Raw genomic sequence first — 144,179 nt, 5'->3', positions numbered from 1 at the left:
CACACCTCTTAGCCCTCGTGGGCTCCCTTCCGAGTGTGTCCTGGGGTCTCCTGGGGTTGGAAGTTGAGCCAGCAGCCACGTTTTTCCATGGGCCCCATTATGTTCTTTACCATTTTATAGCATTTCAGAGAGCATCTTCCAAATACTCCCTACTCTCATCCCCAAAAGTGTAAAGCTTTGGAAATAAAACTTAGCTTTTCTTTCCTAACCCATTCGTGGATGGAATGAATAAATTGGCTAAGAGAAATAGCAGAATTATAGAAATAACTCAATATTCTTTAAAATGGACAGTGGTGGCAATGCTAGTGAGCCCTATAAGTGACAAAATTAATTTGTTTCTGGAAAAAAACCCAAAATGTTTCACATCTCTGCCCTTTTACTTCCCGTTAAGTTCTCTACTTTTCAGTATTTTTCCAGGTCTTTTGATTTCATTAAAGAGAATGCCTCTGGTTGACCCTAAGGTCGTTAAGCCCTCCCTTTGGGATAGGAACACCACTAGGGAACAAGAGGCAGCTAATGTTTAAAGTCAAATCCTGACCCACAAATTAGGAAGATTTGCTGTAACTAAGAGAGTGACTAGGTTCAGAGTATAGGTAGTATAAGTTTAAAATGTGATTTTGAAAAAAAAATCGGGAATTGACTTATAATAAAAAAAAATTTTCACGAAATTAATTTTATGAGTTGGGTTGACATGGAAAATTTCCCTGCTGGCCTGGATGGCTGGGAATCACATGCCAGGTTGGCATCTGCAGCTTAGCTTCTAGACCGTCCCATACTGGGAGAGCACCTGAGTGAAGATGTGGCAGGTGGAGAAAGCACTTTGGAGCTCCTGAGTGACAGCCAAAAGCCAGGATGCCAGTTTGGCAGGAGAGCCGCCGGGTGCTGCGTCTTGGGCCTGAGCATTCCTCTCAAGAACAGGTAGATCATAAATGTTTATTTCCCACTTTGATAGCAAATGAGCACTTAAGTGTTATGTGCATTTAATCAGTTGAGTACTTATCTGATAATAGACACCTAATATAAGCAGGGCAATTCAACATGGATTTACATTTGATCAAAATCCTGAAATAATTTTCTTCTCATTATGTGCAAGCCTCTTCCTCAGCTTTTCGTATTATCTCTTAAAAAGGTAATCAGAATTAGAAGATAAAATAAAACAGTTAACTTTTTTTAGAAATACTGAATCGAAAGACTGATTAATTTGCTTAATGGCCAGACCTTTGTTTCCAGCCAAAAGCAGCTTTTTGCTTTACCAAACCTAATGAGTTAAGAATCTCTTCCGAGAGAAATGGGGTGAGCTGGTTCTGTCCTCGCACCCCCTTCTCTCCGTGCGTGTGTGTGTGCAAGTACACACACACGCGCACAGAGGACAAAAGGCACAGGGACAAGGAAGGAGGTCCAGAGACCAGGAGTATCCTAAGGTTCTTACATGTAACAGTCTTCCATCAGTTGTTTTACCTAAATGATTATTTGGTTTAACAAGCTCTCCTTAGACTGTCAATTGTACTTACGTCCCTTACTCAAGACGCTTCTCCCTCATATGTTTAACAATTACTCTAATCATTAAGCCTCGCAGTGACCTCACTGAGCTTCCTTTGGGCATTTTGATTCTTGGTGGGCGGGTAAGCGGGCGGAGCAACCAGGGTGGGAGTATTTAGACTGCGAAGTGGCAGCATTAAGCCTTCTAGGAGTCTTGAGATCTGGGAAGGACAACTGAAGATGTGATAGAAGAGGAGGCAGACGAGCAACAAGCATGCTCCTCCTGCTCCTGCACACTGGCCGTTCCCTCCCAGGGGCGCTTGTCCTCACCTCTCGCCCTTCGCTCCCGGTCAGCCCTGGCCCTGCTGGGCCTTGTGGAGGCTGGGAAGGACCGCGGAGTTGAGGGAGGTAGGGCTGGTTCACCTGGACAGAGAATTACGGGATGTAAAGGAGGGCCACCAGGCGCCTCATTGAACCCAGTCTGTTTTCCCAACTCACCGCTATTCCTTTTTGCCTCTGAGTTACTGCCCTTTCATTTATTCCCACTGTTTCATTCATACATAGATGGGCATAGTTTTTTGTCTCCTGCCTCATTGAATCCATCTCCTGGTTTAAAGTGCTTAAAAGAAAGAAAAAAAATGTACCCCTCCCTACCACCCCCCAAAATATCCTGTATCTTATTCCTTTCCTGCCAAACTTATTAAAAGAATACATAAGCTGTATCATCTCTTCTTCAGCACATACTTACTCCTGAAGTGGGAGTTTTTAGTCTGTGTTCTGTGGTTCCCTGCAGGGTCCATGGATAGAATTTGGGCACTTCGTGATGTTGGATAGGAAAAAAATTGTATCTTTACATTAATATCCTCTAATTGAAATTTAGCTTTTCTGTCAATTACGAATTAAGCAACAAGTCCAATTTTAATAACAGCCTATATGCCTTTGTCACCCATAGCAATCATAAAAGTTTCCCTATCACGTTCCAGTTGAGGGAAATACCCTGAAATAGCATTTTTACTTTTAATTACTTCCAAATCATGGTAGTTGTTAGATCTGCTGCTACATTTTGTTATTTTAATGTGTTAATAAAAGGCATGTATTTCACTATCACATTTTTACATATTTTGATGACTGTATTTTAATATAATTGGCTTCTTTGCAATGCAACCTATGTTTTCATTTTATCCACTTAAAAGCATTGCTTTGAAAAGAGGCCTCTAGCCTTCATTAGACTGAGGAAGGGTCTCTGACACAAAAACTTGGTCCAGAGCGGCTGCCTGTTCGTTCTGCCTGCCTTCATCTCACTGAAATAGCTCCCCCGTGGCCACCAGTAACCTCTATCCTGTGTCCCCGTCTCAGCCAGTCTGCAGTACAAATTCAAATGTGTCTGTATCATTTGATGCCATCAATTATTTTTTATTACTCCTTCCTCTTCTGTCTTTAGTATCAAATCCTTACTGGACCCACCGGCTCATCTTAGAAAATATCTCGCATATGTTTCTTTTTTCCTGCGTAAGTTTAGACCCCAGCCACCTTTTGCTCGGACTGTTACATCATCGCTTCCTAACAAGTCTTCTTTGAGTTTCTTGCCCCCTCAAAACTAATACAGCTGGAATTACCATCTAAAATGTAGTTAGACACACGTCATTGACATTCTCAGGCACCTTCAGGGGTTCCCCATCACCCTCTAAAGTGTGGGCAGAAACACTCCATTCCCTTTTCCAAAACCCTCTGGTGCTTACCCAGTACCGAAGTTGGAGCTCTGGTATGGCATTCAAGACTCTCCATGACCCAGCCGCCACCTGACTTTCTAGCCTCCTCTACAGCAGTATTAACCACACAGTGTTCTGCGTGTTTCATCATCTCTCATGCCTCTGGGCGGAAATCCTTTCTTTCCCTACCGTGCCCCAACCCCCGTCTTCCCCTACCATGGACATATACACCACAGTATATATAGGATTATGTCATTGTCGTCACTGTGTACTCAGCTTATTTGTCACTTCTCAGAACCTTCTCAAAGCTGAGCCAGTGTCTGTCTTTTCGATTCTATGATATATCTGTATCAATAGTGTTAATTTTGACAGACCCTGTATCATACAGATGTTCGTTCATCTTGTTTCCTTTGTAAATTTATATTCTGTAGGGTAGCAACTATATTCATGTTTGTACCCTCTCTCATCGTCTTCACTTAGAATTACCCCTTTCTCATTGTAGACATTCAGATACTTCTTGAGCAAATACATGAATTCACTGAATGCTGGCTTAACCCCTCATCCAGCTTGATTGCGTCATCACGGACCACGCTGCTGTTGTCCTGTCTTGCATCGGAGTGTTTCTTTTAAAATGTGTTAGTTGTACCACTAACTGAAAGTTGATCAACTAGCTGAAATCTATTAAAAAATGCCATAGAAACTAAGTTACTCTGTATTTAATGATACTACTATTAATGATACTACTATCAAGAAAATAAATTCTTAAGTCATAGGAATTTTTTTTACATAAAAGATTTGATAAGTAACAGAGAAAACTTTTATGGCTTTAATTTTTCACTAGTTAAAAACTTACAGATCCTAGAAGAAAGCTAACTCTGAAAAGTGTAGCAATTTATTACTTTAGGAAAATTCTGTGACTAGAAATTAAAATGTTAAAGAAACTATGAGAGAGGTAGGAGGTGATGGCTGATCTTTGTCTATAGCCATTTATTTTTAAATAATTTTTCACAACCTACCACCTTTATTGTTAAACTGAAAGAAATGTTTTCTCATTTTCTACAAGAATATCTATGTTTCCTTTCAGATGCCTGTTATAATTTATTCTAATTATACCTCCCGCATCCCTTCACTCCTACCCACTATCAAATCAATATATTTCTTCTAAATTACTGGTTCCTGACCATTTTTATACTCATGTTTCTGACTGAGCTTTCTACCATTATCTTCTTTTTTTTAATACTTTCCTCCAGTTTTATTGAGACCTACGGCACTGAATAAGATTGAGATGTACAGCATAAAGATTTGACTTAAACACATCATGAAATGATTATCACAGTGTTTAGTGAACACCCTCATCTTACACAGATACAAAATTAAAGAACTAGAATATTTTTCCTTGTGATGAGAACTCAGAATTTACTCTTCATAACCTTCATATATAACATACAGCAGCGTTAATTATCTTTATAATGTTGTACATTACATCCCTAGTACCTATTTATCTTATAATTGGAAGTTTGTGCCTTTTGACTGCCTTCATCCAGTCCCTCCTCCCCCTACCCCCTGCCTCTAATAACCACAAATCTGATCTCTTTTTCTGTTTTTTTGTTTATTTTTTGAAGTATATTGACCTACAACACTGTGTTAGTTCCTGTTACACGACATTGTGATTTGTGACTTCTATACATTTCAGAATGATTGCCACAGTAAGTCTAGTTACAGTGTGTCACCAAACAAAGGTACTACATAGTTATTGATACCATTGCCTTCTAATTATCCTTATTAGCTAGAGTATTCCATGACACTTAAATCTTCAGTAGTTTTTCTTACAAAAAAACGAGAGGGATGTTTGGCTTTTCCAAACTAAATCTTATTCCCTTTTCCCTCTGAGAAACATTGTTCCAAATAATTTTATGAATTTAACAAAATTAATATTGTAAGATCATGAACAAAAGCATAGCACAGGGCGTTTGAACTCCGTGTCGTCTGAGTTCTTGGTCCTACAAACACGTGATGAGACGAGCTGGTGAGACACAGTTGTAAGCTTCGCCTACATAATATTCTTTCTTGTCTGTTAGTACAGGGGGAACCTTAGAATTGTACTCATGAGAACAGAAAACAATGAAAATCAGGTTTTCTATTTTTTTGTACTGCAATTTCACTTTTAGTATAAACTTTTAAGGTAATACTTAACATCGACTGTATGCCAAGCACTGTTCTAAGTTATTATGTATATTAACTCTTTTCATCTTTATAGCAGCCTGTGCTATTGGTGGTGGTGGTGTCTCCATTTTATGGTTGAAGAAACTGAGACACAGAGCCCTGATGTAATTTGTCCAGGATATTTGGGTGCTTTTTGGAAGAGGGCATAATATAGGGTTGATTTTTATGTCTGTAAGTTATGAGGTCTCCCTCTTGCCCGTCCCCTTTTCTTTGGACCCCATGCTAGAGTAAACTCTACCCTGGAATTTACAGTAAGGGGTCAGGGACACATTTCAGAATACAAGTAAATCAGATCTCTAGGAATAATGGTGCTTATATAGGAACAGAACACATGGCCCAGTCTAGTCTAGCTCCCTGTGGTACATGGGACAATTGGTTTGTCACAGAGAAAAAGTTTAGAAGGAATACCATATCCTTTTTCTAACATCAGCAGAACAGTGGTGCCCAAATGTGGCAAAGCAAATAAGGTAAAGAAAATGACCAGCCAATCTTATGGTTGTTGATATAAAAATTCATGGGGAAATATCAGCATATATAATCCTCCCAAAATGTAATTATGTTTCTACATTAGGAAATCTATTAATATTGTTCACAATATCAGTACCTGAAAGAAACAATTACATAATCATCTTAATATATCATTTTAATGCAATCCACATTCCTGATTTTTTTCCCTACATCTTTTATGTAGGAGGAAAGCATTTCTGTAAATGACTTTTTAAAGGCTATATATAGTGTGGTGTGTGTATGTATAGCTGTATATAAACACTTAGTTACATATGGCTAACACTTACTGAGTGCTTACTGTGTGCTGTTCCAAGTGTTGAGTATTTTATATTTATTCATTAAATTTCAAAACAACCATTTATATATGTGCACATATAATAATGTAAAAGGTGAGGAAACTGAAGCATGGGGAGGTAGATTTGCACAACGTGATGTTTCTGTATTTTGTATCTGTATGTGCGTGTACAGCCTAACCAGCAGTCAGTGTAATTGCGTAATGAGACACTGAAGACATTCCCATTAATATCAAGAACAACATAAAATAACCATTGTTATGCAATATTCCAATATGATTAGACAACAGTATGGAGCAAGAGATACAAAAATTGGTAAGGAAGAGGCAATCTGATGATTTTACATTATTATGCCTCAGAGCCTCAATGAAACATGAATAGAAACATTAAGAGTTTACAGAGATCCTAGTTCACTAAAGTTTTACGTGAAAGAATAAATATAAGAAGAATTTTTTTAGACACCAACAATAGTTGGAAAATGTAATGGAGGAAGGAAAATAAAACCTCCATTCACAGCAGCGGGAACGAAAGCCAAACATTTTAAGACAAGTTTAAAAAAATTTATAAGCCTTCTACAAAGAAATCTAGGGAACAGTATTGAAAGAGGAAATTCAATAAATTGTTCTTGATTAAGCCATGTAACAAATCAGCAGTGCTTTTTAAGCAAGTTTTACTACAACACAGTCTCCATCAGACTCCCAACAAGTTTTGGTTAAAACTTGTCAAAACAGTTCTTAAGTGTCTGGAAGCACATACATGCAAAAGTAGCCAGGATGAAAATATGAAAATGACGAGGGAAAAATGTAATGATGGAAGAAATCCACATTTCTTAATATATGAAACAGGCACAAAAATAGAAGATTGATGGAACACAACTGGAAATGTGGACGTAAGCCCAAGTTTATAAGACATTAGTATAAAATACAGTCCTGTTACTCCGTCTACTCAAAATCCTCCAGAAATTTCCCATCTCACAATAAAAGCCATGTCCTCACTGTGACCTACCTCCTTTCTACTCAGAGTAGGGTCTGTCGACCAACAGCAACAGCTGTGCTGTGTGCTGGTTACAATGCAGAATCTCAGACCCCCCCACCAGGTTTCCTGAATCAGAATCTTCAAGATTCTCATATGACTCGAATGCTGTGTGCAGTACTGAGCAGCACTCCCCTTCAAAGCTCTACAAGACATGGCTTCTCTTGACCTTACCTTTCTGACCTTGTCTGCTGATTTCTCCCCTTGGACACTTGCCACCAGTTATACTGGCCACCTTGTTGTCATCTCAAGACTTTGTACTTAACCGTCTTCCTGTTACACATTTGCTTGCACTTCATTTAGGTATCTGCACAAATCCCACCTTATCAGAGAAGCCTTCCCTGACTAAAAGTTTCTTCACAGCAGGTACCACCACCTGACATGTGTTTATTATTTAGGTTCTCCCTCTGCCCCGCCCCACACTACACTGTGAGCTTGGTGAGAGACAGCACTGGCTTCGTTCTTGCTGTATCCTCAGCGCCTGGCACCTAGGAGGTGTCCATTTGTTGAATGAAATTGGCATTAAAAATTATAGGTAAAATCTCTAAGAGTTTGAAGAGAGGATGAAGTTACAGTCAATCTTGTTTCTCCCTGAACAGTTTACCCTTGGATATCGCAGGCGTTTAGGGGCACTGACCCTCTGTGCAGTCAAAACATCTGACTATAATTTCATGGTCACCCCTCCGGATCCAGGGTTCCACATCCTCAGATTCAGCCAACCGAGAATCATGTGGTACCGTGTGCATCTACTGAAAAACTCCACACCCAAGTGGACCTATGCAGTTCAAACCCAGTGCTGTTCAAGGCTCAGCTGTAGTTATGTTCTGTAAATATGCTACAAATACTGAATCATTGCTCCTGGAGGAAATACAGGATTCGGTTCCTCTGAGCCTTCGGTCAAAACTTTCCATGGACTGATGCATACATAACCTTGTTGTACATGTGTAGCTGTTTAGAGATGCTTTATTAAATATATACTGTTGATTCATTAATATTGAGCTCACAGCCAACAGCATTATAACTCATGTCTGAACAAAGCTTACCTAACACACACATTTTCTCCGTAAGGCACACCACAGCCTTCTTGCACTCAGGAGGAGTAGGTGGCACTTCAGCACTAGGCTTGGGGGCCATTTAAACATTAAATTCACCAGTGAAAAGCACAAAAATGCAAAAAACAGAGCGCCAACTAGTCCTTTTTAGGACACTTGTTTGCATTATGAGAGCTTTGTTCGGCCTCGGCAGGAATGTGTGCCTCGGGCACCTAGCTCTTTCCCCTGTCTGCACACGCACGTGTCCGTGGGAACAGCTGGAAAGCGCCAGGAGTATTAATTTGGAGCTACAGATAAATTTTAGTGAGTAGGCAGATTTTAAGTACAGTGTCCACAAATGAGGACCAACTGTACATCATTCTTCCAATAAATATTTACTGTGATTCTACTATGTGCCCTGCTCCCAGAATTACTTACCCCTCAGACATTTATCAAGACCTATCCATGTGCCAGGCCCTGTGCAAGACCCACATAATCCAAAGACAAGTTTTAACAGTGTTCCAGGAAAGGTTTCAAGGCAGAGTTGGGGTTTTAGCTGTATCTTCAATAGTAATAGGTAAGATTTTACCATGTGAAGCTGTCGAGAAAGATGTTTTAGAAGAAGGAAACTTTAACTCAGCATTCTTAAACTTGGCTACACGTTAGAATCATTTGGCCTATGGCCAGGCTTCACACAGACCAAAAAAAATTAATAAATAAAATAAAATAAACGTCTCTAGGGATAGGACTCTGACACCAATTTGGAATCTCCCCGGCTGATTCCAATGTGCAACCAAATTGAGAGAACCCCTGCTTTAAATCCTCGTGTTGGGCTGGAGCATAGGTTATGTGAAGGGAAGTAAAGAACAAACAAACCTGGGAAAGAGATTTTGGCCCCAGACACTGAAATGCTATTCTGTATTTAGCACGCATTTATTAAGTGCCTGTTGTTTACAAGGCACTCTGCTTGATGCTGGAGATGCAGCAGAAAACAAAACACAAGAGTCCCTGGCCTGTTAGGAGTTTACAGTCAAATTGTGTTGGCAGCTGGTTAGTGTGATTCACCGTCTCAATTTAACTTATAGTATATGATGATTTGCATTTTGAAAGAGTCTTGTCCTGAATGCTCAGAATTCTAAATTTAATATCTAAGTTACTGTTTCACTCTCTGTCATAAATAGAACTTTCTAAAGAAAAATCGTGCGGTGAATTTCTGTGCTGATTTCACTGAGCTTGTTCTAACACAGCCATTCATTTTGTTGGCCTCCCAAAGCTTTCCAGTTTCTTGCACACCAGGACAGCTGTCTAAAATCAGTAGTATGCCATAATTAAAAACCAGTCGTATGAGGACTGTTGGAAGTCCTAACTGAAGTATTTTATTTTCCCAGCTTGTAGGAGTTGATATATAAGGAACAATTTTCTGTCTTGATTACGTATTAATAATTTATATCAAAGTTACAATTAACAAAGAACTTTCTGTTGGATCATAGTTGGTGTGCAGTTCCTTTTAAATCATTTGCAGTCTACCGTGTTTTATTTTGTCCGGAACTCCTTTACATGTAGTGTACTGTTATACGCTGTCTTGGAGACCAAGAACAGAGGGAATCCAAAGATGGAGCCCTCTTTTCATTCCGATACAATTTATTAGCTTGCATCTGTCCATTTCACTTTTAAACAGTGCTTTTGGTCAAGCAGTTTTGAATTCATTTGCTAAGTAGTTATTTAACACCTAAAGAACAAGACATGTGGCATCTTCAGGTGGTACCCGCAGCCCGAGATAAAATGCTGTGCACAGGAGCACACGCAGGTGGAGAGAAGGGGGCCGCCGTAGGGAGTGGGCGGCGCAGTGCAGCGGCATCGGGACAGATGGGTTGAGTTCTGACTAGGCTTGGAGAATGATGTAAATATCATTATTGTCAGAGATAAAATGCCGCTTAACTACCATCCAGTATGTTGGAATTCAGAGACTGTCTCCTATTTTTTTTTATATAAAAGTACACATTTTTGGCTAGCTTTTCCTCGGTTTCAGTTACACTTGATATAACTATGTTTTGTTACTGTGGATGGTATCATGTGCTTTCTCCTCTTAAAAACACACACGTCCTTTTTCCCTCAGGAGTTTTCTTTCTCCTGCTTCCCTACACATTAGCTGCTTTAGCAACTTAGTGTGTCAGTGTTTTGGATGTAATCTGTATTCCCTGAGCCTTTCTAAATGTCCTCATTCCTTGAGTATTTACAGTCTTCATAGGAATTGAAGATCATCTTTTTAAAGACTTGTTTATTTGAATTTTTAAATACTTAATGGGAAGCTAGTCATGGGGAAATATTTGAAGTCTTAGGAATTGGGTTATATTGTCACCTGAAGTGACTGTATAAAAGTTTCTTTGTTTTTAGACCACTGGGAAGAAACACTATTTTTGTGGATTACTTAGTATTTGTCTCCGAACCCTAAAGATAACTAAGGGTTATCTGCTCTTAATGAGATGGCCCTGAAATGTTTTCATAATCAAATCCTAAGAATTTTGACTTTGAGAAGCATACTCTTCTTTGTTAGAAAATTGTTTCTCTTTTTTAACTTTATCCCTTCATATGTATTTTTAAAGTGGTCTGTTTGGAGTTCATTCATGTATGTAAGTCTTTTTATCACCTTTTTTTCCCCTAATAGTTCTTTATAACTAAACTCACTGTTGAATGTTGTTTGAGGGGGTCTTTTTCCTGCCTTAGTTTTAAACCAATTGAGAAATAGACAAAGGAGCCAAGGAGATGGACATCAAAATAGCAGCTCTTTTTTTTTTTTTTTTTTTGATAAGCTACTGCAGAGCATGACTTAAGGGCACACATAAAGGGTTTAGTAACACTGAACCCCCAATCAGAAAGACTTAACCAGCCAATCTCAGGCAGTGCTGGAGAGCAAACCAGTGAAGCGCCGTCGGCGCCGGGGCAGATCGCAAGAGAGACGCGCAGAGGAGGGGGCTGCACTCCGCTTACACAGCTCGTCTTCCCAGACTCGCCCGTCAGACAGTCATCCTCGAGTGAGGAGGAAGAGGCCAGAGTGTTCCTCCAAGGGGCGCCACTGTAGCTGGGAAGCTGAAGCCAGAGGAGACTGCGGGAAAAGGCCTCTCCTCCCTGAGAGACCCAAGCTCACTCAATTCCACAGCTGCCCTGAACGTTGAAAGCAGCCCTAACGGAAGAACCAGGGCTACAGGAACTTTACCAATCACTGTGGGCTCTTTGATGAACTCACCGTGCACACAGAGAAAGAAAAAGTAGCCGGGAGCGTTCCGGTCGTATGAGTGCCTGCGTTCAGACCGGCAGGGGCCTGTCATTTCCCTGCTCCTCCTTTTCCCTCAGATGCCTTCTGGAGACCCGCACACTGCCACCTGCCGTATAGGTTTTGTCTGTGCGGATCATGGAAGAGGAAATGGTTCTGCCCTCAAGAAGCTTACAGCTTGGCTCATATACAGTTGCTGTGTTGTGCAGTACAGACTGCTCATGTTATAGAAATTCAGAGGAGTTGGAAATCAGTAAGAACTGGACTACTCCAAGAAGATTCTCTGGGAAAAACAAGCCTTGAGCTGGGCTTAGAACGACAAATGTGGTCTGGGTAGGTGAGGCCATGCAAGAGGACGCTCAGGCGAAGGGACAGTTGTTTGAGCATCTGGGGCTTTCCTTTTGCTGTTTCTTCCCCCTAAGAGAAGTGAGAAAGAAGATTACAGGACCAGAGGGGCCCAGGTTGTAGAAAGAGTCTTGAAACCAAAGCAGAGGACCAGAGACGTAACCTACTGCTAAGATTTTTTTTTTTTTAAGCCGAAGAGTGGTGTCCCTGAAAATCACTTTGGCAGGGATGTACTTGAGAGTATTCAATTTATCTCAGGGAAGGAGATAAATTAAGAAACGAAAGTCATCTAAGCCCAAGGAAATGAAATCCATTAAAGCTCTCATGCCCATCTGATTTACTAAGTATAATTACTCTCAGAGGTTAGAGTTAGTGACTGATTGGTTTTGCTCCATTCTTCTACACCATGTGTATAAATTAGGTTTTTGGCTGGTGGGTTAGTTGGTAGGTGGGCTTTTTTTTTTCTTTTTAATTCTCAAAAGTAATACGAGTTTTTGGTTAAAATTTTAACCTTTCAACCTTGTGGGAGCAATTGGGGAAATTTGACTTAATAATCTTACTTCTAAGGTGCTATCGTTGGGATCGAAAGAGATTGTACATTGAAGGAGAACAAATCCACGTTAGGAGAAAGGTACAAGGACGGCAGCTGGGATCACCACCGACAAAGAGAATTGATTTCCAAACACCAGCATTGCAGCCCAGGTGTTTCGCGTGCATACCTGAGAAAACAGTTGAAGATTCCAGTGTCAGAAACGCCCTTGACAGTGACGGAGCTCAGCATTCTCCCCAGACCACACTGGCTTGTTTTCTTCTGTCACGACTGCACCCTGTGCTCGTTCACTGCAGTGACCCTGACAGCCCAGCACAGCTGTTGGCATCTTCTCTGCAGCGGGAAGTGGACCAGGGCCCTGTGACTAAGAAAGGCAGCCGAGGGCCTCTTTCCACCTACAGATGTTTTAATGTGCTTAACGTTATCCAATACTAGCAACCAAGATGGTCTAAATACCACAGCAGGATCTGATTAGCTTTTTCAGATCACTGCCTTTATTTGCTGTTTGCGAAGAAGCTTAATCCAGTGCTAGGGATCAGGCAACCTGCTGAGCTCTCGGGGAGTTTTCTCTTATGCTTTGTGTTCACGGTGGCCGGAATATTCCTCCTCCTCCTGAATTAAAGCTATAAAGTAGTCACTATAGTCGCAAAGGGGTAAAGAGAAGAAAGCAAGCCCCAAGGGGAAGAGAGACTGTCTATTCACACTAAAGAGTGTCCTTTTTATATACAAAGGGAAACGGTTTTAATGTAAATTCATAAATATTGACCTCACGGTCTCCTGTCAGTACAGCTCATGTTTTATTAGGTCTTAGTTGTCACTACTTTGCATGAATATATGTTATATTTTTCATCTTTTTAATCTTATTTAGTCAAATTCAGTTTTACCAGAAGTACCTTTACTATAACCATTCTAGTGACCGTGGTTTATCTTTTTTCTCTTTTCAGACTTGATGGTACATTTTCACTCATGAAATTTCAAAAAAAAGAGAAAAAAGTACCACCACACCACCAAAAAAAAAAAGAAAAAAAGGATCAATTCTGACTTTCTTGTGTGGTGTTCATATGCTTACCCAAGACATAAAATTTGAACTCTGTGTAATTCATATTATAATTTGCAATAAACTATATTAGAAATGCTTTATTTTGATCTTTAATAGGCTTATGAAATTAGACCATGGGATTAACTGTTACTAAAACATTACTGTAACCCTTGGCAGAAAAATAACAGTTCTTGCTTTAGACATTAATTTGGCATTCAGAATCTAATAGTTACATTTAGTTTTAAAATATTTTCACGGATTTTAAATTTTTCTAACATTTTTGGAATGACATAGTTTCATAGAATATTAATTAAGCTCTTTTGAGGAAAAATATAGACAAATGGTGATCTACAACACCATACTTTATATTTTAGTTTTCTTTCTGGAAACAGCAACGATTTTTTGGCATTTTATTAGGCATAAGGAACGTTTTCAGTGAGGTAATTGAAAATTTTTTAACCATATAGATTTTCCTCTGATTTTGTAGAGGTCTCACAGTAGGGAAATGGCCAAGAGTCCCAACCAATATTAACTTTTTTCCAGGTATTCACAAATGGTCCTAATTGTGAGAAGCATCCGTGGTTGTGTGTGACAAAAGAGGTGATTTAGAATGTTGGGGACGCTTTAACCAAATTTTATACCCTTAAGAGTTCATGATTATATAATGGGCAAGCCTAGGTTCTGCATAAATCAGCCTATATCAGAAAATTGTGTTTTAAGAGGAGCTCTTTGCCATCACTCTTTTAATTTGCACTGGAATGGGAAGGGATGCCCGTGGGGGGGGTTCTCTACATCACGTAAGTAGGTGGTAGAGTAGCTCTGGATTTCCTTTTTCTTTAGTAGGGAAGTAGTCTCACAACACCTGATGGTTTTTAAATTTTGATTGAATTTTTTCATAATTAGAGGCCGCTTAAGATACTAATTTATGCAAGTGTCAGAAGCTAGTAAGTACTCCATTATAGCATTATAAATACTGCAGTCTGGAACTTTGCAATAAATTAGGGGTAACAAGCCTCCTCACTGACGGGGCTGATTTTTGTATACTTCATAGCCTTCAAAAATATTATAGTGTCTCTTCTTTGTAAAGTTAACTTGTTCCTGAACTGAAATTTGAGTATTACATTTTATAAATTTTATGAAATACAAATAATTTTAGCAGGCTTCATATCATGTTGTATATTAAAACATAAAAAATAAAAAGATTTTGCTTTTATTTGATTACACGATTAACTAGTATCCATAATAAAATAACGTTACACTGCTATTTGTCGTATGTAAGGTGGGTCGTTCTGGTGATTTTATGTTGAAGTTAAATAGTTTTGTCTAAATACAGAGTTTCAGTGACTCATTTGGCACAAAGTTGGACCAAACTTGTTTTCTCTCCCTATGCTGTACTTTTGATGAACTTTTAAAAAATCAATTCTGTTTGTAGGCTCTTAAACCTTTTTCTCTTGCAATCTTATTTTCATCTCTTTTTTTTCATTTTATTGTCGTGCAACAAATCAGCCAATACTTACAAATATCTTAGATTTCCCAGTGTTTCCAGGGACATAGTTTTACTGTAACCTCTGTCTCATTTCACCAGCAACTCATTTACTAAAGAAACGGGGTTTTGCTGCCGTAGCTAATTGCTACTTTTGACACACCTCGTTTTCTTTATTTCTCAGAAACAAAAAGCTAATAGACCAGAGTGTAGCCTCAACTTTTTGGAAACATGCAACTTTTACTACTTTAAAATATAATTGGTTTCTTTGTTTCCTGCATCAAAAACACAAGGAGGAGAAGCCGAAGTCTGCCCAAGCCAGGTGTTTCTTGTTGGCAGGCTGCTCCCTAATGACTCTGCTCTCAAAGAGCAGCTGCCTACTAGTCGGCTTTGTATGGCCCATTGTTGCCTCACACCCCTCGTTAATACACATGCCGCCCCGGGCGGACCCGACAATGACATCAACTTGCTTATCTTAGAAACCTGCGAACCTGACGCAGGCTGCTGAGGTTGCCTTGCATCTGCCTGGCCCACTAATTGTGAGCTCGCTGGCCTGGGATTGGCTGTGATTCCACTCGGTAATAGGTTAAGCAAAGACACTGCCATTCCATCTGTTCAACCATTCAATGTGCTTCTTGCCCGCCTGCAAGTCTGCAGCTGAAATTGTGTTAAGGAGTTACTGCTGAAGCTGCTACAGAAACCAATGTCTTTGTATTTTCCTGCTAACGTGAGTATATGTGCTACTTAATGCCTTGGAAGTTAAACTTTGCTAAATACTCAGCGTATTAATTTAAGCTCTGTAAAGGATAGACCGCACCTCAAGTGAAAGCCTGCAAATCATTACATACTGCCAAAATCCCAGAAAATGTAATTCTTTCTGTAAAAATATGTCTGTGAAGCAGTTTTTTTTAACATTTCTATATTCTGGAGTTATATAAATATTACAGCTTCATGAACATTTGCATGGCATGTAATCATTTGGGACTTAAAGATACGTTACAACAGGTTCTGATATTTTGATAAACAGTGAATTTAGATTTTATCTTCATGTCACATTCTTAGGTTTCTTAAGGTGTCACTGTCAGACCTGGATGCTGTAAAATGAGTCAGATTTGATAGATTTTTCCATTGTCTTAAAAATCGAGCTTGTGATGGATTGATGATGTAGATGTTTCAAATAGCTTGTTTTAATTATGATGGTTAAGCATTCAGTTACTTCGTCAGCAGTTTCAATATTCGTGTACAGTTTCCAATTTCTTCTCCCCCTACATTATTTTTCCCCTTGCATTTGTTTCACATATTAGATGGAAGATGTCACTCCGAGAACTATTGCTTTCAAGAGTTCTATAATGGGGAAGGGAGGAGGAGACAAAGACTTTCATCTATCAGTTGGGAGGGAAAGAAAGCGCATAAAGGGTTAAAAAGAGGTTTTCATTTCTACCACATGCCCTATTGTGTGAACATATGCATAAGTCTATTGAAAGTTTTCAGAAGATGGGCAGGCCACCAGTTGCTGGTCTCCTGCAGTTCCAGGAGACATCTGTTGCCCCAGAGCATTAACCAATCTGTTCAAAGGGACATCCTTCTTTTGTTAGCTGGAGGGATGCAGACAACAGCACCCTGAAATACAATGGTAATTAAATACGCAGAGACTACAGCAGTGGGTATTTATTACATATTCATTATTTTATTTTCATTGTTCTCATACTGTTACCATTTGGGTAACAACCAGAACCCACTTTATGGCATTGTAACTTGACATTTGCAAACACAAACAAACTGATTTAACAAGTTTATGGTCTAATATTCCTGATTAATATGATGTTCCTTAGAGTATTAAAAAAAAATTTTTTTTTACTGGATTTGAGATGAAGGATTATCCAAGTCATCTAATGAGAACTTTCAGAAAATATGCTTATTAAATCAAGGAATGTGTGTATATACAACATGTTTCTAGTAAATAGCCATTATATCCTAAACTTGCTGTTAGCTAGTATAAAGCTTCTTTTTGGCAATTAAAATAATTAGTTACGCTTTACCATCTACAATATCAGTGTGAAAATTTAGTTCTTTTCCAACATATAGTATTATTTGATTTTTAATTTATTAGGCCTTCAGTAAGAAAAGTTATTTTAGTTTCCAGTACAATATCTGGAGGAAATCTACAGCTTTATAAGTGTAGAAATCTGTTTTCAGACCATTATATGTGTGCCCAATCTCTATTGTGTTCATGAATATAGTATGTAAAGGCCAGTTAGGTCCCTGATATAAAACTTAAAAGTTAAGCCATATTTCTTGGAGTTTTTTGATAACTGTGGGAGTATAAACACTGACCTACTTTATGCTGCTTCTTTATAAAATGAGGTAAATTTTATAAATAATAAATATAAATTAATTTATAATATAAATTACTCTTATTAGTTATAGCCGATTGATTTAAGGATGATTTATATGCGTTTGCAGTTGAGTAAGTGGCAAAACTTAAGTCTAATAAATGGTTTAGAAATGAAGGAGAAAAGTGTTTTCTCCCTTGCCTGTAAAAGTAAATTTTGTGATGTTATTGGAGTCTTTGTTATCTTTTTCAAAATTATATCGATCATTTTTAAGGCACTGAACAAAAATAAAAGTCATATACCATTCTTTGTCATAAGATTTCTTGTAATAATGCATTGTAAGTTTACACATTACGTTACATTAAGTAGTAGCCTATGAAAATATTTTTATCAATTTTTAAATCTTAAGACTGGCATTTAATTTTTTATTGGTTGGTTTCAAAATGTTGCCAAATTCTTTTTTAGTGCTATAGGAAGTCAGGGCAGTCTTGTACTAGTTACAAGTAGATAAGGCAGCGTTTTAGAGACTAAAGTTTTAAAAACCAGATCTTCACCACTTGGGTCAATAAAAGTAAGTTATTTCAAATTTGTATTATGTAATGGAGAAAACATATGCAGCTTACAGCCTGGTAATTGGACTCATTTGTCTACGCACTATTTCATATTTAATCAAATGATTTACAGGAACTAAAAATTATTTAACTGCTTGTTTAGTACAAGATGACACTGGATAACTTTCTCTGTGGTAACCAATGAAATCTGGAAGATAAAGAGAGGCCTGTCAGTGTGGAAAAAAAAGTTCAACCAGAATATTTTAAAAGTTATTTTGCCTAACAGAATTAGGTGTTAATTTTTTTAAGTAGTGTAGATCATGCTTACACTTACATTTAATGTTAAAAATCTTGTTAGCCCACCTGGAAGCTTTTTATTTAAATAATATATATAAATTATATGAATCACCACAAGTTAAATGTGTGTGGTAGTTACTAAATATATTTGAATACAAATGCTAGCTTATCTGATTTAATATTATAAAAAGCAAGCAACTGATAACCTCATTTTTTCTATTTAATCATTTTAGCCATATAATAAAATTACATAGGAAAGTAGATTTACGCAGAGTCACCTGCACTTTTTTATGTTAGACTGAAAGTGATACAGGAAGATTTAAATACTTTTTTAGGGTGGATAATTTTCAGTTTAAAAACTTTATAGTGTCTGGCTTTGCCTCTTTGAAAAATGTGAAAATTAAAAATAATTCACTTATTCTGTAAACATAACATTTCATTCTAATGTTCCCCACTGGCTGTATTTTTCATAAAATATTCATCTTGTTTGAAACAGTCCAAAGGAAAAATACTGCAGCCCAATATTAAAATAATATTTCCTAGTTCAGTTCAGGGAGTTGGTCAGTGAGTCATTCATTATCTTGAAGAATTATCTCACAACAGCACTTATGCAAAACCCAAACTTTTCAGGGGAGATCAAAAATGTTGCCCATTAAATGCACTTCCTGCAGTCAGAGCAGATTGTGGGGTTTACAGAACAATGATGTCGGAGCTTCCAGATTGGTTTGGCAGCTGCATTGTTCTCGGAGGGTAAACCAGACGCACTTAAGTCCCAGTCTCTTTTATAGGCTTTTGTTCATACCAAATTATTCTTTCACTGCGCTAGCATTCATGATGGCACGTTAACAGAGTGCCGCTTAGCAACCAGCTCTGGTTGCCAGGCAGCCCAGCTTCCAATAGGTTTTCCTTGTTTAAGATACTTTTGGTGGGAGCCCTACGAAGACCACAGTGCAGATTTTTCTTTTAACTGTATCGTTTTATTAGGATGCTGTTGTGATTTGTTACTTGCTTCATGATGTCAGTATATTACAGTAGTTAATAAATCACTGAGTGTGAAGATTTGCTTTCAAAATCCCTTCCTTTAATTCTAAATAATTGGGCTCATGCATATCCATTTTAATAGAAAAAAAATTGAAACAGATACAGCTTCATAATGGAGCAGATGGATATAGAGATCTTCTAAGGAATATTTCTTTTTATCAGTTTTGCAGTCAGGAACCAGGAGAGGGTGATGTTTCTTTAAAACTAATGAATGCTATATTAGTAGAACAGTGATATTGTTTAGAGTTATCTGTCTTCTCAAGGGATAAAACCGGAAGAAACTCCTGGAGGAGTGTGTAGGAGTTCTTCACTGAAGGAATTTTAAGTGTATTGTTATCAAGCTAAGGATTCTCAAATATTCTCTTCTCTAGTGTTTACCGTAGTTTATATAATTTATTTCATTATGTAGAAATGCTTCACTCTTTAATAAGTTCACGAAATGCATTCAAATGTGTGGCTTCTTAGAAAATCACTCTGCGTTTTCTCTTAACATTTAAATAGCTCCTTTCTAGTGTAAGTAAAATGTTGAAGAGCTGCAGAATAAAATGTTTTTCCAATTTTCTTTTTTAGTTTATTTAAATAGGTGTTTTATGACAGTCTCAAATTCAGCCACCACCGGCTTACTAATGCTACCCATGGATGGAGCACTGGCATTGCCTTAACAAGTAAACTACTGATGTGCATGTGGTCCTGACAATGAAGCACGAGAGAAAATCATTTTATTTTGCTAGCCTGTTCCTGACAGAGAAATAACAGTTATTCTCAGCAGACTTTAAGGAAGATGGTAAAACAGCAAGAGCATTTTAAACAGTAAAAGCATTCCTGTAAGGGAAAAGTAGAAGAAAAGATGACTTTTTAACCAGGCGCAGGCAATGGTTAGCTAATGAGTTCAGAAATATTTTCTGCCATAAAATTCAAGAAATTAAGATACCATTTATTCAGTGTACTTAATTATTTGCTGCTAATTTTGTGTGAAATTGGCCATTTCTATGCTTTTTATAAATACGCACAGAATAAAAAGAGCTTTTTCCCCTGAAATGAAAAAGACGGTTGTATTCCTGGCACTTAATAAGGGTAGCACGATGCTGAGAATTGTGTTCAGTTACTGTATTCAATGTTCACAAAATAAAGATCATTGGGGCAAAACTATTCATCTCTTAAGTGGAATGTAATTCACCCTGTAATTATTTTAATTCTTTGCTGGCTGTTGTAGAATATGTATTCTTTCATCACAGTACCTAAATTAATTTTGAAAGTCTTCAGATTGTTGTGAAGATTGATCCAAATTAACAATAACTTTTAAATTATAAAAACTTAAGGTCTTCCTTGCCATATGACTTTCTCTTTAAAAGAACTTTTGCAACTTTCTATGAAATCTTTTAGAGGAAATGTACATAACCTGTCATAGCATGTCTAAAACGTGCTTTTTTTAAATAATATTTGTGTGTCACTCTAGAAACGTGGGCCTTTCTAACTGTGGGAAAATCTTTCCCATCAAGATTGAGAAGCCACAGGGGCAGCAGAAAGGGCATGGGTTTTGGAGTCGGGCAAAACGGAGTGAAAAACCCCATTCCTCTGCTTGTTCACTCTGTTGCCTTGGAGGGATATTTGGCCTTTCTGGTTCCTAACTTCGTCATCTAAAAAATTGGGCATGATACTGTTTGGAAGGGTGTTAACGAAGGATGAGAGGATGCAGATGAAACACAAAGTTGATAACTCGGTGGTTTGGCAATTCTCTCCCAACTTCTTTATTGACACAGAAACGAACCAGTCAGTATGGGATTCTAAGTATTCTACTTTTTTTTCCTCTAGGAATACGGGGTGCTTTGCATTCAAGAATATAGAAAAAACAGCAAAGTGGAGTCAAGTACACATAACAGCTTCATGGGCTTGAAGGATCACCCGGGGCATGACCTCGACCACCTTCATGTGGACAGCACTGACCCCCGTGTAAGTGCATCTGTACCTTGGTCAATGGTAGAAAAACCAACAATGGATAAAGTTCATTCTGGGAAGGAAGAAAAAGAGGTGTCTGAAGAGAATGTGAGCTCTGGTGACTCTGAAGAAAGCACCAACTCCGATAATGAGTCAGAACCGGTGAGCAGCGCCCCAGCAGAGCCATGCTCGCTAACCAAGACCCACAGACAGCTGTGTCGGTCTCCCTGCCTGGAGCCTCACATCCTCAAACGCAGTGACGTTTTGCAAGACTTTAAACCCGAGGAGTCCCAGGCGACATCCAAGGAGGCGAGGAAGCCCCCTGATGTGGTGCGAGAATACCAAACGAAACTGGAGTTTGCACTGAAGTTAGGTTACTCTGAAGAACAGGTTCAGCTCGTGCTGAACAAACTCGGTACCGACGCTTTAATCAATGACATTTTGGGGGAACTTGTCAAACTCGGAAACAAAAGTGAGGCTGAACAAACGGTTAGTACAGTCACCAGTCTGATGCGGGAAACGTCTTCCCTGGAATCCCAGCGGTCGGAATCTCCAATGCAAGAGGTGGCAGCAGATGACGGGGAGAACCTGAGACCGATAGTCATCGACGGCAGCAACGTGGCAATGAGGTAAGTGGAGAAACCTTCGCTGATCACCGCCCAACGGTCTTTAAAACTTACCTTCTCATTTTGTGACTCTGCTAGCAGTCATTAAAGCCAAGGTGGTTCTGCATCCCAGCGTTGGCTTCCACGTTTCTGATTGTGTCTCTCTTAGTTCTCTGTCTCTCTATTCCAGGGCGGTTGGCCATTCTCTCTCCGTTTGTCCCTAAATGAGGACCCCCCTTTTCCCTAGATAGGTCTCTTTTTCTCGCTCATCTAACTAGGTTGCTGGGATATAAAAATTAGCACATGTTCTGGCTTAGTGGTAAACGCTAGTTTTAACTGAAGAACTTGAGCATCATCATACTCAACAATTTTGGAATCTGGTGAGATCAACAGTGTATTTCTACACGAAGTCACATAACCATCGAGGAGGAATCCCAGTTTTCTTAGAAAATTATTTTTATTGATTTGGGAACAAATCAAAGCTATAATTTCAGAGAACTTCAGCTATAATTTCCATTTAAGAAATGTAATTCAAAATTAGTTTTTTTAGGAACTGGGAGAAAAAACAAACAAAAACAAAACTCCCAATGAGCTTTTTTTGTTTTTAATGAATTTTGATGGCTTAAGATGTAAAGTGCATCTACATTCAATTAGTGTATAGCTAACTGCCCACAGTGTTTAGAATCCTGTGGGGATATAAAGGTATATAGGCATCAGTTCTTTCAGAAAGCTTAGAATTTCTTAATATATTGTTTCTCAAGGTGATCTGAGGATAACTACCAAAGAGTCATCTGGGGAACTTGTTCTAACAAGTGTGCATTCTAGAACAGTGCTGTTCAATGGAATTATAATGTGAGGCACATATGTCATTTAAAATTTTCTGGTACCCACATTAAAAATTAAAAGAAACAGGTGAAATTTAACGTGAATCATGTATTTTATTTAGGCTAATAGAGCCAAACTATTACTCCAGTGTATGTTCAATAAAAGAAATTGTTAATGAGAGATTTTTGCATTATTTCTGTCATATTAAGTCTTAAAATTGGGTATCTTACCTTTAGAGCACATCTCAGTTCAGAAGAGCCACACTACAGGTGCCCAATAGCCGCCTGTAGCGATTGGCTACATATTGGAGAGTGTAGTTCTAGACACCTACCAAGCCCACACATAGACCTACCACTGCCCAGATCAAGGTGTAGCCCAGACATCTCCTTTTGTAACAGATACACCTGCTGATAGTGATGCATTACTGAAATGTAATTTTTTAATAGAAATGTAGTCAGTTTACAATGTTGCATCAATTTCTGGTGTACAGCATAATGTTTCAGTCACACATATACATATATATATATTCCTTTTCATATTCTTTTTCATTATAGGTTACTATAAGATATTGAAAATAGTTCCCCATGTTATACAGTAGAAACTTATTGTTTATCTGCTTTATCTAAAGTAGTTATTATCTGCAAACCTTGAACTCCAGTTTATCTCTTCCCATCCCCTTAACTGCCTGGAAACTGTAAGTTTGTTCTCTATGCCTACAAGTCTGTTTCTGTTTTGTAAATAAGTTTAGTGATATCATATGGTATTTTTCTTTCTCTTTCTGGCTTACTTCACTTAGTATGATGATCTCCAGGTCCATCCGTGTTGCTGCAAATGGCATTATTTTATTCTTTTTTTATGGCTGAGTAGTATTCCTGTGTGTGTGTGTGTGTGTGTGTGTGTGTGTGTGTGTGTGTGTGTGTGTGTCTGTCTATCTTCTTTATCCAGTCATCTGTTGATGGACATCCAGGTTGCATCCATGTCTTGGCTATTGTAAATAGTGCTGCTAGGAACACTGGGGTTTGTACATCTTTTTGAATTAGAGTTCCCCCCAGATATAGGTGCATACTGAAATTTAAGAACCACTGTTTTTTAGTAGGTGATACCAAGTATTTCTGCACAGGGTATGAGAAGGGCCAACTTGTCATCCTCAAAATAATACTGCTTCCACCTAAAAAGGTTATCCTTTCGTTTATAAGCAAATGAGACTTGCAGTATTTAAATTACTTATCCAAGGTAAAAAACATAATTCAAACCCAAATATGTCTGACTTCACTTTTCATCATATAATGAAAGGTAAAATCAAGTTGAAAAGGTTGAAGGCAGTTATTCCAAGGCCTTGAATGCCAAGTTAGAGAATTTAAACTTGGCTCTAATCCAAAGGCAACTGAAGATTTTTGAGGGGAGAAATGTCAAGAGTAGAGTTGTGCCTTAAACTAATAATCTAGCCATGATTAGGAGGTCGGAGATCAATTTGAACGCAAACAACTCTTTTTAACAGAGTAGAAAGAGCCTTGAGTGTCATAGAGGTATGCAGTATACATACTGCCTTGAGAAGTCCTTCCATAAAATAACCTCTCCCTTGTCTAATCTTTCCCAAACTTGGTCATGAAATGATTATTTTCTTATGATAATCTACAACCAGTGAGCAGTTACCTTAGCAGAGGGACAATACGTCAAGCCAAAACACCATGGAATTGCCAAGCGAGAGAGTAATGAAGGAAGGTAATAGGTCCTGGCAGAACACTGAAGACCGGAGCCACATACCAGAGATACCAGAGGGGTTCTCAGAAATACATCTTCCAGGGCCCAGCTCTTGGAAACATGGCACAACCCAAGTTACTATACAGTATTTTTCAAGTGCAAAGGTATTTCTGATGCACAGCCAGTGTTGAGGACCATTCAACATGAAAAGTGTGGATTAGAAGAAAGTGGTGATCCAGGAAAAGAGTCGTGTGAAAAATACCAGTCTTAGAAAAAATGTTCAGCACTAGAAAAACCGAGAGGCGTACAGATGCCATAGACTCAAGGAAGAGGAGGCTCTCAGGAGAGTAGCACTGAAAAGCCCCAAGGGCGTGACGGCCGGGAAGCTGCGTGGTGTTAGAGACAGAAGCCCAGCTACAATATGTCAAGCAATGAAGGAACAGAGCTAGACTGTTATCCTAGGAAGCTGACAGGAGGAAGGGCAGAAGGAGGAGGCAGAAGAGTTAGGAAGGGGTTTATTAGTTTTATGTTTAAGAATGGAACTGTATTCGCTGAGGGGGGATGGGAGCGTGTCTCCGCAACCACAATGTGGGAGTTTAATTTTTGAAGGAGGAGACATGAAAGATACAAGTGGAGAATTGGGCATTGGAGGTAAATAGACTTTTGGGTGGGCAGAAGCAGACCTTGGAGGGGAAAAAACAGCATGAGATTTATAAAACTTAGGGCCCATAGAAATGAATTGTTTTAAATGGCTATCATTTAGATAAAGGATGTCACAGTTGGATCAACTCACATGACTGCAGCCTGGTTCCCAGGGGCAATGAAAAGTACCTGGATAACTGAAAATTTGCATAAAACTCCCAACTTACTCCTCATAGTGAGGTACAAAAAAAATGGCATGATTAAGGCATTTCAAACAACCTATTATATGTAATTATTAAAAACAAACTTCTACCCCTGCACCATTTTGTCCCCATCCTGTTTCTTTTGCTGTAAAGATGGGACAGTATAGATTTGGTTCCTCCCTCCAGCACGTATTTTAATCTGACTCGTGAACCGAGAGGCTTCAGACATGTCAGGAGAGAAGCTGACAGGAGATTTTTATTATAGCAGCATTGTACTGTCAGTCACCATGAAATGTGCCACGTCCATATCTTTGAAAGTGTCAGAACTCATGAAAATTCATAGTAAACTTTTACATTCTGCCATTTATGAGAGCTACATAAAGTTAAAAAGTCATTTAGAAATACATAACTACTTCAAATTCAGAATCTTAATTAAACAAAAATGCAGAGAGATTGTGCCCATTTCCTGTTGCATAAAATATAACTAGCATGCTTTTACTTTTTTAAATTAATGCCCTACTCATGGTACTTTAGCAAACCTGTTATATAATAAATGTGTACACATTATAATGAGAAATATGAAAGTGAGTTAAGAATACTGTTAAAATACTGTTAAAATACTGTTTTATTTCCTTTCTGATTTCTCAGGCAGCTGTATTCCACATATAAGATGAATATATTTCAGTTGCATTGAAATGCTAGCCCGTGGAACTGAAACGAACAATTCTTTAGGTGTAAACTAAAAGTAAAAAAGAAAGGCATTTTTATTAAAATTACCAAACTAGACTTAAAAAAATTAGCTCTCTACACACTGCCTTTGTGATTCTGAGTAAGTTGTTTAAACTCTCCAATCTCTGTTTTCAGAATTGCAAGGAACTCTTGTCTCGCAGGCTTGTTACTAGAGTTAAAGATAATTAATACCAAATGCCTGGCATGTAATAGGTGCTCAGGAACTTAGTTATTACGTTAAAGAGCTAGCACCTGTATTTTAATCTAGAGCATAATGACTAATGTAATGAAAACTTAGTTGTCCCAGGTTTTTCTTATTCAACACTTAGACAGCAATTTAGCAGTCTGTCTTATTCTTTTGACCTATTTCATACTTTATATTTTAATTCTTTAGGTTTATTTCATTAGTGATTTTCAGTGATGTTTCAAAAAGGAGTTTCATAAAGGAAACGTGTGCTCTTAGATCTGGATGACTCCAAAATTGCCCAGGGACAAGCCGTATGACCGTGATATACAGTGTAGTTCCCCAAATTGCAGGGATCCTGTGTTGCCTTGCAGGGGAGCATGCTTCTACTTTCAGCTTATTAAAATCCTCTTAAAAATGTGCCACATTGATAGACGTTCTGGGTAAGTTTGCAGAATAAGCCATTCACCCAAAATTGACAAATACCTAGACTGTAGTCTAGCATAACTTGTGAGAGCTACTTCATTGCTAGTTACAGGAGCAAAGCGGACATAAGGATTCAAAAATAGAAAGGGGATAAACTAAGTTTAGAGAAAGCCCTAAACTTTTGCATATAAAATATTAAGCATTCAAAAAGAACTTGGTTTGTGAATATGAAACAGAATGAGATTTATATTTAGTGGAACTGGACTAACATATAAAAAGCTGCAGTTAATTTTGATTCTTAAAGCAAAAACAAAATAAAACAAAAAACCTCTCAGTAATTCAGCAAATTTGTCACTCAGCAAATAAGCCTGTTTCCTTGATAGGGCAAATATTGCTAATATAGATATACCAGGCAATGTGTACTCCACATATAGACACAGAAATAAAGCATAATTAATATTTATCATGTTTCTGAAATGAAATTCTCATGAAATCATCATTTTTATTTCTTCTAAGTAGCTTTACAATTCTTCAAAATCTGTAATTCCAATAAACCTGAGGTAGTTCAGCAGTGGAGTGTAGAATTAGTTTCTGTCCACATTTATCTGACAGTTTACATTCATTTTTCCTCAAGCGAGTCCAGAGTTTTAATTTACCTGTGGTTTTAGGTTCAGATGACTTGTCCTGCCGTTAACAACGTTCAGTCTTGTGAGCCAGCGGGGTGGGAGCGTTAAGTTGGAGGCCGGTGCTCTTTGATTCCTGAAAGTCCTCGATTTCTTCAGTCAGCTTCCATGGTCTAGTCAACGGACTTCGTTAAAATTGTATCTCCATATTCTATTTGAGCTTCTGCCAAATGTATGAAAGAAGAGTGGTGAAAAAGAAAAAACCCATCACTACCTCTACACCACGCTGTGGCACAAATTCTCCTGTCCTGTGGGATGCAAGCAGGGGCTTCCCTTTTTGATACAAACTATTGAAACTCGTCCCCGCCCCCACTCCCTCATTGCAGGTCCTCCGTCTGGGTCAGTAAACCTGGGTTTCTGGTTTTAGATCAGATCTCCTGACTGGTGGGTAGGCCTTATTTGTGCTTGTTTGTCCAGAGTATTAGGACAAATATTTCCTTTGCTAAACATCTCCAGTGGGGCACTTTTGGCCAAAAGGATCCATGCGTGTATCGCCTCTATGTTAGTGACAGGGAACCACCGAAAGAATTTAAGCAAGGAAAAAGTGACATACCAGATTTGCCCTCAAGAAAGTTCCCTCTGCAGAGGAATTTAGGGAAGGATTTGGGCACTAAGGCTGTGGACTCCTACTCATATTTGAAAATATATGCAAACGTTAAATTGTGGACAACTCCTGGGAAAAAAAAACTAAAAATGTCATTGCTTCTGTATACCAGTCTAATGGCAGAGAATACAGAATGGCTTGAGCCCTACCCCCACCAAAAAGGCTCGTGTTGGGAACTAGCTGGTGTTCGTATAAATCTGAATCTTGACTGCCATGTAGAAAGGCCTTCCAGGTAAATCATTGCAGTCATTCTCTTAAAGCTTGAACAGAAATCAGATACAGATTCTTAGAGTCGGAATGTGAATGGAAAAATGCCCAAGTTGTGGTAACTGTTCTTTATATCAAGAAGAGTGGGCTGAGCCCATATATTTATAAAATACAGGCAGAATTCAGCAGTCTGTGTAAATGGGGTTTCTGCTTCTGATTGACCTTTTTAAAGGCACAGAGGCTTTCATGTTTCTAATCTGGTTTGTGAAGGTACATGGACTTGAGACTCTCTCCAGTGTGAATCTGAGTGTTGAAGGCATCTTGCCTGGACTCCAAACCTGCCGTCAGTTGTCTGGTGGTTTGCTGTCTTGTTTCCTGTTCACCATTTTAGTACAGCCATGTCTTACAGGGAATAAAATCTTCCTGCATACTTGGCCCAAGTGTTAGGTTTTGACTGCAGGTGTGAGACGACAGCTTGCCAGAGTTCGTTCAAATTTGGTTTCGGCTTTTAACAAAAACGTATCAAAATTATGTGCTGTGGACCTGCATGGACCTGCATGGTTACCACTGGCCACATGTCCCTGCTGAGCTCTTGAAATGTGTCTAATCCAAATTGAGATATTCTGTGAATGTAAAATACATACCGTATTTTGAAAACTTAGTACAAAAAATACGTGAAATATATCAGTAACTTTTACGCTGATTATGTGTTTTTAATGATCGTTTTTGGTACATTGAGTTAAATGAGATACCACTAAAATTAGTTTCACCTGCTTTTTACTTTTTAAAATGTGCTCTCCTAGGTCATTTAAAATTACGTGCATAATTCACATTATACTTCTATTGGATAGCCTCTCAGTGAAAGGTTTTTTAAGTCCCAACTTAGTAGGGGCTTAACATTAATTAAAGGACAGTGTAATTTGCCCCAGACGAGTGTTGTAGATACTACTTATAGGTTAGTTGGCAGTGTCCCATTTCTCTTACTGTTTTAAAGAAAACCCTTAGATACTATGAAAAGAATCAGAGAATGAGAATTCATTTCTTCCTGTTGTTTAATTGTATCAGCTTGGAGTCTGACAAAGACAGATGCTAGCTGTGTTCCACTGTGTCTCTTTATGACCCAAGTGTGTACTTCTGCTTGTCACCAGGTGTGAATTTTAATAGACCAGTGGTCAGTAAACTTTTCTGTTATCTCAAATGTGCTTATTTAAACCCTAACCTAGGAAATATGTACTCCAATTACATATGAATGAAGTTAATTATAGATCACCTAACTAGTGTTACCAGTTGTAAGAAATGGGAAATTGACCCAATTATAAGAAATAGGGAAAAAGTGATCCGAGTCTATATTTTCTACTTTTGTTAACACAAAAGGTATTTTTACACCTACTTAACAGATATGTTCTTTTCAATATCTTTAGACTAAAGACCCATTTAGAAATAAACTAGATAAATGTGCTTCCTGTTATTAATTTTGGCTTCAAATTATGGACCTTTATTATAAGGTCAGGAAACCTTTCTCCTTTCTTTTTCCCTCACCCTTTCCCATTTTCAGAACTCTCTTGGCCACACTGCTATTGTGTCCATACCAACTGGAGAGTAACAGTAAACTATATCATGTTAAGACTTCCATTATGACTTTGGTATTGAAATTTGCATTGTCCTGAGTCAGTGATTTTTTGCTTTTATTTTCCTTGAAAGCAGTACAATCATGCAAATCATGCAAGGAAATTTAAAACAGTATTTAAAACCAACGAGAGCATAGTGTTGTTTGAATTGGAGGGTACAGATCGGGGCTGTTTTGTCCCACTTAAAAATTCCCTTCCTTGCTCCCTGGAAAGGCCTCTGAGCCTCTGAGAGTGGATTTCTCTTTGGAACACAACTTGATAAACGTTGATTCAGTTATCTGTGACAAGGGGGCATAGACTTAGTTTTCGGGGTATATTGCATGCTGACCACTAGCTTTGGGTTCAGAGTGATCTTGTGTAGTGGGAAAGAGATCTGGGGTTAAAAGTTGAGTAGCTATAACAGTGACAAAATAAGCATGAATTAATCATTATGAGCCTTCAGTATAAAAGAAAAAGTTCTAGATGCCCATGAGTCAGCACGTGGAATTATAGGTTCTCAAATACAATATGAAGGTTTTTTTTATTGAAATATAGTCAGTTTCCAGTGTGTCCATTTCTGGTGTACAGCACGATACTTCAGTCATAAAGGAACATACATATATTTGTTTTCATGTTCTTTTTCACCATAAGTTACTATAAGATGTTGAAGTTTAATTAGACTGCACTGATGGGAAGTGAAATATTGTTACTTCTATATTGAAGACAATACCCAGCCGCGCTCCTCTCTCCCTGCTTAAGAAACATGGGACGGATGTAAGAGAATTTCTTCTTAACAGTCATTAAACACTGGAAATGCATTAGTATTTAAAAGCATTCTTTAAAAGTAAAAATCTATGTTTATATATCTATGTTATATATATTATATATATAACATATATATAATATATATGTTATATATTATAACATGGTTTATGTACAATGAGGCCTAACAAATGAAAAAAATAAATAAGTCATCAAGTATCTGAAGGGCACTTGGGTATATTAATCATTTCATGTTCAATAAATATTTATTATTATGTAAATATAATTAAATTAACTGTATCTGAACTTGAAGGACTTTGGTACTACGTATTCACATACGATGTTCTAGTTTAAAAGGGTACTTTTTACTCATATTTTTCATTGTAGTCACTTCACTGACAAACTTGTGTCATCATACATAGCTTGATATAATGACCCATTAAAGTCACAGAAATTCTGTAATCATACTTGAATCTCCCAGTGGAGGATGTGTTCTTGATTTAAATAGAAGGTGGCATATGGGAGGTTATAAAAAAGCCATGGATTGTTTTGTTGAGTCCCCTGATGATCTTGGTCTCTTTTTGGTTTCTTTTAAAAACTAAAACTGTTTAGTGATCTCCACACATCAAACACATTGATCTAAAAATCACAGTTTACTATCAACGGTGAGATTAAAGCTATCAAAGACATTGGTTTCATTTTCATTCCAAAGCAAGCTTTTTTCCATTTTCTAAAAATTAGGACCAAAGGGACACGAGAAGGTAGAGGAGCTAGTATTTGCTGACACCTTCTGTGTGCCAGGCCTTGTGCTCGGTGCCCTGGGGCTGGTACCTTGTTCGGTTCTCACAGCCCTGAAGCGTAGATGGGACTGTCTCCCTTTTAATTGTGAGAAAATTGGAGGTTCAGAGTAAGTAACTTGCCAAGGTCACACAGAGAGGGACTAAAGAAAATCCATAAACTCACGTCTAATTCCAGCTGCTGCGCTGTTCCCGCTGTGTGGGCGTACTCAGGAGGAGCCTGCTTAGCAGTGTGCTGCTGGTGCTGCTGGTGCTGGTGGTGGCGGCACCTGTGCTCTTAACACTCATTGCTGTTAACAGTGCTAAACGTGCCGTTCATTCTAGGTCTGGTTTTTACAGTTAGATTTTAGATGACTTATGGAAAAACATTTTAAGAATAGCTTTCCTGAGGGGGAGGGGATAGCTCAAGTGGTGGAGCGCATGCTTAGCACGCACAGGGACCTGGGTGCAATCCCCGGTACCTCTACTGAAAAACCAGATAAATAAATAAGCCTGATTACTTGCCCCCTGCAAAAAAAAAAAAATGCTAAAAAGAAAAAATGAATAGCTTTCCTTTGATCATAGAAGGGATATTCTTACTACACAAATTTTAGACAATAAGAAAATAAAAATTACCTATGATTTCCAAGGTTCTTGACAAGCATTATAAGTAATATGTTAATTCAAAGCAAGTACTCAACCTGGAACAAAATCATATTTGAGGAAATGAGATCACTGGAAGAAGACTCCTTATTTCTTCCTTTTTTTTTTTTTTAATGCCATGAAAAAGAATCAAAAAGAAGCAGTCTCCTCTAGCAGATGCCTGTTTCCCTTCTCAGGTTTCTCCATGTGTTTTGACTGCTGCTCATGTCTACTATGGGAAGATAACAGTTATAATTCTAAAGTAACCTTTCCTGTCCTGTGGTTACCCTGGTCAATGATGTGTGTATATTTATAATTTAACACCGTATCATACATGAAATTGTACTTCCTAGATGTGGCAGGTGGAATGGTTCGCCCATTGTCCTCTTTTGGGTCCTGTATTGAGTCAAACTACATTAAAATATGTGGTTCCCTGAATTTTTCTGTCCATTACAAACCACACATTTGTAATCTATTGACCATCACAGTGACTAAGTAAATTAATGGCACATAATAAACAAGTGTAGCTCAGTTCTCCAGTGGGACGTGGATATGGTGGTGTTAAAAGATACGGCAAACATCCTATTAGTTTGAGTGCTTATGGAATTGCCCTTTGTCAAAGGATGGTAGAATCATTGGGCTTTTCAAATTTGTGACAGCGGTATATATGAATAAATTAAAGATAATCCCATTAGATACGAGACAGACTGAATTTACAGAGTAATGAAAAGTTATGATGGTGAAAGTCTTACGAAGAGTATGTTGGTCAGGATAATTTGTGTTCGTCGTAGCTCCCCTTGGCTTCCAATTTCTAGTTCACTAGAAGTTGCATGTGTGTGAAACTCTGAGTGGGAGTCCCTGGATAGAAGTAATATGGCTGCAGTTACCCTAGTCCGGACCCTAGTAGCCCTTTTCACAGCTTGGTCTGTGATTAATTTCATCGCATTGTCTTGGGTAAGCACAACAATGAACACGGAAACCTGTTGGGGAAGTTGCAGTGACATAAATCAGCAGTCAGTTTCCCATGTGGCATGTCGGTTGCCACTGAGATTAGAAAACCTCTCATTCAAAATCTGACCCAGATCCTGGCAGACCCAGCGCATATTTACTCTCAGTGTAGGTAAAGATTGGCCCAGGTGCCTTCTCTCCCAGGAGCTCCAAACATCCTCTACCTGGGGTGCAGATGATCGTAGCCCTTAGTTTATACAGAAGGTCTCTTCCCAGCAGATTGACAGCATTAAGAGATGAGGGAGTGGCATGTTCCTCCCACTTGAGGACCTGTTTGCTCAGGAACATCAGAGGAGAAAGATGAGAAAGGTTGTCCAGAGATGCTCACAACTTGTGTGTTTTTCTGGATGCAGGTGAAGCAAGAAAGCTCCGAAGAAATCACAGAGCACAGGGTTTCGTATCTACAAGAAAGTATAGGAGAAGACTAAGGCAGGAAAAAGAAACATAAAAGGCTTTTCTTTTCCCAGCCCTGAGGCCCCCCTTGTAGGTCAGTTTTGCTCATCAGTCTGCACCATTTGCCGGTTCTTTCCTGTCTGAGTTCCTGGGGTGGGGGCGGGGTGGGAGGCCTCCTGATGGGGGTGGTGAAGCCTCACAGGCTGCGTCCTCGGCACCTTCCTCAGCCTCTTGCAGCGTCGCTCTTCCCAGCGTCCTGTCTTTTCACAGCAGCAACGCACTGACTCTGCACCAGCACGCCCTGCCTTGTTTGTTGGCAGCCCCTGAAAAGCGCTCCCTTTGTGAATAACCCTAGGCAGGTAGCGCTACAGTCTTGAGTTTCTTTTTGCCTTCGCCCTTCTCCATGTTTTCCCCCAAACTGGATTACTGTGGCCAGTACCTGAGAAACTGCCTATCCTTTGTCATACAGATGCCTTTTCTCCTGCTGGTGCTTGAATTCCAGCAACAAGGCTACCACGAAAGTGGAGAGGATTAGGGGTCTGCTCTGATCCACCCCTAAGTCCATCGATCCCCATTAACTTAGAAGAGGGCTCCATGAACCGCTGGTGGAAGTCACCGGGGGACGCAGGCAGCAGCGTCTCCCAGGCCACCTTTTGGAGAAAGACTTCAGTCTGCCATCAGGACACGCATCCGAGGATGGAGGGGCAGCCTGAGTTGCTGCAGGAGGTGCCTGGGGCCACGGTGCTCCCTCGTGAGGGGGTGACCATTTGCCCCCATCAAGCCTTTTCGGTTAGTCAGGCAGTCATCCAAGGCACCACTCCAGGCAGCAGGCAGTGCCCATCTGCACACACAGGGCTGTAAACTGAAAAATGCTGTAGAAAACCTTGGCACATTTTTTGCAGATCTTTTCAGGGCACTGGAAATAACTCTTAAGACGAGTATCAGCCAGAGGAAAGGGCTGTGGTAGTCTTGACCACATCTGATCCAGCCAGCAGCACTGGATAACTTCTGAAAGGCATCTGAGTCCCTGGAACTCCAGAGGGAGGGCTGACTTTCCTCAGTAAGTTGGTTGGACGGCACTGTAGTTTCAGGCTCATTTTGCTGGTTAGTAGCCTGACTCCTTTGGGTTCCCCTTCCTTCCGAGTTATCAGGGCAGCCACTTGCCAACCTGATGCCTTAATCCCAGAACAGCCTCTCATCCAAATTTTCAGACTCCCAGTTCCTTCCCCTGAGTCATTTCTGCTTCCCTCACTGTGTTTTGCATGTTGAGTGTTACGGGGCTTCTCGGAGGTGGAATCCATATCAGATCATTCAGAGAACGTGGCAATTCGCCCTCTTCCAAAGGGAAGTTATCCCCAGGTCCTAAAGCCATTGGGGCCCATCTATCCAGAAGTCGTTGCCTCCCTCGAGGTCCCACTTTGAGGCAAAGAAGGGTGAAGGGGAATCGGAGGGGCCATAGCAGAGAAGGGTTGAGAACCTGGAGAAAGAAGAAAGGCACATTCAGTTTCTTAAACTCTTCCTTCCGTGTTTTAATTCATTCTGTATGGCTGTCAGTTCATTCCTTCATCTGTCTCCTGAGATCCAGAGATACCAGTAGTCCTTTTCTAAAAATCTGTAGTAAGTATACCAGTTTGTCTACTTCAAATGAGCCTTCCTCTGGCCACTGCAAAGCAGAATTTTTATAAACGTGCCTATTCCAAACATGACAGTAAAATCAGCCTTTTAAAAGAGACCTGCTGGCAGGCTCCTTGTATTTTTCTTCATTAAAGCCAACATTGAATCACATGCAACCTCCAAGTCTGCGTTACCCATTTTGCTCAATAGTAACTCCGAATTTGCAGTGAGAGTTTGGCATTTTCCCTGGGAACCCAACCCCACTCAGCCAAAGGACACTTTTAGCAAACACTCAAGGTCTCCTACATAATCAGCAGTGGCCACAAATCTGCTAACAAATTCACCAGCAGCAGGACTCACTTGAGGTATAACGTCCTTATTGCCAAATTGTTGAAATAAAAAAGAAATTAAGGCCCAGAGGAACATGCCAGTTCATAAATATAGAATTAGCTATTTTTACTACTGAGGGGAAAAAGCCCTAAATGCATGCAGATACAGCCCGTAAGTGGCCACAGAATTATAATGAGTTTTCTTCTCTATTATGTGGAATTAAGGCTTCAGTTTATAAACACCATCCTGCGTTTTTAGAAAACACTCAGCAGACAGTTAATTCGCACCAATAGCGACATTGTGCTCACTCTGATATCCTGTTTTTCGTAATTTTTTTTTTAAATCAGGCTGACTCTGTTCTTATAATTCTGTATCAGAGCCTCCTACAGTTATGTAGGACCTTATGTCCGGCCCAGCACACACGATTAGTCACATCCTTCCACACACCCCAGTAAGGTTAGGTCAGGGGCAGGCTCCCGCAGCCCTCTCCCAGTCTTGGGCTGCCCCACCTGCACTCTGGAGCCACCCGGTAGTTGTCCGCTCAGGCTGTTGCTGTTCCTAGGGGTGATTCTGGGCCTTGGCAGCTGGCAGGGACTTCCAAGACTTACAGCGGCCATGCCAGGGATTTCCTTGTTGTCAGTTCATTTCTTTGGCCTGATCAGGAGAGAACTGGCTGGGAAAGTATCGGAGACACAGGGACCAACCCCACACATCCCCACTTGCCTGACTGCCTTCCCCCACACCCCACAGAAGAGAAGACGTTCCCCTTCTCCTTTGCGAGATCTGAGGCTGGGCCAACTGCTAATTGCTTTAAATCTGACTTCAGGTAACTATGGGGTTTGACGATACCTGGATGTGGAATTACTATATTTTAGAGAAAGCACACCTTCGACTTTAGTATTGCCAAACTGCCCTCCTGGCAACTCATACCAGCTTACACTCCCGCCTGTGATGGATGAGTTCCTGCTCTCTCACTTCCTTGGCAACATCTGGTGTTTGCAGTCTTTATTTTTTTCCAGTCTGATGGGTGTGAAGTGGTGTCTCACTTTGGCTTTAATTTGCATTTCTTCTGTTGAGCATCTTTTCATATGTTTGTTGGTCATTTGGGTTTCCTCTTTTGTGAATTCACTGTTCGTATCTATTGCCTTAAAAAGAAAAAACTGGTTACCCTTCTCAAGATACAGGAATGCTTTATGTATCCTGAGTCCCAGTCTTTTCATCCGTCCTGTATGGTGCAAATGGCTTCTTCCAGTCTGCGGCATTTTTATTTTGTTTATGGAGTCTTTACGTGCTCAAAGGCGTCCTTCTTTTCCTTGATTGTATGCTATTGTGTTTTCCTTCAGAGTTACTTCCCTCTCCTGCTGTGAACGTCTCCTGTAACGTCTTCTGAATGTTTTACGATATTTTCAAAGTTAAATCTTTGCTCTGTACACAATTGGTTTTGTGTAGGTTATGAGATTTTAAAAATTCAGTTTTATTTTTTTCCACATAAATAACCAATTGCCCTAGTACCATTTCTTAAATGGCCCATCTTTTCTTCATCGATTTATGGTATCACTTATCATTTATACACAAGTGTGTGTGTGATCTTAGGCTCATCACATTTCTGTTTTTTAACCTTTGCCTGTACCTGACTGGATTTCTGTCGTTCCATACTAAAGTACTGGGAGCTAATTGGGAGATTCCTCCTTCCTTGTTCTTCAGAATTGCTTCACTATCCGCGGCTTTTTGCTTTTCCATATTAATTTCAGGATCAGCTTCTCAAGTTCCATAGAAAACCCTCTGAGGATTTTTATTGGGACTTCAGTGCATGTACAGATTAGAGAATTGCCACCTTCATAAACTGAGTCTTAACCACCCACAAAGATGGCGTGTTTTTCCTTCCGTTTAGGCCTCCTCTTGTGCCCTTTAATACAGGTTTTCAGTTTTCATTTTCTCTATACAACTTCTGCAATATCTTTTCTTCTTTAGATTTGTTGGGGTTTTGTTACTATAACAAATGGGATCTTTTTTTAAACACCTTTACTGTGATGTGGTTCCTGTACAGCAAACTACGTGGGATCATTTTCAAAACTAAAAGTTTTAATTGGCTTGCTGGTATATATCAGCACTACTTTTTTAATAGCATGTTGTCTGTATGACACAGACTTCTGATGTCAGTGGGAATCTGCTTTGTGGCCTAGTACACAGCTGGTTTTCTAACTGTTCCATGTATTCTTGGAAAGATTTTCTCCTTCCTAATTTGGTGTGGAGCTTTGTGTATGTCCACTAGATCAGCTTGTAATTGATTATTCAGTTATATATATTCTTACTAAATGTTTTCTGCTCCCCCTGCCAAACAGTTGGATTGTGGACTTGTTCATTTCTTCTGTTAATCCTGTGATCTTTTGCATCACTCACATGGACACTGGGTTCACCGTTACTACAGCTTCCTTGTGAATTATTCCCTTTTTACTATTATGTAATACCTTTTTATCCCTAGTAATGTTTTTCCTTATAATATCTTTTTTTCTGATAGTAATAGAGCTTTGCCAGTTTTCTTTTGGTTTATGGTATGACTAAGGTAGCCATTAAGGATGCGTTTAGTTTCAAGTAACAGAAAACTTGACGACAGTTTCTTAAATGTTGGAGGCAGGGTTTTTTCCCCTCAAATAACAAGATGAGAGATTGATGTGGGTCCGTGAAAGTTCGTATGTTTCTGTTTGCCGCTCGCAATGTGGCCCTTCTCCCCAGGAGGTTATGTGGGATGGCGCTAGGGCTGTGGGCGGAGGGGAAGGAGCAGATTCTGAGAACAACCTTTCTTGTCGGTGTTGCATATGGTACAATTCCTGTGTTAGCATCTGTGGGATCCGTGTCCCGGGATTGTAAGTGGTTTGCTGTTTACACAGCTTACATTTCATGAAAGTTCTTTAATTAGAAGATAGAATCTTCTATTTCTACAGTAAAATATGATGGTTACTTTTACCAAATGAAGTCACCTGGAAGAAAATGCTAATGCGGTCCTCTCTTTAAAGCCAGAAGCAATTAAACGCTCAAGTGTCAGTTAACAAAATGCCATTGGTGACTAGCAGAGCATAATACCCTTAGATTTTCAAAGCATTAATGCAAAATAAAAATAGTTAGGTCTTAGCAGGTTGGGTTTTGCATTTAGGAATAGTTAGCCTACTTATCCTGGCAAGAGATGATAACTATCATTTTCTGTAGTTTTTCCGAAGACTGATGAAATTTCACTATTTTCCGTGAAACCTAACATCACTCTGTGTCATTTGCTGGGATATTATCGAGGCTATGAGGTAACTCTTCTTACCTAGAAAATGTAACTCAGGCTCCCCTTTCCCTTATCCTTTTCTCTGAAGCTTCCAGTGCATCTAATTTTACCTCTAACCTTGTCCCGGACCAATAGGACAGCTCTGTGGAGCATGAACAGTGTCTGTGGTTTGCATTCATAGCCTTCAGCATCAACAATGCAAGCTGGTCTATTTCTGTTTTGGCCTTCAGATATGATTAGCCATGTTTAGATGGTTCTGGTGCTTCCCATGGGACCCCTCGAACAATATATTAATATACCTAATGCTTGATTTGTGCTAAAAGTTAACAGAGCAGTTACTTACCTTATTCCATTCAGCCCTCCTTAGTCCCAAGAAATAAAGATGTTTCCTTTTTATATAAGAATGGGGCCTTCAGAGCTCAAACTGTTAAATAATGTATTGCATTCAAAGCAAGAGACTGTTTCTTTAAAAACATTAGAATTAGGGTAAGTGTTACTTTGAATTATTCGGTTAAAGTGCTCAAGTCCAGAGGCTGGTGCTAGATGAAAACTGAGTGGCTACACCATTAGTTGGGCATTGTTTTTTAGGCACTAAAACTGCTGATCCAATGTTGAATACCCTTTTGTCATCATTAATCCTTGTCCAACACAATATTGCTAAACCAGGTGTCTTTTCATGGAAGGACATGGAAAGTATTCCTTGTATGAGATTAAGCATTGAGTTTCCCCTTTGAGAGCGCGTGTGTACGTTGTTTCACGTTGGCCACCTGACAGCTGTTGTGCGTTACCTAAGCTTGGATTGAAATATATGCATAAGAACTCTTGAGAATGAAAAGTTTTGAGAAACTCGTATTTCAGTGTTTTTAGAGATTTTTTTTCTATATAACTTTTACATATAAATATATATTTTTTTATTGAAGTGTAGTCAGTTTACAATGCTGTGTCAATTTCTGATGTACAGCACAGTGCTTCAGCCTTACATGAACATACATATATTCGTTTTCATATTCTTTTTCACCATGGGTTTCTACAAGATACTGAATATAGTATATGATTTTTTTTACCTTTAGCTGGAATTGCTCCTGCTGGGGCTGACGCTTCTTTCCCCTATTCTCTTGAAAAGAGCTTGCATCTTAACTAGTTAACCTTAGCAGCTTCACATTTGAAAGCTCATTTTCCTTTATTCTCCACACAATAATCATCCCAATTTTCTTTTTCTTTTTTCTCACAGATTTGTCCACTGCTCAGTTATCTTCATCCTTCCCTGAGCCATGAAACCCCATCTTCAATTTGAATTTCTTATCCCTGTTTTAATTATCTTAATGTTTCTGTTTACAGATTTGAATTAATGGAGTTGAATTTGGGTTTTGTTGTGTTTTAAGTGCTCTAAAATTATCTTTCAGCCATGGAAACAAAGAAGTGTTTTCCTGCCGAGGAATAAAATTGGCGGTGGATTGGTTTTTGGAAAGAGGCCACAAAGATGTTACAGTCTTCGTTCCTGCTTGGAGAAAGGAGCAGTCCCGGCCCGACGCTCTCATTACAGGTGAGCCTGTTACCTCCCGTGGGGACCCCTGCAGGTGTCTCCTTGAATAATATGTTTACCCATTTCTGTCTACTCAGCCTGTGTGACTGCCACGTTCTCCTGGGTGGGAAGTAAAAGTTGTTTTTGAGTTTAAAAACTGTTTATGTTAACTAATAAGCAAGTAATCCTTTCTATGTATGCCAGTTTTTTGTTTGTTTGTTTGTTTTTACGTGGAGACTTCAAGCTTTGTAAAAATTCTGACCTTTAGAGACATGCTGGGCGTCAGGAGACCTAGATTCAAATCCTGGCTGTGCCAGGTACTAGCCGTGGCACTTTGAGCGACACACTTGACCCTTTTTGGACTCCCATTTTCTCACTTCCTGTAGGAAGTTCGACTAGGTGACAATCAGATGCTGGCCACTGCAGATCAGAAAAGACCTGTGAGACCCTGGGGGTATGCTGTCTGGTGTCAAGTAGAAGGAAACGACTCGATTCCAGTAAAGTCCCTGTATTTCGCATTATCTTGTCATCTTGAAATGTGTGAGCGTCAGACAAAGATGTTCCCTGTCACTGTTCATTATTGTTGCTGAACACTTTGCACAAGTTTCTCAGTCCGTATCTAGCCCATCCCCCAACACTCTCCACCTCCAGCATTAACGAAAGCTGAGGAACCTGTGTGACGAAAACGCTTTTCAAATCAAAAACACATGGAGAGACCACCCAGCATGTACTTGAAGGGAAGATTATTTTAAGACTTTATTTTTATCTATAATTGTTAAATTAGCATAAGAATCCATAGACAAGTTATGGTGCGGCTCAGAGCCCTGGAATCAGACTCTAGCCTGTATAAACTGTGAAGTGGGAGAGGTGGGCTTAAGTCTGTCAGTAGTTCCAAGACATTGGATAACTTTGGAAAAAATATACGTATTTAGATCCTTATTTCACACCATATAGCAATAAATTCCAGGTGATTGAAGAATTAATTGTCAAATCTCTAGTAGAGATTATTTTTAGTTTTCGGCTAAGAAAGGTCTTTCTAAATTTAAAAATTTAGAAGAAATTACAAAGAGATTGATTTAATTGGATCAAACGTCTGTATTTTGGGACTTTTTTCAGGAAGACATTTTTTTTATTTGCCTAAGAAAAAATACAGTAAATTAAAAAGTCCATGTTCCTAACATATAAAGATCTCTCACACACTGATAAAACAGTAACATGGTAATAAGAACAGACAGCTCGCAGAAGAGTGTGAGTACCAAATAAGAGAAAACAAAAAAATGTTCAGCCTCATTAGTAATTATATAAATGCAAATTTAAACAATTTATTTTTCAGCCGTGAAATTAGCAGAGATTTAAAAAACCTGGTAATACTCAGTGCCCCGAGGGAATTACTCCCACACTTCCGTGCAAACAGAAATCATGACAGCCTTTCTGGAAAACGGTTTGGTCTTGAAATGTTAATACTTGGGTCTACTAGTTCCCCTTCTGGGAATACTTCCCCAAAAAATAGACGGAAATACAGGCAAAGATTTATGACCACAATGACACTCAGTGTAATGTAACTCACAATAGAGAAAAAAATGGAAAGAAACCATGCATCCATTAGAAGAGTGGCTCCATAAATTAGTATGTCTCTCTGTGTATAGGATACGCAGTATTAGAATATTTAGGCGGAGTTTTTAATGGTCTCAGGATGTGCTCTTTTACACAAAAGGCAGGCTTTACTATTGTGTGTGTGTGTGCAAAAATATACATACATACCTACGTGGACATCGAACGTCTCAGCAACAGAAGGAAGTAAGTGCTTAATAAACGGTTAGAAGAAAATATGCCAGAATATCGTCAGCAGTTGCCTCTGGGTCGTGGCTTTACAACGTCTTGTTTCTCCTTACTTCTTAGTACTTTTTCTTACTTGGCAAGTTTTTTACAGGAAACTTGGAATACAGCAATAATCGGGAGATAGATAAACTGAAAAAGAAGAAAACAATATTGAAACATGTAAATGATTAGAAAGCTTCCGGCGCATGAAAGGAATGCGGGATCAAGAAAAAGGAGAAGCGGGGCACTCCGTGCGAGGCGTGGCTGAGCTTCAGCTGTAAAGCCGGCCTGCCTGCCGGTCTCTGGGTCTCTGGGTCGGCTCTCAGCAGGCAGCGTGCTTTGTAAAATGTGTGCGACTGTTGTCAGAGGCTGTGAGGCGTCTTCTCTCCCTGGAATAATTCTCTTGACTGAAGCCCTCACGCAGCCGATCCCTAGTACATGGAAGAGTCCAGTGTTTCTTCACTGTGCCAAAAAAGAGACTTGATAAGAAACATCTTAAAGTTCTCGGATTTAGGTTCAGACTCACGCTTTATGCAGTCTTCCATTGATTTAGCAAATATTTAACAAGCAAGCACTAAGCTGTGTATCAGGCACTGTGCTAGGAACGAGGGACTCAGTTAACTTACAGCGATACTGAACCCCTCTTTATTTAAGTCAGGATTATTGGTCCTAATTAATTATCGCTAATTATCTTCCTAATTAGTCCTTTTAACCTCCTCAACTGTTAAAGAAATGCAGATTAAGCAGGATTGTGGTGACTGCTGGGCCACCATCCACATCACCCCTCCAGTCACTCCCAGGATGCAGGCACATCCCATTCGAGTAGACACTCCCACAAGGAAAGTGCCGTGGATTAAGCCTGAACTCAGACAGGGAATCAACCGGAAGGCATCAGACTGTCCATCTTTAAGCAGCTTATGTGTCCATTCCAGGGACACTCATTGGGTATCTGCTAACGGATGCGCTTTCTGTGCTGAGCGCTGGTGGGTACACAGGTAAACGGGGTGCCTGCCCCCAAAGTGTTTGTCAGGGGACACACACAGTAGTTATCATGCGGCGAATCTTGTAGTTGAGACTGGGTTTTTGGTTTTGTACTGGTTTCCTGTGATTTTTAAAAAGAGGTCAACAATTTCGTGCGTCTGTTAAATGAACTCCAGTTGAAGGCCACGGTGTGTGCTGAGAGCTTGCGGGGCTCCGTGCCGGGTGCTCTCCCGGGTGGGAACTCACCCCCTCCTCACAGCCTGCAGGGCACATCTGAGGACACGGAGAAACGGGCTCAGTAGGACTGCGACTGCCAGGAAGAGAGAGTGGCCGGAGCTGGGACCGATCCTCGCGTTGCTGATTCTGACACCCGTATTCTTCCACTTCTACTCTGCTGCTTTTCTAAGACTTTTTCTGGTCTTAATGAACTCATTTGTCTGGAACGGCATGGAATCTGTACCATGTCACTCTTCCGTTCCCCTCTGCTCACACCAGCTCATCCTTCTGCTGTGGCTGTCACAACCCCTGCCCACCTAGTTTACAGGCTCGTCCAGCCCAGTAACTGAGGCCTCCTTGAGGAGAGAGCATCCTTCATCTTGGGGGCCATTGACCCTTAGCACCGTACCCAGCAGAGAGGAGGCACATAGTAATTATCCACTGAAGAGAGAGACTGAAAAAAAGTAACTCCAGTTAATAAGCATTGGGAAGTGAGCCTTTTTTTTTAAGTCATGACATCTGTCTGCTTATTCCTGGCACTCTGCACCAGAATTTACAGTGGTGGGAAGTCAGGGAGGGGGGGGCCACAGGAGGAAGAAGCATGGTGAGGAGAGGATTTTCATCATTAACCTAAACATGAACTCTAGCATCTTTATTTAAAATCACTAAACAAGGCTGTAGAGTTACAAGTGCCGTTAAGAGTGTGCCAGCCAAAGAGAAAATGGGTATTCCCCTACCTGTCCACTTTAAAAAAAAAGGCTGTTTTCCCCACATAATCACTCCTCGTCTCTTATCCGCTCAGTCCAACCCCCACAAGACTGCTGGCCTCTATTAGCACCTACTCCACAGGACGGGGCCCAGCACAGTCAGTGGCCACGCCCGTGACAGTGGTTTGTCGCTGCCCCCTCTCTCTGATACGTCTGCATCTTAAGACTCTTCCCTTTAACACCGCGACCTCTTCTACTTTTCAAACTCTCCATCACATCCAGCAGGCAGAAAAACAGAACTACAAAATCATCAGATGTGGGGGAGAGGACCTGTTGCTCACACCTTAACCCAGCACAGCTGCTTTTTGAGGGTGGCGTTGTTTTGTTAGGAACTTGTAAGAGGCCCCATTCACCCAGCAGTGCTGGTGATTCCAGCTGTCACGCGAAGGCTTCATGTCATGACAATCAGATTGGCTCGGTCATGTTTAAGTTTTACGCTTTTAAAGTTTCTAAAGCTTTTAAAAGTTTTAAACTTTCTGCATTTTTCAAGTTCACTTTTTGGGCTATTTTTAACACCTGTTTTTATTGAGCATCCTGAAGAAAAAAATGTCACTGGGAGTTACAAATGTTGTAGCATCTACAAACTGGAATCACAGTCCCTTGTTAAATGGTCACATGCATCCAGCTCGTGTGACAAACACTCACATTGTAAGAAAGTTGCTGGACACACTTCGTATGTGTTTATTCCTGAAATTCTACCCTGATTATTCTTGCAGATCAAGAAATTCTGCGTAAACTAGAGAAGGAGAAGGTCCTGGTGTTCACGCCGTCCCGGCGCGTGCAGGGCAGACGTGTGGTGTGCTATGACGACAGGTTCATCGTGAAGCTGGCATTCGAGTCGGACGGGATAATCGTGTCCAATGACAACTACAGGGATTTGGCAAATGAAAAACCAGAATGGAAGAAGTTCATAGATGAGCGATTATTAATGTACTCATTCGTCAATGACAAGTAAGTAAAACCCCTTACTTACGGTAATACTGCTCCCCTGCAAGTTTAACCGCCCCTGGTGGCTGCTACAGAAGCCCTTTCCCTGCCACTGACCAGCCCTAAGACAGGTTTCCTCCAACCACTGACCCCCCTCACCCTCAGTGGGAGTCAGGAAACTGCATTCAGGCCTCCGGAGGCCCCGTGTGAGGCACAGGCCGCCCTCCACTCCCTGTCTCCTGCGGCTGCGTGAGTGACCCACAGCAGCTGACCGAGGGACACCGGCCACCCTCAGAGGATGCAGATGGAGAACGTTCTGACCGCCAGAACGCCGCCTTTCAGTGTCTGCCTAGAGCAGTGACAGCGTACTTAAATATACGGTTTCTTTTTATTGAGGTGCAGTCAGTGTACAATGCTATGTCAGTTTCTGGTGTACAGCATAATGCTTCAGTCATACATGAACACACATATGTTCATTTTCATATTCTTTTTCACCGTGAGCTACTATAAGATATCGAGTATAGTTCCCTGTGCTCTACAGCATAAACGTGTTTATTTATTTTATATATACCAGTCAGTATCTGCAGATCTCAAACTCCCAGGTTATCTCTTCCCACCCCCTCCCCCCCGGGAACCATAAATTTGTTTCCTACGTCTGTGCGTCTGTTTCTGTTTTATATACAAGTTCATTTATCTTTTGATTTTTTTTTTAATATTATAGCAATGTAAGACTCTAGTCATGATTAAGTCAATAAAATGGACAAATGACATGTGCAAGCGGGTCTCCTGAGAAATAAGTATACAGTTGATCCTTGACTAACATGGGGTGTAGGGGTGCCAACTCCCCCACCCCTGCACAGTCAAAGATCTGCGTGTAGCCTGGTAGCCGGCCCTACACACACGCGGTGCCAGCCCTGTGGTCTGTGTTTACTGGGGAAAAAACCCAAGTATCCATTGTGCACCTGCACCGTGCAGAACCATGTTGTCCAGGGGTCACTGTATTTACCAGTACGTGGGAAAAGCTCACCTCCTGATAATCAAAAATGAAAACTAAATCTACAAAGAGTATATTTTTTCACCCACTTAATTCACAGAATTAAAAAACATTTGTGCATATGCCTTATGTTGTTAAAAATATAAACTGATAGTTTGGCCTGGATCAGCAGAAGTCTTAAAAATAGCCTCTCAAGCCAGTAATCTCATTTCTTGGAATATATAATAAGGAAAAGAGGAGGGCCAGATATGTTCATTTCTGTATATTTAGAACTTCAAGGTGCAAGGATTCAAAGGCAAGTAAAGGTACAACAAAGAAAGCTATTAAATTGCGATACATCTCCTGGTGGAATATTACTCAGCTATTTAGAATTATGATTATGAAAGCTATTGAGAAACATGGGAAATATTCATGTTAAAAAGACAAAGCATAAAATTAAAATTGTGTTTGTGTGCATACAGAAAAATGACCATGCAACACACAAGTGGAAAATAATTGTATTAAGATTGTGGGATTGAGTGATTTTGTTTTCTGCTGTTAAACGTTTAATGTTACCACATTGTTTTCCTAATATTAAGCATCATAGTTGCTAAGTGTTATTTCAGGCATGTTGACACTCCCTTAAGAGTTCATGCATTATTCCCATTTTGTGGGTAAACACTTCGTTCATTTCATGTTCACACAGTGACATAGCTTAGTAGTAAAACTCTTCAATCATAAGTTCTTGACAATATTCATGCCATGAATTCTTGCTTCTGTTAGACACTCCAGACAAAATAATAAGTTTATTTCCTTCAGATTTTTTCTGTGTCAACTGAGAAGTACCTGACTACGGTGAGAAAAGAATGGAAGAGGAGTTAGACAGAATTGAATCTTGACGATGCCATAGATTAAAAAAATACTTCATTCATCTAAGCCTCGATTAGAAAAGTGTGTTCCTCTGTAAAGGGGAACTAACACGTCCAGGGGTTACCATTACGATGCGATGAAGTGGTATGTGTGAGGCGTCTGACGCGTAGCAGGTGTTCAGGTAGTTCCACCTTCCCTTCAGCCCTCCCGCCGCTCCCTTCTCTCCCTCAGCCTCTCCTGCTGCCGCCCCACCTGCTGCTTCCTGGGCTTAGTGTTTATCAGGCTCTCCTAAGACGTCACCGTGGTCATTCTCTGCAGTCCTTACAAAATCCCAAGACTGAGAGGAAGGAAGAACTAACTGGAACATGCTAGACTCAACACTTACTTGAATTAAGACAAATATAAATTCAGCTTGAAACATTTGAATTTTGTTTTCATGAAGAAAACCTGTACTTTTTTTTTTAATATGCCATAAATGTTGAATTAAAATACATGGATTAAAATTTCCAAAAAATACCTTCGGGTGAATAATCTTCACACTCCGTCTTCAGAATTAAATTACCCACCTGCTCCTTAGAGATAATGTTGTGTTATGTCCCCGACAGGTTCATGCCCCCCGATGACCCCCTTGGGAGACACGGCCCGAGCCTGGACAATTTTCTGAGGAAGAAACCTATTGTTCCTGAGCACAAAAAGCAGCCTTGTCCATATGGTAACCTTTATGAGTATTTAATACAGTATGTTGTTAAACTTTGAGTATTAAAAATAAACACTTAAAATTTTGGATGGCATAGTATGTGGTTCTTTTGATTGTGATGAAATCTAAGAAAACATCTTAGGCATGAAAAACTGTTTTTACCGAGTTGGGTTCCATGCAAATGCATTTCCCTGAATTAAAACATGGTTCCAAAAGAGTCAGTTAATTTGGCACGAAGTTAGTTTTCAGATAGATAAAAATGTGGCCTTCTTACATCCGGACGCACATCAGAGTAGCATGGTTTTGTCACATTAAGGCGGTTCGTTGTGCTCTTCAGAACAGAACGTCCTGCCTGATTACAAAGTCGTACAGGAAGAGAAGGGGCAGGTAGGAGCTGGGGACACGGGTGTGAAGGGGTATTAAGCAGAAGCTCTGGAGGCGGTCGTGGCTCATCCAGCCGACTTTCCAGCTGCCCTTGGGAGCACTGACGTGGGGGGACTGCAGCATGGCGTTTCTCCAAAGCAAGGCTCAGGGTAGCTCGGAGCCCGGCCACCTTTGTTTCTTCCCCAATTTAAGAGAGTAGTGCCAAACTGATGCTTGGGCTCCAGCAGGACAGTCCTTTGCCTAACTGGTCTTCCTCTTCCTAGGGAAGAAGTGTACCTACGGACACAAGTGCAAGTATTATCACCCCGAAAGGGGCAGCCAGCCCCAGCGGTCAGTGGCTGATGAACTTCGTGCCATGTCCAGAAACACAGCAGCCAAGACGGCCAGTGAAGGAGGGCTGGTGAAAAGCAACAGCGTCCCCTGCAGCACCAAGGCCGACAGCACTTCCGATGCCAAGCGAGGTGCTCCAAAGAGGCAGTCGGACCCAAGCATCAGGACTCAGGGCTACCAAGACCTAGAGGAGAAGCTTCCCACCAAAAACAAACTGGAGACCAGGTCCGTCCCCTCCCTGGTGAGCATCCCGGCCGCTTCGCCCGCAAAACCCCAAAGCACTACGTCTCTAAGCAATGGCCTTCCATCTGGAGTTCACTTCCCACCTCAGGATCAAAGACCACAGGGACAATATCCTCCAATGATGATGGCAACCAAAACTCATGGAACGCCAATGCCTTATGAACAGTATCCAAAATGTGACTCGCCTGTTGACGTTGGGTATTACTCCATGTTGAACGCATATTCAGCTCTGAGCATCTCAGGCCCGCGAAGTCCCGAGAGGCGCTTCTCCTTAGACACAGAGCACAGGGTGAGCTCGGTGGCCTCTGACTGCAGCAGTGAAGGGAGCATGAGCTGCGGGAGCAGCGACTCGTACGCGGGGTACAACGACCAGTCCTACGTCAGCTCTCCGGACCCCCAGCTGGAGGAGAACTTGAAGTGTCAGCACATGCCCCCTCACAGCCGCCTTAACGCCCAGCCGTTCCTGCAGAACTTCCACGACCCCTTAACCAGAGTGCAGAGTTACAGTCTCGAAGAGCCAAAGTACCATCACAAGCCGCCTCTCCCGCATCTGGCGGTGCCCCTGCAGCACCCGGCCGTGGGCGCGCGGTCCAGCTGCCCCGGCGACTACCCGTCTCCCCCCGGCGCGCCTCGCGCCAAGGCCCCGCACCTCGGGCGCTCCTTGGTGGCCACGAGAGTAGACAGCATCTCCGACTCTCGGCTGTACGACAGCTCTCCCTCCAGGCAGCGGAAGCCTTACTCGCGGCAGGAAGGGCTGGGAGGCTGGGACAGGCCGGGTTACGGGCCGGACGCCTACGGCTACCGGCAGACCTACTCGCTGCCGGATAACCCCGCGCAGCCGTGTTACGAGCAGTGCACCTTCCAGAGCCTCCCCGAGCCGCAGGAGCCGGCCTGGCGGCTCCCGTACTGCGCCGTGCCGCCGGACCCCCCGAGGTACCAGGACAGCCGAGAGAAGGTTTACATCAACCTGTGCAACATCTTCCCGCCCGACCTTGTGAGAATTGTCATGAAAAGGAACCCTCACGTGACCGACGCCCAGCAGCTGGCTGCAGCCATTTTGGTGGAGAAATCCCAGCTGGGTTACTGAGAGATGATGCATCTTCGTGGTGTTTTAGTGGTTTTCTGTTCAGCTCAAATGCTGAGGGAGGTTTGCTACAATAGCACATGTGATCTCCTTCTCGGCAAGGAGGTTATATAGTATCCATTTATGTGAAATACTGTATCATGGAATCTGTATGTACAGCCCCACATAGTGGAAGTATCACGGGATTGCTTTACATTCAAACTTTTTTTTAACCTTTCCTTTTTAAAGCTATATTTCCTTGGCTGGAAGTTTTTCCAGTTTGATTTATTAGATGTGTCTGTGATCTTTGATATTAATCTTTGGTGCATCAGGGGTTTATATGCAGCACTTTTTAATCCTTGTTTCATGTTTTATTAACTTGGTGTTTTGTCTATCAATTGCAAGCAATTCCAATACCTTCAGAATGTTGAACATTTGACTAGACCTAGCAAACTATTTTTTCAAGCCGAGCTTAATTGGAATCTTTTACAGCTTTTTAAGTTATTTTTATTTGGGGAAAGTGGGCTTCTTTGTGCTATAATCATTATTTATAGAAACAAAGATATACTACAGCACTGACTTTATATTTTAAACAAAATGTAAGTTACCAGTTTATGTTGAAATGGGTAACAGTATATATTAGAATAATTTGCAAATGTGGCACTTTTCACTGTTTTATTTTTGTTTGGATATTTTGTGTTAAGTAATTAGTTTAATATGGTTGACTTAAAGGAAGGCAGATGCAATCAATGGAAAAACTTGTTTCCATTTTTTTTTTATAAAAAAGGCAAAAGCCGTAACTGTTACAGTTTAGAGCTTGTTATCCAGCTGTGATGTGCTTCTAGACAGTAGACCTGGAATTGAATTCCTAGATTTCCATTAACCTGTATTTTTAATGTGTTTGTCTTTTTGTTTGGGGGCACAACAATACTGGATAAAATAACCCTTTCACAGTACTTGCCTGTTTTTAATGAATCTAATTATTCTCAATGCAACTTTTATATTTAATATACTCTTTAGCTTTCCTGCTATTTATCAAGGCTGGCCTGAGGTGGTTTTACGTGTTGAGGATATGCAACATTTATTGATACTGCACTATAGAAATGGTGATGGAGGAGTTGTAAATGGTAACTTAAAATTTTTGTAAGATACTGTATATTTTCCATTTTCCTGAAGGTAGTTTTTTGGGGGGTCAGTTATATCATTAAGGCCAGACTCTTGCCACAAATAGTGTAGTTTTTAGATACAGACTAGAGTCTGTTCTAGTATTAGTAAAGGATATTTCTGGTTTCACAGTCATGGGTTTTGCTGGATGTGGGTTCCTTTCTGTCGGTTAGGAGGTAGACAATGTGGTGAGTGGCAGACGGCGGTGTCACTGACACGACTTCACGCTGCCTCCAGTTTGTGAATGTTGCTGAGTGTAACACACTCTGCAGTCTGCCTATTTGTCCGGTTATCCTGGTCTTTACATGCCAGAGCTGGAAGTAAAGCCCTGAAGAACCAGAAGATACCTTTTACTGTTGATACAAATTGTATCTTTTTAACTATAAGACTATTTTGATTTGTAGATCTAGTTAAAACACAAAACGTGTAACTACGATTAGACTTTTGGGCAACATTTTATCCCTTATTTAAATGCAAAATTTTAAGGCAAAATTGAAGTCTAGAGTAGGGTAGAAAATAAAAGTAACAATTTAGGTAAATAAAGTGTCTGTCTTAGTTTTATATATTAAAATAGAGTCAGTGAATTTATTGGCATTTTCATTCTCCTAAAACTTACCTAGCGTGAACTTAAAATAAAGGTAAAATGCTGCCTGAAAATTAACGTCCAAGCACCTTTGACTAGGACAACATTTTCACTACTCGTGTGACACCGTGTGTCGCATGCAGTAGGATTTGGGTTTCAGTAAATGCTTCTAAAAGGCATTGTGCATATTGACATATCCAATAATCTGAACCGTGTTCAGCAAACCTAATTCAGGAAGGTGGGGTTCTCTGCAGTGGCTGCTGCCGTCTGTGCGGTGGGGTGCCCCTCGCTGCCGGGAGGGGACACGGGCGCTGCCACCCACGCCAGACCCAGGCGCGGCCCCGGAGCACCCCGCTCACTTGAGAAATCGTTCTCCTGATTTTGTCAGTCACTCTCTGTAACAAGTTTAATGTAGAGGCCAACCCAGTGCCAAAAATAGGGTTACAAACGTGAGGTACCTTTCACTTCAGTTATATTTATTCTAAGCTTTTTTTTTTTTAATTTAAGTATGAAATCATTTTAAAATGATACATGTAGGTTTTGCTTCCGTTTTCTTAATTTCTGCATTTTAATTATTTGGAGATTCTGCCAAACTTGATTAAATTCATTTAAATGAGATCTTGGGTGAAATGGCCATCACGGCCTTTAATTTGACTTCCTAATGCCTTGAGCTAACTCTGTGTCACCGCTTCCTGGAGTGTAGACCGTGGACAGCAGTGGAGCTTGCCACCACCTGTCCTGAAGTGAGTAGCTCTGAACAGCCACACTGAAATTCCTCAGTGTAAGTGACCCAGTTAGGAAACTGCAGTTTTCTTATGTCAAGAGGCAGTCTGTCCCCTGACCCCCTTTTTGTTTTGTTTTGTTTTGGATTTTTTTTTTTTTTTTTTTTTTTTTTGGTTTTTCTGAAGCACCAGTTTTGCTTTCAGAGCTGACGAATGAGATGTTTGGCTGACTTTAGATACTGCAATTTCTTAATGATCTAAAGCAATAAATGAAAGGGTCCATCATTAAGTTAAATCCATAGCGGATCCCAAACCTTCATTTTAGCCAAAACTTTCACCTTAATCGTATCTTTTACCAGACTTGCTAACAGATAACCCAAAGAGGTGTGTTAGTAAGTGGAGAAACTGCCCAAAGTGGTCCACTGAGAGAAGAGGAAGGATTCAGACTGGCACAGTCTGTCCCAGAGTAATGGAGAGCGACTGTCCTTTACACAGTGACTCCCCCGAGTGTTGTCTCTGTGTCTTTGTACAGAGGGAGCGGTACCCAACTGGCCAAATTCTGGCCCTTAGTATTTCCTCCTTTCTTGCACGTGATACATAAGTTTTCACTCTCCTTTTTACAATCTGTGTATCCTGATAGAGTTTGCCATTGACCTAAACATTTGAAAGAAATGCACACCGGTATAAAATATTTGATACTGGTAGAAACTTGAATTTTGTGTTTTTATGAAAACTCATTTATGAGAATATGTAATATAACCAAAAAGCGTGTTTATATATATATATGTATATGTATATATATATATATATATACACACACACACACATTCATACATGCATACATATTTGTTATAAAGTATTAAAAATGGGAGAGTGTTATGCTTTTGATAGCTAACTTTTCCTTAATTGAACTATGTTTCTTTGAGTTATGGACGACCAAGTCTGGTGTCTGGATGACCAATGATAAGATTTAGAACCACTTGAATGGAAAGCAACTCTTTGCTGGTTTTATTCCTGGTATTTTTGAAGAATTATTTTGATAATTTTAATAGAACATGTAAATTTTAAAACACACACAAAAAAACGTTTAAAGTAGTTTTGATTCTACAGATAATTTAACATGTCTTTTATGGATGTATCTATATGTATAAGACAGTAATATATTTATAAAACAAATATACTTTATGTCGTAGTTGTTAGTCTGTGACAGGTGGGAGGGTGGTTCTGGATATGTCTGTGTATGTTTTGAAAACTCTCAAGCTGTTTTTCCTCTGACTTCATGGCATTTACCCTGAGGTATATTTGGTTTTTGTTATTCTTTTCTGCTATCCAACTTCCTTATTCAAGATCAAATAGGACGTCCAGTCGCCCAGCAATTCTGTTAGGTGTGGCGCATCCATTTTATTGCCATCCAACTCCTGGAGACTTCCTGGGTGACCTGAAGTCAAACAGGTTATGGCCAGAGAGAATGGTTATGTTCCAGATATATTCAACATGGGAACCCAGCTAGGATGCTCAGACTCCTTGGTACGCACCCACAAATAAAATGAAGTGTAACGTGTACTGCGCACATGCATTAGCGTAAGAGAAAGCAGAGTGCTAATCAAAGTAGAGAAACAGATGCATTACTTTAGATCAGTCTGGGAAGCCCCTTAGGGCCAGAGTTGACATTTTCTGTAAAGGATCAGACAGTAAATAATTCAGGCTTTGAGAATCACATGGTCTCTGTGAACTACTCACCTCTGCCCTTCCAGCAGAAAAGCAGCCACGGGAAATATGGAAATGAATGGGTGTGGCTGTGTGCCAATAAACCTTTATTTTACCCGTGGGCCATAGTTTGCTGATTCCTGCCCTAGAATGAGAGAAATAGGCATATTAAGCAGAAAATCCTGATATGTGTTAATATAAGAAATAATAATTATTGTTCAGTTGGCCTTCAAAGAAAATGTTATTGGTATCCTTCAAAAGAAGATTGTAAGACAGTCATATTAAAGCATCTTAATTCACTGATGTTGTTGGCCTGGCCACAAACATTTATTAGAGAGATTTCGTGTGTTTAATCACCAAAAGCATTCTGTAAAAAGATGTTTTAATAAATATCGAAATCTTTTCATGAATTTTTCTATTGATAAATGGGAATCCTTTACCTACCTTTTGTTTTTTTAAGGGCCTCATGGACCAAAAATTCCATTGTAATTTTTGAGAATTAACATACAATTAGCCATAAAATACTTTAAAGACTGCATCTATCAGTTACATTTCTCTGCTGGTTTTTGACTTCTGCAAAATGACAGACCTGCCCTTCTTTAAAAATGGTTTTAAAGAAGACAAAGATATTGTTAAGTTCACATACTGTAACTTTATTCTGTAAGATTAAAACTTGTGACTAGTGGAATCGTAGTGAATGCACTTGCTGTATTGTGATTCTCTTTATAAAAAACAGTGTCTCCCGGCTCGCTCTCTGCAAACCTTTAGTGTAGATTATGTTAAACACCTTAGGACTGTCCTTGGTGAATGATGTTCTGAACGTGATCATGTGTGATTTTAAATTCCTTGGAGTACATGCTGTGTACCACGTTCATTCACAGGGCTTTGTAAATTGTGGTAACATCACATCATTACCATAGGAACAGAAAATAGTTTTGAATGTTACCATCCACTTACGCTTTCTTTTAAGATTGGACTATAACTCTAGGTTCTAACACTGTTCACAGTTTTAGATGGTGACTTAACTTTTTTTTTTTACGCTGTCAACCTGCCGTTTGCTTTTTACAGTAATACTTTGTGATACGTTAGCCATGACTTTCTCCCTAAGGTCCTTCGTCTTTCAGATTTAAAAACAATTTAAACTGACCACTTGACAATTTGGCAGTAAAAAAAAAAAAAAATCTGTGCATGTTCCACTTTATAAAATTTGTAGAGTTTCATATTTTAAACCATGTACCAAATTTACCTATTTTCTGTCCAGATATCTCAGCAGAGACAAACTGTTGTTCATTGAAGCTTTTGACCCCTTTCTTAAAGCAGCTTCTGCCTCAAGGGAAAAAGACACTGAAGAGCAATGGTTTGTTTTTAAGGATATGCTTTAGATTTCCTTGGGGTTGGGGAAGTTAGCAGTGTCCCAGCCAACACAGAGCACCCCCAACACGCGCGCTTCCGCAGAGACGTGGACGCAGCATTGCCAGTGAGACAGCTACTGACTTTAACCTTTCCTTCTAGGTTTTCTCCCTGCAAGCCGTAGGTGTATGCTGAGAGTAGAATTTCCCATCTGATCCTTCAAACTTTTCTTATAGGAAAATAAGGCAAAGAGTATGTTTAGAACAACCATCTGATAAACTGATGTGATGCATTTACCCCGTGTCTGTTCTCTGTGTTTCTGTAATGGAACTTTTTTTTCAACTCCAAAAAGCAGTATTTTAGACCTACTGGAAATCCGTATCAAAACAGCTATGTGATTCTGCCACTGAGAAAAAAAAAACCATTAAAAAAACTCATTTTCCCTATGGTGGTTTGTTTTTGTTTCGTGAAGTAATTGACCTCACACAGCAGCACAGATGCCACGTAGGCAAGCATCCCTCTCTAGTCCACGGCCTGCCTCGTCCGGAGGCTAGTGATCCATCCTCTGCAGGATGAGCGCACATTCAGCACCCGTGCGTTGGAGCCGTAATTAATTCATATGAAAATTGCAGTTAAATGCCAAAGACAACTGGTCTTGAGGGAGTGGGTGTGCACAGCTCTGTGGTAGAGGGGTTCAACCCCCGGTACCTCCATAAACCTCCCCTGCCCATCGCCCCCCCAAAAAAGACAGCTAGTCCTACCTTATGGTTCTAATTAAGTTTCTATTCATGATTAACCTCAGCTACTTCTGGCTTCGCCTTGAGGCTTCTAGATCCCCTCTTGTGAGCCTCTGTGGTACAGATCTTTCTGGTGTTCTGCACCTCTCCTTGTATGAATCAAACTTAGGGTCTTACTGACACACTGCCCCAGGTAGGTTCACTTCCCTTCTTCTATGACCGACTAAGAATTAAAAATACTCTATTTCAGATGCGGTCACAATTCTGAAATTAGCTCATGATCTTTACGATTTAACACACTCGTGTGTCAGTGTGTAAGAAACTTTTATTTCAGGGAGCAGATATTTTTCCCCTCTTCATTGCTTTTCAGACTCTTGCTTTTCTTGTTATTTTTTTCCCCTAAAGTTTCTATTTGTCATTGTCAGGTATTCCGTACTTTCCCACTTAAGCTATTAAACTGGGGTTTTATGCATTTAGGTAACTTGGGCCTTGTCAGCAAATGATTATTGTAATGTTCAGCTGTGGTTGGCGGAGAACTCAGTATACCCAAAATGAGCGTTAGGTGGGAGAGAGTGAGCTGAGAGTGTCTTACAGCAGGCAGACAGCTAGAGATGAGCAGAGAAAGGGAGACACGGGCCCAATGGCAGGAACTGGGCAAAAAGGAGGGACACGGGGCCAAATGCAGGAAACCCTACATCATGAAAACAGCAGGGACCCCTGGGCAGAGAAGGAAAAGCAGGAACCTCTGGGCTGAAAAGCGGTCACACATTTTGTGGTGACCAGTGGCCCGGAGGCCAACAAAGAAAGGTGGGAAAAAGCAGGAAGCTCCAGTATCTGAATATAACTTTTGCTTATTATGCCCTTGTTTCAATAAAATTACCTTGCAGATTAGAAGTACCCATCATGCTCTGATGCCATGACACTTCTGACCCAGACTAAATAAGGACTAAAATCCCTCCTCCCTTTGGGAAGGTGGAGCTGGGATGGAGATCCGAGAACAAGACCCCAAACCCCAAACCTTTCCCTCCCCAGTGAAGATTCTGCTCGTTCATTTTTACACCCTATGTAACCAACTCGCCAAAAAAACTCAGGGCAGCCGCTCCCCTCAGCCTGCCCGCTCTCCCCTTGAGAGTGTCCTATCCATCCCTTAACAAATCCCCACTTTATTTTCCTAACCTCCACGTCCTGTCTCTGAATTCTTTCTGTGATGGAAAGAACCTAGTCACCACCGGCAGCAAACCTAGAACATGAGGTCAGACCACAGTGTTGACCAGAGCTAGCGGTTTTAAGTTTTTGACCCCCCTCCCCCCCAGTACCTTTGTCTAAAGAGAAAGAATTCACACCTTGGGGGAGGCTGTAAAAAGTGACCACAATGGTGAATTTATTGGAAACAAGACACCTGCAGTGGGGCCTCTTGTTAGATAAAGGCATGTACTTGAGGGCATTTGTGCCTCAGCCTCGATGCTTTGAGTTAATAATACTCAATTGGTGTCTAAAGTCTTTTATAAGGAATTTTTTTTAGTCTTTCAACATTTTAAAGGTTTTCTTTTAAGATTTTTAAAGTAATCTTTTTAAAAGTGTATTTCTCTGTACATGCAACCATCAGCCCGGGTGGGCGCTGAGCTGGGGCTCAGTCCCCCTGTACCCATCCTACAGGCAGAGATGGGCAAGTTACCAGAGGGTGTCGCGGCCTCATCTCCCAGGGCTGGTAAGACAGACTAAATGCATTACAGCCTTTGAACAGGTAGATCCACAGTGTGTATTCAGTAATTGTTAGGTAAATGCGAGGGGCTTAAATACATAGTTGTTTTCAGATGCTTTCATTAGAGCCTTTTTATCATGTGGTCATGTTGCAGAAGAGATGGATTCTAGCCATCAGTGCAATGTGGTGCAGTCAGTGCTGCTGTGTCTTTCAGGAGCGACACTTTAAAGAGTGTTTCCTGGCCCCCCATTTCCCTGCTACCCTTGTTAGGCCCTTCCTGGCTTAAGGGCTTTCTACATATCATAATCGGGGAAATAAATGGAATAACCAAAACAGCAGGACTAAAACAGAAGGCAAACCTTCCAGAAGCTCACCGTTCAGTGGGTGGTGGGCGGCACTACTGCACCTCTCACCAGTGACGAGAGTGGAAGGAACGTTGGCCCCTCACTATCAGAACCCACGAAGCCAGTCCTGACAGAAAAACACATGCTTTGTGGTCTCAGGTGGGTGATGCAACATGTCTGGGGAGACATCAGGTGAGTCTGGGTGAATGTTTTAAGCATCTCCTCTGAGTTTATAACTAACTGCTGCTGTTAAAGCTGGGGCGGTAGGGCTGGTGGGGAGACCACTCGCATTTGAAGGTCCAGTACCACAGATACGGCAGACGAAAATCCTGTGAAACAGGCATGGTCCCTATTTTAGAAATGAGAAGCTCAAAGGCAAATCCCTCTCTACATGCCTCCAAAATTCTTTTTTCCTTTTCCTCTGCTGCAAGACAGTGCCAGGGATGGGTCCATGAGCATCCTCGGTGTGTGTTATTTTATTAAAATTTGGGTCTGAGGAATGACCAGCCCCCCCACCCCATGGCACTGCAGCCGCACATTCTTCAACAAGCTGACTTTCCCTGGGGACAGACTCAGACTAGGACAACTCTGAACTAGACCTTGCATTACTCTCCTTCCCTAGATCCCCACACCTTCCACCTGTAGTCATGACCAAGATGTCATTTGTGTCAGAGGGAAGATGCCCCCAGAGATTGGCCTGTCCTGAGGCTGGTGATGATGGCCCCGCCCAGGACCGAGCCAGCTGCCCAGGCTCAGTGCACAGGCCCGCAGCTTTGCTGATGAGCAAGACCGATCGGTTCTGCAGTGGAAGGAGGTTATGTTAGAGCCTGGACTCTTGTCTCCACCCCTTGGTGCTGTTTGTAGTCCTCGAGGGTAAAAGACAGTACTTTCATTTTATTTATTTATTTATTTGTCTATTTATCTATCTATCTATCTATCTATCTATTTATTTATTTATTTATTTATTTTTATTGGGGGTAATTAGGTTTATTTATGTTTAGAGGAGGTGCTGGGGATTGAACCCAGAACCTCGTGCATGGTAAGCAAGCGCTCTACCCCTGACCTGTGCCCTCCCCCAGTACGTTCATTTCTGTTTCCAGTCCTGCGCAGAGCCCTTTTTTTTTGGTGGGGGGCTGTCTTTTGAGAAGCCCCATTTAGCTTTCAGACTCTCGCCAATGCCCTCTGCAAACACACCACCTTTTATGGGAGGCAGCTGCCATTTGCAGTGCCCCTGCTTTTTATTTGCACAAATTCAGCATGAGATTAGAAACAGAAAAATTTCATTAGGTGGTAGAAGAAATTCCCTTCCCAGTTCCCCAGGAGAGCTGGGTGAGGGACAGAACTCCCCCGAAAGAAGGGGAAATAAAATGTTGCAATGCACGTCCCGTCCACCAAATCCCTGGCCTTCCTTGCTCTTGTCAGGAAGCCCCAGCGGGTGGCCCTCGGGCCTACTGGCCCCACACCAGACACAGGCTTTTTCACCATCTCAGCCTTCAAAGCTCTTTCTTCTCTCCCCCTCCACTTTCCAAAGATGTAATTATCACTCATTTGAATAATTATTTCAAATATGCATGTGAAAAGATTCAGGCTGATGGCAGATAGCATTTTGTAACTACATGAAAAGCCATTCAATAAACTCTGGAGGAGACTGATCAGTTTGCTTTGTATGTTACCAAATTACAAGACGAAGGACAAAGTCCACTGCGCAGTTGTGAATGCAGCACACGTTAAAATGCTGCAAATTGCAGAGCAAGGATCACAGCAAAATGCACATTCTAGCCTGAGCTCAACTTCAGGGACTATGTTGAGCTGGGGAGGTGGAAAGCAGTGGGAGGGTGTGAGTGGCCTAGGGTCGGGGGAGGCCACTGGCCCAAGGAGCAGCGCAGGAGAGGGTCCTCAGGCCCCAGGTTCTTAGCAGCCTCAGAGCGGAGCCCACAGCAGGCAGCAGCACTGGGCTCTTGCCTTCAGTCGCCCCACCTGCTCTTCCTGGTTCCGCCTCACCCTGAAAGGTGAGGACCCTCAACCCGCCCCCTCACACTCCCCAGCCAGAGTTTCCCGGGGTGCGGTGAGGGGGCTGAGGTCTCCAGGCAGCCGTGAGTGGGGGGAAAGAAGAAAGAAGATGGCAACTGGCTTTGAAAGCTCCCCTCCATCTCTCTAACAATTTAACATGCAGACTTCCGATGCTACTTCCCAGACTGGGAGCCGGAAATGCCAGGCGGTTAAAGGGGAGGTGCAGGGAAGTTTGCATCCCGCCCCAAACGCTAAGTATTCCATTAAAATAGACACAGAAATAGTGCATTCAAGGATCCAGCAACCCAGCTGTACCAGCCCGAGCAGAAGCTAGAGGACAGTCACTACGGGGAGCCCCAGGGGTGTGGTTCTTCACTTGCGGCCCATCCTGCAGGTCTGTTTGTTCATCTCAACAGGGGGCAGCACCACCAGACTTGTCTTTCTGAGCCTCCTCAGCTGAACTGGAGGCACAAGCACAATTTCCCATGCTCTGCCTGGGGTCACAGTACACCTCCTCCCCTGCAACCGCCGGTGGTTCCTGCCCCCACGACCCTCCCCTCTGGGAGACCCCACATTTCGGAGGCAAACTGTATCCTCCCAGAGGAAAAGAAACGGAATTGGAGAGACATTAACTCTTTCAGGTTGTGAAGTGAAAAACTGTAGTTCACAGTAATGCTGAGCCCAGGGCCTGGGGCACAGCAGACAGCAAGGAGGACTGGGCACTGGGACCCAGTGACTAAGGGAGTGGTGAGAGCCCCAGGGACTCTGGCCTGTGTCCTGTGGGAGGAGGTGCGGGAGTCAGGGTGGCAGGATGAGCAGGAGATCTGGAGACACAGGGACCTTGGTGCCCATCTGGTGTCCCCACTGCCATGCTTACGACCCTGAGCAAGTCCTTAATCTTGAAGCATAGCTACTTCCTCTATTAAGAAGGGGGTTCTTGGGTGGGAAGGGATAGACTGGGATTTCAAAATGTAGAATAGATAAACAAGATTATACTTTGACACAACGTTGTAAAATGATTATAAATCAATAAAAATTTAAAAAAAGATTATACTGTATAGCACAGGGAAATATATACAAGATCTTATGGTAGCTCACAGAGAAAAAAAGTGACAATGAATAAATATATGTTCATGTATAACTGAAAAATTGTGCTCTACATTGGAAATTGACACAACACTGTAAAATTACAAATCAATAAAAAATGTTAAAACAAGAAGAGGGTTCTTTTGGTGGGGAGGGCATAGCACAGTGGTAGAGCGTATGCCTAGCATGCATGAGGTCCTGGGTTCAATCCTGAGTATTTCCATTAATAAACAAATAAATAAATACCTAATTACTTCCTCCCTCCCAAGGAAAATAATTTTTTAAAAGGTGAGGGATCTTTTTATTCATCTTCCAGGGGGGCTGGTACACTTAAATAAGATACCTGCATAGAAGTCCAGCATCAGAGCGTGGGACGTAACAGGCTGAAAGATGTGAATGCCTGGCTCCAGCAGCCACTCCCTCACCCGGCACACACAGGGCCTCCACTCAGCCTTTTGGAGATCTCACTTCCTCACCTCCTGTCCACCCTCCCCCGCCGCCCAGCTCAGACCTGGGGGAACCACCGCTTCCCTGGTCGGGGTCTCCTTACGCCGTCTCCCTCAGATCCACCTTCTCCCTCTACCCTGCAGCCAGACCAGGGTTAGCCTTCTAACGATGCATTTCCTAGAAGCCCTTGAACCCCCACCCCCTGAGACACACGCTGTTAGGCTGGATTGAGAAGGCTGAGGCTGAGGGAAGGTGGGGACAAAGACCAAAGGAGGCAGTGAAGCCAAAAAGACGCTTTATTGGGATTTAGCGCTCCCGGGCGAGGCTCCGCGACTCGGAGGATCGGAGTCGGGGAAGTCGCGCCCAGGCGTGGGAGTGCGGGGGTTTTTTAGTGCGATAGGTTCCGGGTGGCAGCCCACAAGGGTGGGGTCAGTCAAATAAGGCAAAAAGTTGCTGTGGCTTTCTGTGATTGGCCAGGTGTTGGCGCCGGCGGGCTTCCCGAGGCGGGTGGTCCTTCGAGTGTGTGGCTATCTGATTGGCCAGAGGTTGGCGGAACCGGCTGTTCGCGTCCCTGCCCCCACAGGCCTATCACACACACACTTGCTGTGTGATGCAGCCAGATTTCCCTATAATATCCGAAGCCCACGCATCACAGGGACGTCCCGGTGCACGTTCCGTGTCCCCACACTCGCCATAGACTCTGGACCACTGACCCTCCCAAAGTCTGTGTGGCAAATGTCCTCCTTGCCCGGGGCTGTGTCCTGCAGGCCCTCACCTGGATCAGCTCTATGTCTTCACGCCAAAGCAAAATCCTTGGCTCCACTTAAAGGTCACCCTCCACGTTTTTTGGAGGTCGGACTGCCCTTGCCTGTAGTGCAGACCTCTGCTGGCTCCCGCGACCCCGTTGTAAAATTGGAGGCCAGATGTGTAGCCGGCCTTGGCCTCGGATTCCCGCCGTTCAACGCGGCAGCCAGGCTGGACCGCTCCTGGTTCCCTCCAAGATACTTACCCACCATCTTTCTCCTCCGTTTGCGCAAACCAGGAGTATCTCAGAGCAGTGGCTGTGCTGGGTTCAGTTCTCCTCTCTGATTGAATGATTCACGAATTCATTCAGCAATTGCTGCGTGGGGGGGAAGGGCTGAAGAAGAAGAAGGATCTGGGGAGAGAAGTCATGGTCACAAACACCTACTTTAAGTGCAGGCTTCCGCCCTTGAGGGGACGTAGTGTGAGGGGGAACCTGGGAGGCGTCCGGGATGCTGCGCCCAGTGATAAGCCTGGCAGCAGACAGGAAACCGGTGCCTGGAAAGCAGCCTCGCACCCCAGGACAGAGAGGTTGACTGCTCTGGGGGCGCAGAGGATATAAAAGTCAGAAGACACCACACGCAGGGGCAGGGAGACGTGACGCAGAGCGCCTTCCCAGGACTGAGAGCCCTAGAGTGGGCGACTTCTTGGAGAGGAAGCTGGAGGATAACGCAGACCAGCCTGTCCACATCCGCTAAGGAGTCAGATAGAAACGAACACCAGACAAGCGGAGAGGAAGGGGGAGGGAGCCATCCAGAAGGTAGCAGTACACCTGCGCTCAGGTCAGGATAAGGGGCTTCAAAGACTTTTACTTTCTCTACCGGAGTGCGGACAAAGCTGGTTAGAACCGGATGCTGCAGCTCCATAGTGGAGAGAAGGCTCGGGCTTAACATACCCCACAGTGTAATTAGCATTGCAGTCTGGGCCCCTCCCGGGGCTTTTCTGTGTGCGCCCTGGGTAAGAGCATGCGCAAATGAGATGGCGGGCCTGAGCACTCCAGGGATGTGAGCTGTCAATCAATCTCAAGAACGCCCTAAGGCAGGATATGAGACGAGAGAAACAGAGGAAGGGTGCCATTTTCCTCTCGGGTTGGCCCGCCTTCAGTTCTCAAAGGTGTAGTCAGCTAGCTTTTGCTCCACTGAGAAAAGCCTCTGTTTACACAGTGCTCTCAGTCTCCGTTTGAATTTCTTTCTCTCTGGTAAAGACAAATAACCGAGGCCTTTTTCCCCTTCTGGCGGTAACACGCCCAGGACCGGGGCCTCCACCCTGAGGGTTACCCGTGGGGCGCCAGCCCAGCCGGATCCCGCACTTTGGCGACACAACTTTGCTGCTGCGCTTTGCGCCTCCCTCTGGGCCTGCCCCCCTCTAATCCTGCCTGGATCCCGAAACAACTGGGGTTTGGGGGCCCTACAAATAGGCAATATTTGGGGGGGCGGTAAAACACTGAAGATTTTAAACAGGGATGAAATGGTGGCTCACGATTTTGAGGAGGCCGGTGAAGCCGGCGGAGATGGGCGATGGGGAGATTGCGGCCAATGTCCATCCAAACAAGGGTGCCAAGGAGGCGCGCCCAGCGGGTGGGACGCAGCTCTGAAGCCAGGTCAAACCCAGCCCTTTCTGGGGTAATGCTTGAGCAGGGTTTTGCCACAGGGTCCCCCACCCCATAAAGTCCTGCGCCCGAGACCAAGTGGCCACAACACCACACCCTGAAGTCCGGGCCGCCCCAGAGCAGCTGCCCAGCAAATGTCAACTCACTGGCCTGTAAATCCTCTCTAGGACATTAGGACCTCATCTTCCCAGTTCCACTCTTGCCCCCCTCCCCAAGCCCACTCTCCGCAAGCAACCAGAAGATTCTCTTAAAATTGTAAGTAGGGCCAGTCACTCCCCTACTGAAACCCCCCCAGGGGGGCTGCCGGTGCCTCTAGGGCACCCTCTGTCCTTAGGCCTCCCCACCCTGCTCTTGAGAAAGCGACCGCGCTGTAAAATTGGAGGCCGGATGTGCAGCTGGCGTTGGCCTCGGATTCCCTAGTTCAACGCGGCAGCCAGGCTGGACCGCGCCTGGTTCCCTCCAAACTGCCAAGGGTTCCCTCTCTGGCTCGGGCTCCAGCCCTGGGCCTGGACTCTCTCCTCCCCGGCTTCCCTTTTGGAATTTGGAGGCCAGAACTGAGGCTTTTGCGCAAAGCTAAAGTCCCCTGCCACCTCGCTGTCCCCTCCTACCTTGTCACCCGCCCCCCCCCCCCCCCAGTTCCCTTAATGGGCAACAAATAGCGCCATGATCACCCTGGCTCTGCTCTGCAGAGCTGTAGCCCCTCCCTGGACTTCTAGCAGCTTCTGCGCTTCTCGACTCTGCACCTTCCCCTCTCAGGGCCCTTCTGCTTGCCATTCCCTCAGCCTGGTTTGTTCTCCGGGTGCCACGTGGATCCTTCCCTCTCTGCTCAGGTGCCGCCTCCCCAGGGAAGCCTCCCTGACCGCCAGTAACGGACCGCAGCTCCGCGTCCCCTGTGTGCTGAGCCCAGTGTTCTATTTCTGCCCAGACCTTCTCACCCTGTCCTGTGTTTACTGCTCATCCACCTCGACTGAAAACAGAAACCCCATGAAGGCAAGGGCTGGACGTGTCTGGTTTTTCAGTGCATGTGTGATGGATGGGTTGACCAAGTTGCAGATCCCCTGGGAGGGGGCCTGGACCCACCTGAGCGAGCACAGCTCCAGCAGAGGCTGGGACCCAGGCTGTGCACACCTGCACACAATCTGTGGTGCGGGGCTGTGAGTCCTAGCTCTCCTCTAAGGCCGTGAGCTACTTGAGGTTGGCCCCTTCCCAGTACTGCCACTGCCCCGGTCCTAGGTGGGCAGGAGGTCAGGGGCCTGGAGGAGATGGGGCAGTGAAGCTTCCGGGCTTGGCCAGGAATGGGGCCAGGGGACCTGTGCCCTGATGATATGATGTGTGGATTTAAAGGGTTTCCCCCAGGTGACAATGGACAAAGTCAAGACCCAGCTGTGCAGTCCAGAGCTGAGCTGTCATCTCCCAATACAGACTGAGGAAAGGGAGGTGTCCAAAGCCTGGCCACCACACAGACCAGGGTGACACTTACTAGGGCAGAGCCATTTTTCATCAGCTCCAGCATCCCCTGTGGCGGTCTGGAGGAAAGGGCAGCTTTTACTTCCAGGCGTTGTTAGTCACCTGGGACTGGTGGGCACTCCTGGGCATGAACTTGAGCTTTGGATACAAGCGCTCCCTATGTGGCCGGCCATTGGCCCCAACTCCCCCCCCCCACCCCCTCCTTCCTCCCAAAGCTTCAGGATGAGGCCAGAGCACAGGGAAGGTGGCCAGTGCTATGAGATACACAGCCACTGAGCTTGCTGCCTGAGCAGCTTTGCTGGAGGCCAGAGTAGAACCTCCAAGCCTACTGTGAATTATCAGCAGGTGCCGCACCACTGGGCCTGGCCCTGCACCGGGGGAAGCCGGAGCCCAGCTTCCAACCACTCATTCTGAGACAGTGCCTGGGACCCGGCGGATGGTCCTGAGCACTTGGCAGATGAATGAGTGAGTGAAAGAGCGGTAACCGTGTTCCTCGTGGCCAGGCGCAGGTGGTCCTCAGCATTCCTACCAGGTTCTTCATTTTCTCCTTTTGGTCACCTTCTGGCACGAATCCCTCAGGGCCAAGTGAACAGGCTGCCTGCCTCGGTGTTACAGGACACTGACTAGCACCAATGCATTAAATTAAGCCAAAAGAAACCAAAAATGGGTTTTGAGCACCTACATACTTTATCTGGGGAGGAAAAGAATATATGCAGTAGAAATCAACTTATTCTTTTACAAGGTAGAAATTAAAGACCAGAGAGGTTGAATGATTTGCCCAAAGTCACACAGCAGAGCTGGATTTAGATGCAAGAGGTCTGCGTGGTCACACTCCAGGGCCCCGGCTCCTCTGGGGGGCACACTGAGGTCAGTTTTGGCCTGTGCGCAGTGAGGGTCTGGGGGTAAGACGCTCCACCTGGGGCCTGCTGTCTTTGGGGAGGAGGCTGGATAAACTGCTCTGGTCCCATTCTTTTTCCTGCTACCTCTTCATACTCTGGTCGCCTCTGCACTTCTCCTCTTTTAGTGTCATCGGGCCCCCTTGGAAGGGAGAGGCCACAGGCCACAGGCCACAGGCCACAGTCCAGCCTGGCCCCATGACTGTTTTCCCATGCAGTTGCAATCTGGTGGGAGTAACGCGAGATCTGTGCACAAGGGAAGTGGCACCGAGGACAGCGGGGCTCTCGCCGTGGAGCCAAGGACCTCTGGGGCTTTGAGGAGGCCATCCCAGGCACTGCAAAATGTTTATTAGCATCCTGTTCTCTCCCTACTGGATGCCAGTACAAACCCCCGCCCCAGGTCTTAACAGTCAAAAGTGTCTCCTATTACATCATCAAATGTCCCCTGCAAGGTAAAATCACCCTGGTTGAGAGCTGGTGGAATACAGAATATAAACACTGCAGGGTAACGAGGAGGAGAGGGAGCATGGAGAGTGCCCAAGGGCAAGAGAGGACATGACCTGGCCTGGAAGAGTTGCAACGAACAGCGAATTGCAGTGATACTGCAAATGGTCCACGGGCTCCGCGACCTCTCCCAGCCCTGCTGGTGCAAAGAGGGGTCATCTGACTAGTTCCGAGCAATGGAAGATGAGCAGGAGAGACAAGTTTCATACGAGATGGAGGTGGTGGGAAGCCCATGTGGGGTTCTCCAACCTCCATCCCTCTGTGACTTGCCGAGGAGACCACGTGTTCTGCACGGTGCAGGGAAAACCAAGTGCCTGCAGACCTGTGAGGAGCAATTTGCCCTCAGACACACACAGAGCCAGGGATGAGCCTCGGAGGTGTGGGCATTGTGGGGGACCAGGCTAGAGCCTCGCCCATCCTGACTAATAGAAATGGGGCACATTTCTCAAGGGGGCGGGGAGCCTGTGGGAAGGCCTGGAGAAGGGACACCCAGATGCCGACAGGCGAGGCAGGACTGGCTCTGCTGGAACCGCACAGAGGGTGGGGCAGTGGGGTGGGGAGAGGGGCCCAGCCCTACAGCAGCGGCCAGAGAGGCCAGAGTGGAGAGCCAGGAGGTCAGCGACAAGGCAGATGAGATGCAAGTGAGTTTTAAGAATCCTTGAGTTTGCTGAGTAAAAGGAACCATTCACTCAAGAGTACATTCTGAATGGCTGCATTTATATTAAGTCCGCAGTTGTAAAACATAGCTCCCCTTTTAGAATTCAAGAGCATACTTCCCCTTGGAGGAGGATCTGGGAACTCAGAAAAGCATGCGGAACTTTGTGGGGAATAAATGCTCTCTTTCTGGTCTCGTGCTGATTCCACTGGTGCATTCAGTGTGTGAAGATTCTTCACGCTGTCCACCAATCTGCCAATGTTTGTATTTTAAATTTCAATGAAAAGTGTTTTAAATGCACTTGCTTCTGCATTTTCCGGAAGCCCCTATTAAGTGTTGATTTGTGCACTGTGCTCTGCAAGACTTTATCAAAGGAGAACCACATTTGTGTGTTGGATTCTGTTTTTAAATTGGCATCTCAGGGCTGATTTACGGCCAGCATTGATTCATCTTGTGTTCTACTTAAACAGAAATGAGTATAATCCGTCACCATTTGTTCCTGCCCAAGGCCGTGGGCTAGAAAAGGACATTGATTTGTGAGAATGACTCATACGGACCAAAGAATGTGCGCCTGCCCCCGCTGAGGGAAGGGCGCTCGGCTGACTCATCCTTGAGAACATTCAGTTCTGGAGACTGAGGGGACCAGTGAACAGACCGCCTCTCGGTCCAGCGCCCCTGGGTCTGTAAGTGGGCTCCCAGTCCAGCAGCCTCACCTGTGCACCTGGCAGGGCTGCACGGTCCAGGGCCCCACCCTGAGCCTTAGATCAGACGCTCTGGGGGTGGGGCCCGCATCTGTGGTCTCACCAGCCCTCCGGGTAATACTGATGCTTATTAAAATGAGAACCACTGGGCTCAGTCAATTGAGAATTAAAAGAAGAAGTGGGCAAAGGCCACAAGAGCACCTCTTTCACGGGTTGAGCTAGTGGTGGGGCATCTGCACTTGTGCCTGTGGCCACCAGGCTTCCTAAGATCAGACCCCAAATGAGACAGACACCCCTCTCCTGTGGGGAGCCGACCATAGTGTGTGCCTCCTCCTGCCAGCCAGCCCCCCTCCAGGAGCAGAGCGCAAGGCTGGGCCCACAGCGCCTCTCCACACTCCCTGCTCCAGCAGCTCGCGTCCTCCTGCCCGAAAAGAAAGCACAGGGGGCCGGAGGGCAGGAGTGTGGCGTCCGTGCTGCAGGAGGGCCGCGCTCCCCGCCAGTGCGCTCCTTAGGTGTGGACGGGGATCATTCGGGGTTGGAAGGGATCAGTTTTCTCCGTCCGGGTGGCTGCACCCCCGTCAGCTTTGCTTGAGCAGGACTGGAGTCCAGCAGGTCAGCAGGACCAGGGTGCTCCTAGGGCGCTGCCCCTCTGCGGGGCGGGGGCGTCTGGAAGAGAGGAGGCTTCTTGTCCTGAGGCTTCAGCTCCCCCTCCCTCTCCCTCCCCCCTCCCCCCCTCGACTGCCCCAGGGCCCAGTGCAGCCCTGCAGAGGGCAGCCTTCTGCCCTGCCCAGGAAGAGGGCGCCTAGGAGGAAATCCAGCCAGCTTCTTCCCCAACGGGAATGTGCGCTGAGTAAATGGTTTCCTTGGAAGGGGTCTGACCAGGTGCTGCCTCCTCTTTACGCATTTCCCGTTACCTGAAAGCACCTTCCTAACCCTCTCCTGCCTCTCAGTCGCCCACTTTGGCTGCTCCCCTGACAGTGGGCTACCCCGCTTCCCTTTCCCACAGGAGGCTCCAAGAACAGAAAGGACCTCAGAAATCATTTGGTCCAAACACCTCATTTTCCAGCAGACGCGTCCGAGGCCCAGGGCATTGGAGCAACCCGTCCAGAGTGAGCCACTAAATTAGCCGCAGAGCCGCGGGTCCATCCCCAGGCTTGGCGCCCACAGGCTGAGGCTCCCCGACCCTGCAAAGTCCCGTGAACGAGCATCATCTATAATTGTGCTCACCTCGTATCGCACTGTAACCAGAGGCGGCTGATCCTGTGTCATGTCTCTTTTTGAATTTCCCCCTGTGTCACCAGTCCTGGCAGACAAATCTGTGTGTAGAGAAGGGCTGTCGCTGTGCCTTGTTGACCTGGTGGCCTTGAGCCTCAGGCCCCCCTCCCCTCCATATTGTTTTAATAAACAACAAGTTGTCTTTCAAGCACTGCCTGTGTGTGAATCCTGCCCCTGGACCCCCAGCTTCTGGCTCCGCCACGTCTCCAGTTCTCAGGGCTGGATGGTTCTACACCAGCCTTTGCTTAGAATCGAGGAGAGGCCTGAGAAACAGCAATTTGATGAGAAACCACACCAAGCATGTGGTTATCTTTTAAGTTATAAAAATGCCTGATAAAGATTTCAAATGAATTGTGAGACCAGCTTGGGAACAAATATTCCTTGAGAGAAGACAGACAGCTCATTCCTGCCAAATAAAGAGGTTATGTGGTTACGTGCGCCCTGACCCAGGGCAGTTTCTAAAACAGCTGGACTGACTTTGTGCCCTGATAAAACGTCAGGGACAGATGGAAAATCCAGTATCATATTGGCATATTTTACATGGTTTTCTGAAAAATCTTTAAGGGGAAGCTTTGTGCCTGGTGGGTGAGGACCTGCCGTCTAATCGAAGCACAATACATTCCTGGAGGATGTAAGAGTGACTCTGAAAATAGCTGACCCTTGTTGCAAACCATCACCCAATCCTCTAAGCTTCAGTGCTTGGACATTCAAGCCACCTGGGAGGACCAGGAATAGCGCCACCTCGTGAATTAATAATGCGGCTTCACGACCCAGCTCTGCCTTCTTTCTCCGAACCCCGGCCAACTCCAAGCTAACACCTTGTGAAATCAGAGAAGATGAGAAACTGAGAGGGGGCAGGCCAGCCTGCTGGTCAGTAGGGCAATTCCTCGAGAATGTGACGTGCACTGTCTACCAAAAGGATCCAGAATCAAGTGGAAAGTCACGCCCCAGATGGATGTTAGAATGTATTTATTGCTACATTTATATACAATTATACAAACAGCCAGGGCAGGAGGGGGATGGTGCTGCAATTTCTCCAGGTTCCACGGACGTGGGCCAGTAAACAGAGCCACAGACCACTGAGTGTGCTCTCAGCCTGAAGCCAAAAAGAATCACACACATTTTATTAAAAAGTGGAAAGTTCTTGGAAATTCTCTCCATATATCCTTCCTGACAAGCTAGTCATGCAGAAAAAAAGTGAGTTCTCGGAAGCTCATGCCTTCAGGCATCTGTTGAGGGGATGCTGCCTCGAAGACAGGATGCAGTTAGGGTGCTGGCTGGGGGCCGCCGGGGGCAGTGCGCGATTCCACGTCCTGGCCCATCTCTCAGGACTGTCCTGGGAAAGGCAACCAAGAGGGGTGGGGAGAGAGACAGAACAGCAAGAAAGGGAAAACCAACGGTAAAGTGAGACGTGGAAAGAACCACCACCAAGAGCCGTGGTTCACGGAACACTCGTCCATCGGGTTCCAGCTGAGGTTCTGGACTTTGGGGGATACAGACATTCAGGACATCCGAAAGCTCGCCATTTGTCCACTGCCAGGGACCTGCGTGAAGACACAAAGTGAACAGGAAAAGTTAGGCGTGAAAGAAGAAAAGTGAACTTTAAATATTATCATCGCCGGGTTGACAAGGGCATGACCCTGAACACCTTTCCAGTAACATGCAGCCGAGACTGAGTTGACTGTTGGGCTGTGAAGGGGGTGGAGGGCCTTCCAGGGGCACCAAAACAAAGATGGGTCCACAGACTGCGTGCTCTGACCTCAGCCCGGCCAGAATCAAGGGCGGCTCACACAGTGGCTCTCGCAACGTTCAGACCCAGAATTCGGATGCGGACGTAGGACCATGGTATAAACGTCCTCCCTTTCATGTCACAACTGTATAAACCTTAGTGATGTGACTCACAAGAGGAGTAGCTGAGCCCCTCCGTGGGGAGCAGGTGTGCCCGAGGGATTAACCGCCTGATTTACCCCAGCTGTCTTACCCCCTCAGGCCGCCTCCCCCACCCAGGGTCCAGGAGAGAAGGTCTTGGGATCACGAACACGGCCTCCTAAGTGACAATCAGCCTTGCACCTGGGAGAAGTGACAAGGCCTGAAGGCTGAGACCAAGAAGCCTATGATTCTGAGGACACAGATGACCAAGGGCCTTTGGGGTTGATCAGTAATTTGGATGCAGCCTGGCGCTGAGGCTGAAGGGCGCTCTGCCCCTGAAGACACCAGCCAGCTGAGGTTCCTCCACGACTACCCAGCACCTCCAGTTCCTCGCCGCCACGACCCCACAGACCCGCCCAGCCACAAGGAAGGCAGGATGAGAGGTCTGATGGAGAAACCCTCAGTCCAGTGGGAGGATGACCAGAAAACCTGTCAGAAGTCCCTGTCTTCTTTCTTGGGTCAGTAACGCTATAATCAACTAAGGAGGGGCCCCGCCATGCTTCTGAGGCTGCCAACTATGTGACATTTCAAGCTGAAGGATGTGGCGATTACTGACTCCCTTGATCCTTTAATAACCTCATTTCTCGACAATTCACAATCACTGTCATTTGATCCTGACTTTCCTGGCAAGTCATGCAGAAACTTTCTGTTCATGCTTCTGACAACAACAGCACAGAGTCAAACACACACAAAGGATTTGCTCGAAAAAAGCAAAACCATTAAGGGGTGAAAATCAGTGAGGAAAAGTTGCGAAACATCAGGCACATTTCAACTGGAGGGATTTTACCAATCGGCAAACAAAATGGAAAGAGTTACCTAAATGCCTGTGTTGGAAGAAATGGTTTAAGGATGAAGCGCTGAGAAGACATTGTTCGTGGCAATCGATCGTTAAGGACATGTTTTAACCACGGGTTTTAGCTCAGATCTCAGGAATAAGACTAGCTGGATCCTATGGATTTGCAAACAGCTCCACCCCTTTCAAAACGAGTGAAACAAATGGTGATGGAAGTGTCACAAGCCCTTCAAGTGGATTTTGAAACAATGAAAATATTTCGATGATGTCATGGAATGTCAGAGATTCTTGCTTGACCTTCAGCTCATTTCAGAGCAATCCAAAAGTCAGGGCCAAAGGAGCAAATTGTTTCTAAGACCTCCCCAGCTGAAGTGAACATATATCGCTCTTTTTTATGTCACATGAAAAAAAGCTAAAAAAAATTATACTGTTATAAGAGACATTTATTCCGCATCTTAAACTGTTATCTTGAATATACTCACATACAGCTGGGGTTTGGCTTACAGAACTTTGAGAGGCTTAATCAGCAAGTAGGGGCAGCACAAATGCGTCACTCACAGTCTGCAAGATAAACTGCATGGCTGTGGTTTTACTTAGAAATGGGATGGGTCAAAAATAAATCAAATTATTTTATTTGATTTGATTTTTTACTGTTCTTTTCCCTTTTTCAGTTTTATTATGTAGAATTATTACAGTTCGACTGCACATACACATTATATTGCATGTAAATACATACATACAGTATACTGTGCATTTAAAAATAAATTGAATAATTTTAAAACAACCTCTTGTCATGGTAAACATGTTGATCAGTGGTTTTGACAGGTTTCCAAACTGAGATCAATGCATAATACTCACCTGGCTTACAAGCCCGTCCTGCAAATCTTCTACTCAATATAGATGTATGGCACTTCATTCTTGAGTATATCTGAACTTTTTTTTTTTAATAAGAAAAACCCTTGCAGCAGCACACAGGCGGCATGTGTGTGAGTGTGTGCTCTAATACTCACTCCACGTCAAGAGTGGAGTTTGACAAAGTAGTGTGTCCGATCAGCTCACCAAGATTATGGGTAAAAATCTCATTTTAATAAACTCTATCTGATCTCAAAATTATTACATTGGAGGAAGATGTTCTTGATTAGCAAAGAGCCAAAGGGATGCCACAAGTGAGAAGGGACACTGCGAGGGTGGGTGTAGGTGCTGTAATCGGGTGGGTGCCCTGGGCCAGCTCTTTTGACTGGTGGTTCACTAGATTGAAGGCTCTAGAATGTGGATAACAGAGTCAGGTTCTTATTGGGTCCTGCCAGCATCCTGGACGTGGAGACAGTGAGGCAGGTCTAAAGGGAAGGCGGGCTGGCCCCGGCCACCCGACTGCCAGCTGTACTTACCCCGTGAGGGAGGGAGCCTTCTTGCTAACGGTTACATTTGCTTTATACTGCTTTGGCAAGAACGCATCTGGAACAATGCATACAGTTTGGGTCCCCACCTTTCAAAAGAGACAGCAAAAGGTTAGAAAGCACTTAGCCAGTGACCACAGAAGGAAGTAAACAGTACAGAATTCCAGAAACACCCTCGTCACCCCGGATTACACAGAGCCCTCTGGGGAACCAAACTGCCAGAGTGATCGCCAACCTGATCTTCAACCTCTTAACTTTTCTTTTTCAATCACTTTTGAATCTCCACTCTTACAATGTGGAAATAAGAATAACTTTGTATAGCACAGGGAAACATAGTCAAGATCTTGTAGTAGCTCATGGTGAAAAAGAAGATGAAAATGAATATATGTATGTTCATGTATGACCGAAAAATTGTGCTGTACACCAGAAATCAACACAACATTGTAAACTGACTATAACTCAATAAAAATAAAAAATAAATTAAAAAAAAGAATAACTTTAAATCTCCCTTTTAAGGAGATGATCGCATTCCAATTGTTGTGGCAAATGCACAAACTAACCAGTTTCACAAGGAGACTAGTGGATCTCTAAGCCGTACCCATCAAAGCCTTTTCAGTATCAGAGTAACTCTGAAGATCAGATTCTATAGTTTATCTGAGGTTCTCTCTTGATTCAGCTAGGCACTGTTAAGATATCATTCAGGCACCGACCAGACTTCGGTACCCAGTATGCTTTGTGGTGCCTGCTTTGAAATTAACACTTGTTATCTTGGAATAAGCAAAGGCTCAATACACTATACCTGCCTCGTGAAAGACGGGGGTAGGGGGCGGTGAGAGGCGAACAAATAAGCAATAAAAACTACCTTCCTTGCAGCCACGTTCGCAGTGTAGTGGTGAAAGGGAGAGACTTCAGCCCTGCTTTCTCTGCTCTGTCTTCTTCAGCGGACTCCCTGCTAATTCTCAGAATCAGCCCTTAGAAGACACCCAAGACCAAGGCGCAGTGAACTCTAAACTGCTAACCCAGCAAAGCTTATCCACGTGTCAGCTCTCTGACCCGGGACAGCGTTGTTTACTATGCTCGATGGTTAAGCAATTGGAAACATAGTTACTGGTCATCCCTATCTTATAAATGGGTTATAAATCACAAAGGCATTTGTGGTGGGCTGTTCTCCATGGAAACTGTGTTTAGATGGTTAGTTCAGTTTCCAAGCAGTTTAACCCACCATGAAAAACGGAGGCTTTGCAGTAAAATACAGTAGAACCCTCAAATTTGGATAAAGGAACACAGAAACAATAAAACAAAACAGTTTAATACTTTTCCCTTAACACTTAAGTTTTAGTCAAACGGGCAGAATTTAGTAGGAGGTGATTAAGTGCTACTTGAAATTTAAGAACATTTTAATGAGAATTTTAAGTATTTTCAAGGACTTTGAAGGTTAGCAGAGCTGGCCCTTCATCGTACCATATGTCATTTAAAAACACGTTGCTGTATTTTTCCCCCACTGACCAACACTACTCTCATCATTCTTAACCATAATTGAGGTAGAGTTGCAATACTCATAAAGGAACAAAAGGAGAGAGAGAACAAAGGAGAGAAAAGAGGTTGGTTGGCATGAGTGTACCGAGAAATGTTGGAAGAGCAGGAGAAAGTATGGGGGAGTAAAGTAGGTAAATACAAGGTACAAGAAAGAAAACAGTTAATTTAACGAGGAGTTACGGTGATGACAAAGAAAACTACACACATACATTTCCTTAAGAGGAGACGAAAGGTGAAGAGATACCAAGTCAGAAATGCTGAAAGTTCGCCACCAGGTGGCGCCATGAAATTAAAATACCTCTGCAGAAAAGAGCAACCCTTAATAGGGGGTGAGCGGGAGAGAGTTACAAATCAGAGGGGCGGGACGGTCACAACGGCTCAGTGTTCGTGGCGCGCCAAGCCATAGTTCAGGACATATACCAAGTTATCCCAGGAACGCAAACTTGGTGTAATATTTAAAAAATCTATTCATTCAGTATGTTAACAAACAAAACAAAGCACACACATATGTTATCTCAGTATACACAGAAATTGCATTTGGTGAATTTTAAACATCTTTTTTATTAAAAAAAAAAACTTAGCAAAATAAACATGTGTATATTTATATATGGAAGTTGCAATAACTGGATAAATTTTAAACATCTTTTTTATTTAAAAAACTCTTAGCAAAATAAATACTTATACATGTGTGTGTGTATGTGTATATATATATATTTATATATGGACGTTCCATTAACTGGATGAAGGTCATCTACCAAAACCTACAGCAAACACATGCGGCAAATGTTAGGAACATTCTTCTTAAATCAGAAATGACGTGCACTGATTTTCAACATTGTACTGAAAGTTTCCGTCAAATCAATTCAGTAAGATAAGAAAAAGAAGTGAAAGTCCTAAGGACTGAGAAAACAGACTGAGAGCCGTCATTATTTGCAGAAGATGCCGATTTAGGCAGAAAGCCCAAAAGTCTTCACAAATTATGAAAAACTAAGATATAAGCAAGGTTCCTGAATATAGGGTCAGGAAACAAAAATCAACTTCATTTCTATACACAAATAGTTTTAAAACATAACTATTAAAAAGAGTAAAAATAAGATGCTTAATAATAAATCTAACCAAAGAAATATATGAAATCAATGCAAAAATTTAAACTTCACTGAAAAGCATTAAGGAATTCATAAATAAATGGAGAGATATCACATTTTCATGACGAAAAATTATGTACTTTTGTAATCATAATTTTTGTAGTTTTGTCCCAAGTGAATCTATTAATACATTTCTAACCAAAACGTGGTTTTTTCCCCCATATAATTTAAACTAATTCTAAAATTTATGTGGAAGAACAACAAAGGGTCAAAACTAGTCAGGAGTTTAATATCAAAACAAGGTGGAGAAACTCTGAAAGAAAACAGACAAAAAACAAAAACAAAAGTCATTTAAACGAAGAGGAGACAAGAAAGGTCCATAAATTTAAGAAAACTGAACAACATTGGTAACTAAGAAAGTACCAGTTAAAAAACACATTTTAAACCTATCAAACTGGCAGACCGAGAAGATTTACGGGTATGTTGTTTATGAAATAAAAAACACTGGAAACAAGCCACGTGTCCATCGTCAGAGGAAAGGATAAACTGTAGCGCATTCAGGCAACAGATACCCTCGCAGCAGTGAAAACAAATGAACCACAGCTGTGTTCAGCAAAATGGGCGTGTGTGTGTGTGCCCGCGCGTGTCTGATCAAAATAGATAAAGTTCATACACGTGCAAATGAAAGCATTCTATTGCTTATGGACACTAAGAGTAAAAATCAAAGAAAAAGATGATGTAATAGAGGAAGCATACCGGTGCCAAAGTTACCGGCAATGTACTGTTTTAGAAGCTGATACTGGAGTATTTATTATATGTATATACTGACATGTATCATGCTATATAATATAATAATATATACTATTTATAATAATATATTTCTTTGTATTTCTCCTAAGCATGTTTCTTTCCCTAATCCTGTTTTTAAAACAATCTTTAGGTTTTAAATGTTTAAAACAGCAATTGATGGAGGAAAAATACTGCAATAGACAAGGAAGTTATAATTCTTTTTTCCAATTATCTTTGGTCTTTGAACCATTAGAATTTTGAAAGGCCTCAGAGAAATCATCTAGGTAGAAAAGTCAATCGCTCTAAGGAAACTGAGTAAAAGGAGTAACTGTGTTACTCCCAGTGTCGGACACCCTCAGCTCTAAATAAGTGGTTCTCAAAGTGCGGTCCCAGGACAGCAGTCCCAGCCTCAGCTGTTAAAAATCCAAGTTCTGGGGCCCCACGTGGACTTAACTCAGTCGGAAACTTAGGGAGGAGCCCTGCACCTGACAATTTAACAAAGTCTGCAGGTGATTCTGATGTAGGCTGGTTTAAGAACCACCACTGGAAGGTTTTCAAACGTGTAAGGGAATCTCTTCATTATGCCAAAATAAGACCCCTCTACCATGAAATTAAAAATCTAGACAACTGAGAAAGCCACACCGCTGGCCCTCGTCTTTTAAATCCTTTAATTCTGAGGTCGGCAAACTACGGTTTGTGGACCAAATCCAGCTCCCCACCTGTTTTGGCGGAAACCTGATAGAAAAATCAAGATGATTTTATGACACAGGAAAATTACATGAAATTCAGATTTCAGCATCCATGAACGAAGCTGCTTTGGAAGGCAGCGGCCACGTGCCCCTGACTGTGTCTGTGCCACAACCTCAGAGCCCCGTAATCGTCACAGAAACTGGCCCGCAAAGTTTAAAATATTTAGTATCTGGTCCTTCACAGAAAAAGTCTGCCAACTCCTGCTTTAAAACAATGACTACAATCTACTAATCTCCAAGTAAAACACAGATAATTCTAGCCATTTTCTTTTCTCTTTAAAGATACAATTTTCATTTTAATTCCACAGGCAAGAATCTAATAGTTTCAAGAATCATAAGGAAACTTAAATCGGATCCATTTTTATCTACAAAGTAAATCAAATAACCCACAAAGAGCATCTGAAGAATGTTGTTAATTATGCTTTGTCTCTCTTCAGATATTCTAATAAGTGACCGAAAAACCTGGCGAATTGTCATGAAATACTTTGTATCATTTAGTTCAGAAAACTGGTTTAGCAATCTCCTCCCACAAACGTTTCATCAGGTTGTTCACTTAAACTGTGAGCCTGTCTCAATGCTGCAGGGTGACATCTCAGGCCCCACGCTGCGGCCACCTCTCTCCCCGGCTCTCCCTGAGGCTGACACTCGCCAGGTGGTCTAATCCTCAAACTCTTAAATTTTTTTCTAGACCGAGTTCAGTTCATATGACTGAAGTCCTGCTCACCAAGCTCCTGAAATATTTCATTTAACATGGACTAGACAAAAAAGGCTATTTCTATCTATATCCATCTTTACTTCTCAAATTTCGTTTTCCTCTAGACGTCTAAGATCCCTTGGGCGCAGACCCTTCTTTTGATGTTGAGGGCTTTATCAAAAGAAAAGGATGCTTTTTTAACCCCCACAGGAGTAAGTGGTATATTTCAACTTTAAATCTTTGAGCCATAAAATCCCCTTCCCCTAAAAATGAAAGCACTGAACTCTTCCCAGGTGGGTGTTCTGAGCCCACACAAAACCGTTGAATAAGTCTGGTCTCCAGTTTGATGGGGTTTGATCCCCAGGTCACTGCTACTCTGTATTCAGTGTAATATTTAGAGCAATCTTTGGCTTCTAAACTAACGGATACATTTACTTTGAGTTATGCTGACAAGAAAATCCTCCAGAGGGCACTGTCATGAAAACAAGGCTCAGTTGGAAAGCTAATCAGCATTCTGCAGTCCAACAAAAAGGGGCTGGGGAGCTTCCAATTCAAAGAAGCCCAAATCCAAATGCAGACCCTGCCGCTAGGGAGATCTTTGGGCCGGTTACTGAACTACAAGATGAGATAATACGCCTACTTTTGAGGACACCTGCAGCATTTATGATCCCTTCATGCAGACTGAGAAAAGGGGTCCTTTCTCCAGGAGGCACACGCTGAGACTGCCCCTCCACTGCTGCCCTGTATGTCTGTGAGCTCCTTTTGATCGGGCACCTTCCAGCTTCACCTCACAGACACCTGTCCCCTGGGCTCACTCAGCTCTGGACATACTGCCCTCCTTGCTGTTCCTTGAACTAGTCAAGCCCTTTCTTGCTTCAAGGCTGTCCTACCCTCTCTACCTGGAATGCTTTAAAGCAAAGATTGTAAATTTTGTGTCCAATGGGTGACTTCTGGAGAGCAGTTACATTGTTTGGCATTTGAAAGATTTGAAAAATCTTTTAAATTTTGAAAAATTTGAAAAATTTGAAAGATTTCACATAAACATTACATTTTAATGTAAATATGTAAAGCATTATTCCTTGGATACTTTTTCTTTTTAAAGCTGTTTTCTGGCTTATCCTGGAAAACCGGAAGGTACAACAGCACTGGGTGTACCGCCACGAGGAGCTTCTGCCTCTCCAGACATGGGCATGAGGTGTGAGGTTGCCACTTACCCACAGTCCCCACCAGGCCCAGCTGCCCCCTCTGGGTGTTTGCATTTGCCATCTTGACTTACACTGAAAAAGTGAGCCCTCTCTTTTTCCAGGTGGCAACTTAGACACCACAGAGACCTTTTCTCCCTCTTCCTATCCCCAGTCATCACCCCTGAATTGCCTCAAATTGGTCCCTTGTTTCTTTCATAGTATTAAGTTGATGTAAGTTTGCTGCTGTTATAGGTCAAAGATGGTTGAATACTGGCAATTTTACATGATTCAAGCGAATACAATTTGCAACTTTTAAATTATTCTACATGTTCCACGTCTTTCCATAAAAGTCCATTAGGATAAGGGTCTAGTCTTCCTCACTTATGTCCTCAATGACTAGTGTGCCCGCAGCGCCTGGAAGGTACTGGGCACTAAAATATCGGGAAGAATAAATGCAAAGGCTCCTCCCACCAGACGTTTCTCAGCAGCTCCAGAGCATACAGCAAGTGCACGGAACCCACCCCAAGGTCTCCAGAAGCAGCCCAAGTTACAAGCGGGCTTTCCCAACCCGGAGCCCAGGGCGGGGCTCCTACCCCCTGCTCAGCTCTAGCGCTGGCTGCAGTCCCAGACATCACCAGCCTCTGCTCACACAGCTGACGCCCCTGGTTCTAGCATTGGGAATTACCCCTAAGTTGTAATTTCCCCCCGGCACCCCTGTGCAAACCGGCATTGAGACCACCCATGGACAGCCACTGAGATGTCCCCTCAGCCCTAAGGGAAGCTGGAGGGGAATGGCACTTGTTCCTGGGGCAACTGCTGACAACTGCAATAACCTCCCTGTCCCTGAAGACGTTCGCGAGAAGTTCTGCTGCTCCCGGATCTTAGCACGTATCCCTTGTTTACTTGTATCGCCATCACACTCTTTCCTAATTCTTCTGTTTCCTCCTCTAGACTATGAATATTTTTAAAAATGGTCTATGAATCCTCCTTGTCTATGAAACCCAAGTTCAGGCACTGAAGTGTTTAATGAATGAAATTATTTGACTGGATTAAATCATTCAAATGCCACAAAGTGCCACAGGTGAACGTGGATATAGATGTCCATTGACGAGGGATGACCTCGTGGGCTTGAGCAGGAATGTGGGGGGGGGTTCACACCGGAGTCAGCTGCAGACACCTGGACTTGACAGAGGACGCTGCTGGAGCATTGCCTGGTCTATGCACAGGTCTGTGGGAACCACTTCCCAGAAGACACTGTGCAGTTAAGCTAAGTGAAAAACTATTCTAATGCCAAAGAATTAGTTCTTTTCAATGATTTCCTTGCTGCCCAAGCCAGTGATGTTTAAACATTGTCACACACAACACCCAGCTCTCCTGAACGCAGTCTTCTTGCTTTGGCCCGAAATGCCAGTGCCCACAAGGCTCTGTACTAACTGTTCTTCCCTTACTTTTCCTCCTCGGGAACTTTCACGACAAGCCACCGGCATTCCAAACCTAAAACTGTCCAACAAGAACCATCACAGGCACATCCACGCCTGCCTCCCCTCCTGATTCTCCAGCGTTTCATGGCTCCACCTTCTGAATCTCAAACTTCATACTGTTTTCAGTACAAACGGGCAGTTCCAGCACACTGCAAGTCCTTTTGTGCCTGCTGTGCTTGCATACATAGTTCCTGCTACCTGCACAGTCCTCCTATCTTTGCTCCCCCACCCCACCCCCTCAATTAAGAGTAACTCCTTCTTGAAGGCTTGGCTTAGGGGTTGTCCCCTCCGGAAGCCCTCCAGCAAGGTTAGGTGCCTTCCTCCTGAGCTCCCAGAATTCACCCACCCCTTTCACTTAACAGTATTGAGCTCTAGCATGTGCCAGGCACTGCTCGAGGTGCTGAGCACATTTCATTGCACAAAACAGCAAAACCCCTGCCCTCATGGAGCTTACATTCCAGTGGGAGACTACAGACAGCAAACCGTACAACAGGTAAACATTTTTAAAAATAAATTTAAAAATGTAAAATACATAAAATATATATATAAAAATACGAAACATATGTGCATACAGAGGATGTTGGATACTAAGTGCTATAGGGAAAAATAATGTAGAGACATGGGCCGGGATACCGGGAAAGGGCAGTTTTTAATAGGGTGGTAAGGGACGGCCACTTTGGGGTGGCATTTAAGCAAAATCCTGGAGGTGGCAAGGAAGTGAATCATAAAAATAACTGGGATAAAACGGCATTCCAGCTGCAGTAACAGGAGCACTGGCTAAGAAGCCAGGTGACCTCAACGGAGTGAGAAGAGGGGGGACCAGCAGATGAGGTCCAAGAATGAAAAGGGGCCAGATCAGGTTGGACTCTGATTGGCCACTGAGAAGGATACAGCTTTTATTAAGACGGAAAAGCCTGGGAGGACTCAGAGCGTAAGCGACAGGATCTGACTTACCTTTTTAAGGCTACTGTCTTCATAGAATGTAGGAGCAAGGGAGGAATCAGGAAAACCCCTCTGAAGGCTCTGTACGGAATCCGAGCGATGCTGGTGTGTGGGGCAGAGTCGTGGCTGCAGGGGACTAACAGAATGGTCACTTTTGGGATGTATTATACGTTTTGAACACTGGGCCGACAGCTCTGTGGTTGGATTAGATACCGGTTAGGAGAGAAAAAGAAGAGGCACGTGTGCGGTCAAGGTTTGGGGCAGATGCAATGGAAGGATGGCTGAGAGGAGGGAGAGCAGCGGAGGGAGAGGACCTGGAGCTGGGCTTGAGGGAGTCAGCCTGGGGTGCTTATTGGCTATCCAAGGGGGAATGTCAAGGAGGCAGCTGGACACACACGTCCAGAGTTCAAGGGAGAGGGTCTGGCCAGATGTTTGAGTTTCAGCATACGGAGGGTATTTAAAGCAGTATCACTGGGTGAGGTCACTACGTGCAGACCGGATGGCCTGGCCCTTGGCACACGCAGTATTACGAGGTTAAGGAGGGAGCCTCACTTATTCAGACACACATATTAGTCATAAAAATCAAAGAGAACCTGCAGAATCAAACTTCTCTGAAATAGTGTTGCTCTTGTCTGGTGTCATGGCCACGTGCTCTGTGTTACTAAGTAACACGACCGGAGCTTGTCATTTTCCGTTTTAACAAACGTGGGCAAGTGAAAACCCCACACTGAGGAAAACGGTGGCAACCAAAAGGAACTAAAAACCAAGAAGCAAAGCACTTTTAGAAAATCCTACCATACTGATTTCCTTCTTTTTAAAAAAATAATATTTTCTGGTCATGAAATTTGAGGAAGTCAGAGAAGTTTTAATCACTGGCAGATCTTTTTTCACTTGGGCTCTCAAAAGTGAAACATTAAGACCATTTTTATAGCTACATCACCTTTTAAGTAAACCTGAAATACAGAAATCCAATGTATAAAAGAGGGAAAGGGTCTACTTTTCTTATAAAGGAGCTTCAATAAGCACGTATTAATTACTATTTAAACGCTTAAACATGTAAAAAGTACACCTACATCATGTAAATCAAAAATAACTTCCTGAATTTTAGGAATACCTAAATCTTATGTAACCTTACCTCATCCACTGGACTATATGACACACTACCTTCAACAGGATAGAACACAAGCAATGTTTGTCCAAGAATACATACAAGTATTGTGGAGGAAGGGGAACCCTCCTACACTGCTGGTGGGAATGCAGTTTGGTGCAGCCACTGTGGAAAACAGTATGGAGATTCCTCAAAACATTAGGAATAGACTTACCATATGACCCAGGAATCCCGCTCCTGGGCATATATCCAGAAGGAACCCTACTTCAAAATGACACCTGCACCATGTTCATAGCAGCACTATTTACAATAGCCAAGACATGGAAACAGCCTAAATGTCCATCAACAGATGACTGGATAAAAAAGAAGTGGTATATTTATACAATGGAATACTATTCAGCCATAAAAACCAACAACATAATGCCATTTGCAGCAACATGGATGTTCCTGGAGAATGTCATTCTAAGTGAAGTAAGCCAGAAAGAGAAAAAACTACCATATGAGATCACTCATATGTGGAATCTAAAAAAAAAAAAAAAAAACAAAAAAAACCATAAATACAAAACAGAAACAGACTCACAGACATAGAATACAAACTTGTGGTTGCCAAGGGGACGGGGGGTGGGAAGGGACAGACTGGGAGTTCAAATGTAGAATAGATAAGCAAGATTATACTGTATAGCACAGGGAAATATATATAAGATCTTGTGGTAGCTCACAGTGAAAAAAAAAAGTGACAATGGATATATGTATGTTCATGTATAACTGAAAAATTGTGCTCTACACTGGAATTTGACACAACACTGTAACATGACTATAACTCAATAAAAAAATGTTAAAAAAAAAAGAATACACAGCAGTATTGTTTATAACAGCAAAGGACTGGTAAAAATATAAATGTTCAGAAGTTAAGGGGTATCCCATGCAATTAAATACTGTGGTATTTTTGTACTTATGTGTAATGACTTCCAAAATCCACCACTCAGTGAAAGAAGTACAAAACCATGTATATAGAATGCTACACCTTATGCAAACAACAAGTATATATAACACATGCCTGTTTCTACAAAATCTCCAGAGGCACAAGTTGAAAAAAGTTACCTCTGAGGAGAGCTGGAAGACTAGCGGACAGAGAAAGTAAGCTTACTTTTTTGTTTCATGTTCATGTATCACTCTTTTTTTTTTTTTTAATTTTAATGATTTAATCAAGTTTTGGGTTTTTTTGGTTTTTTTTAAAGTGAGGCTTTAGCCATAAAGCAGCAAAGAATGACCTAAAGCACTTTTAATATTTGGCAACTTTCAACATATAACATGATACACAAGAAACCAATAAAAAAATATACTTTTCTTAAAAATATTTTTAATCTCTACTTTTCTACTTTTTAAAAAACAATTTTCTTTATGCATAGCTGAAAGTTTTTTTTTAAGAAACAAGGAAGGAATTTGGCAATAACAATTATTTTAATACTTAAAGTCATTTTCAAAAAAAAACAAAGGGAAAAAAATCCTTAAATATCTCAGTTTTCTGATGCTTTGCTATGATACAAACTACTGCTATGGAAATTTATAAAAAACCAACATAGACATTTAACCAGTGTTTGAGGAGGAAATTCTACCTGTACTGTTTGAGGTGATGGTTATCCTGGTTTCTAACTTACAGTAGAAAAATAATTTATAGTAAAAAAAAATGGTAAATTGAATGGTAAGTTAAATCACTAATTAACAAAAAAGGCTGTAAGAAAACATTAATATCAAACTTTCAATACGGGTGATTCTAATATAAACCACTATTACTAAGGTTGCTTATAATAGAGCCTTCTATTATAAGAAAACCAGACACATTTATATTTGATATTAAAGAACATGCAAGTCCTTAGTGGCAGAGAACCAGGTTAACCTTGGCTAGCCTACCTAGTGATTAACTTTTAACTCTGATGCTTTCCAGCAGCTGTAATTTACGAATGAAGAAAACATTTCCCAGCCTCATCAGTCAAGTCAGTATCATGCTTCTTTGAATGTTAATTAGCACCTTCTAAGTAACCTCATTTCTCTAACTCCTGAACATTTTAACCTCACTTTTTCTTTTGTTTTTACTACTTTACTTTCCATAGTTGATTTTGAGTCCCTGTCTCAAGTCCCTAACTACAATTTCCTTGACATAGCCTCAGGGTCACACTGGGTCACATCTATCGCCCCAAACTCTACCGGTGCTTGGCACAAATACCAACTGCCCTGTCAGTCACTGGAAGAATGAATGCCTCTGCGAATGCGTATGGATACGTGTACTAATCTCATCTTATGGAAAAAGAGCCGTTTCTCCTTGTTTCCCACTCAGCTTCCCTTTCAGGGCACCACTGAACTGAAAACCTCTTAGATTTCTAATGCCCAAGAACTAGAGCATAATGGCTCAAAAATAGGGTGGTAGAGAACATTTTCTTACCTGTATACATCACATCAGTAATCGAGAAAACACATTTTCTTCCAGTCTTCCTAATGCTTGAGAACATTCCAAAAATACTAATGCCGATAATATCCTCTAAAGATGAAAGTACTTTCCCACTGGATACATTTCTATACATTTTGGGTGCAAAGACTTTGATACATCCCATGTTCCCCAAACGCATTATAAACATCCTTAAAACATCAGCTTATACTGAGATGCAATGCGGCCCAGCACATGAAATTATACTATATACAATACAGATGGTGAGGTTCTGGGTTCTAATTTTCGGTTTTACACTATTTGGTACTCTAGGTTTTACAAAACGGAAGGTATTCTCTCAAAATATTTTAAGAATACACGTAAACTGCTAAATAACTGATTTGATTTAATTTTGCACCTACCAACAAAAACAATTTTCATACTTATGATCAACTATTTTTTAAAGATTTTAATGTTTCTTAGGAAAAAAAAGACAGTTTAATCAATGTAAAGTTTCCAAGAAACTAAAAAGAGCTATTACCATTTGCAAATATTAATAAATTTTAAAAAGTAAACAGACCATTGAATTTGGATTTGCTTTTGCATACACTGAAAGATTTTTGTCTTTTGATAGAAAGTACTTTTAAAACACACAAATTTAAAAGTTGCAAAATTCTACATTCAATCTACATACCAACGGTAAGCCACCATATTCTAAAGTTAGGGGGAAGGAAAATCACCTGTAACTAAGATTCCAAAAGATCATGTTTACAATATGAATTATATATTCAAACCTTCTATAGCCTTAAAAGTTGAGAAGTATATCGTATTAATTGTCTGGGGAAAATAAGCAAAAATAAGGAAAATAAAAACCTAAAATATCATTCGGGCATAAGCACGTGACATCAACTCTAGCAAAAAAGCTAGGTTGATGTGCATAATAAAATGATTCTCAACTTTAAAAAACCTAGAGAAATTTCCAAAGTAATCTGTTCAAAGCTGTCACAGCCAGTGAATAATTATGCGTATATTGAGGTGGGCTTCACTGAGTTGTTTTGGTGACTATCACCCCTTCATAATGATCGGAAAGAATTATTTTTCTAATTCCTTTAAACCTATTTTTAAAACCCTTCAACTTTCTTCCAGTCACTACATTGGTAGAATCCTCAGAGCAAAAAGCACACTGATAAACTTGTTGTAAGCACACTTTGCAGTTTTAGGTTTTCAACTATAAACAGGTACTATTGACTCAAAAGTACATGGATATGAACACTTGGTCAGGCATTACACTTTGGGGAGACAATGCATCTAGAATCTAAGTGCCTGCCTCTCATTCCAGACAAATGCTCTGAAGCAGACAACCTGATCAGGGCTATGGAACTGCTTACAAAGCTAGAGCATAAGCGAGCATACTGATGAGAACTCAGAATCAAACCCATTTGTTCTTGGATGGCTTTAATTTCTAATTCTCTTTCTGTGCCACTAAAGAACCCATTCTTAAGAAGTCACAGATAAAAAAGTATCAAAATGGAGGTCTTAACTGTCTCCCAAGAGGTCATTTGCAGAAGAAAAAGTATTACTACATGCAGTGAACATGAAAGCAAATCTTATCTAGATACTTCCTTTAAATACTGCTTTTTTTTTAATACTCTTAATTAAAATACTCAGAAGGTAGCAGTATCATCCCCACCACCACAGCCTTTCTCCAGGGTAATCGCGTTATGTACAGCCTTCCTAGTAAGCTTTCATCCTCTGCGCTTTCTAGTGTATGTCACACAGCAGCATGAGTTTCCCTTTGAAGCAAACGTTAAGTTATTCCCCTTCTGTAACTGCATTCCCAAAGGACCAGATGTCTTTAGATCAAACTAAACCGCCTCAGCAGAGGACCAAGGCCCCGTAAATTCCTGGCCCAGCCCACTCTAGCTTTACGATCCCACAGCCAGACACAGGAAGTCAGTCCTGTCCTAGTCCAGACAGTCTGCTGCTCATCTTTCTAGACGAGCCATTATACACAGTATCTATTCTGTTCTGCCTCTTTAATACCTTCCTCATCAAAAAATGTTTTCTCTTTAAAAAAATTTTGAAGACTAGAAGTTCAGGCAGCAAAAGAAAAAAGCATAAACTTCTTCAGGATTAAAAACTCTCATGCATCAGAGGACACTATCAATGGAATGAAAAGGCAACCTACAGAATGGGAGAATATCTGATAAGGGACTAATACCCAGAACATATAAAGAACTCCTACAACTCAACAACAATGACAAAAACTCTCTGTTTAAAAATGGCCAAAACATGAATATACACTTCAGCAAATAAGATACAAATGATTAATAAGCATATGAAAACACGTTCAGCATCAGAGAAAAATGCGTCACGGGGAAATGCAAAACAAAACCCAGATGAGGTACGACTTCATCCATTTGGACGGCTATTATCAAAAACTAAAAGTACCAATTGTTGGTGAGGACGTGGAGAAACTGGAATCCTTAAGCACTGCTGGTGGAGATGTAAAACGGTGCAGCTGCTATGAAAGATAGTATTGGCAGTTCCTCAAAAAATTAAAACACAGAATTACCATGTGATTCAGCAATTCCATTTCTGGGCATATTCCTGGAAGTACTGAAAGCAGGGACTTGAACAGATTATTTGTACAGCGATGCAGAGCAGCATTGTTCACAACAGTCAAAATGTGGAAATAACCCAAATGTCCATTAACCAATGAATGGATAAAGCAAATGTGGTACATACATACAATGGGCATTACTCAGACCTGAACAAGAATAAAACTCTGGCACATGCTATGACACGGATGGACTTGGAAAACATGGTGCCAAGTGAACCCAGTTGGACACAAAAGGACAAACATTACAGAAGTCAGTCCACTTTTATGAAGTACCTAGAACAGTCAAACTCAAAGACGAAGGTGGACAGTGGTCACCAGGGCCTGGGAACAGGGGAGGAGGAGCAGCTAGCATTTAACGGGTACAGAGATCCTGTCTGGGATGATGAAAAGGTTGTGAAGATGGATAGCGGTGACGGTCGCACAACAAAGTGAATACACTTAATGTCACTGAACACTTGCAAATGGTTAAAATGGTAAATGTTACCCTATTTACATTTTAACACAATAAAACCATGACGAGTCAACGGAAAGCTCCTGACTCAAACTTCTCAGTATTTAACACAGGTATTACTAATTACTATATACTGACTGGCTTGTCCACGGGGCGTAAGATGAGCCTTACTATAAAGTTAGAAACACGTTTAAAATTAGGCATTTTATTTTTTAGAATTTTAAGAATATCTTTAAATATTGGTCAGTGTTTAAAATCTGACCTATAAAGTGAAAATTAAGCAATTTTGGAGTACAAGCGTACCTGAGAAACTATACTACACGTTCTTATTTCTCTACCAGTCACTTGCTCTCCTCTGTCGCTCTTGTGATAGTGGTTTCCTTCATCACAAAGTGTACCTTTTTATCCAAATTAGCTAAAATTTAAAAGTAAATAATTGCATAAATGGAAAGATGGCCTGTCAGATTCAAATGCTGGACTTGAATTACACGGACTTTTCAGTGTAAATAAAGGAGAAAGGGAGGGAAGGGAGGAAGCAGTACCACTGCCTTATGAGTCTAAGACATACATGCATTCCCAGGTCTAAAACAAAAGATGAAACATCTTAATTTAAGCTGCAAAGAATGAAAAGATATCATGACACACATTATAACATGGTGCAAGAAGAATTTCATATAGCAAATCAGTATTTTATCAAAAGGAACTTTTCCAAAGATCATTACACAAATCTCAGCAATTCGGACCCCGTATTACCACTGGGAAGATGGATACTTGACTATGTAGACTCAGTAAAGATAAACTAAAACCAGTATCACTTTTAGGAGCAAACTAAATGACATGCATAAATACCAAAGCAAACCTAAATTTTTAAAATGATCATTAAATAAAAGGGGACAATTAGAACACAGCAATAAATTACATGGATGGAAGCAACGGACTGGATTAAGCACGGAGGAATCTGGGCATACAGATAACATGAATCAATAAATTGGTGTTGCCATCTTAAAAGAGATCTAATATTGTTAACAGAGTAATGCAAATGACCCAAGAGCTAAGATAAGTATTTGAAGTTTCATATTTTACGACAGTCCAAGACACAGGGTCACAGTCATTCTAATCTTGCTTCTATATGCTAGCATATAGCAAGTGCCAAATGAAAGCGAAGTGACTAAATGAAGGTCACTAAATAAGAACCTGGAACCATTCAGTAGCTGGTGAACTCCAGAGCCAAACATAAACCTGAATTGAAAAAGATGTGCCATAGGCTAATTATCTGTCATGACCTTTAACCTTAAAATTTTGTGAGAAGTAATAATGAACAGTTCAGCTTCTAATGCAGTATATGTAACCTCAAATCAGAAAATCTCTTCTACCATAGTTTAAGGAAGGTTGAAATATTGACGCAATAAAGAAGTCACCACCTTTCCAGAGGGAAAATGGCAGCTTTTAAAATCTAGAAAGATGGAGATATTAAAAAATAGGTCCACTAGGAAAAAATGGGAGTTAAGATTACTTAATTGGAAAAGTGAAGGATGAGAGAAAGTGATAAGCTTTAACATATGAAACGCTATCGTGAGCCAATTTCTCGTTGCTAATAGTGTCAAATGTGAGGAGTCATATTGCCTTGACATTTTAATGAAGTTATCTGGGGAGTCCACTGTGCTTTTAAAATGTACTAGAATACTGTCATTCTACACGATAAACCACATTAGAATATTTAATGGGTTATCTTTAGTTAAAAAAAGAATGACATAGAGAGTAGGAAAAGATGAAGTTCTATTCACTTGGAACAAATTTAAAAAAGAGAGGAATCTGCCTACTACCAGTCTAGTTCCACATTTAAATGTTTTCCTTTATTCTTATTAATGGTACTTAAGCTTCAGTTTACTAATCAGTTCAGTAAATTAATGCTAAAGGCAGTAATTCTTAAACTTCAGTTTTAAGCTTTACATTTTAATAAGACTATTTTCTTTATGCACACCTAAAATGGGATGCTTTTGTATCTAAAGTCTTTAATCTTCATTTCTAAAAATATTATCATTCAACAAGGTAATAGGAATTGAGACAGAAATTGGGGAGTACTTTTTATTTTTAACCACAATACTAATATTGAAACTCTTTCCTAATGATAACCAGGAGTGGTTCCAACACAGTCTACAATAACTGTGTAAGTGGTAACTTTAGCTCTTAAAGAAAAACTCTAATTAGATACAAAGCAAAGTCTTATTATATAAAGTTCCCTTTTCTTTTCTAACAAGATCAGAGTAGCTAGATCACTACCTGCCTGGGAGAACAGAAATAACAAAGTGACAGTTAAATATTACTAGGAACTGAGAAGACACCTGGCTTCTACTATTCTTAGAATAGATTTATCACTTCTTTAAGAATAACCTTTATGTTAAAAATTAGTGAGAAGCTTTTTAAATAAATGCACTTAGTATATAGTCCTTTAAGAATATTAGCATTTTAACAGAAGTATTATTCAATGACAATGAAACTGTATCTTCCTTAGGAAAAAGAAACTAAACACTATACAATGAAAACAATGACTGGAAATCTTAAATGATCTTCTGTTATCGGGAGAGTCAATTTAATTTAATGATTTAATTTTCCCACAGATTTAAACGATCACTATTACTTCCATACCAAAAAAGGTATATAATTTGGGGTAAAGAGTAAATGTATGAGGGTTATGAAGTTTTTCCTACTCACTTCTCATTTTCAAGATGTAATGATTGATCTAATAGAGATTTTAATTTTCAAAATTACAAGAAATATACAAGAAATCTATGTTAAATAACAACAGTGGACCTTGAAGGCATAAGCTTTTGTCACTTTATTGTTAACCAATGAATGTTATCCAAAATTATAGATGTAACTGTAACTTAATTGTACACACAAAATTATGCTAATGGTAAAAGCCTCCTGCAATTTATCAAATATTCATTAATATATTTTTACATTGCTATATGAACATGTGCTCCCAACTGCTAATAATAAAAGTTGTAATTGGTTTAATGAAAACTCATATTGCAAATAGTTGTTCCTGTTTAGAAAAATTCACACAGCTTTAAAAATGGATTAAATCCATTTTATTCCTAATCTACAAATAGACTATAAACAGCAAATATAACTGGTAATTTTTCAACACTGCTATCAAACTGATGTAGCAATGGTAGTGCACACAATTCAAAATGAAGAAAATTAATAAGAATCCAATGGAAATCCAAGTTTTCACTTATTATGGCAACTGCTTTAGTGCTTTGGAAGAGGGAACAGATGCTTTAAACCATGGCGACAGCAGGTCACCGTCTATTCCTCCAGCGTGCTACAAGCAGAACTGGCCTCTTCCAGAGTGTGTTGAAGTGTGTGCACAACCACCACACAGCAGTCAGCTCAAGGTTAACCAGTTATCTTTTGTCCTCCTAAGTCCAAAAAATATATTAAATGCAACCTTTCCTTTTCATAATGTCTGCCCAGATTAATCCTTTTGAAGTCAGCAAAATCAAAAAAGCACAAGAGATATTTTCAGACACAACCTGAATCTACTGTGCATGAAAAATGTCTAACAAAATGGCCATTTTAATAGATAAATGTAAATTTGAATGCATAATACCAAATGGAAAGTAGCTGAACCACACAGAGAAAACAAGGCTTTCCTTATCTCCAAACCTAGATGTTTTATAATAAAGAAATATTAGAATACGTGAATATTGAACATCTTTCAAACTGGAAAGATTTCTTTGTAAAACATAACCAAAATTAATATAATCTAAAATAGAACTAACAAACCAAATTTAAGTATTTTTAGAGGTTGAAAAAAGCAAGCACAATGATTTAGAAACCAAATATGCTAAAATGATTATGTAATAATTACATCAAGAAATGAAGGTACAGACATTCTTCATTTGCTGCAAGGGCAATCACACACACACACACACACACACACACACACACACACACACACACACACTCACTCTCTCTCTCCCCCGCCTTTCTCAGACTTGCAACACCCCTCCAGGAAGATAATATACCAGTGAGAGCTTACAACTGTAATACAAATCAGAGTCCCACAATTCGACTCAACAAAAAGGCAGTGAAAATTCAGCACTCAAAAGATATTCCAGGGGAGAAAAAAAAGGAAATCTCAAAAATAATCCTTCATGATTGGAAGCATCACTGTATGTTGTAAAACACACAGCATACATGTTTCACTGTGTGTGAACAGCCAGCCTTCGCGGTGCAGCAGTGAGGTAGTGTTACTGTCCCCTCGCTGGGACTGATGTTTTCATGCGCTGCCCTTCCAGAAAGGTCCAGGGTGTTTTTAATGATGATCAATTACCAACAAACATGTATTTCCTTTTATTAAGCTTCTGTTTTTCTAACTCAATCTATGAAAGAATGAGACTTCAAAAATCCTTCAGAGACAACTGTGATTTGTGGGTAGTTTTTCATCAATAGATTCTCCTAGGGAACTACTTAGTACCTGCTGTCTATACCTTTGTGAAATTGGCAGGCGAACAAAACCAATGACAGGATATGAAACACCAATCAATTCAGCTGTCAAAGATGACTGTAATTAAGTAAGCAAATATCAAACATCCAATAATGTAATTAAATCGGGATTTAAAAAAAATTAGCCACCAGTGGTATCCTACACTATTAAACTGTCTAATCCTTTTCATGATTCACAGCCATCTTCTACACCGTGATCAAACACTGCCCACGTGGCCACCTATGCTCATTTTAATCACCGCCAGTGACCTGTATGGTGACAGAACGATGGCAGTGGGGCGCGTCAAGGTGTGAGAAGGGCATACTGAGCGAATGTGGATGTACATGCAGGTAAAGTGTGGAAGGAGAAGGGAAAACAGAGTGCCCTACCTAAACACTCATTAAGTCACCATCATCCGTTAAAATGTACAAAGTGCTTAAATCACACACACATTTGTCATACATGATAATTAGTGTTCATCTTCAACAGAAAAAAAAATGGAAAAATGAAAAATGTGAAAAAGAAGGCAATGGAACACTGGTCTCCATTCCCTGGCCCAAAAGAAAAAGAGAACCAAGCATGATACTACACTGCCTTAATGCTGAGCAGCGCCCCTGAAAGGTCGTTCGGCCACCACGGTCGGCTGGTGTAAGTGCTTTGGCAAGGTGGGATGCACTCCATCACATCTGCAAAGGCCTGCTTTTCTCTGTTGGTGGTTCAGCTTATGAAGAACACGTATGCAAAATAACAGCTCTCACATTGCTTCAAACTCATCAATACGTTGCTTTGTGTTGCCTTGTCGAATCTGCCGCAGAGTCTTGTACTTGTCACGGCCGGCTTTAACATTCTCGGCGTGAAGAACGTCATTCTGCGTTTTCTTGGTTTCATCTCTGGCTTGGGCTAATTCTGAACTTAATGCCTAGGTTTAAAAACAAAAAGTATGACTTACTATTTTTTTTAAGATTTTTTAAAATGCATGAAAAAGGTTTAAAGACAAAAATACATATATAACAAATCTCTGACTTTTTAGTATCTTAAAATTTCCACTGTGAAATCTTTTTCTTCAAAGTGTGTAAGTCCGTTTTACTCTCAGTAATGGCAGAAGTGGTGGTTAGAGAGGAATGCCCATGGCCTCTCATTTCTGCACTTAACCACGATGATTTTGTGTATTATTCTAAATTTCCTTAACTTTCTTATCTAATACTTGAAATGGCTTACAAAAGGTTCGATGTAGCCATTACAGAATGTTACTCTAAGATCTAAAATCTGTATCGTGAGAGAAACTGTCTCCATAAGTCTTAGTGTATTTATTACCACCGTCACCTCATTTTCTCTTGTTAATATTTAAAAATTTCACCAATTTAAAAATTAGAAAACTTACCTGAAAAGGGGGTCTAGTAACATTAAAATTAACCATTTTGATCCTATTAGATACATTTAATAAACTGACCTTTTGCTATGATAAAATCTGAAAAAATTCAGACATGTCAGACAGGTAGTCTACTAAATTATCATTGCTTTTTTTTAAGATAGACTGTTTAAAAACTAAATTCATTTTTTAAAACACAGCATTAAAATATGTTCTACTTTTTAATATGTGTCCAGCTATAATTAAATAATAACTTACTAATTAGGGCCTCGTTATACAAGGCTAAAACATTCGGTAGCGGGGTCATACAATGGAAAAAATGAAATGATGTGACTGTGAGCCAAGCACTTAAAAACGAATCACAAGGCCAGCTAGAGTTAAAGGCTTCCAAAAATCAAATGTTCCTTTTTAATAAGTTTACCTTAACAAATGGGGAAAATGCAAGCTATAGTTAAACATGCACACAAGTGCAAATTTTAAATACCTGAAGTTGCTTTTTAACACGCTCATTTTTCTGTGTTTCTGTTACACGTTCCTCCTCACTTCTGTGGTTCATCACCCCGTCGCTGGACAGCTCAGCACTGGCCTCGGCATTATTCTCATCATGTTCATCATGCTCGTTTTCTGTCGGAGGAATGACAGGTGGTGGCGGAGGGGGAGGAGGGGCAGACATCACAGTCTTTAATTCTTCTTTGGTCTTTTCCAAATCCTCCTGGGCTGCAAAAGCCTGAATGTAAAAAATAAGCTTATCAGCAACTTAATTTGAAAACTGGTAATTAAAAGAGACAAGTTAACCTTTCCTTCTAATATAAACTACACTTTAGGGTAATGAAAACAGGCCCTACTGATAAATGCTTATTTTTAAATAAGAATTCCAACAGATGGGAGTGATAGAATTAAAAGTATCACTTTGCAAACCCTAATAAAATTATTAATTCTGGCAAAGATTATCAATTGTTGTACAAATGGTTGATGAGAAATGGTATAATGTCAAAGAACTCCGCACTAAATAGGTTACATTATAGCCACAAGAAAATATAAACAGACAATGGGAGAAATAAAATGTCACCGATCCAATTAAGTGTCTTCTGATATAATGCAGCGTAAGCATCCAACATCACCAGTTACTGGAGGAATTATATTGCACTGGTTTGCCTAAAGAAGTCCTGCTTTCCACTACTGTCCTGGTGTAATGATTAGCAACACTCTTGCACTCTCAAAAGTGTTCTAGTTTGGACCATAACCTGTGTGAAAGTCTCACCTATAAGAGGTATCACAGCCAGAAACTTTTAACTTGAATCCTTCCAGCTTATGAGAAATACTGATGATAAAAGGACAGGCTGAACGACACCATAAAGAAACAACGAGACAGATACAGGAGGAGGGACAGCCTGCAGGTCTTTTCAATAAACCAGTATCATAGAAAGAACTGTCCTACTCGGAAGAGACTTAGAGCACACGGGTGCAATCCAAGTCCTACTTCACACACTGGCCTAGCAAATCAGTTGTAGAAGACTTTTTGGCTCAATTCTGAGTACAGTCAACCCAGACATAGATGTGCTGTGTACTTTTATCCTTCCAGTACTCATTCAGTTCCCTCTCTGTCGGAAATGACTACCTCTTTAGTCCCAATCTTCTCTACCTCAAAATTAACTGTGTTATTCAAGAGCCAGCTTAAACTTTTATCTGCCTCATTCCTACAGAAATTACAACATTTCTTCTGTGTTCCCAAAGTACTCTGCTTACATCAATACATTAACATTTACTGCAATATGCACATATTTGTGCACAGAGGTATCTTTTCTCCTCTAAATCGTGATAGTATCTTATATTCATCTCCAAGTTCAGCATACTGCTGGGTACAAAATACATGTTCAATAAACGCTAGTGAATGAACAAATCTTTACTTTATGTTGCCACTCAGAAGCTTCCTCCTCCTTTTTCTTCTTGGCTTCTTCTAGAAGTGCAATCTTGGCAGTGAATTCGGCAAGTTCTGCTGCCTAAAAGAAACAACACAATCAACAATACTAAAAAATGTTGTATTTTCAATAATTTATATTAAGTCAACAAAGCTTTTAATGTACATGGACTGTTTCATATGTTTTCCACAGTCATCCATTTTAAAAAAGGAAGTATTTCTTTAAGATCATAAATATCTTATTGGTATTAGGTGTGATGAGTTAATAAGGAGACAAAGTGAAAATTTTTTTTATTATTCTACAGAAACATAGTTATTCCTGTTTCAGTAGCAAGAACTTAAAATGTACCAACCTAGGAGCTATTTTTAAACTTTCATCAATAAAAGTATTTGATAAAGCCTACAGAAGGAAAAATAAAAACTCTTTACCTAATGCTTTATAAACTGCACTTTGTCAAATAATCTCATTTGATTTCCCAACAATCCTATTAGGTGGTATTATTCCTTTTTCAAAGGGAGGATTCTTATCTGCAAGCCCACTACACAAACGAAAAACTCAGTCAGTTCTGACCTGTCTTACAGTTACTCTATGGTGATTTTACAGGATATATGGACTATCGATTTATCTAAAGCAAAGCACACCAGTGGCTTATGCAAAGTCCAAGGGAATCAGAATTTTTTATTGGTAATGGGCTTCATTCATCTTTTATCATTTTATTTTTAGATTTCTTTTTGAAGGCAGAAATGAAAACTTTAGGCTTATTTCCACACTGTTCATTAAGTTACTTTGTATCTCTGGTTTGCTTTCCAGAAAGTATATTTAGCTTTATAAAGTTTTGTTTTAGTTTCCATCATCTGAACTTATTAGTACTCATTAGCAAATAAAACTTCACTGTTAATTTTGGATGCATTACAACATACTCTTGTAGTGGCTGCACAATGGTGATCATTTATTTACTAAATTAAATACTGCAACCTCTGTACTGTCAATTTTTTACACTGGTACTTATTTCCTTCATGCTGGTGGATGGCTCCTCTCTCTGAATATATAAAAAGTCCATGGTTTTATTATTCCTTTGTTATTCTGTTTATTGCTTTAAAATACATTCCAATAGGTGGGGAGGGTATAGCTCAGTGGTAGAGCACATGCTTAGCATGTAGGAGGTCGTGGGTTTGATCCCCAGCACCCTCCAGTTAAATAAAAAAATAATAATCTATAAAGAAATCCAATTACCTGCTCCCACTAAAAAAAAAAAAAACAAAAAAACACACACAACAAACAGAAACAAATAAAATATATTCCAATAAAAAGATTTAACTTCCTTGCAGTGAGTGCACACACACCACAGCGAGGAGAGTTAAAAACATAATTATTTAACACCTTCGTGTTCAGGGAATGAACAGTCTGAAATCGTGGGACCGATTATGTCTACGCTTCTGTCTAGACTTTTCTTTTTCCCTGAGACAGAACCCCAGCTCCTTACTAGTTGCTCCTGGTTCTTCATCTGGTCAGCTGCCTGTTTCGCTAGAGCGGACTTGGCCTCTTCGGCCGCCCGGCGCTCCTTTTCCAGCCTCTCTGCTTCTTCCTTCGCTCGTTTCCGTTCCTGGTCCAGTTCCAGAGCTTTTCGAGTCTGTTCTTCTAGTTCTGTCAAATATACGTATTCCCCCCAAACAAGGATCAAGTTCCAACGTTCTCATTATCAAAGGGAGCCAAAATAGTAGCAAGGAATCTGATCTGCACAGTTGGTAACAACTAGCACGTCTGCAAACGAATACATACCTCATTTTCAACTTGGCAAAAGCCTGATTATTTTCAAAAACTCTATTACACAATTCAAAAACGCAAAGAAATTCTTTGTAATTCAAGTTATGTCATAAAGCTAGAAGCACATCTTTTATTTCATTTTTTTAAAATATAATCGCTCCTGTTTTGGCCATCTGTTTCAAAAATCTATAAAATAACACATTTTAAAACTTGTATAAGTTTTTACTTATCTCAACTAAGGATTATGTAAGTAACCCCAAGACACTAAAATTGAAAACAATACTTACTCAGGAGTTTTGATGTGAATTATATGAATTACTGAAAATTGAGTTACTAGTACATATCCATTCCTCAAGTATGAAAACAAGTGATATTTGAAGATGAATGATATGAATTTTAATCCTTGAGTGTACAGATCATAAAGCTAATTCTCGTCTTACTCGAATGAGTTGAATGAGAAAAGAAGATATTACTAGCACAAAGTCAAAAGATTTTAATCAATTTAAAAGTTCTACTTTTAAATATTGTTCTGACAATCCTTGTTTAACAGTAAGGACATCTTGTGACAGAAGACAACAAATGTCATTTATTAAAGCGGGTGCAACGTCCTACAAAGAATGACTCTACCTTTCTGTATGTTTTAGAAAAGAGGAAAAACTGAAAAGCTGTCAAAAGATCTGTAGTATGGTAATGTACAAACCACATTACTGTTCTTAATTTTGTTGTTCTCACGCAGAACTAATTTAACTGCAGTGAAGATTCAGGCGGTTTTGAGAGGGTTGGGAAGGAAAATGACTTTAAATTCTTAATAAAATGTAAAAAAAATTCTATTTGGCTATAAAGAGGAGAGGTATGTAACGCTGGATGTTACCACAGCTAAATTCTGGGATTATTCATTTCCGTATTTATCTTCTGAAACTTGGACATCAGACCTAGCTTATCAGGCTTAATGGAGCATTCTTTCCATCTGGTTGGCTGATACATAAGATAAAGCCTGCAAAGCTCATGGCTTTATCCTTCTTCTAAACAAGCAAACAAGTAACTAAGGGAAGTTTACAAATGAAAACAGTGCTTTATTTTCTCTGATAATAAAAATTCTTTCTGTACTGTGAGACGATAAAGAAAAATAAGTTAGGGTGACAAAGTTAAATTTTAAAATAAATATTCCCCAATATTCATTATTTTCTATCTTTTTGTGTGTGTGTGTGCTAAGTATCCATTTGAAGAATAGTAGACCGAGCAATGGTTGTTTTGTGGTATACTAAGAATTATACAAAAGTCTAATTTTAAAAAAAAATGTTGACAATGAACTGTAAACTTCAAACCTAGTTTCTTCTAGAAAGGAAGGTTCTGAAGTGCCATCTATCCCATAATGATGCTCTTTCTTTCCTCTTCAGATAACTCAGATTGGTAAGGTGCAGCCTGCTGACTGGCCCCAGCACAAGGACCTACTTGCATTGATGAAGGTTTACCAGGACGCATGCCCCGTCCGCGCAGGCCCTGTGCAGGGCTGCTCTCACACCGCGGCGGCCGACCTGACGGCTGCTAGAGACCACGTGGCCTGCCACGCCTGAGATATTCACTGTCTAGTCCTTTACAGAAGAACCCATGAATGAGAGTTTTCCCATGAAACACACATCCCTCCAGACCTTGGATCCAGTTACAGCCCCCTGAGGAGGAGTAGGTGAGAAAGGTGAGTAATATGTTTTACCTATTTGGGTCATAAAAATTTGGAGCCCACAATTTCCGAGGTCTGGCATGTGGAAAGAGGGTACCAAGGAACCTGGCTTCTTTTAGAACATCAGCTCTTTCAGGGGGAGGGCAACAGCTCTGTGGTAGAGCACACACTTAGCATGTACAAGGTCCTGGGTTCAATCCCCAGTACCTCCAGCTTAAAAAAAAAAAAAAAGACTGATTAAATTGTTTTTTAAAAAAAGTTAAAAAAAAAAAACCCCACTCTTTCAGGACTAAGGTGAAAGGTTACTAGAATAAATTGTTTCTCGCAATAGTACACTGATGTAGGTGGTTACGGAATTTAATTAGGAGAAGACTAGAGAAGTTATGCTAAGTTCAAGTTAATAAAATTGTGTGGTATGTGAATTATATCTCAACGAAGCTATTAGGAAAAAAATACGTTAAGACTAAATTTTATGATGATACAAATCAGAATGATGTAAGTCACACGGGGGATAAAAAAATGACTGGGAAGGGACACAAGGGGATTCCCTGAATGCAGGTCATGTTCTGTCTTGTTCTGGGTAGTCAGAAACGTAAATTCACTTTCTAAAAATTCACTGAGCCTTATAGCTAAGAGATATGCACATTACTATTTATATATATATACAAAATAAATTTTTAATATAACTTTAAATTTCAAAAAAATCTCAGAAAGCTAAACTAGGCATTATTTACTTCCATTTCAGAAATTGGGAGCCTAAGGAAATCTAGAGGCTAAATGATTTCTTATGGTCAAATTCTCACTTAATGACAGAATTAAAGTTGGCTCCTAATGTGTATCTAAAGTGGAAAGCCCCTCCTGCTCACAATCACTACATTTATCACATTATCTTGCTTACTTCCTTCAATGCACTTAAAACTACATAAAATGATTTTCATTATGTTAATTTTATTATTCTGTCTTTCCTCAGTAAAATGTAAGCTACATGACAGCAGAGACCTTATCTGTTCAGCACTGTATCCCCAACACCCAGAACAGTGCCTAGTGCAGCACTAGGGGGACTTAACTAAGTACTAGGGCTTCCTACGTACCAGGGAAGAATGACATCACTACTCCCCAGCTCTTCCCTGAAGGTAGAAATTCACTCTATTTGTCGAAACAGTAACTTAATGCAAGTTTGGCTGTATTATATCTCACATATAGTCAACAATATATGTTAAAAAATGGTTAAGAGAATGATAAAGCCAATTTAACAAGAATGAATTATGGGAATGTAAAAAGTTGGAATGGTTCTATTTAATGATTTATGACTCATTTCAATTAATAATGACTTCAATAAAAAATTCTTTTCAAGAAAATGACAATAATGAAGTATAAAAGTTTCTTCTCAAAAAAATTTTAAGTTTATCTACTAAGTATCATGACTTACATATGGCCAGAGGCACTGCATCTGAATGAGAAACTTAGCATAAATTACAAGACAATCATGCAGAGTTTAGGACGGCTTGGAAAAGCTTTATTATTAGGAAAACAATACAAAAAAACTGGGTGTCCTTTGCCTCAGGATGACTCATCTGGAACTGTCTTGACAGGGACGATCTATGTTCTTTCTTACATTCTATCTTCCTCATAATCCTTAGTGCTTCTTTACTTGAGTACTTTTCTGTATGTAAATCATTAATATTTTTATTATACATCCTAAATAAATGAGATTGAAAGGTTTAGTAAATAGCTCTTCTTAGGAAAGAAACCATGCAAATGGAGGGCTATCATTCAACTTCTCTTTAAAATCAGGTATCATAAATTTCTTTAAACTTTCATTTTTTTGAAAAATTCACTTTAGTAGATTCCAAATTTTTTCCCAGCATTCTTCCTCTAATGGTGTTGCTTACACCCTTCACGTGGCGCCCAGGATGTGTCACCTCACTTTCATGTATACATCTCACTTCTGCCAACCACACAGGCTTTGCTCCCATGCATGCGACGTATTGGGAAACATTACGGCCTGTGAGCGAGTCTCTTTGCTACCTCTGGGCTTTGAACTAAGTAATTTCTAGCTCCAAGAAGTGAGGCTTCTAATGAGTTAGAATACAATCCAGGTTTTTTCTGTCTCTTCTCTTAGAAATACTATTTCCACTCATCTTGCAATTGGAATGATGAGCCAGATTGTGGATTTATAACAACTTCTATCACTGCCTTCTCTAGCTACTCATTTGCTAATTACTCCACCACTGCTCAGGAGCATCTTCTTACAATGGTAGCTGGTGCAAGAATGAAAATAGACCTCAGACAAGACTACTGGCTATTTCCAACAGAACTGAATGGCCGGCTGTACTAGTGGCCAGGAAAGCAGGCTCTAATTCTGGTTTTATAAACAGGGTGCACTTCATGTTATCCTCTAGACCCTACTGCTTATTAAGAAGGAGCAAAACACCTTATTTTGCTCAAAATCTTTTTTCTTTTGTTCTCCTCACTATTTGTTGTTTGAAAGTAGAATACTCTAGTGTTACTTCATATAAACCACTCTCTCTAAATCAATGCATCCTTTCAACATATACACTGTAGCACTTTGGTTACATAGTCCTGGGAAGTAGGATCTTCCAAACCTATTACCAAAACCAAAATTTGCGTGTTGTGCGTTTTTTTTAATCTACTAAAACTAAGGTTAGAAACTGAGTTCCAGAAGAGTGTAGTCAGAATAGCTTAAAATGCCTTAAATTACTGAGATGCCTTAAAGTACTTAAATATCCATTAAAAGCTTTTGTTTAAATGCCAGAGAGCACTCACTGAAAATGTGTTTTTGTTTATGAAACCCTGAATAGTAACAGGAATAGATATATAGTCATTTATAGTAAGAATACACAAAAAATTTTAGTGTTTAAATAAATGAAAGAGGAAGAATATGAGCATTGTCTAGCTGAATGTGCCTTAAACATGTTTATGATGTAATTCCACTAAGTATTAATTTGGCAATTAAACGTAATTATTCCATATAAGACAAATACGATTTAACAGTAGTGAGAAATACTGTTATCTGATAACAGAACAACAGTTTGGATCCAATGTTAAAAAGAAACTTTTACCTTTCTGGGCTTTCATTGTTTGTTCTTCAATTTGCCTCAGACGTTCCATTAGCTCTTCCTTTTCACGTTCTATTCTTTCCTTTTCCTTTTCTGCTATTTCTCTTTTCTTCTTTTCATTCTCTAATTGCGCCCTTGAAACAAATTGCAACTGCACTGTTACAAATTAATATATGAAAATATTCACGTGGAGCCTAAATACTGTGAATCAACTAAGAAGAAACTACAGCATAAAACATTTTCCCACACTGTATTCAGATGCGTTAAAAAAAAATAAGAAAATAGGGCTACACCTTTACACACACAAACACAGGATTATAATGAATTTCTTATCGTGAGATCACAGTAAGTAAAGTCAATGACTATCTAAAAGAGCTCTGACGACAACTGCATGTCAGCACAAAATAAGTTAACTGCACAGCTGCCACACCCAAGATCAGCAGGAGCCTTCCACTGGGGGACACGGCAAAGGACTGATGGGTGTACACAAGGCTGTTTCACTTGAAACAGCTAAATATCCTGGAAGGGCAACAATCAGCAATCATTAACAATTAACTAATATAAGTTTAATTTCTAGGATAGCAGCAACTTACACTTAGATACAAGATGACAAATTAGTGTTACCTTCTTTGACATAGATGATGGCACGTATTCTAACGCTATTTAAAAAGATCACCCTGCGAGCCTGGAGGGAAAGAGCGCTTCTGTCATTCACCTGCATCTGCCATGGGCCTAATGAGACTTTTTAAAAAATACAGCCAAATTCATTCATCAAACAGTCACCCAGGGCCTACTGTGGGTCAGACTCTATGCTGAGGGCCAGAAGTATAATGATGAGTAAGAGTTATATGAGATATCATGTTAATTATTAGATAATACTGCCTACTGGAGACACTTTTTAGTTAAAAAAATCAATTATGACTTCATCTCTAAAACTTACCTGGATATGCCTAAATATTCCCCAAAAAATCACTGCCATCTCATGTCAATTCTGAATTTCAGGCCCAAACCATGTGCTTTCTCAACTTGCAGTCTCTGATAAGCTTACTAGCTAAGTTTTATTATCAAAGTTTGTTTTTCCTTACTCAATAAACCTTAATTTAAAAATTCCTGCAGCTCCTAGTACCCATCTGCCTCCAACACAAAAAGAGCATCCAGTTGTGCAGCAAACAGGTAAAGTCATGACAAGTCAGCAAGACAGACAACTGACAGTGACCTCCTGGTGCTCATGAGGGTGACCCCCCACTGGTTTTAATGAATCCTGACGGCATCTAATCATCCAGGGCCTGGACTTCATTCACATGAGGGGAGCCCCACCTCTGTTCTGGAGTTCCCTACAAAGTGTGGTACTTCCGTAACAGTCAGAAGTAAGCGTCAACAACTAAGCCTTCTCCCCTGCAAGATCTGGAGCTCGCTCTGCAGCACATTCACCTCTTTCTTCCTATCCAAGTCAATCCACGGAGTATACACAGGCAAGAGACTTAAGGATTTGAGAGCCCCCACCACTCTGGAAGATCAAGGTGACAGAGGCTTAGAAATGTTTGTGTCTCCCAATTTCCTTGAGCAAGACAAGGACCCGGTGGCCCCCACAGAGGCTGCTGCCCTCTCTTGTGTTCTTTAGAAAGCCAAAGAGGCAGGCTGTCTGTGGGAGTACAGCACTTTTCAAGTGACTGCTAGTATGGTCAGACCTACTCTTTCCCATGCCAGGCTGCCTGCCACCCTCAGAGGTTGAACAGCCTACCCTGGTCACTTCCCGGTCTCTGCTCAGTCACATACAGCGCTGCCACAGCTCTCCAAGACAGTGATCTCCCTCCTTGAGGCCCCTGAGACACTTCATGAGGGCTTATACCACAAACCAGGTCTCAAGAGTGAAGGCCACGGCAATACAGAACCTTCCAGGTCCAGCTCTGGGGCCGGGCACTGGTGTCACTCAGCTCTTCCCTATTGATGTCTCATTTGTTCTTCCTCAAGGACGGAGAGAAAGGAAATAAGGAAGCAAGAAAAAAGACTGAAGGTAACAATAGGCAAATTGGGGGGAAAAATTTAGTCTTTGGACTAGAAAACAGAATAAATGTATGACGGATATTTAACTTGATTATGACATTTACACCATTTTTGCAAGGTTTACTTTGGGCTGCAATCTTGAAGGCTTGTGCCTCGTATCTTTTAAGAGCTCTCCCCTGACTACAGCCATCACCAACTAACACCCCACTCAGTTAATACAAACGCCTTAGGCTCTCCACATTCCCATGGTGATACCCGTTTTTGCAGGTCTGTCTTGTCTCCCTTATGAAACTGAGAAAGCTTGCTTCTCCCCTGAACACTCGCTTGGGAGGACGAACCTGGTCCGCTCGCCAGCCCCGAGGCATGCTGTGCATTTTCTTATCAAAGCCTCGTGGGATTACTCTAAACCAAGATGTAACTATTTTTAGAGTATGGATTTGGAAACACAGGTCTGACCAAGTTGTTCTATTTTAAGAATGTAAATAACATATTAATTATCAATTCTCTATACTAACATGCAAAAATTATAATATTTAAGAATACTTTTTAATGGATATCAGATGGGCCCAATTACATTTTTAAGTGAAAATTAAAAACTAACATAATTCAACTTCTATTCAGACTATGTATTCATAATACAAAGAATCACTGTAACAGCTCCTATTTATCAAGCACCGGGTATTTTGCTAAATGTCTGTATACTGACGTCATTCCTCACAACAAGCCTTGAAAGTAGGACTATTATTTTCAAAGTAAAGGCGAGAGAACACTGGCTCAGAAGCTATCTGCTCAACAAACATCAGAAAAGGATTCAAACCCCCATTTATCTAACTCCAAACCTGTATTCTTTGTATGACACCAGCTGAGTCCTAGTGACACAAGCAGCCAGCCATGATACAGAGTACCCCGCAGCTGCCCTCCAGCTGGCACGCAGGTATCTGACTCTAAAATGCGAACTCAGAGCACACATGGTGTATGTCACTTTCACTGTTTAAAAAAAAAAGTCGTAAGAGTTGTGAGGCGAGAATACGGCCACACATGCCAAGGTGTTGTCGGGAAAGGGGCTTCCTTGCTGCCCCTTCCCAACGACTCCCCTGGCCCGGGAGAGCGCGGCAGCAGGGCGGCACACCCCCGAGCAGCCCCCAAGTGCGCCTGCTGGCTGCCTTGCTTCTACATACACAGCCATCATTTCTCTCTCTCTGACCTGTAAAGCAGGGAGTAAGTGAAGGGCTGGCATGCCATTTCTGAGACTGCCAGTCCCTATGTGACTGGACTAATATAAAACATCCTCTAGGCACTCAAATGAATTAAACAGTTACTGAATTCCTCCTGTGTACAAAGCAGTCAATAAACGCTTGCTAATGAAAGGTTGGGACCTTTCACGGAATCCAAGAAAGGAATCATGGGGTTGTTACTGGGGGGGAGGGCGGGTGAGAAAGATACTTAAAATATTCCACTTTCATCAAGGCCTCACAGAAACTAAAATACAGTCCCCGCCCCAAATGGTATTTATTACTCACACCGCATGTACCAGAAGCCACACAGCACTCCTCACTATGTGCGAGAAATAAAGCACAAACCAGACAAATGTATTTAAGAATGAAAATAATATAGCAACGTTTCAGACAAGCAGAACAGTTAGCATGTTATGGCTTGATGAGCATGAAACATAAGCTGTTATTTAACTCATGACAGGAGACATTAGAGGGGGTGGGAGGAGAGGGAGAAAGAGGGGTGACACAGAGAGAATAAAAGAAAAAGTTTTCCTTTCAGAGAGGTGGAGGGAAAGGCTATGCTGGATAAGAAGAGAGAAAGGAAAGGCCAATAAAGAACTGTTTCAGAAAGTATGTAAGACTAGAACTACAATGTGGCCTACGCGCCGTGAGAGCAGTGCAAGGTGACAGCCCCAAATAACACTCCAACTTAGTATCTCTGGTGCTGGGGTCAGGAATCACTGGGAAGCTTCATGCCTGTATAGAAAATATTTTGTGAAGCAGTAAACTTCTCTAAGGCGGACAACTTGAGGGGAGCAATCCGAGTTAATAAAATATCTGAATTACACAGAAGATTTAAGAAAAATATATATTTAATACAAACACTAAAAATACAGGTCACAAAATTTTACCTCAGGGAGGGCCTATTTAATTACTAGATTCAAATCACGCTATTTCCCACAGGCGTTTACACGGTGCTTAAGGCGCCTCAAGTCTGTTTTCTTGCGGGCCTACTCTATTCTACGATTAGGTTATCCTACAAAGATTAATTTGGTCTCTACATTTTTTTCAATTAATTAATTAGAATTTAAATTAATACAGAATCAAATTTGGGAATGACGTTGCTAGACCCAGTAATGTGGTTCCAGGGTCGACAAGGATTTTATTCAGTATTTTCCATTTCAAAAATCTCAATTTAATATACTTAACATCTATCTCTTTTCAAAGTGTCAGTGAACCACGGTTCAAGATCAGAGTTGCTGGCAGCGGTGCCGGTGTTAACACTGCTCTGCACGGTGACTCTTCACTTCAGTTCTGCCACGTTACTGACATTGTTTCAAAGCAAAATAGGTGAGAACGTGCTGAACATTTAAGACACACATGTCACAGGCAAAACAAACCTGAAAATTTCAAACTACTACATCCATTCCCAAGACTGTCAGTAAAAAGCAAGTACAATGGAAGATGAGCACATCTGTGAAGTTATGAAAAGCTATTTTCTCAGAAACAGCTGTCAAAAGGTTTCTAACTTGAAAATTACACATACTCATTTTACAGGAGGATAGTGATAATACTGTCAATTCAATTTTAATACAATGAAAATAATGTAAAAATATAAATTTGGAGTATGTTAAAGAAACTGATGAGCATGCTGTAAATCCCAAGCTGCACACCCCGTACCTTTCCAGCTGCTTCTGGTGCTTCTCCTCCCTGGCCTGCGCCTTCATCTGCTGCACCTCGATGGTGTCGGGCTTCCTCCTCCGCATGTACAGCTCATGGTTCCCCATGCACAAGGCCAAAATCCGCTTATTGATTCTCAGACGAGGCGCATAAAAAACAAAATCCTAAACGTGAAGTAGTCTGAGTTTAGAATCTTCATGAAGGATAATCCTCCCACAATAAGCTGTACTAAATTTCAACCTGTGCTATGAATTCTAATTTCATGTTACACATAGTTTCGAAATCATAACATTTCTTCCCTCCTTGTGAGTGTGCCGTACTTTCACCTAACTGGTTCCTCACCTTTTCACTGCCCACCAGTTTTGTGGAGAAGCTAATGTTCTTATTCTCTCAATGCATTAAATGTCATTCAGTCTTTTTCTTCTCCAAAGCAATCAGGGGCATCCATCTGTTCCTTCACCTCAGAGGAGGGTTTTTTGGGGTTTGTTTTGACTTTGCCATTGATCTCAAAATTGCACCTTTGTTCAAGGCTGTTAAGTTTTTTAACCTAGAAATGTTCTCTGCATCTTTTTTGTCTTTCCAGTAACTAACAGAGTTAAAATACTACTGTATATTTGACACTAGAGGAATAAAAAAAAAATCTATCTAAAAATAAAGATTTCTTAAATTCAAGGCTTTGAGTCATGAAAATACAAACGCAAAGCTCATAGTGCAAAGCTTTATAAATAAGTAATTTAGAGTAGCGCTACATCTACTACAGTCTAGCCACCAAAAACATTCCTTTTTAAATAGGAATGGTGACTGTTTTCAATCACCTCCTAATTTATATTACCTACTTTACAGCTAAATCTCAGTTAAAATAAAATTCTGGTAATTTACATGTTGTAAAAAGATTAAAAGCTTGTATTTTTAATAATATTCATTATTTCATCATTGGGAAAGTTAAACTATGTAGAGAATGTTCCTTAGAAGCAATTCAAGAAATGAATAATGCCATTCTTCAAGTGATACAGCATGGCAAAGTGGCAGGAATTTAAAGAGTTAATACGTAAAACAAAAGAATTTTACTTACAGGTGCCTTTTTGTCGATTGGCTTTATAACAAATTTTTTGTCATTAAATGAAATATTTCTGATTTCACTCCAGGGAAAACCAATTTTAGGTGTTAACCTTAAAAAATGAAAGCATCCCTTAAGATGAATATATTCTCATTATAAGAAGAAACTGAACCATTCCGTTAAGACCAAAGTCCCAGTTGTCCAGAATCCCCATTCCTAATCCCTCCCATCTCAAGCTAGCCCTTATCTTTCACACTCCCCATCCTTATCTGTACCCATAACTATAGTGGGGACTCTAACAGAAACTAATCCCAAGATTTTTTTAAGAAAGAAAAAAAAAGGAAAAATTTTGTCCACAAAAATTACTCTTGAAGTCATTTTTGCTTTTCAAAATTTTCTCTTCTGAATGATAAAGCATTTTAACTTGCTTTGTAATATATGAAAAAAAAGTGTATCAGAGTAAAATTAGTAAAATGCTCTCTCTTTTGTTGGAGTTATTATATATGCTTATAAACATGTATCTTATTAGATGCCTATACTAATGACAATAAAATTCTGGAGCCAACGCAGAATAAAAAGAAATGTCTTAGGAGAAGGTCTTACTGGCACAGACTTGGCTGCTTATGTGATACAGTAAATTAAAGGGAGATATAAAGTGATTCTAGCTACCATCACTAAGAAGTGCTCTAAGAGCCTGACGTATTACATATTAACATAAAAACTAATACCTGGTCAGTTTCAAAATAAAATTACATTGTTCACCATGCATAGCACAACGATATTCTACTTTATCAATGTGCAAAACTATTCAAAACAATTCCTACAAGGTAAACGTTCAAAAACAGTGTTACAAAATATAGTAAATCATACATCTATTATTTCACTGTCTCCTTGCTCCTGATTTCTTATACATGTTAATTTCAATTTCAACTCACATGCTAGGAATAACATTTAAGGAATCATTCTCCATTTATTGAGATAAAATATTTTAAGTCACTAGACATAACTCACAAGACATCAAGAAGCATACTTCAAATAAAAGTGTATCATTCTATTTGATAAATACACTTGAGAAGTAAAACTCAAACTACAAGATGTTGAGAAAACTGTAAGTTATCTGAATGCCTATGTAGCATTAACTGATCTTTTAATTTAGGGGGAAAGAAAAGCAGTTAAGAGTAATCAACCCCAAAAAGAACTTTTACAAACGTTAAGACTAAAGCCGAATAATGACCAGGTCACTATGCAACTAATTAAACTTACTTGTCATCATGTTCATAAATATTCAGACCCAAAGCATCAACGCCTAGCCACAACTCAGTTCCCTTTTTGTTTTTTATTTCAAAATAGTTGACTCCATACATTTCTAGGTCTTGTGCAATCTTCAGGTATTCCATCATAGAATCTTCCCTGTTGAAATAATTTGAATTATCTAAGTAAAAGTATCTAATACCAAATAAAATACAAAACCACTTTGGATTAAAATTTAGTGCTTTATAGTTACTCATATAAGTCAAATCATCCTTTGGGGATAATCTGATGCAATAATAAATGTTACGGAAAAGAAATACTTTTAAGAAAAAAACACTAAGAAAACAATCACCCAAATACCTTAGCATTCCTCTATGTTCCTCATGCCAGTTCTGTATTCTTTCTTCCCACTGTTCCTTTGTCAGTTTGTGTTGTTCCAAAACACTGTAAGGAAAAAAAAAAATCTATGAAAATGCCTTTAAGATTCAAAATCAATATTTTTTTTAAAGTCTAGAATCATTAAGAACCTTGACAGTGGTGGTCATACAAATCCATACACATGCTAAAACTGCACAGAACTAACAAATGCACACATACCCACGGATGACTGCAATAACACTGCTGAAACCTGAATAAAGTCAGTGGACTGTATGAACGTCACATCCCGGCTGTGATACTGTACTGAAGGTATGCAAGACATTACTATTAAGGAAGGCTGGGAGGAGGATACACAGGATGAACTATCATTTTTTACAACTGCATGTGAATCTACAATTATCACAAAATAAAAAGATTCTAGGATCCTGAAATTATTTTAAATAATACATATTTTTTAAATATTATATGAATAGTTTATGGAAATTCAAATAATTGAAATGAATAAAACATTGAGCCAGAAAAAGGGAAAAATGACTTTCTCATTATTAATTCAAAAAATTAGAGAGGGAACGATTGAAAATCAGAATTCTTGGGTCTTAATTTTTCTTTGACTCTGCACATTTACTTTTTTGCTGCTAAATGTAATTTCGTTATTTTCTATAAATAATACTTTATATAAAATGTAAACAAATGAAAAGCCGTTTTTTTCACTACCGTCACCCTTCAAATAACTTTTTCTTTTGTATCCTTCCAGTGTTTCTTTTGCAAATGTCAGCAAATACATTCTTATTTTCAACTACCAGTATTTTCACACCAAATGAGCAAATTCAATATGCACATAATTTACCTGCTACATTCAGTACTGATTATGTATTTTAGTCTCCTTGGGAATGATGATGATAATTATCCATCTTTATTAGTGAATTCTCAGATCCTATTTTACTGATAGTAAAAGTGGTGGTATTAAAATATTATTTTTTTACTATGTAAAAATTTATGGTAAACCATGATTTCTTGGCAGTATAAAGAAATCTTGGGATAGAATCTTCCCTTGGACAAATTACTCACTATTTAGAGTAGATTCCTTAATGGGGTCTCAGATCCCATTGTCTTAACACACACCTCTTCTTCTACGAATCTTCTTTAAAGCTCCTGCTTTTTGGGAGATTTTTGTCTTCCTCCCAATAGCACTTAAGTTTCCGCATTTTTGCTGTCTTGCCATCTGGCCTCTGAGCTCCCCAGGAGGCAAGCCTCGAGGGCATAATCAGCACAGCCAATTGCAGGTATTAAAATGTTCACTAAATCTGGAGGTATGGGTTAATTAAATTGGATGCCACCAGATTTATGTTCTAGCTTCTTATATCCTGCATTTCAAATCTCCTTTGTTTGCATTTTGTGTAATGTGCTTGTATTATTAATCTGTATGACCGGTTTGCAAGTATCCCCACATTCCCACCCTTTTTTCCTTCTGTCCAGAACAAAGGAGTCCCCCTCCATGCGAAAGGCTGATCTGTCCCACTTGGCTTGAAATCCATCTGGGCCTTTAAAAGACTTCTCCCTCTGTTTTCTCAGGATCTTCACTCCATCATTTATTGTCCCCTGCCCACATATATTATCAGACATAGGCATACCTTGGAGATATTTCGGGTTCATTTCCAGATCACCTCAATAAAGCAGTCATATGAATTTTTTTGGTTCCCCATGCATATAAAGGTTGTGGTTACACTATACTGTAGTCTATTAAGTGTGCGATAGCTTTATGTCTATTAGAAACAATTTAAATACTTTTATTTAAAAATACTTTCTTGACAAAAAAAAATGCTAACCATCATCTGAGCCTTCAGGGAGTCATTAAGTTTTTTGCTGGTGGAGGCTTTGAAATATTCCAAGAACTACCAAATGTGACACAGAAATGAAGTGAGCAAAAGCTGCTGGAAAAAAACAGCACTGAAAGACTTGCTTGATGCAGGGCTGCCATAAACCTTCAATTTGTTAAAAAAAAAAAAACAAACCCCACAGTACCTGCAATGCACAATAAGGCAAAGTGCAATAAAATGAGGTATGAATGTATACTTACTTGTGTTAAGAGAGCAAAGACCACATTCAGGTTGCTCACCACTTATGCTCAGTGACAGCACTGAAGAGGTACTCAAAAATTTATAGAGTGAATAAAAGCATTAAATCAATTCTTCTCCATCTTTTAATGAACATGTCTATAAACTCATGCTTCCCTACTCTTTTCATTTTCACAGCCAAACTTCTTTTGAGCACTGTCCATTTTCACCACCCTTCATTTCCACACCTCACATCACTGTCCCCCCAGGTCCACCACAATCTGGCTACAACCCCAAAAGTACTGAAACTCCTCTTACACCGGAGATATTGCAAACTCAGTAGGTTCAAAACTAAAATCTTCCTCCTCCAAAATGTGTTCCTTCTCCTCTTACCTTGAAAAGGTTATTACCAACCACCCAGATACCTAAGTCAGAAACTTGGTACATAAACATGTATGTATATCTAGCTCTTTTTAAAAGAGAGGGATACTGTCTGGTGGAGCTGATCATTCATACCACCAGACTGCTAAACTCTACTGTGGGAGAACAGATTGCTTATCTAGGTTTTTCAATACAAGAATTATAAACATCCATCAAAATCATCAAATTATTGTTTTTGGTTTAGGATCACCAAATAACCTGATTTCTAATCTTCCCCCAGGTACTTAGTGATAAGAGTATGCTACACACCATTATACAGAATAAGCCAATACTGAAGGGCTCTCCTCCATTCTAAATCAAGAACTTAGTATTCTGACTTTATGAGTAAGTCTCCTTTAAGCCTGAGTTAGTCGTCCTGAGACTAACAACCTGAAGAACACCTGACAGGACCTTCAAAGTTAAAGACCAAATCTTGAACAGCATGTGCTGTTCTTTTTTAAACAGAATGGGTTATAGCACATATGCATCTAAAAGAAATTAATTGTGCTTAAGTTTGATTCTAGTATTAAAAAAAATTATTTTTAAATCACATGACTGTTAAATGTAAGCCAGTTACTTCATCTGGTACTCAACCAAACAGCAATCTGACCTAACACGGAAAGAATTATCTATGTTATACTTGTTGAGATAAAGTATGCCTATTTTATAAACAATTAAGAATTCTAAAGGTAATTTTGATTATTTATATATACTATTTACCTTATGTACTGATTTAAAAGCTAATCTGCTGGCATTTTACTATATATAAATTATACCTCAATTAAATAAAAACTAATCCTTATGTGAAATGAAACTCTACTGTACCAGTAATCAATTACTCAATTCAGCGCTTAAAGAAACTAAGACAGGAATTTATGGTTGGAATAATAATCAGAAACAGACTTACAAGTACCTCATAATTCTGATTCTTTCAGTGAACAACATGCATCATTTCACCCTCTAAAATAACTATTATTGTTATAATACTAAAGAGCAGAACAGTGTAAGATTTAATAACCAATTATTAAAGCTACTGTACTTAATGGACTTAAAGTAGTCTTGTGTTTCTTCATATTTAGTACCTATGAAAAAGAAACTCCACCTAAGCACTTAAAACTATGAGAAAGCAACACAGAACTGAAATTTTAGGTTAATACACAGTTTTGCATTTAAACAGAAATTGTGAAATTCACAAATCTGAGGTAAGAATAGTAACTTCTCTCTGGGTTCTAAAGAAAAACCTCCATGTACACCCTAATGTGATTCAGTGTCACGTATGCTACTATAACTAAGAATTGAGATATTTAAAAGTAATATTTGATGTTGTACTTTCTAGATTTTATAATACTACCAACTCTCGTATCACACTTGACAGTTGAAACAGTAAACCATACACGTCGTGAACTATAATCATAAACAGTAAGGCAGACAGAGCAAAACTTCTGTCCCCATTTTGCATATTCAGATACTCAGGCTCAGAGAGGATACGTACCTAAGGCCACATAATTAGCGAAGGGTAGAAAAAAGGGCAGAATCAGCATTTGAAACCTAGGTCTTCTGCTAATGCTGTTTTCCTTTGCTGTGCCAACTCTAAAATAATTGCTATATTGAAACTGAGTCCCCCTAAAACCAAGTTCCCTTACTGCGTTTCTGATTAAGTTCTCTACCAAAACTTTCTTTTCCTGTCTGTCCCCTGACCTCAATCCTTGATAACTGAACACTCATCAACCACGGTCAGCTGACTGTTGACTGCTGTTGTCGACAACATCATTAAATGTACTAAAACTGTCATTACAGATATTAACATACAAACACAGGTTGTTTCTCCAGGGCAAGAGGGGCTAACAGGCCCCTGAGCCATGAACCACCTGGCCAGAGAATCATAAACCAGAGATACTCTGACTCCCAAACTGTCACAAGATAGTGATCAATCCCAGCCTCTTTGTTCTCCCCCTTTGAAAAACCCGCATCTCAAAAGACCACGTGGGAGTGGACCCAGGGCTTGTCTCCCACTCCCTTGCTTGGTGCCCTGCAATAAATGCTGTACCTTCCTTCACACAGCCCGGTGTCAGGGGACTGGCTCTGCTGCCCATCTGGGAGCAGACTCCAGCTCAGCGCAATAACAATAAGGGCAGCAGTACGATGAGAACAGGGCACTAGACTAGGAGTTTGAAGATCAAGTTTAAAAAAGTCTTTTGAAAAGTTTGAAACTTAATTTTAATTCTATAGAGTAAATACAGCCTGGCACTTATTATTTTCAGGAGTATTTATTATATACCTATTTACCTGTGTGAGAGTTTTTACTAATAAGTAGCAACATTATGTCCTCCCCAAGCCCAAATGATCACTGCCTTCATTTATTGCTTATCTTACGGGAGTGAGAAGAGGCAGAGGTTTAGGTAATCACAGAGTATATAGATCTATGTAGCTTCTGGGTCATGACTTTTAAAAGTACACTCTCTGATGCAGCTGGCAACTTACAACCTAAAACATCAACAAGTAAGCAAACAAATCACAACCATTTACGAACTTCTGAAATACTAATTTTTAGACAATATAGCATAAGAATGTGTCTCACTTACCGCTGCGGTAGGAGTCTATCATTAGCCAGGTAGCCCGGTTTATGAACCTCTTTATTATAATCTCCATACTTGGCTTGGACAGCATAGGAAGCCAAAAGAACTGCAGTTTCTGGTGGGCAATATATCTCATCATTTAAGATAGCTTCTTTAACTTGCAAGAAGAAAAGTCTCTGGGTTATTTCTTGAATTAATTCCTCAGAAACATCTTCAGGAAAGAATTTAGCTCTAAATTTGAACTGCAAAGGATTCTCTTTTTTAACATCTTGCTGTGTCACCTGGAACAATAATTTCAAGTATAATCAGTAAAAATGTTAGAGTCACAATAACTAAACCTAGCCACATAAAATTCTTTTTGGAACAAAGTAGACTGTGAAACATAAATAAGAGTCTAAATCTATTAAGATTCTAGCGTGTAAGATTCTGAACCTGTAAAAAGAAATTTTATGTAAGAAAAAGATTCTATGCTCACGAGTGTGACCCATAACTCATAGATCCTAACTAATAACCAAACTGAAATTCCTCTTGAGAAGTTGATCCTGCAGATGTTTAAATTAAGGTCGAAGTACTAAGTTACACCTAATAACATTTCTTACATGGTAAGTTTTCAAATAGGAAAAGTAAACATTTCTTTTCCCTAAGATGATCCACTGAAGGTCCCTTACTAAATCAAAAGACATGACACCACTAACGATTCACAGAGATAATTTGCAAAAGGAGGCCTGAAATCAGTCACACTGAGTGTTTCTGGCACAAATTCATGATCGTGGTAACTTCAAAGTAACTTAATTATTAGCTGAATATTATCATACACACTTTACCTTTTTATTTAGTTTAAGCCATGTAGAATAGCCCTTGCTGTCCACATACTGCAGCCCAAAAAACCAGACCTCACGCAGACCAACTGTTTTCACCACCTGAAAAACAAAGTCAATTTCAGTTCAGCACTCACAGTATAACTAGATGGCTCTGCATTTCAAGAGAACAAAACTACACAGGGATGACAGGTATATTCCTTTGCTACAGGAAAGATCTTTCCTAAATTAACATGCTAATTAAAAGAGCATTTTTGTATATGTGCTGCCAAAGCGAGCACTAAAGGAACATTTTTGAAAACTTACACTCAGGTTTTGTTCACTAAATTTTGTAGTGTCATTTCAATCCTACCTGATCCACTCTTTCTCTACCTCCTTTCCTTTCTCATCTCCCATCACGACCCTAACAGATAACAAGAAGGATCTGAGGAACAGATACAGAGCTGTCAGAACTCCACTTTCCCATTTCAGTTTACCCCCACAACTACACTATCGGGCAGCCAAGGCAAATGGTATCATTTTGGTGATAAGAGTTTCTGAGGACATTTAAACACCATACCTCAAATTGTCCAACTGCTGGTATCATCCCCGTTCCCTTCACTCAACATCGTAATATATTCTATGTTGTACCCTCACAGAGCAAGAAATCACTCTTGGAATGTGCCATAAATTTTATCTTTCTATACCTTTGGTCACACAATGTTTCTTCTGTACTTTTACAAACACCAGTTAAATAATTTATTCCTCAAGGCCCAGCTCAACTAACATGCCTCTGTGAATAAACTTATCATTTGGATAAAATTAACCACTTGTTCCTTGATATTCCCATAGTTCTTTATCTAAACTGCTATTAGAATATTTATTTTATCAAAATTAACTGTATTACTAGTAGAGTGTCTATGTACCCTCTTCGTTTAAAACTAAGGGCCAGGATTATTGCCTTATTCTTTTTAATACCCATGTCATCTCAAAGAATGATGAGCCAATGGTAGGTACTAGGTATCGGAGTAAATAAAGCGGTAATCTGGGATCTACACCCAGGATTATGTCAACAAAAGCACACATTTTTTAAAATTTATACTTAAAATAAAATGAGGGAGGTGAGAGTCCACTAAGATTTTAAAAGCTTTACAGAAAGATTTAACATTAGTTCTTAACCCTTCAGTTTACTTTCTCTTTCGAAAAATTTCACTGAAATGACACACACACAAAATTAAAAATTAGAAAAAAAATTAGCTGGGATAGGAAAGGCTCCTACATTTAAAAAAAAATGAGAAATTTCTGGATGATATAGGATATAAAGATTCACACTGATGCAAAAAAAAGCTGATCAATGCCAAACCACCAAAACTGTAATGTAGACAAAGAAGATTCCAGATAATTTAATTTTGGCAAAAGATAGGTTGTTCCAACAGAGCCACAGAAAACATTCCAGAGTGGCAGGAGCAGGAAACGTACAAAGGTCAAGAGCAACCGAGAGAAGTGCACAAAGCAGCAGGCTTCAGCTTCTGCCTCGGGCCCTGTGTGAGTCACAGTGCTGCCAAGTGAGGGGGTCTGCCACGGTGGGGCACAAGGGGCAGTCTCCCAGCTCCCTTCAGACTCCCACAACACCAGGAGGAGCCAGAGGGCGCAGCGCGGAATTCCCAAGAGGCCCCACCTCCTCAGTGGCTCTTTCCTCACTTCTTCTGAAACTGTTCTAGGAAACGTTTAACCACATACTTATAAGTAAAAACAAACTGGGGGCACAGAACTACAGTATGTGTATATTTATTTACAAATTATGCAATGCTGCCATACTAAGATATTAGAAAACATATTTTTTAAATGTTTGAAAGTTTGAAAGACAAAAATAAAGACAAATATTTTAGTATTTTTCCTTGCATCCTAACAGATCATGCTGAGTACTCCTTGAGGGTATCACTACTCAGCCTACAGGCTGAAGCTGGAGGAGGAGGCTAGTGAAGGGAGCAAACTGAAGGGCCTCAAGCACTCAACCAGGGCCCCTCCACACAGCAGCTGGCCTCAGACATCTAATCAGAGGTGAGGCTTCGCTACAGGCACATGCATCTGAGAGGACCTCTACTCCTCGGTCTGCTCCTGGCCTGACCCTCAACTTACCCACCTGACAGCTCACAAAGATACTCACCACTCCCAAGGGAATGCCTGCTTTTAGATCCTGCCATTCACACTCAGGGGAAGTTGTCAGGAAACAGAGCAGGGACTCCAGGAATTAACTGCTGAGAGCCAGTAACAGATAACAATACTCCCTAATTTAGACCCCTTCATTCACAGCATGAAATGGATGTGCGTGTGTGTATATCAAATACTGTTCTATGTACTTTACATGGATTTTAATTTAGTTCTCAAAAAATCCGCAGAAGGAGTATCACCCTAATCGTACAAATAAGAAAAACGAAGCAAAAAGAGCAACTGTGCAGAGCAGAACCGCTGCAGCTGGGATTCGACAACAGGCAGCGTGGCTGCAGCCCCACACTCCCCCCCTGCTACACACTCCTGCGCTGTGATGGACGAGCTTTCATCTGCCCTGGCGTCCACACCAGAGCAGTTCTGCCCGACAAACTACAAAAATTTTACTTCTCACTATCCAATACCAAACAGGCCTACTTGCTGATTAGTTTCTGACTATCACAAAACATTTCAATCACTGTAAGTATTATTTCAACCTGTTATGGAGAACAATAAATGCTAACTCCACTCACATTTGTATGCAAGGTAGGCTGTATGTACTTACAGGAGGCCTAGAAGCATCAACAGAAAGGAGCATCAGCTCACAAAGGTCAAACATCTATAACGTATGGTACACGCAGCTGCTTATTACGACGTGGTTTTAAAACTCTGCTTACTCACACCAAAAATAAAAGGCCTTTCCTCTTCCAGAAAGACTCCATTTTATCAAGGCTTTCAAGTTCACGAATTATCTAATCACAAGATTAAGTTGACTACTTTGTCAAGAAAAGCAGCACCTTCCCAGGAATTTTTAAATTTTTCTTTCATCACATTTTGGATCGGTACGTAGATCCAGAGAATGACACTGGATAAACCAGGATATGGACCATGTTACTTGCTATTGTCACGCCAGAGACTCTCGCTCCCATTCTCTATGCTCAACAGTTAGCTGGATCACAGGCTAGTACTGCTCTCCTGCTCGTATGTAAAGTTACCTTCCTCCTTTTTGCAATCACTTCATTTCTCAACCACTTGATTTCTAGTAACCAATCTCCTTCCTCCTTTACTCAGAAAAACTTGATTACTTACAGTATTATATACAGTATTACCTGGGGAGCCTAAGTAACAAATACTAATAGTTTAGAGGAGGCCCCAGACAATTAAGTCAGAATCTCCTGAGGTGGTTTCCAAGCACTGCTTTTTTTTTTCTCTTCTTTTTAAAGCTCCCCAGGGTGGCTCAAATGTGCACTAGAGAGTGAGAAAAACAGACCAGAAGTCCAAGTTCCTTAAAGTGACATCACGTTCTAACTCCAGGCCAGCACAGCATGAGCCTGGGGCACCAAACTGCAGTCAGCTGCCTATGCCTCTGCTCCTGCCATCCCCGTGAAACTAAGTCCTCCCAAAGCCAAGTCCCCTGCCGAGTTTATGATTAATCTCTGTCCAACTGCATGCCCTTTCTCGTCCCCTCTGAACTCAATCCTGTGCTAACTGAACACTAATCAGCCAGAGTCAGATGACTAAAACTGCTGTTGCTGATAACACCATTCATGCAGTGAAAGTGCTGCTGTATCGTCAGGTATCACTAACATGCACACTCAGGTTGCTTCTCCAGGGCAAGCAGAGCTAACGGACCCCTGAGCCATGGACCACTTGGCCAAAGAATCGTAACTCAGAGACATCCTGACTCCTGAAACTATGATTAAGAAATGTCACACAATGATGATTAACCCCAATTTCTTTGTTCTTCCCCCTTGGAAAAAAAACCCTAACTCAAAAACCAACCTGGAGTAGATCTGAGGCTTGTCTCCCAATCCCTTGCTTGGCAATAAGGCCATATTTGCTGCAAACACCCGCTGTCAAGAGTCTGGCTTTCTGCACCACGGATACACAAGCCCGCTGCTCGGCTACACCCTCTGCCTAGGATCTCCACCTAGTCTGCTCGTGGATTATGCAGAGTATCTTTGAATTCCTTTTAATCCTCATTACAATGATTTGCATATCAGATGTTAAATAAATATCTGCTAATAATTATTTTTAAAAAGTCCTATCTCTCAAATCTAAGAATGAGAAAGAATATCCCTATAGTTGTGAAAAACATTGGAGCAGCTACTGTGAAAAATACCAAATGTTGCATTGTTGCATTACAAGTAAAGTCACAGAAAAAAACATAAAAAGAACTATGCAGCAGCTTCCACACTATGATGTCAGAAAGCGTACTTCATGCGGTAAATGATACCTGGTCAAAAAGCTGTTTGCCAGTTGTATTGGGCTGAATGGCAAATTCCAGCTCCGCATCCATTGTAGTTACTCTTACGTTGATCTGCAATAAAAACAAAAGGGATAATCAGTAGAAAAGAGAAAATGCTTATTAAGTATTAGGCATGAGGAAATACTTTTACCTGATTTATAAAATAAAGTGGCATAGGGTGTAAGGCAGTAAAGAGCCACTCTGCAGTGTACTTAATATTTTCTCCATTAAAGTGATACTTTGATTTATTTATATTTATTTTTGATGTACTGAATATAGGAGGCACTAGGCCACATGCTTTTCATAGTCTTATCTGCCACTGCAACAATACTAGATTATGTTCATTTCTACAGAATAGTTCATTTCTACAGAAAAGTTCCAATTACTTGCCCAAGGACACATGGACATCAAATGGCAGAGCAGGTTTTAAACTCAGGTATAATTGCAAGTTCTTTGAATGTCATTCACTATGCCTATGCCTTTCAACACCCAAATATTTAAGTTTTATTTATACTGCAAATGTATTCTTCACTTTTATAAAAAGCATTCATCTGTTGTCTTTTATTTACTAGACTCTTCCAAATTCTAATTTTTGTGTGTAAATAACTTCCTAGTTGAGTATCTGTTCAAAAACTTTACATGATATACAAGTTTCTTCCATACAGCACAGGGAACTATATTCAATATCTTGCAGTAATCTATAATGAAAAAATATGAAAACAAATATATGTATAATATGTATGACTGAAACATTATGCTGTACACCAGAAATGGACACTACACTGTAAACTAATTATACTTCAATTAAAAACAAACAAAAAATTTTGGTTAAAAATAATTTTCACTCCAGAATAGCATCTTCACCTAGAATTCACCTTAAGGTAAAAATCTATCTTTTTAACATTAACTCATTATCAGAACTCTACATCAGACTTATGTCCCCTTATGTTCTGTTCAAACAACCACATGTACCTCTCTCTGCACATGTAATTTTATCTGAATTACCTTCTCTAGGCAAATAAATCTTACAGAGCTCCTTCCTTAAAATAATAATTTAGAACACATAAAATATATGTAACATATACAGAAAATGAAGCATAATAAAATAAAACCTATTGTAACATAATAATATATATATGGTCTTCATCCTGGGTTCCTGGCACAGAGATCCTAAAATCCTTATGATTTCCTGAGTAATATACGTGAGAGAAGGATCTTCTGTTATTCATAATAATCTCCTTTCAACCATACCTGAGTGTATGCTAATGAGGTGGCTCTAGGTGGGCCCCAAATAGCTTCAGAATGAGGCTGGTAGCCAGAGAAACCAACCATGAGATTAGAGGATTGGAACTTTCAGCCACCCACCCCACTAACCTCCCAGGAGGGGAGAGGCTGGGGAATGTGTTCATCATCAATGTCCAAAGATTTAATCAATCATTCCTATGAAATGGAACCTCCATAAAACCCTAAATGAAGGGGTTTTGAGAGCTTCCAGGTCCTTGAATGCATCAACCTGAGGGTGGTGCACCCCCAAACTCCACAAAGACAGAAAGAAGCCCCTTTGCTTGGACCCTTCTAGACCTTGTCCTCTTCATCAGTATCCTTTATATTAACCAGTAATAGGAAGTAAAGTGGTTCCCCGAGTTCTGTGAGCTGTTACAGCATATTATAGACCCTGAAGAGGAGATGGTGAGAATTCCCAAATTTTTAGCCAAGTTAGACAGAAGTGTGATTAGCTTCTGAAGTTGGGAGCAGTCTGGTGAGTTTGAGCCATTAACCTGTGGGGTCTGCACTAACTCAGGGTAGTTGTGTCAAAATGAATTGGACTGCAGGACACACAACTGAACTGGGTAACTGCTTGCTATGGAAAACCCATACATTTGATGTCAGAACGTTTCGAATAAAGAGAAAGTTTTCCTTTACCCGTAAGTCTACCATTCAATTTTTTAAAAACTAGAAATGACAAAAAATGTTGCATATACTAGTACATTTCTTCTTTGTGAATTTGTCTCCAATCCTCCACAGGTAGGCACTAACCTAAACATTCAAACATGACATATTAGTTCATTTGTTCATTCACTCCCCAAAGACTACACTGTCACAGATCGAGCATGTATAGGTATGGGTCTAATTTTGTGCTCTTTTTTCTGTTGCACTGGGGGCAATTTAGCTATTCTGCCAATACCGTACTGTCTTAATTACTGTATCTTTAAATAAGTCTTGACATCTGGTAGGGCGTCTCCCCTAACTATCTTCAGAACCGGTTTGGCTGTTCTTATCTCTTTGTTCTTACTCTTGACTCCACATGTCATAACTGTAAATTTTCAAAACACCCCATTTATGGTTTAAATTGAAAACTACACTAAGTTCAACAGTCTCTTTGGGGTGAAAAATGACAGCTTTTCAATACTGACCCTTCCTATCCATAAGTATGGTTCTCTCCGTGCATTAATTTTGGTCTTTTTAAGTATCTTTTAAAAAAGTGTTTCTGACTTTCTCCATAAAAATAATAGTAATCATTTGTTACTATATATTCCTCCTAAATAATTATGGCTTTTGTAGCTATTATAAATATAGGTTCACAATCCCTTGAAATCCTAAATGCACTGAAAACTGAAGTTTACTAGCTAATTTCTAGCAAAAACTTAAAAGTGATATGAGTCCATTTGGTGAATTAATTTACCCCACTTCAAATGACTATTCACACACTGATGTATAGAATAACTAATGTTTCTGAGGTGATTCAACAGATCCCGATGGAAGTCGTATGTCAAAATATGCTGTATATTCACTTTTCTAAAATCCAAAGAATTCCAAAATACTCAAACTCATCTACCTTAATATTTTCTAGATATACCTATGACCAATGTATATTTTTCTATATATTTTGGTCTTTTTAATTTCTTACAAGTTTTCTGTGTAGAGTCTTATACGGTTTCTATAAATTCATGCCTAAATATTTTGTTTTTTGATGCTGTAACAAATGGAATTCTTTTCACTTCACTTTTTGAATTTTGCTGCTAGTATATAAAAGACAACTGAATTTTTTTTAAATATGACATTGTGTCCAACAATCTTGCTAAATTCAGTTGTTTGTTCTAATAGTTGTTTTGTAGATTCCTGAGGATATTTACATAAATAATCACGTTATCTGTAAACAGAACAACTTAATTCCTCCTTTCCTTTCTATTGATTGTAATTCCAAAGTGACATCCATGCCAGAAAGTTTCAATTACTACAACCAATGATTTTCTTAAAAAGATTACTGGCCAGAAGAAAATTATTTAAAAAGTAATTTTTTGTTAGATGAAGAAAAGACCATTTATCCTAAGACACAAGGATAAACCTTAGTCACAAATTATATATTATATAAAGCTAAATAATATTATTTATAATATATATAATATATAACTAAATAAAATGAACATATATATACCCTTAAGTAAAAACTCTAAGACCACATATAACATTCGTACTGGTGTCACTAGCATCAAAGCTAGAATTATGAGAAAATGAATAATGCATGGGCCCTTCTGACCTCTCATTATTTTCTCCTGTGTAACAGTAAGTTCCTATTTACTGAGCACTGGATGTGTATGTGCCAGGATCTTCTAATCCTCACCATACATAGTCTCCAAGAGGTAACTAATGTCTCCAATTTTATATATGAAGAAATTAAGAATCGGAGAGACTGAACTAATCTAACAAAGGTCACTCAGACTAAGTGGCAGAGTGAGGATAAGAACTAAATTTGACCCCACAACGCACAGTAACCTTAACTACAATGTCACCCATACCTCTTCGTCACTGGCCCATATAACCCTGAACTCTAGTCACATTAACTTAAAACAAACAACAATAATATCAGCGCTTTTTTCCCCCCAACAACTCTACCATAATACTCTGCCTTGTTTCAAAAGGAATTTAATGCTATTGACATTTTATTAAGTAAGCAGTATCAGAAGAAACAAAATTCACTTACTGGTTTCGGCATTTTCCTTCTCTTTTTGTCACCCTCTTTAAAAATTCACTTAATGAATTCTGTTGAACTTCTGTTAAAGAAAGAATAATTGATCTATTATTTTTTATATAGTAATATTTTTACTTAACAATATAATTTGTATAGATAAAACAAAGCTTTAAACTCACGTTTTAAAATGTTATAATTAACATGGAACTCTTATTTTATTCTGATTTTCAATGTCTTCTATCATTTCGCATTCTCTAAAAATACTTTTATCTGTGATTTAAAACAGTGCACATCTCAAGTAACAGAGGGTAAAGCATACTGATCACCAAGTGAAAGTTTTGATTTAATTACAGACAAAATATAGTAGGAAAAGGATTACTAAGGGCCCAAATGCTTTCTTTCTCTTTGACTCAAGCGTGCCCCTATACCCAGACCGGTAGACAGAGAGACAGCAAAGGAGGTAACAGATGGATTCAGATTCTGAAGAAATGAACTCACGAACACTTTTCAATCTTTCTTCTGTACTGCCAAAGACAAAAAAGAAAAGAAAAGAAAAGAAAAAGGGAAATACTGATTAATGTAAACTACAAAAAGATCACTATTTAAAGGAAATCATTTTTCTCCTTGAAAGTTTAAAAATCCAGGTAGAGACAAATAGATGAGTAACTTTTTCACCTACAGTAGATAAAACAGCCAGTCTGCACACCAGCAATCACCATGCTACTCACCGGCAAGCTAGTGGCCTTCACTGAAATTTAGATTTGTCCTTAAGACCAATGTTAAGTTATATCTTCTCTTGCTAAGGCAACAGAAGTAAGTCTTAATCTAGGAAAAGCAACATATTATTTTAGGGTAAATGTTCTTACAAATATCTAACAAAATTGGGTTTTCTTCTTACAAAACTACCAAAAGATCTAACATTCTTAACCATTTAGTTGTCTAGAAAAAATGATTATTCCTATTTGAAAATCTAATAGTGAGAAGTGTATTAGATAATTACCTGAAAATCAGCTTATCAAGTAATATCTCTGCCAAGAAACTTTATTTGTTATACTAACATTAATTAATATATAATTTTTAATTTTATAACTATATTGTCAATTAACAAAATGGAAAACTCTCCAAGTTGAAATAAAAACAAAGGATCAAAGTTAGGTCATTTCTTTAAATTTTAGTCAATCGTGTGTCAATAAATCTCTCTATAGAGGGAATTCCACATCGTAAGAAATTTCTTATCTAATACACTGGGATATGAAATTCAGTTGCAAGTATTAAATTCCTCATTTCCTAACTTGTCATTTAACTCTTAGCTAGGAAATGATATTCTCTATCTGTAATTGCCTACTTTCATGAACCTACGTGTACTTCAGCTATCTTCCAATTCTATGTCCTCTTTTCATCTCTACTGAAGACTTCATCTCAGGTCTTAAACAGCCTCAAAACCAATCTTTCACATCATTTATAAGCTGGTAACTCCCAACTCTGTATCTCCAGACTTGCTTGCCTAATACGGCTTGCTCAATATCTAAATGATATGTCAAAGACAACATGGCTAAAACATGGTTTAAATCCCTACCCCAAGTCAAATCCTCTTTTTCCAAAAGTTGTGGTGACATATTTCCAGAAAGTTATTCATAGCATTCTCTCCATTTTTTTTTTATATCTTTACCACATCTACAGCTCTGATCCCCTTTCTATTCCTAACACAATTAATTTTTGCCTTCCCTTTTGTAACTTATCTTGCTGGAAGTTTGCTTCATTGATTGGTCAAAAAACCAGCTTTCAGTTTTATTGATCTTCTATTTCCTTTTTCTCTTTTGTTAATTTCTGTCCTTCTCATGTTTCTTCTCACCAGGTGGCTTTTACTCTGCAGCTCATTTTCTAATTCCAAAAATTTAAAGTTTACTTAAGTAATTTCCCATCTTTTTTTCCTAATACACGCATTAAGGGCATAAACTAAACATGTCCCATTGCAACTCCAAATACAAAGTGATCCGCCTACTTTGCCAGCGAGAGTATTCAAAAATAATTTTCACTGGATTATGTAAAATAATCTCATTCATCAGCCATGAGACCTGAGCATCTATATCAAACTTCTGAATCACACTGTTTTCCAAATTACATGAGCATTTTTTTAATCTAATTATCACTAAAATGTTAATCCCAGGCCACAACTACCCATTTATATAAAACATTAGTAGGATATTATTTTTCCCTCCTTGTACCGTTGGAAAATATTTTATTTACTTTTTTTTTTTAACTGGAGGTACTGGGGATTGAACCCAGGACCTTTTGCATGCTAGGCAGGCACCCTACCATTGAGCTATCCCCTCCCCCGGAACATATTTTAATATCCAGTGTTACTGTATTATTTTTAAGTGAGTTTTAAAATTCGGATCTGTTCTAGATTTCTTAGCCTCTTTTTTTACACTTAAATCACTTTTCAGATGAGCTCCATGAGCTCTCCAAAACCACATGGATTAAAGGCATTTCTGGTCAATGTACCTTTCTTAGACAGTACTTTGATGCTCAAGAGAAAGAGAACATCCTACAATGAGAGAGTTCCTATGAAAGCAAATATAAATCTCCTTTTTGGGGCAATAACTTTTGGTAAAAAGGGCCTGTATTTGAAACTCTACTATTTCTCTAAGTATCCCCTTAGTGGCTTGCCACTAAGGTTTTTTACATATAGCTTTTTCATTGCTGTTTGCATCTGAATGTTTCAGTTTCCAATTATGATTTCTAATCACTACTAAGAAGTTTTAAATTTTCCAAGGAATGATCAGAGGCCTGGGAGCAGAGTGCTATGTTTTTATTATTTATTCCTAAGTTTACTATATATACTAGAGTCAAAGAATTCATTAAGACTTCCTTTATATTTAGTGCTTAATCAGTTTGGGCTTTTGATTGTTCCAGATATAAATGAAAATAATGTTATTTTTCACACTTGATAAGTTAGATCAAGCCAGATCAAGTATTTAATGTTTTGTTTAAAATCTCTCTACTCTCAGTTTAGTCTAGATAACTACATTGAGGGAAAAAAATGTATTCAATTTTCCCAACTCTGATTGTGGATGTTAAAATTTCTTCTTGTATTTATTTATATGCTTTCAGGCTGTTATCAGGTGAATAAAGATTTAGAACTGTTTTACCTTTCCAGTGAATATTTCCTTGTTTCATTAAGTAACAATTTAATTGTACATATAATTCTAAATTAACTGTTATTCCCTCAGTATTTGGAAGATACTAGTTTTCTTCTGGAATCTGCTACTGCTGAGAAGTCTGCTATCAATTTAACTCATTCCCCTGAGGTAATATGCCTTTTCTCCCCGCTTTCCTTCAAGTTTTTTGGTTGTTTTTTGTGTTGTTTCGTTTTTGGTGTTCTCCAGATTTGCTTTTATTTATCTTGCTCAGGATTCAGTAAGCGTCCTGATTCTGAAGACTCATGCTTTTCTTAAATTCTGGAAGATTACTACCCACTGTCTCCTTCCCATTCAGCAATTCTTGTTAGATACACGCTGCGTATTTTATTCTCTAATCCATGCCTACTCTTCGTATTTTCTATCTCGTTACCTGTCTGAGCAACATTCCTCCAATCATTAATTTTCTGCAGATGTTTTTAACATTTTACCTGTCCCCTAGTTTAAAATTTCAGTGATTATGTATCTTAATTTCTAGAAATCCATTTTTGTTTTTTAAAAAAATGTTTAAAAATGCTACATTATTTTATACTTCCCATTGAATCCTTTCATTCCTATGTTTATTTTATGTCACTATAAAACTATCTACTATTTTCAATTCATTATGGCTTGTTTCTTTATGGAGTTTGTAATGGTGGAGAGAAAGTCATGTCCCTAGCCCACTCCCCAGTGTGGGACTCCTGCAAGCCCTGAGCTGTACATGTGTCCCTACAGAGTTTTTTCAGGTTTGCTCCTACCAGACTACTAGAAATTTAATTTAATTGTCCTAGACCAAATTTTACATTAACTTCCTCACTTAACATTCTATTACCACTTCAGACCCCATGGCCACACCCTAGAGAAGTTAACAGACTCAAGAGAGCCTGCTCAGGTACTGATGATCTGTTTACTAAACCATATATGGCTGCGATGCCCTTCCTGTGCCATCTCTCACTGGCAAAGAAGAACAAAGGAAAGAACATGAACACTAATTATACACCAGACTGTAAGTTAAAGCATTCAAACTACAGAAAGAGTGTTTTCAAACATAGGACCTGCTAGGCACGTAAATAAACATCAAGCATGTAGGTGTGCAAAATTTCTTAAATTATGGATTAATCAAATACTGGAATTAAATGAAGGTAGGGTTTTTCCCCTTTCCTTTAAGAAGTAATTTATCCAAATTTTCAGTATCAGCATTATTTCAAGGTATACTCTGTAGAAAAGGACCTTTTAAGCAAAATAATCCATATTAAAGTCTTAAGTTTAATAAGAGAGCTCTGCTGACATAAAAGAATAAACACATCATAGGCCAACAATATGCAAAACCAGGTTTTTACACAAATTAATTAACCCTTTAAAATCTCCCACAAACCTAACTGATATATGTGAACTGCGGGGAAGTGAGGAGCCTAACAAAAAGCCTTTGCAAATAAGGATACGGTTGGCCTCTAAAACAAACTTAAAAAAATGTACATTTTCAGCCAGTGTTCTCTCTTAAAATTCAAGCAGCACCATAAATTGCCTCCATATTTCTGGAAAGTAAGTTGTCAGTATATAACAAAAGCAACAAAGCTTTTTTGAACAGGAAACTTCTGAAATATACTCCAAAGAAATAAATAAAGTAATCTGTACCAAAATATTCTCAGCAGCACCAAGATATTATAACAGCCAATGATCAAAATCAAAATCACAATTAATGCTGAAACTATGTGACAAAGAAATGGACAAACTGTGTCAACATTTACATGAGGATAAGTGAAAAGGCAGAACACGTAGCCACCCATTATAACTAAGGAAAAAAACAGGTATCCTTACAAAGGATATCTGGATATACAGAACTGAGCACTTAATACTAATTGGGGGCTTATTTTTGTTAAGTTACTAATTTTAAAGATCAGATGAGAAATTTAAAAATGTATTTCCCTAAACTGCTTATGTATCAGTTTGTTCATAAGGCAGCATGATATACATAAGAATTTAAATTTTTCAGGATGAAGCTGTGCATAAATATAGTTAAAAACCTAAGTTGTTAGCCAATTTAGTGTTATTAAAAAATATTTATATCACGATAATATGTAACCTCAGTGGTACATTTCTAGTCCTCCTATGATTGTTATTAGCATATTATTTTTTGAAAATGGCATCTGTTAGGAGTAGAATGGACAACTTCATAAAATGTCACAGGAAAAGCCGAGGTGCCTAGATACATGTGGCTGTACCTCTCACTGGTTCGTGTTTAAAACTAACTTTGTCTTTCAATGTCTTCCTTTACTTCTTCTCTAACAAAATGATTATATCCACCTAATCCATTGTCAGAGCATAATAAAAATCAACTCTTCTCCCCACCACCCTCATAACAAGTAACTTATTGAAGAAATTTACTCCTTCCTCCCTACTCTCCCTAAATTTCGTAAAGTGGTCTTACCCCACCTCTTTTCCACAGACTCCCTCAAAAGCAAAGGACAATCATGGCAAGCAGTATTAAGAGATGCTGCCAGCTTCTCCCATCTCCCATTTCCAGAAAATTACACACATGAATATGTACTCAAACACAGCACCACATTTTAGAGACAAAACATTCATACAAACATTCTCTTTTTTTGTCCTTTAATGCTGAAGGTGACCCTTAAACAGCCTCCTCTCCACATTATTCAATGGAAAAACAGCCTCATGTTTAACACCTTGAGCTCTATTCAGTCAGCGGCCCAGCAGACCTTCCCCACCTGTCAGTGTTAAAACAGGTGCTAAGTCTGTCCATACGGGACCTACACTGATGCTTCAATAATTTATACCAGGCTGCCTAACTTTACTCTTCTGATACTCTTCCTCAAGCCTAATTGTAATTCTTTTCCTGTCTTTTGAGACACCATCTCTGAACAGAACTGGGGTCTCTCCACAGACCAAAAAATTACAAAAGACTCTCTGCCAACGTACTGGGGGACTGGGAAGCAGGTAACAAAGAGAAGCATAAACTGAGTAAGGTAATTCTGACGATCAAATTAACACACTAACAGCATCTACTAAAAAAGGTCTTAATCTTTTTTTTTTTTTTTTTTGGCACCATGGGCCCCTCTGGTAAAGCCTATGAACCCTTTCCTAGGAAAGAATTTTTAAAAGCACACACACACACACAAAAATACACAGTATTCACATAAAGAACCAGTTATACTGGATTACAGTCATCTAAATATAAAAAGCACAAATTTATGATACAGTAATATATATGCTTTTTAATTAATCTTTAAAAACAGTATCTCCCAGTATATCTAATAGTTAAACTTTGAAGTAATGATGGGTTTTGAGTGTCATTTGAGATCTGCAACAGTAACACATCATGAAAATATCTGTGATTTCTATTAGAAACAGTCTCTGCTACTGGGCCCCACATTTATAACGGACAAAAATGTGTAAATAAAGATGTAACTTTTTTCCCTATTCAAGTTCACAGATTGTTTTAAAACCCAAATACACAAAGAACTATGCTTATTATATTTTTTAGCTCATTGTTAAATACTTAATAGCAATAATAATGTACTTTTGCTTATTTAATGACATGTGATTCCCTAAGTGAAGCAAAAAAGACAAGAATTTTTAGCTCTGTTTTGTAAAAAAAAAAAAAAAAAAAATGAAGACCAAAAGCAAGCACACGGGTAGTAAATGGAAGTATCTGTACAATGCTCACTCTTCAGCCACTTTACCTACATTATCTAATACTCCTCCTAACTGCCCTTCCTCCCTCTGCCCAAGGTAAGCAGCACAATCCCTCTTCTTCCAACAAGGAAACTGAGATTCAGGTGATGGACTTGCCCCAAGTACTAGGGCTGGTGTTAGAGGTCCTTTCGTGTCTCAGTCCCATGCTCTTCCGGGTACCCTATTCTGCCTTTTTCTGACATCATTTTACACAAGCTCACCCCAATTACCAGAGCTTTTCAAGAAGTTAAAGCTCTTCCTCTGTTGTCTTCAGGTCAAAAAAACCACCTTTGAAGATGCTGTTAAGTGCACATTAACACTGGTACAATCACCCCTGTAAGTTAATTTCCTGTAAGAGTGATGAGCAGTTCTAAATAAGGTATTAAGTACTTGCTTACATAAGAACTGACTTTTGTTCAAGGAAATAAAATATTCAACATTTTTCAGCAATATATACATGCTACTGAAAATGCAAAGCAAATCTCTAGAAACTTAAAAACAAATATAAAGCAGAAAGCAATGTTTCACGCTGCATTTAAATTCTTTTCTAAAAGAATTTTGTAAATTTAAAAGAAACACCATACCTGTATTGTTTCCTAAGAGAGTTAAAAAAAAGACAAATAAAACATCACCACTTACAAAAATTAATTTTAAATGCTAAAAGGTAAGAAAGCTAATTCAATCTACATTTAACGAAACATCAAAAATTCATACAATAAATGTTTAAAAATGAAAAATCAAACACAGGTTCATGTGAGTCACCTAGGTAGCAGGAAAGAAAAAAAAAAAAAAACCTCAAACTGACCTGAGGAATTCTCACAATTCTACACTTTTTATGTCTTGAAACACCAGATATTACTGTATCTTATTTTCAAAACATAATAAAGTCAAAATGTTTCTTAAATATCTAAAATTAGACAATATTCTCTCATGCAGACACTAAGGCTATATGGCAATTCTATCATTAAGCTTCTAACCTCTGAAATATTCAATTCCCCTTTTGAGAAATCGGAACGGTGCCCGCCTTACAGGAGGGCCTCAGATGTTTGTTGACTTTGTTGGTGAATTAAGCTTACATATAATATTCACTTGAATTTTGCTGTTAATTATCATCAAGGGCAACATTCTGCTGATGTTTTATGTTGTAAAATGAGCAAACTAATATGCAATAGGCTACAAGAGACAATAACCATGAACCTGAAAAAAAACAAACTCCTCCCCAGTAGGTCTCCCAAATTCAGGGAGGCCTTTATGACCTTTACTTAAGACTCCTTCAATCTCATTTAATTTGACAGTCAAATTAAATTTAAAGGCTAGAAAAGCTGACACATTTAATAATAATGATAATTATCATGCTGCTTGCTAATTAAATGAAAATACTAAGCACTTAGGGTAAACAGTCATCCCCTGGTATCCACAGGAGACTGCTTCCAGGACGCCCCCTGTAGATACCACAATCTGTGGATGCTCAAGTCCCTTACATAAAATGGCACACAGACACACACACACACACACACACACACACACACACACACACACACACACACTGTATCTGCATATAACCTACATACATCCCCCATATACTTTAAGTCATCTCCAGATTACTTATAATTTAGTGTAAATAAATGCTATGTAAATAACTGTAAAAACAATGTAAATGGTATATAAATAGTTGCCAGCATGTGACAAATTCAAGTTTCACTTTTTGGAACTTTCTGGAATTCTTCTCCTCAAATATTTTCAAGGTTGTCGGTACCCACAGATGAGGAGTGTCAACTGTACGACCAACTCCGCTTAATAACCAAACTAGGGTTTTTTACAGTTTTTCTAAACCTAGGGTCTAGAAACAGCTTAAATATCAAGAGTTCTCATAATGGCTAATAAAGTTTAATCCGTTCCACACACTCACTAAAAGCCAAAGGGTGATCAGAAGCAATTAACCACGGCTGAGATTTCCTGTTTCCATTCTCCCTTTTACTGAGGGTCCTTCCATTACACTTGTACTCAATTTATTCTGAGTACTACCAGGATTTTTGGTTACAAACACCTAGTCTGGTTAACTTATCAAAATGTTATTAGTTAATTCACAGAAACAGTTTTTTTTTAAGTACAGAACAAGAAACAACCAGAATTCACATCACAGATCGTGCTTAGAACACTGTTGCACTGACCGTAAACTCCAGTTCACACACACACGAGCTTAAGAACGTAACATAACACAATTTATGGTACACAAAATGGCACATCTGTATTCCTGTTAAAGTGTGAACTTGTCATCTTAACAAATGAAGAGAATATCTAGCATATGATCATAAATGCGTGAATGGATGAATCATCCCTTTAAAGCAGGGGTCAGCTAACTTTTTCTGTAAAGGGCTAGGTTAAGTAAACTTTCTAGGTTTTGCCGGCCGCCGGCCATAGTCTCTGTTGCAACTCTTGTTGCAGCTCAACAGCAACCACAGATAATATGTAAACAAATGAGCTATCATGTGTTCAAATAAAACTTTATTTACAAAAACAGGTAGTAGGCTGGATTTGGGCTACAAACCAGATTGCTGACCTCTACTCCAAATGGTTAACAGTAAAGAGCGTATCATTTTCAAATAAATCAAGTTTACTAGAACTCAAAAGTTTCTTATTTCTATGTATATAAACGGTGTAGAAAAGTAGAAAAGAATCTATTCCTATGCATTAGATCACTTGATGTTAAAAAAAAAGTCCAGTTACCTTATATATATATAACCAGCCTCTATAAAAGGTAATTTAGAATTCTGCCAAAAGGTAATTGATATTACAAAGAAAAAAAAATACAAAACTTTGTGAATTTTCAAGGATTTCTATACATACTGGTTATTCAAATAAAAAAAAAGAATTTGACACAACATTGTAAAATGACTATAACTCAAAAAAAAAAAAAAAGGTTTTTTTTTAAAAAAGGAAACTAGATAACTCCTACATGAATTACCCCCTCTCTTCCAGGAAGCTTGAAGCTAGGATTCATTATTAAATGGAATCAAGACATAAAGAAGTGAATCGTATGGACCACATTTCCTTTCCAAACAGTCCCCAGGTACAAAGCTTCACATATCATATGGATATTTCACTACTCAAAATCATAAACCCTTTTTTAAAAGACATCATTTTTCAGTGTCAATTATATACCACATCCTACGAACAAAAAGTGAATTTTACCTTCAATCGTTAATCAAAAAATTTTGCATTATGTACATAAACACTTTTGAGATTACAGGAAATTCCATTTTTATTTCATTCAAATGATGAAAATCGTAGAACTATTACCCAATACTCAACACAGTAATAAATCCCCTTTCAATGTTTGTTACAAAATAACCTTATTTTTATAGAAAATAAGAGAGATAAAGTATATGATAGCCTTGTATACATACTGGCATTTTCTATATACTACAAGGAATGGCTAACAGCAATTACCTCTGAAAATAGGACTGGGAATGAGGCTGGTGGGGAGGCGGCTCTGGGAAGGGAGGCGGACTTTTACTTTTCCCTTAACATCTTCAAAGTTTTTTAACTTTGTCATGAAGTGTATTACTTTTATTAAAGTTTTAAAAAATGATTTAAAACATATGTTCCATATAAATTAACACTGGAAAAGAAAATACACCAAGGACTAATATGAACAGGAAAGGCAGGATTTTACTGAAAGAGGCTAGAAACTGAGGAACACTCGGGGGTCAGACTGGCCACTTCTGCCACCCAACAGGTGAGCATATACTTACTGCAAACGTTAGGAAAGTTCCTCTGAAGGGCTTTTAACGGGTTTAAAATAACCTTGTAAAAGTGGAGTCTACAGCAACCCAATCCAGTCCCACTGAATCGGGAACCCCAGGGGTTAATACCAGGGTAGTCAGAAGTGCCCCCTTGCTCTTGCTCTGCAGGAGGTCCAAGCCACCCGAGAAACGGTGACTTCCTTGACTTTCCAGATTTACAGCAGCAGCATGAAATTATGATAACCATACCCTACCAAGTAAGTTCACCAACATAGCTATCTTCACAGTCTTAACAGAACACATTTTTTTAGGCTTTGTTCTTTAGGAAATATTGGTTAAAATTTGCCATTTTTTCAAGTGTAAGTTAAAATACATAGTTAAAAATGGATGGAAAAAACAAGACTCCCATCATCATTCAAGATTTTAGACTCTGTTACATTAAACTACATATAGATTATATTAAAAAGGTTGAGAACTGAAATTGAGATAAAAATAAAGACTTCCATTTCAACAGCCTGCCAAAGATAAAAATAATAAAATTCAATTCTGCTCTTGGGAACAGTGAACCCAAAAAACAAAACAAAACAAAAAAAACCCTTCATCCCCTCCCTGAGACTACTGAGAGTTAGCAAGAAACAGAGAGAACAGCAGTCTGTCATTTCTCACCACAACAGGAAAAAGAACAACCAATTTAATTTTCAGTTAAGTAACACAAATGCCCAAAACAAAGAGCAGACTCAACATACTTTCCCCACGCCGAGGTTAATTACATTTAATTTCTGAGCCTCTCCGACATGCTCTTCCATGTTTGGGAGTATGGGAGTGAACAAAAACAGTGTATAATCCATAAGGGCAAGAATTTATAACACTGCTAAATGCCATAAATTTTGTCTCATTTAACTAAAAACTGTAAAGAACTCCAATGCATATCTATTCATTCCTTATTAATAATATATTAACTGTGTATTAAATCCCATTCTATATTAAAAAAGTGATTAAGCAAAAGAACAAAGTCAGTGCAATCCTTTTTACAGCATACCATTATCTCCAAAAGGAGTGCTGACTATATTTTGCCACGTTTGAGGTAATTATGAGTCTCTGGAAGATAAAGCCACTGGTGAAAGCAATGTAATCCTGAAAAAAAATTTTTTTTAAATGCAATCCTGAATATTAGCCTCTCTTCTCAAATCCAATAACACTGTTTTGGCAAGTAGATTAAGCCATTATTTATCCAGCAAAATGAACGGGACAATTGTTCATTCAGAGCTCCGTCCGAAATATAAAAGTGTTTAGTGTTCTCTAAAAAAAAAAAAAAATGGATGCTCCGTAAACAATAGGTTGCAATGTCTATGTCCAAGTACTCGTTTTTCATATTAACCCTTATTTTACGTTTTCACATGTACATCACGGCCGTCTTGGTGCCACAAAATCGCAACCGTATTTTAAAATTTACCTCTGATGAAGTTGACTTTTAACACATTTCCAACCTCATTAATAACCACTCCTTAAGGGGGGAAAAATACTAAATACATGATGTGAATGGTTAAAGAACCATACCACATCTGCATAGGAAGTGATGTGATCTATTCAAACTGGAATAATGTCCTGCCACCACCCACTCCTTTCAAAGTTAGCCTGGGAATTGAGTTCACAATCCTTTTAAAGAAAGGGGGGGGGGGCTGTAACGTACTCAACTTGTCTAGCGGGGTCGAAAATACTCAATCAGGCTGCCTCAGAGGAAGGCCGGAGAAAGTTGCGGGGCCCGAGGCCGCCTGCAGCAGCGGCAGCAGCAGGTAGAGCGGGGCGGCCCGACCGCCGCCCACGCCGCGCAGGTGCGGGTGGCGGGGAGCCGCTCACGCCCCCATCCCCGGACCGCAGCATCCCTTTGCCACCAGGGCGGAACGCACGCTCTCTAGTAATCCAACACCCTCACTTTCCAACTGGGAAGTAGCAGCAGCCCTCACAAATGCCCTCCCTGCAGGGCAAAACGGGCTGTTTCCCAGGCTCAAATCTGTATTCTCAAACTACCCAGAAGGGACGCGCCGGGCCGAGCCCCGGGCCGCGCCCGAGCCGCGGGAACCCAGCAGAGCCGGGGCGCCGGGGGTCCGGGGGTCCGGGCCGACGCGAGGAGGAGCGCGCGGCGGCGTGTGTGGCCCGGACGCGACTCGGGCCGAGCCTCGCGGCGCCCGCCCCGGGAGCGGCCCGGCCGGCAGGGGCCGTCAGAGCGAAGGCGCCGCGGCCCGTGGGGCGCGAGCTGAGGCGCGCGAGGCCCTCGCGGCGCGGCCGCCGGGCAGCACGCGGCCCCGCAACTTCTCGCCGCCACCTCAGCGGCTCCGGCGGGGCCCGGGAGTGGGGGAAGGGAGGGCGCCGGCGGCTTACCCCGGGAGCGGGAGGCTCCTTCCCGCCGGGGCTGCGGCCGGGCTGCGGCGCGGCGGCGCCGGGCGTCGCGGCTGCGGCAGGGAGAAGGAGGCGGTGGAAGAGAGCGCTGGGCTGCCGGAGCAGAGAGGCGCCGCCGCCGCCACCGCAGACAGCTCCGCAATATGGCCGCCCGGCGGCTCCTGGGGGGAAAGGCGGGGCTGCCCTGCGCCCCCCGCCTCCCCCTGCCGGCCGGCCGGCCTCGCGCCGCGGCCCGAGAGCCAGCGCCGCCGCCGCCGCCGCCGCCGCAGCCGCCGCCAGGGCCTCCCGCGCCCCGCCCCCGCCCCGCCCCGCGGGCTCGCGGCCGCCCGCCGCGTGGGGCGTCGCCTGGGGTCGCCGTCCGGGGAGGGGACGAGCCAGGGCGGGCTGCGGCCCCGCGGCCCCGAGGGAACGCGGGCGATCGCGGAGGCGGGGGACTCCTTCCGGGGAGGACGGCGCTTGGGCGAAGCCCGCGGTGAAGGGAAGCGGAGCCGCCCAGCCCGCGGCCGGGAGCGTGCCCGGGGCCTCCCCTCAAGGGTGGAAACTTGAAACTCCCGCTGCTGCCAGAAAACTCACCCAAGGCGTTGCCGTCGCCCCCAAGGAGGAATTCTTCCCACAGGGAATGCACCAGCCGATCGAGCGTGTTACTTGGCTGTTCAGCTTGAAAATCCTGGAGCAGGAGAGAGAGAAACGGGCCTGCCTTAGGGGGATTTACATATGTAATAAAGAGCTTTACGTCATTTTGGCAGGTTTTTCCCATCTAGAAAAACTTCCTTATTCAGGGGCAAGGTTTAACCGCCCTCCCAAAACCTCGATGAATGTGGCCCCCAGTCGAGAGTGCGAATTTTTATCCGGGCAAGGATATTTGATAAATTTGTGTTATCTCTGACATTCTTTGGCAGTGGGAAGGAGTCGGTTAAGGAGAAAATACTGGAACTCGGACCCCAAAGGGCAGCCAAACCAAAATTATCCTAGACTTCATGAAAGTGAGACATTTGATCATGGTCTGACTCTTAGCCCATTCAGTTTTCTTAGTGCCTGGGACTTCTAGTGTTACCTACTCCATACTCCCTCTCCTCTCACGTTTTCTGCCGGGATTCGAAGAGCAAAACTGGCCGTGAGTGTAGCATTAGCAAGTGCACAAAATCAGATCAGCGTAGCGTGTCCTGTTTGCGGTGCTTTGTATAGTTTACTTTTTATGAATAAACTTTAGATTCAAATAAAACCTCAGGAGTGTACTTAACTTTTGTAGAACAAATAATTCATATCCTTCCTGCCTTCGCATTTGCCTTCCCTGAGACAGTAGGTTTTCTTTCAGGAACACTCTCTCCTGGTCACTTTCACTAAATGTACCCTCCAGTGAGTTTCCACCATTGCCCTTTGAGACCTCTCTGAACAATTAAAAGCCCCAAGAATTAAACTGAAAGGCCTTTAGAGTGCAAATTCCTCAAGGATGGGAGCCAGGTGTGTGCTTTTTTTTTTTTTTAATTAACTAAAAGATTACTCCCTGAACTTCTCCGTGGGGTGCAAGAATTATTCAGGTAATTGTTCAGCCTTCCACAGCAAGCTGCATGCATAAAGATAGTCAAAGTATTGTAAATTCTTAGTACACTAATCAAACAAAATTATATAACTAACACACTTTTGCAACAGAAAATGAAGCGTTCACTATCTTTTGTCACATGCCAGGCACTGGTGTGAAATGTTTTACATGACTGTCTCTTTTAATAATTAGAACAACCTTAAGTTTGCAGTAAATATTATTATTAACCTTTTTTTTTAAAAGCCAGTGAATAAAGAGGGCCCGCAAGGAGTTAAGTAATTTGCTCAATGTAACACAGCTAAGAAGTAGCAGAGCTATGACCAAATCCAGTAATGTTTGACTCCAAAGTCTTGATTTTATCCTATACTTTTTGACAGCAACCAGACCAGAAATTGTACCAGTTCCATCAGCTATCATATTGATAAATATTTAAGTAAAAGATAATATTCAGTGCTGGTGAGATAAAAGGGTGCTACCAGACATTGTGAGTGGGAGTGTAAACTGAAACAACTTGTGTGGAAACAGTTTGGCCCTGTGATTCAACCTATAAAAATGTTCATGCTCTTGGAACCCAGAATCCCGTATCTGGGATTCTTTCTGAATGAAATAATCTGAAATTGAGCAAAAGTTTTATTCATGAACTGTATGTTACAATGTTATTTAGGAGAAGCACAAGTAAAAATTACAGAAATTAAATGCCTTAAAGTAACTATATCTGCAGTATTTTAGGTAACAATTTTAAATGTGTCATGTATATAATATCATGGCAAGTTTTTTTTTTGATAGTATTAAGTGGGGGGAAAAAAACCCACAAGTTATGAAACTAACTATGCAGTATGATCGCAACTATGTTTAAAAAACAAAAACAAAAACTATAAGGTGTTAGAAAAAAGAAAGCTTGAAATATGCACAGAGGGAAGACCATGTGAAGACCCACGAAGAACTTCGTCTTCAAGCCAAGGAAGCCTGAGGCCACCAGGAGCTGGGAGTGAGGCCTGGGACAGATTCTCCCCAACAGCCTTCAGAGGAAACCAGTCTTCCAGCATCTTGATTTCTTACCCTAGTCTCCACAATGGCAAGACAATAAAGTTCTGTTGTTTTAAGCCAAAAAGAAAAAAAAAAAAAAGGAAAAGAAAGACTGAAACCCAGAGTTATCTTCAGATGTGTTTCTTTGGGCATTCCCACCCCCACCCCATTATTCTATTCTTCAATATTTTCTTTATTACTTTTGCAGATTAAAAAAAATTAATTGAAAATTTTCTTTCTCAAATGAGAATTGAAATTCTCATTTCTGGAATTTAAGGGGTAACATTTCTGACTTTAAGGGGTAAAAATCACACACATTTGCTAAAACTACTTTTTAAAGAAAAATCTTATATTCTCAGTAGTTACAAAAATATTTTTTATATAGTGCATAGTATGCATTAAAAAAAGAAAGACAAAACCAATTTACTACAATCTGCTGTGAAGCCTTCCATGCTAGAATTCCACTCTACCCCACCACAATATATTGGCTAACTCTGAATTCTGGAATTCCAACGATAGTTAGTTAGAAAGCATGTCTCACTAGCACAAGAAAAACAAGAGTCTTTCTTGAAAATGAAAAAAAAATCCATTTTTGCAAGTATGGTTTATAAATAAAAGGGTTTTTGTTTGTTTGTTTTTAATCTAGAATTAACCCTGAGTTCCAGCCCTTTGCTAGTTTGAATAAGACTTGGTCTCTGCCCCGAGGATTCAGTAATAGGGAAGAAAAACAAACAGTGCTGGGTAATATGCACCATAATAAAGATACACATAATGTCAGGGGAGACAGAAAAGAGGGTAATTAACTCTGCCCAGAGAAAAGAAAGCAGGGTGGGATGGGGGGAGAATAGAGGAATGAGTAGAAGTTTCCTGAGAGGAGCCAGTAAGGGGAAAGGCAATCAGCTGGGAAGACAGAGTAGCAAGATGGGCTTGAGTTAGACATACGGATGTTTATAACCAGAGATTTCAGAAAGTTGAGTTGAGATCCATTTGGGAAATTCAGAATTTGTCCTTCATCCTCGAGGAAATAGAGTCCGTAAGGGGTATTAAGAAGAGGAATCATGGGATGCGATTTCTGTTAGTGAAGTAACTGGCAGCCACGTGCATTGCGCGGCAGAGAGGTTCAGCGACAGTGACAGTGGGTGGTTAAGATCACGAGGGACACCTAATGTAGACAGTTTTGCTGGAAAGGCCCAAGCACAAGAGGATGAGGGTCTGAACTTGGGAGGGTGGGAAGGTGAAAAAGAGGAAGTAGAATCTTTGAGAAGATTTGAGGAGTAAGAGAAACGGAGATGTGACAATGTTTTCCGGGTTTCTGATGGGTACCATTAAGATATATAGGGATCATAAATGAGGTAGAACTGAGAGATCAAGATGATTAGGCAGGTTGGGAAGACGCTGACTTCTAAGTGTCTGCAGGCAATCTAGCATTCAGTAACTGGAAATATATGAGCTGTAAGACATATAGCAAATGAGACATCCAATAAATGCTTGTTAAATAAATGAGCATAGATCACATGCTAAAACAGGCCTTTCATTTCCAACTATTTCTTTGGAAAATATAGTTTCGTTCAAGCCAAGGATTTAACTACAGTATCAGATATGAAATTAATCTGAAATATCACAGTATGCTAAAATATTTCTCCATCAAAAAATTTTAGTCACTATTTTTCAAAAAGCTACAACCGTGTGAAATCACTATTTTTAAAACCTATACATATAAAAGATGCAAACAAGAATCTTCTGTTACAAATGGTGATGTTTCATATAGGTCACACTGTCTTGCATACTTAAGTACATATTCACAATGTGTTCACCAGTATGATAGCCCTCAGTAAAAACAGGCAAAGTAAATAAAGTTATCTTATCATCTGCTTTGTATGCCTAGTAAGCCATTCAAATTTCATTGCTGATATAAGCTATAAAATTTCAGTACAGTCAATAGAGATTTGATAGCCAATGAATCTAAACTTAGAGTCAAGAAACCGCAGGTCTATCCCTACCTTTATTTTCTCCCTATCTAAGATCAAATTACATAAGTACATAATTCATAATGTGTTCGCAGATATGAGCATATAGTCTTCAACAAAGACAAGGTAAAAGCTGTGGCTTAATCCTCTCTGCTTAGGTAATAAAGCCAATTTCGTTCATGATAAACAAAAGTAACATTTCAGAAGTAGGCAATAAACGGAGTGGAAAGAATCCAAATGGAGACATCTATAACCTTGGCTTTATTCCCAATTCCTACCAACAAGTTGCTGAGTGACCGTGAAAGATCCAATGGACTAGTCTATAATTTACTTGCAAACAACGTTAAAAGATTGTTTTAAGACACTGTAGATTTTCAAGACTAGAAGAGGACCGCAAAGAGCACTGAATCCCCTCCCCAGTTTTACTGTGAAATGGGCATCTGTGGAGTGGCTTCCTTCCACCACCTGTGTGAGACTCCAGGAATTTTTTTTTTTAATGGACTTTCAGTTTTCTCATGTGTTACATAAGGGAGCTGAACTAGACAGCCCATCTGTAAGCTTTCTTCAGGCTCTAAAATTCTTCAACCCCGACTCTGATTCACATGTAAAATATTTGATTCTCATACATAACAATGTGTAACTTCTAGAATCCATTATGTATTTTATGACATATGCATAAAGCTTTTACGTAGGGGATCACTTACCACGATATTTCATGGTTTTTGACTCAAATATCCATTAGTTTATGTTCCAGTAAGCTTTGTACATTGTCAGACTGTCTGTGCCCTCATTACAGAGATATAAATAAATAGATAAGTGATAAATGTTCACCCTGAACTTTGCATAGAGTATTCTAGGCAGCTGTTTTCTAGCTTATAATGTATTCATTTTATTTTAATTTAGTTAAATCTATACAACAGAGCTGTTTACTGTCAAGGGAAGGTACCCAGCATTTTGCAGAGTGTCAAGATTTAAACTTTACTGTGGTAGTTTTAAAATATAACCACAAATGATTTGATACTCCTCTCTTCCAGAGACAGAGCCTAATTTCCCCCACCCATGAACATGGGCTGTACTTTAGTGACTTGCTTCTAACAAAAGAATAAAGTAGAACTGATGGTATGTGACTTCTGTGACTATATCATAAAAGGCACAGCAGCATTTTCCTGTCTGCTGTGGGATCACTTGCTTTGGGGCAAAAAGTGTCATGAGGATACTCAAGCAGCCTATGGAGCCTAAGAAGAGGCTCATGTGGTGAGACATGGAGGCTTCCTGCCAGGATGCTGTGAGGAAGTAAGGCCTTCTGCTTACAGCCTTGTGAGTGAGCCACTGTGGAAGTCAAGCCTTCAGATGACTGTCCATCCACTAGCGACATTCTGAGCCACCACTTGAGACAACCTGAACCAGAACCACCAGCTAAGCTGCTCCTAAATCCCTGCCGCATAGAAATTGAGAGATAATGTTTGCTCTTTAAGTCACTAAAGTTTGGCATAGTTTTTCACGTAACAAAAGATAATGATTGCATTTACTGATGGGGGATTTTTACTCGAATTAGGCCACTCCTTAATCTTAAAAAAAATGATTGAATTATGTAACACAGTCATACAGGTTTAGAACTGGACAGGGCTTCAAAGAAAAGTTTGCTTCTTATTTTGCAGAAACAGATGCTAAGACCTGCAGGGTTTGTTTTGCTCAGGTCTGGTGTGCTTCCATTCCTCCCTGTCTCAGCTAGAAATGCACGAGCCAACCGAATGCTTTCTTCTCTTTCACCCGCTTCATAGCCAACCAATTACTATTTCCTCCTGTTTCTTTTACCTCTTCTTGCCTCTGTGCCCTTTTTTTATATCTATACCAGTCCCCACCAGGCCACACAACAGTTACCTCTTCTGCACTCCCGCAGTGGCCCCCTAACTAGTCATCTCATATCTACTTGTGCCTCCTACAGTTAGTTCTCAGTACTGAATCCAGAGTTAACTTGTTGAAATACAGTTATGATTATCTCACTTCTTCTTCCCATCTCCCCACTCCCCCGAAACCCATTTGTTGACTTTCCATTGCGGGTCATTGGTTTGCACTTGTTCTCCAAGCTCAAGCCATTCTGGCCTTCTACAATTCCTAGAACACGCGCCTGCTCCCGCATCTAGGCTTCTGGGACCTTCATATGCGGTTCCCTCTGCCCCACGCACCTAGGTGACACCTAGTCATCCTTTGGATCTCAGTAATTATCAAGCCTGTGTGGCCACCCACTCTACCACCCTGGTACAATCTCCATGTAACTTTTCTTTGTAGTACTAAGTAGTAACTACAGGTGCATTGTTAACACATAGATTTGTTTTTTTTTAATTGATGTTTGTTCTTTCTTTTAGGCTACAAGTCAATAAATGTAGACACCATGTCAATTTCATTT

At 40.4% G+C, this 144,179-nt stretch overlaps 2 protein-coding genes across 7 annotated transcripts in view; one reads left to right on the top strand and one right to left on the bottom strand.

Moving 5' to 3' along the window:
• Positions 1-53,983, top strand: part of ZC3H12C (zinc finger CCCH-type containing 12C) — a 66,214-nt gene extending 12,231 nt beyond the window's left edge. For 2 of the 4 annotated variants that reach the window (XM_072953843.1, XM_072953844.1), the window contains exons 2-6: positions 20,997-21,748; positions 39,732-39,871; positions 44,349-44,583; positions 47,008-47,114; positions 47,747-53,983. In XM_072953843.1, coding sequence (XP_072809944.1) covers positions 20,997-21,748; positions 39,732-39,871; positions 44,349-44,583; positions 47,008-47,114; positions 47,747-49,143 — 2,631 coding nt within the window. In that variant the 3' untranslated portion in view covers positions 49,144-53,983. Of the gene's footprint in view, positions 1-757; positions 919-15,589; positions 15,690-20,996; positions 21,749-39,731; positions 39,872-44,348; positions 44,584-47,007; positions 47,115-47,746 lie in introns of those variants that run through there. The other 2 variants (XM_072953841.1, XM_072953842.1) reach the window with 2 other exon arrangements.
• A 15,942-nt stretch (positions 53,984-69,925) lies between these two features.
• On the bottom strand, positions 69,926-137,918 carry RDX (radixin). 3 transcript variants are annotated; one of them, XM_072954163.1, is made up of 16 exons: positions 137,222-137,419; positions 124,237-124,306; positions 120,243-120,326; positions 115,826-115,921; positions 115,008-115,282; positions 109,934-110,017; positions 109,586-109,732; positions 108,338-108,434; positions 107,266-107,429; positions 102,371-102,501; positions 97,329-97,489; positions 95,834-95,926; positions 94,411-94,653; positions 93,316-93,476; positions 72,990-73,087; positions 69,926-70,423 (listed from the first exon to the last, which is right to left on the bottom strand). In XM_072954163.1, the coding sequence occupies exons 2-15, from the start codon at positions 124,246-124,248 to the stop codon at positions 73,021-73,023; spliced, it is 1,815 nt and encodes a 604-aa protein (XP_072810264.1). In that variant the 5' UTR covers positions 124,249-124,306; positions 137,222-137,419; the 3' UTR covers positions 69,926-70,423; positions 72,990-73,020. The 3 variants fall into 3 exon arrangements, with proteins under 3 accessions (XP_072810264.1, XP_072810263.1, XP_072810262.1); XM_072954162.1 differs by lacking the exons at positions 69,926-70,423; positions 72,990-73,087; positions 137,222-137,419 and adding an exon at positions 137,813-137,918 and having other exon boundaries at positions 90,884-93,476; XM_072954161.1 differs by lacking the exons at positions 69,926-70,423; positions 72,990-73,087 and having other exon boundaries at positions 90,884-93,476; positions 137,222-137,411.
• Between the last annotated feature and the right edge of the window lie 6,261 nt (positions 137,919-144,179).

Source organism: Vicugna pacos, chromosome 33, assembly GCF_048564905.1.
Source record: "Vicugna pacos chromosome 33, VicPac4, whole genome shotgun sequence".
Taxonomy (NCBI): domain Eukaryota; kingdom Metazoa; phylum Chordata; class Mammalia; order Artiodactyla; family Camelidae; genus Vicugna; species Vicugna pacos.
Note: the sequence above shows the minus strand (reverse complement) of the source record. Positions and strands in the feature narration are given on the sequence as shown.

Coding starts and splice junctions, on each gene's coding strand:
- RDX (XM_072954163.1), bottom strand. Junction 93,477..94,410: donor GTGTTAAAAAGCAACTTCAG/GTATTTAAAATT, acceptor TTTTAAACCTAG/GCATTAAGTTCAGAATTAGC. Junction 73,088..93,315: donor ATTGATGAGTTTGAAGCAAT/GTGAGAGCTGTT, acceptor CTCTTTTGAAAG/GTGGGGACCCAAACTGTATG.